The sequence below is a fragment of the Lepisosteus platostomus genome, chromosome 15 (assembly GCF_059453375.1).
Source record: "Lepisosteus platostomus isolate fLepPlt1 chromosome 15, fLepPlt1.hap1, whole genome shotgun sequence".
Taxonomy (NCBI): domain Eukaryota; kingdom Metazoa; phylum Chordata; class Actinopteri; order Semionotiformes; family Lepisosteidae; genus Lepisosteus; species Lepisosteus platostomus.
Window position 1 is genome coordinate 6,666,204 of NC_142625.1, and position 144,179 is coordinate 6,810,382.

Consider the following 144,179-nt stretch of genomic DNA (forward strand, 5'->3'; position numbering starts at 1 on the left):
AAATGTTACGAGTACATCATCTATCAACAATTACACAGGTTCTGTTTCCATATTGCGGATTTTGGTTAGGTATTATCAAATCCAGTGGCGCTGTGTTTTAGTTTACTGAGTCCCATGTCACATGGTCTGTGATTGAAACCTGTAAAACCGGTTTAATTCGTCACAGCCAGCACTCTTCAGGTGTGAGGGTCTTCTGCTCAGAATGAAACGCTAAAATGTTTGTGTATATTCTAATGGTAGTGGGGGCAGGGTGTGTGGGAACAGGTTTAGTTGAAATTGCATTGGAGATCTATGTTCTTCACACCTGAAACATTTTCTCTGAAAGCATTTTCTTCGCAGTTTAACCGATCTTGTTACAGCATGTTACAGTTTACTATTATTAACCATATTAATTTTAAGTGCTTAATGTAAAATCTTGTAAAAATATATTTTCATTGTTCAAATATACATTAAGTCTGACTATCATTTAATAAGTTAAATACAAAACTAAAGAAAAAATAGGGTTAAATATAATTCAAAATATTTTGCTAACAATGTTAACTGTTTATGAATAATAAAATGTATTAACTAAGGAGTAGGATGGCACAGTTGTTAATGTTTTTTGTTTTGTTTCTTTTTCATAAATACAACAGTAGTACCTGATGTCTCAGTGGCTTTCGAAATTAAATTATGCATGCAAACTTGTGAACTAGAAAGATAACTAAGATATCCATCCATTATATTCCATAATATCCATGAAATATATGGCGCTGAAATACAGTATGTGTGACGCATAAAAGACACCAAGGGATTGGGTGAGCTCCCATCACAAAAAAAACTGCGAACCTGCACTACAGCGACCATAGTACAGTATGGAGACCAAGGCGTTTTACGGGAAGAGACGGGGTGCTTCTGCCGCCCCAGCTTCCAAAGAGCGAAGGGTAAGCAAATACAGCAGACTTCATCTGAAATACGCGATTACAGCGCATATTACAAGGTATTATTGCCGTTTTGAATTTTAAATTCAATTATAATTATTTCTTCGTAGCCTGTTCTTCAAGAAAACACCGCACGGGCGAAACGATCTACCACCAGGACAGTAAAAAAGAAAGCGGTAAGACGGAAAAAAAGAAAAGTTTATTTTGACTTCTGTTCCGCGACTGATGAATACTACTGTGTGACTTTATTTCTTACATGAATTATGTTATTTTGCCACAGGCCGTGGGTCTCTGCTCTCGGCCACTGGCCAGGGTGCCAACCTGTAGAAGCAGCACCTGTATGGAGACATTTCGGCAGCAGCGGGAGCATTACGATGCATTACTGGGGAGGATTGGGAGGCTAGAGTTCCAGCAGTCAAACAGTTGAGCAGCTGTCTCCCGAAAAGTGCCTCTCCCCGCCGCGCAGGCTGCAATGCCTGGCAGAAGCTCTGCCCCCCGCAGAGCACACACCGCCTCAGGACACTCCATCCCGGTTCACCACCGCGCAGGAATCTGTTGATGCTGTCCCCGCCGGCTATCTCCCCCCAGGAAGCACAGCGGAATTCACAGATGCCAGTGGGACGAATAATTCTCCCAGATGTCCAACTGCTACCCATCACCCAGGAGATGGAGGGGGGGTTGTACTTGCAGTGCATCGGCATAGACGGGAAAGCAAGAGCCGACCGCTACGCCGCCCTCGTGTTTCGAAATCTTGTGACTTTTGAAATTTACTGGGGGTGGACCACGTCTGTAAATTTCGATGGGTCCAGAGGCAAAAGTGCCTTGCCTTGCAATCTCCGGGAAACCATTAGTACGATGGTGAATCGGAGATTCTCAACCCTTGCTGCGTATGACTGGAAAAGAATTCGTGATCGGATCAACGAAATGCTTCGTAGGAGGAGGCAGTCTTTTCCTCTTGTCTAACAGTCTGTCCACAAACAAAACATTCCTGTTAGACAAGAGGAATTGAAAAAAAACAATTTTGTCAATGAAAACCGGTGTGTGTGTCTCTCCCTGCTGGATGTCCCTCTCACAAACTGCTGAATGAATAAAATAATTTTATTGAAAACGAGTTTGCGATTGTCTGGTCTTTAAATTCTTGAGATACATGATTCCATATTATATTCCCTTTTAATCAAATTCTAAAAGTATGCTTGTTGACTCCGGTATCGCGTTAGTTAAAGACTTCGATGCTTAAAACGTTTAGGGAGAAATGGAATACTGGTGTGTATGTTTTCTTTAAAGTACCGAGACCAGCCATATACTGTATGTTTAAGTTCCAAAATTAATATCGTTTATGGGCTTCACATGCGTTGCAGTATGCTCAGGCACTAAGTAAAAGGAGATGCTTCGTATTGCTTGACTAATTTTAAAAACTAAGTTATAAATGCAGACGCTCCCTCGGTGCGTCGGCTCCTACACAGTGCCTGTCTGCCGTAAGCGTTACAATATACATACCCAACACTGCTTGTACCCATCTGTCATGCAAATAAAACACCTTGAATTGAATTGAGGGGAGAAGGGGGTAATACTTAAGCCAATACTGGCTCAATGGGCTTTGACGTGCTAATGCGTTGGTTTAACAGTCCGGGTGTGGCAGGCTTCCAATGTCAACTCGACTCGATTGGAAGACAATGAACGTATTTTAGCCCTAAATGAATTAATAGCAAACATGGTTTACATAAAATACATTTTTCCAAGAAAGTTTATAATAATACGATCTATAGTTGAAATCTGAGCCTACTTTAAAAATAAAGGAAAAGCATTTTCAGAGAGCAATCACGCTGTGTTTATGTAGAAAAAGCAATTAGGTTTATGAGCAATCTAATTACCTATTCGCTTAAAACGCTATATAAAATAAAGTTTATTTAGAGATGAATGATCAGTGTCGCAGTTTAAATAATGTGAGTCAGGAAACTAACACAGCGCCACCGGATTTAATAACGCAATAAAAACGCTATAAAATAATGTGACACAGTACAGCACAGTATAATAATACTGACCATGACTTTAGAAGCATAAATTACCTTACACTCAATTTAAACACAAGCTGTCTTTCTGTATGAACCTCTAAGCTGGTTCATACAGAAAATGTAGAAATGCATTAGCCTGATTATGATTAAAAAACACATAATTAAACACGCGTTTGCGATTTAAATCAGAACACGATTTAAATCAATATAAATGTTTATATTGTAACGCATACTGTCCAGCCTCCATTTCTCTATAAAAATTTACTCTGTTGCACACACACACAATAGAAGCAGGAACCGCTGTCAAAAGGGAAGATATGTTCAAAATATCGCAAATATCGATCATGTTGCGATATTTTGAAATATAAAATTCAATTGATTGTCCATAATATCGCTTACCTATTTTTTCGAAGAAATGTTTGTTAAAAGAAAAGTCCAGCACCAGCTGGATTCGATCACACAACCTGCCAGTTGGTAGTCACGCACCTAGACCAGTAGGCTACAAGACAGCTCGCATGATCAGGCAGGCGAAACAGCCCTAGACAGCCCTGTCGCAGTACACGGATATAATCATACCGTTATTAAATTCTTTAGATACGCGATTCCATATTCTAAAAGTATGCTTGTTGACTCCGGTATCACGTTAGTTAAAGACTTCGAAGCTTACAATGTTTAGGGAGAAATGGAATACCGGTGTGTATTTTTCCTTGTGATATTTTAAGCTCTAGTTGAATGATAGGTGTCACATTTTAAATCATTTTCGTAGCTAGAAATCATGAAACGCCCTGTTAAAAGCAAGGAAGTTTTTATGCCCGTTGAAGTAAAACAAAATGCCTGACAAAGTATGGCTTGGACAGATTCCAAGTGCTTGTACAAATGTGCTAAAGAAATTATACTTTGAGTATACAGCTTGTCCAAAGTCATCCATTATTAATACTGAAGAAAGATGTGAAGACGGGGGTTTGAATTTAATCTTTTCTGTAGGGGGTTTAGACTTCCAAGTCACAAGCTGGGGTTTATGGCAGGAAAGGGGGTTAACTGATAAGGATTGCAGATGCCAGCTAGGAACCCCCCTGGGTGTAATGTTAAACTGACCATTTGCCCAGAACATCGTAAACTGGCCAAATACCATGAACCCCCCTCTCTACCATCAGACCGAGTGACGTCAGAAACGGAGAAGAAAACTGTATATAACCCAAAAGTTTGTAACAGTACGGGGAACAATACTTCGGTTTTGTTGTTTCTTGCGGGAAACAAGACTTTGGCTTTATTGTTCCTTGCATGCAATAAACTCATCTGTTTTACTTCATCTCGGGATCAAGAACCTTATTTCTTCTGTTACAACAAATTTGGCGTAGTCGGCGGATGCTCCAGAAGGCGCAGAACTTCCCATCGGCAGGAGAGACGGTCAGCGCGCACATAACTAAGAGGTAAGGACTCCTCTTTTATTTAAAAGTCCCGACTCTCTCTGACCGATTGGGAAATCTCTGCTCCCTGCGAGAATCGCCCGAGATGACGGAGTAAACGTGAGTTTCTGAATTCCTCTGGCCCGGGGAAGGCACCGGTGTATGTAATGGGTTGGTTGCTGTAAGCCCAGAATTTGGTCTGGCAGGGGTTCCGCGGTATTGTGTACAGGCGTTCGAAGCTGGTGTATGCCTTAATTGCGCGTGGAGTTTTGAACGGGTTTTGGACCCTTACCGTGAAGTTCAGGACTGGTGTGGGTCTTAATTGCACCCGGAGTTCTGAAGGTCAGAACTGGTTTGGGTCTTAATTGCACCCGGAGTTCTGAGGCTCAGAATCGGTGTGGGCCTTAATTGCGCCCGGGGTTCTAGAGCAAGTGGTGCATTAAATGCACGTAGTTCAGGACTGGTGTGGGTCTTAATTGCACCCGGAGTTCTGAGGCTCAGAATCGGTGTGGGCCTTAAATGCGCCCGGGGTTCTAGAGCAAGTGGTGCATTAAATGCACGTAGTTCAGGACTGGTGTGGGTCTTAATTGCACCCAGAGTTCTGAAGGTCAGAACTGGTTTGGGTCTTAATTGCACCCGGAGTTCTGTGGCTCGGGATCGGTGTGGGCCTTAATTGCGCCCGGGGTTCTGGAGCTGAGTGGTGCATTAAATGCACGTATAATCCAGGATTGGTGTGGTCTTAATTGCACCCGGAGTTCTGAAGGTCAGAACTGGTTTGGGTCTTAATTGCACCCGGAGTTCTGTGGCTCGGGATCGGTGTGGGCCTTAATTGCGCCCGGGGTTCTGGAGCTGAGTGGTGCATTAAATGCACGTATAATCCAGGATTGGTGTGGGCTTTAATTACGCCCGGGGTCCTGAGATTAGCTACGCCTTGATCGTGCACAGATTGGAGTGGCGTGGTTTCTGGCGTGGCGTGGTTTTTTTTTTTTGTTTTAAAGGAAACAGGAGTAGAAGAGATATATGTATGTATGTTTTTGGTGTTTTCCTTGTTTGTGAAATACATATACACACGCACGACACTAACAAACACACCTCATAATAAAAGAGCAAAGCATTAAGTAGCAGGATTTAAAGGACGTTGAGACCCGAGAATCGCCCTGATTGAGCTCAGTGCGTAAGTCCACCCCGGGGCAAAAGCAGCGATGCTGGCGTTCTGGGGATGGTGAATTACTGATCAAGAAAGGGGGTTTTCGAGGTCTCGTTTCTTACCTGTGAACAGTGCGGTGTAAATCCTCTCTAAAGTCTCTGAGAGGTATTTAGATCCGGAGGTAACAGACACCCTTGGCTGAATGAGTGCAGGAATGCACAGGTTTTTCAAGTGAAAGCATCCCCCTACTGAATGAGCTGTTACCTCACACACGACAAAAGTAAATCTTAAAGAGACCGAACATGTGCGCTAACTGATGGTTTGAGAAAGTGGTGGAAGGGTCCGTTTAAATATCGGAAAAGTGTAAGTTGACGGAAAAGAAGGAGAAAAATATGGAAAAAGCTGAGTTTGTCAGAGGGAATTTGGGGCGAAGACGCCTGTAAAGAAAGCATATATGAGTATTGATTGGCAAAAGCACAAGCATGTAGCTCCCACCCTGGTGCACGGCCGGCACCAGTAGTGGCAGATACATGACGAAAAAGAAAGAAATTGGGATGTGACTTAAAAGTGTTTTTACGGGGAAAATAAAAACCCGGAAGAAAATATACTTTACTCGCTACGAAAGAGTATAGAAAAAAAGCTAGAAGAGGCAGTACAGGAGAATGAGAAACGAATTAAGAATTAACTCCTGGTCACGCTGCACTGGTTAATGTGCTGCAGCCAGCGACTAAGTTATATCCTGCTCTCCCACAGGGGAACAAACAGGCAGGAAACGAAAATAATTGGGATCAATTCCCTCAGTGGCCATATGGAGAAGGGGGGACTGATTGGGATAACACTTGGTATGAGTGTGATAAAGACGGATCAGGGTCTCCCCTGTTAGAGGGAGGGCGCCCGCAGATCTGTACTCTCACTCGAAGTCGGAAAGGACTTGATGTAGCAGGGGCTGGCGCCGTTGATGACAGTGCCACTCTAACACTTTCTCGCACCCCGTCGAGGGGGTCTGCAATCGCACCTACCTTCCCTGATTCCCCCATACGATCATATTCAAAACCGTAAGATATTGACCGGTGGGCTAAAGTACCGCACCCGAAATTAGAAATGCAGCGAACCTGGAGTGCGCTTCAGGAATTAAAAGGATTCATGTAGAAAGTAAAACAAGAATACAGCACATTGTATTACGAAGAGAAAAATATATTCTCGATGTGTATGTGTGTTTTTTGAATTTGTGTGCCGGCATGTATGTGTGTAACTGTGAGTTTTGGTCTACTAAATGACGGTGTGAGTGTGTTTAGCCAGCGGGACTGGCTAGAGACGTAACTAAAGAGACTTGACGAAAATCAACTTAAGGAGATTGGAAAATATAAGAGCGTCTGAAACGTATAAGTACAGTACAGGTGGACGTAAAAGTAGTTAAACAGTTTTTGTATTTTTTATACAATTAGTTGCAATAATGGAAACAATTTGGTTTTATTCGAATGTCTCGAAACCAGACATGCTGAAACGCTGTAGGTTTAGAATCGAGACTGGGGAGAATAACGTCTTGTGAGAAAATCTGTTTACCTAACGATTAGATCCTGTAAATCCCTTGTAGCCTCCCTAAGTCTGTCCCAGTCCAGTGGATAAAAATGTACTGTTAATGGAGTGTTGGTTCTCTGTTAGGGGATACTGGAGCACTACTGTCCTGCTTGTTTCACTCCTCTGTTCAACAGTGTACTATAGAGCAATGTATAGGGGAAGATGGCAGGAGGCCACAGGAGTATTGGGACAGCAAGTTTTACTTGCCGAGTACCAGATTTTAATGGGTGGTTTTATTCCAGATCTATTGGGTTGGAATATTATGCATTACAAAGAATGACTATCCAGAACAGGGTATCACGTGGCTTCAACTGGCTGTGATCACTCAGTATGTTGATGGTATTCTGAGTGCTTCCCCTGACGAGGAAACCCTTAGTCTGAGTTGCTTCAGCTTTAGAATGTCTAATAGAAGCAGTTATGATAAGGCCCTTTTGTGTCTAGCATTGTGAAATTTTAACAGGGCCTGGGTGCAATGTTTTTTACAGGGTGAGCACAACTCTTAACAGATCTCCTTAAGGGGGGAGTGCAGTACAAGGACAAGATTGCCTTGGTTCCCGCAGCAAAAGCCGCCTTTAATAATTTGAAACAAGTTCTCTTACAGGTGCTGAGACTGGGGTTTCCTCAGATGGATCAACCATTCCTTTGTATTATTGCAAGTTGCTGACAGAGGCCACCCAAGGAGCCCGCGAGCAGGTCCTGGAGGCGTGGGGACCACCACCTGAAGGAGGGCACAACCTCATCCCAGGAGAGTGGGTGTGGATCAGGAAATTTCCTTCACAGGTTCTCCAGCCCAGGTGGGACGGACCCTACCAGATCCTGTTGACAACCGAGTCTGCGGTTCGAGTGGAAGGAAAAGATCGCTGGATCCACGCGCCACACTGCCGACGAGCCTCATCCCCATTTACAGACTCAGAATGAAATCATTTCTGTTTATAACAATAATTGTTGCTGTAGGACTATGTTCCGCAAGAATTAATGATCATCTCTCCCACAAAGGAGAACATGGAATTAATTCCTTTTTAGGCCTCTCCTATCTGACAGCTAAGAAAACCAACCAAAGTGCCTGCTGGGTGTGTGCCGCATTACCCAAATATGTACAGGGAGGACTTCCTATGGGGGCCATTCCTTGGCGTCTCGAGGAAGTCATAGGCATGATCATTTGGAGGGATAATTTAGGAGATTTTAATATGACAAACTATGGGGGTTGCCATAACACGACTTTAACCTGCACAACATTACAATATCTACAGGAGCGAGGCTTAGAGCCCACGAGTTTCACAGGCTCTTACGCTCCTAAATATAACAGAAGCCATACACCACCATACCTGACTCTCAATAAGGAACGTGAGGGAAACATATGTTTTCAGCACACTAATTGGTCTGCACTTGGTTGGATGGAGTCGTTGCAACCTTACCATCGCTGCAAATATATCCACCTCTACCTTCCAAATTCCAGGATGGGATCGGCACACCCCACAATTCGGTATAAGTTTCTTATTTTCAGAGGCATGGGGAGCGCCAAACGGAACATATTTCATTTGTGGAAAACGAGCCTACCCATGGTTGCCAGCCCAGTGGTCTAGCTCATGTTATTTAGGATATGTGGTTCCTCATATCCGTGTTCAAATCCACAGCCCCTTCGGACCTAACCACAGACCACAAAGAAAATTGGCTGATTGGGAATATTATTTAGGTATAATATTTCCACAAGCCGGCATGAACTTTCTGAGTCGAGAGTTAATTCAAATGGCCTCGACTTTAGAAGAATTAGCAAATTCTACCTCATCTAGTCTGAAGGCTGTTAATGATGAGATGGTAGCCCTCAGAACAGTGGCCATGCAGAACCGACTAGCTTTAGATTATGTACTGGCGGCCCAAGGAGGAACTTGTGCAGTAATTGGCACTGAATGCTGCACATATATCCCTGATAATTCTGAGCACATCTCAGATCTGGCCCAACACATTTACAATGAGGGACAGAAATATCAGGACTATTATACTGAAAATTGGGGAATTGGATCTTGGGTAAAGTCTGTGTTTGGGGCCTGGGGCGGAACTTTTTTTTACAGTGTTTATTCGTAGGAATAGTATTGTTTATATGTATAATTGTAATCATCACGTGCACAAAAACATGTATCACATCTTGCCATAACCGTGGAACGTACAATGTCATGGCAATACATACCTGTTCGCCAAGAAAGGAAAGATCTGCCCTGACATTGTATGTATAAAAATAGGCTACACTGACGTATGCCATATTTTATAAGGGGGGAATGAAGAAAGATGTGAAGACGGGGGTTTGAATTTAATCTTTTCTGTAGGGGGTTTAGACTTCCAAGTCACAAGCTGGGGTTTATGGCAGGAAAGGGGGTTAACTGATAAGGATTGCAGATGCCAGCTAGGAACCCCCCTGGGTGTAATGTTAAACTGACCATTTGCCCAGAACATCGTAAACTGGCCAAATACCATGAACCCCCCTCTCTACCATCAGACCGAGTGACGCCAGAAACGGAGAAGAAACTGTATATAACCCAAAAGTTTGTAACAGTACGGGGAACAATACTTCGGTTTTGTTGTTTCTTGCGGGAAACAAGACTTCGGCTTTATTGTTCCTTGCATGCAATAAACTCATCTGTTTTACTTCATCTCGGGATCAAGAACCTTATTTCTTCTGTTACAATACTATTAGTAATATCTTCAGTAAAGGCTTTGATGCATACATATTTCTGATAAAGGTAGGTTGTGTACTTTTGTCCAACTGAGCAATCTTGCTTTCATAAAATATACCAACATTTTAATGACTGATGATTAACATGCTGTAATACACAGTTCAAAATTAAAGGCTCAAATGCTGTACATGAGAGGTTAAGCTCCCCCTGGCGGTTTTACAAGGCGACGCCGGATAGTTAGTCACGTGACACACGTGAACTGCGTGTACCGCGTGATACCGCGACACGCCCACCGGGGTATGCCGCGAAATACCTCACCCATTTTGAATGGCTGCATCTGTATCCTTAGCAACAGTGCCACTGCTCTGCCAAAGACACTTTCAATTTTCGCATCCATGTTAATGTACTGGTGGAATAGTTCTGTGCTCTTCAAAATGTGTTTGGAACCATTTGATCTCACCATAATCTGGTAAGCATAGTAATCACTTGCAACTACTGTCTTTCCTGATGAGAGCGACAGAATGTTGATGAAGTAGCCATTTTGTCCTTTCCAAAATATTGTTGGGTACTGGAGCACATCATAAAGACGACATTTCCAAAATTCTCTGTAGGGAATCATCACTCAGATGAAGGATAATGTCACATTTTTTGGATTTGAAGGTGGGCATAAATCCTGGCTCATTTACTTCTTTTAAAGGATTTGGAAACATGAATTGTACTTTCTGATGTTTGAAAAGAAGCTCCTGGACTTTTCTGTGTCACATTCCATCAAGGAGAGAAGAGGTTCTGGTGGTTGTTCTATTGGCAAAAGGTTTACATTTCCATTATTGCAGCAAAGACCTGGTGGTTCATCTTTCCACTTTTTTGCACACCACACTCATAGCTCCAATTTCAACATCTTTGTGTTGGGAGATGTCCACAAGGTTAATGTAATCAAAAGCTGCATTGCAAAGCTCAAACCCTCTTTCTCTTTGAGCTGCTTTTCATGTTTGGTTTAACTGTTGCGTTGCTTCTCTTTGCTCATCTGTTTCAGCTTGGTGAGCTGCAGCTGTTCAACTGTGCAACTTTTGAAGTGACTTGGGTCTTTTGGACTTTTGAAGTGACTACCCAATGATCCAGACCTCTTCTTGGGTGGCATGTTTCGATCCATTTTTAATTAAATGATTTATTAGAAGATTTAAATCTCAGGGGTTTTATAGTCAATATCTCTCTATAATCACAACGTCACAATTATTTGCAAATTTGTGCAGAGCGCCACCGCCTGACAGTCAAAAAACGAATATTGTGAATTAAACAAATTTACCCTCGGCATGTTTGGAACATCTGCACCTGCAGTAATATGATGGGGGACAGAACTCCCATCAATTTGATACAACAATGCCAAGTTTTAAATTAAATGGTCAGCCTTGAAATGAGACCACAATTAGAAGCCATAAGAAGATTAGGGACTTTAACCGGGACAGTTTCTGTGTGCAGTTGGCAGAAACCAGATCGAATAACTTTGAAGAGGATAGCGCACTGTAGGGTAGCAGAAGGTTCCGATGTGCACAACACCCTTAAGTTAATACATTAATATCAATTTCATTAAAGTAGAAGTAGTTACTCATGAGCACCTGACTGTTGGTTATGATAATTAAAGTGATTTAGAAGTTACAAAAACCAACAATTTACTAAATATACTGTCTTTTCTTTTCTCTTCTGTACATTTGCTATAAGCTTGATAAAATTAAATTAAGTCAGCCTTGAATGTGAAAGGTTTTAGGTTAAAAACCCAACGCAAGATGTACTTGTGGGCAAAATAAGATCTTATGTAAAGAACTGACAAAACACTGCAATTTACAGATAGAAATGTTACCATCTTCCAAATATTGACAATTTGGAAAGCTTCAATAATACCAGCCAGCTTCCTTAGTTTTTATTTCTTCCCATATTTAATTTCACTTAGCCATAAATGTACTCATTATAGACATTCTTTTCTGCATTCACTTTAAAAACACTTGTAACAGAATAGAACAGCTTGATAAACCCTACTTTTTTTAAGCAATCTAACCAAAACCTTCTATACACCACAATTAAAAATAAAACCTATTCCCTTAATCTTATAGTCTTGGAAAAACTCTGCTTTGTACTTCTAAGCTTTACCCTTTTTGAACTATACACACCAAGAGAACATTCATTTCAGGATCCTACTCCTAGCTACACTCTTTAGTCAGTCTTATATAGCTCAGGTTCTGAGCTCCAGGTGTTAATTAATTGATCACCTGTCCAATGGAAACAGAGCATTTGCCTGCATTCTCATGCCCAAACCTAATAATGTTTACAACCCAATATCTACAGTTTTATACTCCTAACAACATTTTAAAGAAACTGATATTTGTTTAGAAAAACTTTACTATTGTAAAAAAACAAAGTGAAGAATGACTTCAAAATACTGAAATGTGTAAATCTGGTATTTTAAAAAAAACAAAAAATACAAAAAGCAATGAAAACAAACAAAAATAAAGTGGTTGGCAACATGAATGGCAATTTATGTAAATTTTAAAAATAATAAAATACAATATGATTGAAACAAGTGTGTTATGCATTACATGATTTTATGATTACATAAATAGATAAGATGGAAAGTAGTATTTCAAAATTGTTATGTTTTAGAATATTTGGTAAGAGAAAACTACATTCTTACTTCCTTAAAGCTCAAAATAACACTTTGCAGATGAGGCCCAATTTAAAAAAAAAAGAAAAAATGTTTTTTAAATGTAGTTAATGGAGAAAGGGTACTTTCCAAAAGTAGTTTAACACAAGTTTAAAAAAATAGCATTTTGCAAACAACTTTTAAATCTCTGGATAGAAATTGTGAATGTTAAATTGTAAAGCACAACTGCTTTGCACATTTAAATATTAAGTGTTTGGTAAAAAAAAAGACCTGAAACATTGTTAAACAATGTGGGGAAAAAAATATTCTCAGCTTCATGTTTACTTTATTATGCAGTTGACAACAATTTGGTAGTATATCTTCAATTCCAGGATATTTTTTTTATTCTGAATTTATTTTAATAATGTGTAACACAATTGTGTCCTCCTTTCCCTTTCAAATGTTTCAACATTTGACCTTCTTTACATAATTTTCCTTTATTCTTAACAGTTTTATGGCTGTTATAGTATTGAATTAGCATTTTAACATTGTTATTTGTACTGTATGTCATTTTTAATGTCATTAAGACAGTTTAGTTGAGAAGAGATTTTGAACACACAACATAACAACATTACCAGTTGAGTTCTAAGGACAATGATCACAGAACTTGTATAAAATGATCGTATCAGTTTGCTATTTATCTATTCTGTGGCACACATAATTGTATTCCTACTAAAAACCTGATTTGGGAGATGGGACTACAACTTTAAAACTAAATAATTTCTTGAATTGGATGTGATATTTTAATATTTTAATTGATTTTAAATTGATTTTAATTAGATTAAATGTTAAATTTCTTGTAATAATTTGAATTCATTTGATTTGCCGAAATGCTGCATAGCGATTCCCACTATGTTAGTGTTTTAAAAAAGGGCATGACACGTTCTTGTGATTTCTGTTCAGAAAACATTCTTGTCACAATATTTGAAGAGAGGTGGTGTCAGTGTCGCAGGCCTTCAGTGTTCTTGGTTTCTTTCCAGACACATTTTTAACAGTCTAATAATTCATGTACGTGTGATTATGTCACAGATTGTAAAGCCTAATGCAGGAAGTCCATCAGCTTTGTAAATGACTATGCCACCTACTAATGATAAAGGGTGCCAGGACCCTTCTCCCCTTGCCAGAGGTTCTCTTATCTCTCAGAACCACCTGCACACGAGCAACAGGCACTAAAACTGTTGAATGGCAGTGCGCACAGATGTATTGGCTAATCTGGGTCTGGTAAAAACGGTGCTAAATGTTGTTCCTGTGTTAAATTTTGTCTCTAGTCCTTATTTCCCAAGAATCTAACTTAACTTACTGTGAGGATCAGGTCCCACACCTGTTGAGCAAGAGAGCTGGAATGAATCCATGCCAGGCTAAAAGCCAATCCTCAAACCGCCTCTCAATTTGTCTTTCCAACGCTTGTTCTCCGGAGAACAAACTGGACTATTTAAGATTACAGCTGGAGACCCAGTGTGAGATGAGAGAGTGCTATGCCCTTATTTTTACGGAGACATGGCTAAAGGACTATCTTATACACGTGGCCATTCAGCTAGACAGATTGACCTCCTTCCAAGCGGACAGAATAGCCACAGCGACTGGTAGGTCTCGTGGAGGCGGTCTGAGTGTTTATATAAACAGAAATGGTGCACTAGTGCTGCAGTAGTTTCCAGTCCCTGTTAATCGCTAGTAGAATTTATGATGGTGAAGTGTCGGTCCTTTTATTTACCAAGTGAGTTTACTACTGTTATGATTGTAGCTGTGTACATCCCACCCAGTGCCATCTCAAAAGAGGCAGCGTGTGTCATTTACAGCGATTTACAAACTGCTCACCCTGGCAGCTGTGTTATTGTTGCCGGTGACTTCAACCTAATGGATCTTAAGACAGTCTTCCCTAAATTTTACAAATATGTTTACTTTGAAACCAGAGGGGTGAACATACTGGACTTTGCTTATACAAATATTCTTGATGCATACAAAGCTGCCCCCCACCCCTACCTGGGCTACTCTGACCACATTTTGTGATGCTTATTCCAGCATATAGACCACTGCTCTTACCTGGCAAACCGGGTTTGAAACATACCCTGGTATGGCCAGAGGGAGCCAATTCAACATTACAGGAAGGCTTTGAGCACAGACTGGAATATGTTCAGGGAGGCCTCTATCTATGAAAACCATATCTGTGCCTTGCTACATCACCAAGTGCATAAATGAGGTCACTGTCTCTAAATCTATTTTCACACAGGCAAACCAGAAGCCAAGGCTGATTGCAGAGGTCCGCGCACTGCTAAGAACTCACAATGCAGCATTTAGATCAGGTGACAAGGAAGCCCTTCGGACTGCGAGGGCCAACTCACCTCGTGCCACCAGGGAGGCAAAGCGCAACTACGCACAGAAGATTCACAGTCACTTCTTGGATACCAGAGACACGCACCACATGTATCCAGCCCATTACTGACTACAGGAGTACTCCAAGTGGCAGTAACGGAGATGCCTCTTTTCCAGATGCGCTGTATGACTTTTATGCGGGATTTGAAGCACTCAATACAGTTCCTGTGAGAAAGACCGTACCTTCTCCCGTTGCTCAGGTGCTTTGCCTGTCCGCAGCTGATGTGAGGAAGACACTAGCATAAGTTAATCCACGTAAGGCTGCTGGACCTGACAATATACCTGGTCGCGTGCTCAAGGAATGTGGAGCAGTTAGCGGGTGTTTCTAGAGATATTTTTAATATCTCCCTGTGCCAGGCTGTCATCCCTGTATGTTTCAAGACCACCATGATTATACCAGTGCCAAGGAAATCTACTGTGTCCTGTCTCAATGACTATCGCCCCATTGGCACTCACACCAATTGTCATGAAGTGCTTCGAAAGGCTAGTCATGGGCCACGTTAAGTCCAGACTCCCCACCTCTCTGGACCCCCTCCAGTTTGCATATCATCACAACCGATACTCAGCTCCCTCCTGTTCACGCTGATGGCTCATGACTGCACTGCTAAGCACAGTATAAATTACATCATCAACTTTGCTGATGACATGACAGTGGTGGGCCTCATTAGTAACAACGATGAGGTACCATAAAGAGAGGAGGTGGAGCACTTAGTGGACTGGAGCTTAAACAACAATCTGTCTCTGAATATAAAAATAAATTGAATTGAATGTAGATAAGACAAAAGATGATAATTGACTTCAGGAGGGCCGGCACTGATCACTCCCCTCTGCACATTAATGGCTCCCCTGTGGAGACAGGTAGAAGTACTAAGTTTCTTGGTATGCATATCACAGATGACCTCACTTGGACCATCAACACCACCTCCCTAGATAAAAAAGCTAATAAAGCACAACAACGTCTCCACTTCCTGCAGCTATTGTTAAAGGTAAACCTCTCCCCCCTCCCATACTATCCATATTCTATAGAGGTACGATCCAGATCTTGACAAACTGTATCATGAAGAATGCTTCTTCACTTCCTACACTGGCTGTGTCCCTGACCTCTACAAACGATATATTGATGATATATTGATGACTGCGTCGGTGCCGCCACATGCTCCAACGATCAGCTTGAGTGCTTCCTGCACCATTTCACCAACTTTCACCCGTCCCTCAAATATACGGTTAACATATCTTCCACTACTCTTCCATTTCTAGACATCCACTTGTCTATCAACTACCCCCGACTGTCCACTTCAGTTTATTACAAACCCACGGATTCACACAGCAGTGCAGCAACGACATCGACTTCGAGACCCAAGCCCTCAAAATGTACTCCTTTTTCATCAACAGAGGATACCCCAGCAGTGTGATTGACAGGGCCCTTGCCCGAGCCAAAAACACTCCTCGGACCATCAACCCTATCAAGAACTCCCGCCGTAACAACCGCATTCCTTAGGTGCTTCCCAACCACCCTAACACACTTCCTATCCCCAGGACTATGTACCACAACTTTTCCATCCTACAGGATGATCCCTCCATTGGGGCCCTCTTCTCTGATCGCCCCATCATCTCATGTTGCTGACCACCTAATCTGCGTAACCTCCTTGTTCACAGCTCCCTTGACCGCCCTCAACAACCATCCACACCAGGCACTTTGCCCTGCAACAGAGCTCGCTGTATCACCTGCAAGTAGACATCCAACACCACACTCATTCAAGGCCCCTTCCGGATCACCCAGATGGCATCTTGTACCTCCAGCAACCTTATTTACTGTATCTCTTGCAGTAAATGCCCAGCCATCTACATTAGAGAAACAGGAAGGAGACTTGGAGACCGCTTCAGAGAACACGTCAGGGCTGGTTAAAGGTTAAAGATCTCTCCAAGCACATTATTTCTCATTTCACCTCTGACGGCCACGACCACTCTAATCTCTCCGTCTGTGTTCTCAAAGACGGTTTTCTGAACTCATACATCAGAAAGACCGAAACTAAAATTATTCTGCAGCTAAGATCACACCTTCCCCCTTCACCTAACGACAGACTACTCTACTTTTACATTTTCTCCATTCATTGGAAGTTTCATTTCACACCTATTCTGACTTCACACCTCTTGATTGGCCTCTCTTTCTGTCCCCTGCTCCCGCCTCTCACTCCTCCTCCCTCCCAGTCTTTATTCTCCCGCTACATTACCTTTCCCTACTGCCTTGTGTCTCTCACACCTGAAGATGGCTCCACGGCCGAAACGTTGTGTTTTCTTTCTTCTTTTCCAGCATGGAATAAACCTATTACTTGTGTAGTGTGCTCTCACGAGGCACCAGTTCTGTAGGGGTTTGGGCATTTACTGGGACAATTATTTATTGTAGCAGTAAGTCATGAAATGATTCTTTTAATGGTCTTAGAATCCAACCATGCGATATAACTCACACAACGCACACACACAGGTACTAATACACTAAAATACATTTATTAATACATAGAATGTGCATGTAAATCTAACAGATCTTATCGTGAGGGTTATCAGAATACAAAAGATATATATTCAGTCAGTTACGAAGAGTTCACAGATCAAAAGGACATACTTTTGGTATATCATTCATTTAGACCGTTTCGTAAATGAACTTGGCCACAACTTCTACACTAGATACTCAAAACAAGTACATAACTCTTAGGAATTAAATTGATATCAACTGGTTGGGATAACAATTGAATTCTCGAGCAGTAATGTAGTGAAGTTGAATACTCATCCAATCTCTGGGGATTTAGATCTGCAGGCACAAAGAAGCAGTTGCAGGCTTGTTGCTGTCCAATCCACGCTCTCTGGCTCCGTGCCAGGCTGTGCTGTGCGGCTTGCGACGGTGCACTGCTGATGCTCTTTGAAGACCGGCTAGTTAGTGTTGGCTTTAACTAGCGAAGTTTGTGCACAGGAGAAAAGATGACTGTGGGTCCCAGCAGGTCAGGAAGAAGACCGGTTCATTCCTGATGAAGTGCTAGTTCTGAATAGTGATTCAGCTGTCCACAGTTCCGACCTGTTCACGAGGCTTGCTGCTGATGCTAACCTCGGGTGGATCCTTTGGTTATTCGTGGCAACCTCCGCTCTCGACTCTTAGAACAAAGGAAAGTTCTGGCACTCGGACACACTGGCCGTTACGTGGTTGTCCGGGCTGAGCCTCAGGATGGTCAGGAGGCGCGCTGCGAGAATGTCCTGCCCCTGGGAGCCTTTCTGCTCCTGGGCCGTCCTGCCCTGGAATTGTCTCGCACCCCTGGAATTCTCCTTAGAAATTCTCCTTCGAATTCTGCTCTGTGTTGCCTGTTTTTACCTGGAGGAACTTCAGCTCGTTCATTGGCTGAAAGTTTCATGGGCATCAGAGAGCCACGTGGGTTACTCTGCCCTACCAGTTCCTGATTGGTTGATCAAGGTGAGATATGAGTCACTTACTCCTGACACTTAGGAATGCAGTCCAGATGTCCATCTGGCACTCCCTAGACAGATAGGCACCAATGGATGACCATTGATCATGATAGCCAGGCTTAGCTAAGTGCATTCCCATTTGGGAGCTGTCCCTTATCAAAAGAAACCTTAAATCAGCCTGCATGAATAGCTTCTCTGTGGCTGCACCACAGAGATGAAGAGAGAGATGGGGCCTCATTTGGGAAAGCACAGCAACACTTAATTCTGTCTTATTATCAAGCATTGCCGCTACACTTGTTCCTTTGCAGCCTACGCATGCTGACGCAGCTACCCATCTAAACTGTATCATTGTTTGGTTTGGGTAATTGTAAGGTCTCAGACTGCAAGTCCCTCCAACAAATTGTCAATACAGCAGAAAACATCATTGGAGCCTCCCTTCCGTCCATTCAGGACATCTACTACAAACACCACACACATAAAACCTCCAAAAATATGTAATATGGACAATCTCTCCCATCCCTCCTGCAACCTCTTTGCTCTCCTACCATCTGGTAAAAGGTGTCGCAGTACACGGGCCAGCTCCACCAGGCTCCGTGACAGCTTTTTTCCACAGGCTGTCAGGCTCCTCAGCAAGATCCTGGTACCTACTGCACCTACTCCAAATCTGGAAGCTCAGATCTTTTTTGCCTAATGTCAGGCATACTGTCTGATGTCTTCTTTTCACAAATCTTTGCACAATCCTGTAAAGTAAATTGCAATATGCACCCTGTACCCTTTCAGAAATGTCTATATCTACTTTGTCTATTTAGAATTGTCTTGTCTGAGCCTTGTCTGTATTTGCACCATAGACCTGGAGAATTATATCTCGCTCCTCTGTATACTTGTACAGATGCTGCCATTCAAAATGCACGGTACAAACCCGTACCGCACGCAACTACCCACAAGCCACCGCAGTCCACCGCAGTAAGTGATTGGCTGGCCAAAATGACCGACAGGGGCACTCGTGGTGCCTTGGTCGGTAGTGAAAAGATTTAATCATTTAATCTCTTTACTGTGCACGTTTTAATCTGCTTAGTATTGAATATTTATATGGAATTTTACCACTAAAGGGAAATTTTAGTAGCTGACCATAAAAAGAAAAGGAGCATAATGCATCTGAAGGTCATAAATGACATAAATGTAGGAACATAAACATATTACTGTATGTAAACTGTACTGTATATGGCTGGTCTTGGTAGTTTAAAGAAACAATACACACCAGTCTTCCATTTCTCCCTAAACAATTTTAAGCATCAAAGTTTTATGAAATTGTCCCCAAATATGCGATTGCTATATAGAATGAATTTTAATTAAAAAAAATTTAACATGAAAATTAAGCTGTTTACGTTCCTCCGCCTGAGAATATAGTCACTCGTTGCTACGCAACGCAGAAACACAGCCACAGGTAACTAGCAAAGAGAGGACATTAGCCAATATGATAAAGGAATAAATGATTTTTTAATTTCTTTTGCACATTTATTTGAACATTTCCATCGATTGTACAAGCACTTGGAAACTGTCCAATCCCTAGTTCATCTGAATTTCTTTAATGCTCTGGGCATTCTCCCGGTCTGGCGCCGGTCTGTGTCTTCTAGGATATAATGCGGGCGATTTGTGTTAAAATTGGGTTTCCAATAACGCTGCAGCAAACTCTTGTTTTTATGTCCACTATAACGGACAATCTCCCTTGCTTTTAACCGAGCGTTTCATAATTTCCTAAAATGAAAATGCGACAGAATTCTGGGGTGTCCCTATACCAGAGATTGGGTGACACCATCTGACACCCCTCTGATTGGAGAAAAAAAAACTTGCTGATCTGTTCTACATAGTAGGAAGACAACAGCATATGCTGCTTCTATTCGAAACAAGTATCTTAAAAGTTTAATTAGGAAGTAAAAACCTTACAGCGTACAAAGATTTCTAAACTGATCAGGAGGAAGAAAAATCACCCGTGTTTCACCCATAAAAAGTGGTTATTAACTATCGAAACCCGTTTTATTTATTTTATTTTTATTTACATTAAGAGTTCCCGTCACCCCCATTTCCATTTAAATCGCAAACCCATGTCCAATGAAATATTTTTATTGATTCACAATCTGGCAATGCAACGTAAATCATTATCTTTGTCTTCTGCATAATAATGTTCACCTCTCTGTCCAGCAAATTAATAATAAACTTTATTTTCGTCGTCTCCGCTTTAAAGGTACCCCTGTAATATTGTATTTCATTGCACTTTGACAGATTGTCTTTAAATTAATTGTTGTCAGAATATCCCCACCTCCAAACAACAACAAAATTGCAACAACTTTATTAACTGGCTGTTTCAGTAACTTAAAGTATATATTTAAAGTAATAATTAAACAATATATGTACATTTTTTAAGACAAGTTTATGTTGTGAATGTCTGTAGATTGTATCTAATTTTTAGTTTTTGTTTTGTTTCACGTTAATTTTATAAGGGAATCTTGATTAAAATACTTTTATTTTTTCACAATCTGGTAATGCCGGACAGAATTCACATTCGCTGCAGCCAAATGGCCTTGCAGATCAGAAAATCAAGGAACAAAACAATTATCGCACCCCAAGGGGTGTGGAACCAGGGAACTATTTACATGGAAAACGGGTGCTCTCGCCCGTTTCACTGTTACCTGGATTTCTCTTGGGGGGAATATCCTCTTGGGGGATATTCTAACAACAAGTGATTATAAGACGATCTGTCACAGTGCAATGAAATACAATATGCTGGCCAGTATGCTTCTCAAAGTGCTTTACAGGATAACAACAATAACAACAACAATTTTACAAGTCCAGGGAGGAAGAATATCATCAATATTAATAATAATAATACACTTTATTTTATATAGCGCCTTTAAAGGTGGCTTTTTCTTTTAAAAAAAACTTTTTGTTTTCATGCATTTGCATTTGCACACAGAGCAGTGTTTACTTGAACATGGAGATGCCATACTGAATAATTCCTGCACACAACCATTGCAGCAGAATGTGCATCGTTTGGTGGTGGTGGATTTGGAGACAAAATGTATTTACATTGGGTTGCTGTAAGTGGAGCACAAACAACAACAATTTAAATGTTCTGGGAGGAAAAATATGATCAATATTAATAATAATAATAATAAACGTTATTTTATATAGCGCCTTAAAAGGTGGCTTCTCAAAGCGCTTTACAGGATAACAGCTGATGAAACAACAGTGGCTGGGGTCGAAAATACCTGTGAATCCAGTTTGTTCACAAACAACGTAGACAGAGAATCAGTAGCAATAGCAATTAGCAATAGCAAAATAGCATCTCAACTAAACTGTCTTAATGACATTAAAAATGACATGCAGTACAAATAACAATGTTAAAATGCTAATTCAATACTATAACAGCCATAAAACTGTTAAGAATAAAGGAAAATTATGTAAAGAAGGTCAAATGTTGAAACATTTGAAAGGGAAAGGAGGACACAATTGTGTTACACATTATTAAAATAAATTCAGAATAAAAAAAATATCCTGGAATTGAAGATATACTACCAAATTGTTGTCAACTGCATAATAAAGTAAACATGAAGCTGAGAATATTTTTTCCCCACATTGTTTAACAATGTTTCAGGTCTTTTTTTTTACCAAACACTTAATATTTAAATGTGCAAAGCAGTTGTGCTTTACAATTTAACATTCACAATTTCTATCCAGAGATTTAAAAGTTGTTTGCAAAATGCTATTTTTTTAAACTTGTGTTAAACTACTTTTGGAAAGTACCCTTTCTCCATTAACTACATTTAAAAAACATTTTTTCTTTTTTTTTTAAATTGGGCCTCATCTGCAAAGTGTTATTTTGAGCTTTAAGGGAGTAAGAATGTAGTTTTCTCTTACCAAATATTCTAAAACATAACAATTTTGAAATACTACTTTCCATCTTATCTATTTATGTAATCATAAAATCATGTAATGCATAACACACTTGTTTCAATCATATTGTATTTTATTATTTTTAAAATTTACATAAATTGCCATTCATGTTGCCAACCACTTTATTTTTGTTTGTTTTCATTGCTTTTTGTATTTTTTGTTTTTTTTTAAATACCAGATTTACACATTTCAGTATTTTGAAGTCATTCTTCACTTTGTTTTTTTACAATAGTAAAGTTTTTCTAAACAAATATCAGTTTCTTTAAAATGTTGTTAGGAGTATAAAACTGTAGATATTGGGTTGTAAACATTATTAGGTTTGGGCATGAGAATGCAGGCAAATGCTCTGTTTCCATTGGACAGGTGATCAATTAATTAACACCTGGAGCTCAGAACCTGAGCTATATAAGACTGACTAAAGAGTGTAGCTAGGAGTAGGATCCTGAAATGAATGTTCTCTTGGTGTGTATAGTTCAAAAAAGGGTAAAGCTTAGAAGTACAAAGCAGAGTTTTTCCAAGACTATAAGATTAAGGGAATAGGTTTTATTTTTAATTGTGGTGTATAGAAGGTTTTGGTTAGATTGCTTAAAAAAAGTAGGGTTTATCAAGCTGTTCTATTCTGTTACAAGTGTTTTTAAAGTGAATGCAGAAAAGAATGTCTATAATGAGTACATTTATGGCTAAGTGAAATTAAATATGGGAAGAAATAAAAACTAAGGAAGCTGGCTGGTATTATTGAAGCTTTCCAAATTGTCAATATTTGGAAGATGGTAACATTTCTATCTGTAAATTGCAGTGTTTTGTCAGTTCTTTACATAAGATCTTATTTTGCCCACAAGTACATCTTGCGTTGGGTTTTTAACCTAAAACCTTTCACATTCAAGGCTGACTTAATTTAATTTTATCAAGCTTATAGCATATGTACAGAAGAGAAAAGAAAAGACAGTATATTTAGTAAATTGTTGGTTTTTGTAACTTCTAAATCACTTTAATTATCATAACCAACAGTCAGGTGCTCATGAGTAACTACTTCTACTTTAATGAAATTGATATTAATGTGTTAACTTAAGGGTGTTGTGCACATCGGAACCTTCTGCTACCCTACAGTGCGCTATCCTCTTCAAAGTTATTCGATCTGGTTTCTGCCAACTGCACACAGAAACTGTCCCGGTTAAAGTCCCTAATCTTCTTATGGCTTCTAATTGTGGTCTCATTTCAAGGCTGACCATTTAATTTAAAACTTGGCATTGTTGTATCAAATTGATGGGAGTTCTGTCCCCCATCATATTACTGCAGGTGCAGATGTTCCAAACATGCCGAGGGTAAATTTGTTTAATTCACAATATTCGTTTTTTGACTGTCAGGCGGTGGCGCTCTGCACAAATTTGCAAATAATTGTGACGTTGTGATTATAGAGAGATATTGACTATAAAACCCCTGAGATTTAAATCTTCTAATAAATCATTTAATTAAAAATGGATCGAAACATGCCACCCAAGAAGAGGTCTGGATCATTGGGTAGTCACTTCAAAAGTCCAAAAGACCCAAGTCACTTCAAAAGTTGCACAGTTGAACAGCTGCAGCTCACCAAGCTGAAACAGATGAGCAAAGAGAAGCAACGCAACAGTTAAACCAAACATGAAAAGCAGCTCAAAGAGAAAGAGGGTTTGAGCTTTGCAATGCAGCTTTTGATTACATTAACCTTGTGGACATCTCCCAACACAAAGATGTTGAAATTGGAGCTATGAGTGTGGTGTGCAAAAAAGTGGAAAGATGAACCACCAGGTCTTTGCTGCAATAATGGAAATGTAAACCTTTTGCCAATAGAACAACCACCAGAACCTCTTCTCTCCTTGATGGAATGTGACACAGAAAAGTCCAGGAGCTTCTTTTCAAACATCAGAAAGTACAATTCATGTTTCCAAATCCTTTAAAAGAAGTAAATGAGCCAGGATTTATGCCCACCTTCAAATCCAAAAAATGTGACATTATCCTTCATCTGAGTGATGATTCCCTACAGAGAATTTTGGAAATGTCGTCTTTATGATGTGCTCCAGTACCCAACAATATTTTGGAAAGGACAAAATGGCTACTTCATCAACATTCTGTCGCTCTCATCAGGAAAGACAGTAGTTGCAAGTGATTACTATGCTTACCAGATTATGGTGAGATCAAATGGTTCCAAACACATTTTGAAGAGCACAGAACTATTCCACCAGTACATTAACATGGATGCGAAAATTGAAAGTGTCTTTGGCAGAGCAGTGGCACTGTTGCTAAGGATACAGATGCAGCCATTCAAAATGGGTGAGGTATTTCGCGGCATACCCCGGTGGGCGTGTCGCGGTATCACGCGGTACACGCAGTTCACGTGTGTCACGTGACTAACTATCCGGCGTCGCCTTGTAAAACCGCCAGGGGGAGCTTAACCTCTCATGTACAGCATTTGAGCCTTTAATTTTGAACTGTGTATTACAGCATGTTAATCATCAGTCATTAAAATGTTGGTATATTTTATGAAAGCAAGATTGCTCAGTTGGACAAAAGTACACAACCTACCTTTATCAGAAATATGTATGCATCAAAGCCTTTACTGAAGATATTACTAATAGTATTGTAACAGAAGAAATAAGGTTCTTGATCCCGAGATGAAGTAAAACAGATGAGTTTATTGCATGCAAGGAACAATAAAGCCGAAGTCTTGTTTCCCGCAAGAAACAACAAAACCGAAGTATTGTTCCCCGTACTGTTACAAACTTTTGGGTTATATACAGTTTCTTCTCCGTTTCTGGCGTCACTCGGTCTGATGGTAGAGAGGGGGGTTCATGGTATTTGGCCAGTTTACGATGTTCTGGGCAAATGGTCAGTTTAACATTACACCCAGGGGGGTTCCTAGCTGGCATCTGCAATCCTTATCAGTTAACCCCCTTTCCTGCCATAAACCCCAGCTTGTGACTTGGAAGTCTAAACCCCCTACAGAAAAGATTAAATTCAAACCCCCGTCTTCACATCTTTCTTCATTCCCCCCTTATAAAATATGGCATACGTCAGTGTAGCCTATTTTTATACATACAATGTCAGGGCAGATCTTTCCTTTCTTGGCGAACAGGTATGTATTGCCATGACATTGTACGTTCCACGGTTATGGCAAGATGTGATACATGTTTTTGTGCACGTGATGATTACAATTATACATATAAACAATACTATTCCTACGAATAAACACTGTAAAAAAAAGTTCCGCCCCAGGCCCCAAACACAGACTTTACCCAAGATCCAATTCCCCAATTTTCAGTATAATAGTCCTGATATTTCTGTCCCTCATTGTAAATGTGTTGGGCCAGATCTGAGATGTGCTCAGAATTATCAGGGATATATGTGCAGCATTCAGTGCCAATTACTGCACAAGTTCCTCCTTGGGCCGCCAGTACATAATCTAAAGCTAGTCGGTTCTGCATGGCCACTGTTCTGAGGGCTACCATCTCATCATTAACAGCCTTCAGACTAGATGAGGTAGAATTTGTTAATTCTTCTAAAGTCGAGGCCATTTGAATTAACTCTCGACTCAGAAAGTTCATGCCGGCTTGTGGAAATATTATACCTAAATAATATTCCCAATCAGCCAATTTTCTTTGTGGTCTGTGGTTAGGTCCGAAGGGGCTGTGGATTTGAACACGGATATGAGGAACCACATATCCTAAATAACATGAGCTAGACCACTGGGCTGGCAACCATGGGTAGGCTCGTTTTCCACAAATGAAATATGTTCCGTTTGGCGCTCCCCATGCCTCTGAAAATAAGAAACTTATACCGAATTGTGGGGTGTGCCGATCCCATCCTGGAATTTGGAAGGTAGAGGTGGATATATTTGCAGCGATGGTAAGGTTGCAACGACTCCATCCAACCAAGTGCAGACCAATTAGTGTGCTGAAAACATATGTTTCCCTCACGTTCCTTATTGAGAGTCAGGTATGGTGGTGTATGGCTTCTGTTATATTTAGGAGCGTAAGAGCCTGTGAAACTCGTGGGCTCTAAGCCTCGCTCCTGTAGATATTGTAATGTTGTGCAGGTTAAAGTCGTGTTATGGCAACCCCCATAGTTTGTCATATTAAAATCTCCTAAATTATCCCTCCAAATGATCATGCCTATGACTTCCTCGAGACGCCAAGGAATGGCCCCCATAGGAAGTCCTCCCTGTACATATTTGGGTAATGCGGCACACACCCAGCAGGCACTTTGGTTGGTTTTCTTAGCTGTCAGATAGGAGAGGCCTAAAAAGGAATTAATTCCATGTTCTCCTTTGTGGGAGAGATGATCATTAATTCTTGCGGAACATAGTCCTACAGCAACAATTATTGTTATAAACAGAAATGATTTCATTCTGAGTCTGTAAATGGGGATGAGGCTCGTCGGCAGTGTGGCGCGTGGATCCAGCGATCTTTTCCTTCCACTCGAACCGCAGACTCGGTTGTCAACAGGATCTGGTAGGGTCCGTCCCACCTGGGCTGGAGAACCTGTGAAGGAAATTTCCTGATCCACACCCACTCTCCTGGGATGAGGTTGTGCCCTCCTTCAGGTGGTGGTCCCCACGCCTCCAGGACCTGCTCGCGGGCTCCTTGGGTGGCCTCTGTCAGCAACTTGCAATAATACAAAGGAATGGTTGATCCATCTGAGGAAACCCCAGTCTCAGCACCTGTAAGAGAACTTGTTTCAAATTATTAAAGGCGGCTTTTGCTGCGGGAACCAAGGCAATCTTGTCCTTGTACTGCACTCCCCCCTTAAGGAGATCTGTTAAGAGTTGTGCTCACCCTGTAAAAAACATTGCACCCAGGCCCTGTTAAAATTTCACAATGCTAGACACAAAAGGGCCTTATCATAACTGCTTCTATTAGACATTCTAAAGCTGAAGCAACTCAGACTAAGGGTTTCCTCGTCAGGGGAAGCACTCAGAATACCATCAACATACTGAGTGATCACAGCCAGTTGAAGCCACGTGATACCCTGTTCTGGATAGTCATTCTTTGTAATGCATAATATTCCAACCCAATAGATCTGGAATAAAACCACCCATTAAAATCTGGTACTCGGCAAGTAAAACTTGCTGTCCCAATACTCCTGTGGCCTCCTGCCATCTTCCCCTATACATTGCTCTATAGTACACTGTTGAACAGAGGAGTGAAACAAGCAGGACAGTAGTGCTCCAGTATCCCCTAACAGAGAACCAACACTCCATTAACAGTACATTTTTATCCACTGGACTGGGACAGACTTAGGGAGGCTACAAGGGATTTACAGGATCTAATCGTTAGGTAAACAGATTTTCTCACAAGACGTTATTCTCCCCAGTCTCGATTCTAAACCTACAGCGTTTCAGCATGTCTGGTTTCGAGACATTCGAATAAAACCAAATTGTTTCCATTATTGCAACTAATTGTATAAAAAATACAAAAACTGTTTAACTACTTTTACGTCCACCTGTACTGTACTTATACGTTTCAGACGCTCTTATATTTTCCAATCTCCTTAAGTTGATTTTCGTCAAGTCTCTTTAGTTACGTCTCTAGCCAGTCCCGCTGGCTAAACACACTCACACCGTCATTTAGTAGACCAAAACTCACAGTTACACACATACATGCCGGCACACAAATTCAAAAAACACACATACACATCGAGAATATATTTTTCTCTTCGTAATACAATGTGCTGTATTCTTGTTTTACTTTCTACATGAATCCTTTTAATTCCTGAAGCGCACTCCAGGTTCGCTGCATTTCTAATTTCGGGTGCGGTACTTTAGCCCACCGGTCAATATCTTACGGTTTTGAATATGATCGTATGGGGGAATCAGGGAAGGTAGGTGCGATTGCAAACCCCCTCGACGGGGTGCGAGAAAGTGTTAGAGTGGCACTGTCATCAACGGCGCCAGCCCCTGCTACATCAAGTCCTTTCCGACTTCGAGTGAGAGTACAGATCTGCGGGCGCCCTCCCTCTAACAGGGGAGACCCTGATCCGTCTTTATCACACTCATACCAAGTGTTATCCCAATCAGTCCCCCCTTCTCCATATGGCCACTGAGGGAATTGATCCCAATTATTTTCGTTTCCTGCCTGTTTGTTCCCCTGTGGGAGAGCAGGATATAACTTAGTCGCTGGCTGCAGCACATTAACCAGTGCAGCGTGACCAGGAGTTAATTCTTAATTCGTTTCTCATTCTCCTGTACTGCCTCTTTTAGCTTTTTTTCTATACTCTTTCGTAGCGAGTAAAGTATATTTTCTTCCGGGTTTTTATTTTCCCCGTAAAAACACTTTTAAGTCACATCCCAATTTCTTTCTTTTTCGTCATGTATCTGCCACTACTGGTGCCGGCCGTGCACCAGGGTGGGAGCTACATGCTTGTGCTTTTGCCAATCAATACTCATATATGCTTTCTTTACAGGCGTCTTCGCCCCAAATTCCCTCTGACAAACTCAGCTTTTTCCATATTTTTCTCCTTCTTTTCCGTCAACTTACACTTTTCCGATATTTAAACGGACCCTTCCACCACTTTCTCAAACCATCAGTTAGCGCACATGTTCGGTCTCTTTAAGATTTACTTTTGTCGTGTGTGAGGTAACAGCTCATTCAGTAGGGGGATGCTTTCACTTGAAAAACCTGTGCATTCCTGCACTCATTCAGCCAAGGGTGTCTGTTACCTCCGGATCTAAATACCTCTCAGAGACTTTAGAGAGGATTTACACCGCACTGTTCACAGGTAAGAAACGAGACCTCGAAAACCCCCTTTCTTGATCAGTAATTCACCATCCCCAGAACGCCAGCATCGCTGCTTTTGCCCCGGGGTGGACTTACGCACTGAGCTCAATCAGGGCGATTCTCGGGTCTCAACGTCCTTTAAATCCTGCTACTTAATGCTTTGCTCTTTTATTATGAGGTGTGTTTGTTAGTGTCGTGCGTGTGTATATGTATTTCACAAACAAGGAAAACACCAAAAACATACATACATATATCTCTTCTACTCCTGTTTCCTTTAAAACAAAAAAAAAAAACCACGCCACGCCAGAAACCACGCCACTCCAATCTGTGCACGATCAAGGCGTAGCTAATCTCAGGACCCCGGGCGTAATTAAAGCCCACACCAATCCTGGATTATACGTGCATTTAATGCACCACTCAGCTCCAGAACCCCGGGCGCAATTAAGGCCCACACCGATCCCGAGCCACAGAACTCCGGGTGCAATTAAGACCCAAACCAGTTCTGACCTTCAGAACTCCGGGTGCAATTAAGACCACACCAATCCTGGATTATACGTGCATTTAATGCACCACTCAGCTCCAGAACCCCGGGCGCAATTAAGGCCCACACCGATCCCGAGCCACAGAACTCCGGGTGCAATTAAGACCCAAACCAGTTCTGACCTTCAGAACTCTGGGTGCAATTAAGACCCACACCAGTCCTGAACTACGTGCATTTAATGCACCACTTGCTCTAGAACCCCGGGCGCATTTAAGGCCCACACCGATTCTGAGCCTCAGAACTCCGGGTGCAATTAAGACCCACACCAGTCCTGAACTACGTGCATTTAATGCACCACTTGCTCTAGAACCCCGGGCGCAATTAAGGCCCACACCGATTCTGAGCCTCAGAACTCCGGGTGCAATTAAGACCCAAACCAGTTCTGACCTTCAGAACTCCGGGTGCAATTAAGACCCACACCAGTCCTGAACTTCACGGTAAGGGTCCAAAACCCGTTCAAAACTCCACGCGCAATTAAGGCATACACCAGCTTCGAACGCCTGTACACAATACCGCGGAACCCCTGCCAGACCAAATTCTGGGCTTACAGCAACCAACCCATTACATACACCGGTGCCTTCCCCGGGCCAGAGGAATTCAGAAACTCACGTTTACTCCGTCATCTCGGGCGATTCTCGCAGGGAGCAGAGATTTCCCAATCGGTCAGAGAGAGTCGGGACTTTTAAATAAAAGAGGAGTCCTTACCTCTTAGTTATGTGCGCGCTGACCGTCTCTCCTGCCGATGGGAAGTTCTGCGCCTTCTGGAGCATCCGCCGACTACGCCAAATTTGTTGTAACAGAAGAAATAAGGTTCTTGATCCCGAGATGAAGTAAAAGAGATGAGTTTATTGCATGCAAGGAACAATAAAGCCAAAGTCTTGTTTCCCGCAAGAAACAACAAAACCGAAGTATTGTTCCCCGTACTGTTACAAACTTTTGGGTTATATACAGTTTTCTTCTCCGTTTCTGACGTCACTCGGTCTGATGGTAGAGAGGGGGGTTCATGGTATTTGGCCAGTTTACGATGTTCTGGGCAAATGGTCAGTTTAACATTACACCCAGGGGGGTTCCTAGCTGGCATCTGCAATCCTTATCAGTTAACCCCCTTTCCTGCCATAAACCCCAGCTTGTGACTTGGAAGTCTAAACCCCCTACAGAAAAGATTAAATTCAAACCCCCGTCTTCACATCTTTCTTCAGTATTAATAATGGATGACTTTGGACAAGCTGTATACTCAAAGTATAATTTCTTTAGCACATTTGTACAAGCACTTGGAATCTGTCCAAGCCATACTTTGTCAGGCATTTTGTTTTACTTCAACGGGCATAAAAACTTCCTTGCTTTTAACAGGGCGTTTCATGATTTCTAGCTACGAAAATGATTTAAAATGTGACACCTATCATTCAACTAGAGCTTAAAATATCACAAGGAAAAATACACACCGGTATTCCATTTCTCCCTAAACATTGTAAGCTTCGAAGTCTTTAACTAACGTGATACCGGAGTCAACAAGCATACTTTTAGAATATGGAATCGCGTATCTAAAGAATTTAATAACGGTATGATTATATCCGTGTACTGCGACAGGGCTGTCTAGGGCTGTTTCGCCTGCCTGATCATGCGAGCTGTCTTGTAGCCTACTGGTCTAGGTGCGTGACTACCAACTGGCAGGTTGTGTGATCGAATCCAGCTGGTGCTGGACTTTTCTTTTAACAAACATTTCTTCGAAAAAATAGGTAAGCGATATTATGGACAATCAATTGAATTTTATATTTCAAAATATCGCAACATGATCGATATTTGCGATATTTTGAACATATCTTCCCTTTTGACAGCGGTTCCTGCTTCTATTGTGTGTGTGTGTGCAACAGAGTAAATTTTTATAGAGAAATGGAGGCTGGACAGTATGCGTTACAATATAAACATTTATATTGATTTAAATCGTGTTCTGATTTAAATCGCAAACGCGTGTTTAATTATGTGTTTTTTAATCATAATCAGGCTAATGCATTTCTACATTTTCTGTATGAACCAGCTTAGAGGTTCATACAGAAAGACAGCTTGTGTTTAAATTGAGTGTAAGGTAATTTATGCTTCTAAAGTCATGGTCAGTATTATTATACTGTGCTGTACTGTGTCACATTATTTTATAGCGTTTTTATTGCGTTATTAAATCCGGTGGCGCTGTGTTAGTTTCCTGACTCACATTATTTAAACTGCGACACTGATCATTCATCTCTAAATAAACTTTATTTTATATAGCGTTTTAAGCGAATAGGTAATTAGATTGCTCATAAACCTAATTGCTTTTTCTACATAAACACAGCGTGATTGCTCTCTGAAAATGCTTTTCCTTTATTTTTAAAGTAGGCTCAGATTTCAACTATAGATCGTATTATTATAAACTTTCTTGGAAAAATGTATTTTATGTAAACCATGTTTGCTATTAATTCATTTAGGGCTAAAATACGTTCATTGTCTTCCAATCGAGTCGAGTTGACATTGGAAGCCTGCCACACCCGGACTGTTAAACCAACGCATTAGCACGTCAAAGCCCATTGAGCCAGTATTGGCTTAAGTATTACCCCATTCTCCCCTCAATTCAATTCAAGGTGTTTTATTTGCATGACAGATGGGTACAAGCAGTGTTGGGTATGTATATTGTAACGCTTACGGCAGACAGGCACTGTGTAGGAGCCGACGCACCGAGGGAGCGTCTGCATTTATAACTTAGTTTTTAAAATTAGTCAAGCAATACGAAGCATCTCCTTTTACTTAGTGCCTGAGCATACTGCAACGCATGTGAAGCCCATAAACGATATTAATTTTGGAACTTAAACATACAGTATATGGCTGGTCTCGGTACTTTAAAGAAAACATACACACCAGTATTCCATTTCTCCCTAAACGTTTTAAGCATCGAAGTCTTTAACTAACGCGATACCGGAGTCAACAAGCATACTTTTAGAATTTGATTAAAAGGGAATATAATATGGAATCATGTATCTCAAGAATTTAAAGACCAGACAATCGCAAACTCGTTTTCAATAAAATTATTTTATTCATTCAGCAGTTTGTGAGAGGGACATCCAGCAGGGAGAGACACACACACCGGTTTTCATTGACAAAATTGTTTTTTTTCAATTCCTCTTGTCTAACAGGAATGTTTTGTTTGTGGACAGACTGTTAGACAAGAGGAAAAGACTGCCTCCTCCTACGAAGCATTTCGTTGATCCGATCACGAATTCTTTTCCAGTCATACGCAGCAAGGGGTTGAGAATCTCCGATTCACCATCGTACTAATGGTTTCCCGGAGATTGCAAGGCAAGGCACTTTTGCCTCTGGACCCATCGAAATTTACAGACGTGGTCCACCCCCAGTAAATTTCAAAAGTCACAAGATTTCGAAACACGAGGGCGGCGTAGTGGTCGGCTCTTGCTTTCCCGTCTATGCCGATGCACTGCAAGTACAACCCCCCCTCCATCTCCTGGGTGATGGGTAGCAGTTGGACATCTGGGAGAATTATTCGTCCCACTGGCATCTGTGAATTCCGCTGTGCTTCCTGGGGGGAGATAGCCGGCGGGGACAGCATCAACAGATTCCTGCGCGGTGGTGAACCGGGATGGAGTGTCCTGAGGCGGTGTGTGCTCTGCGGGGGGCAGAGCTTCTGCCAGGCATTGCAGCCTGCGCGGCGGGGAGAGGCACTTTTCGGGAGACAGCTGCTCAACTGTTTGACTGCTGGAACTCTAGCCTCCCAATCCTCCCCAGTAATGCATCGTAATGCTCCCGCTGCTGCCGAAATGTCTCCATACAGGTGCTGCTTCTACAGGTTGGCACCCTGGCCAGTGGCCGAGAGCAGAGACCCACGGCCTGTGGCAAAATAACATAATTCATGTAAGAAATAAAGTCACACAGTAGTATTCATCAGTCGCGGAACAGAAGTCAAAATAAACTTTTCTTTTTTTCCGTCTTACCGCTTTCTTTTTTACTGTCCTGGTGGTAGATCGTTTCGCCCGTGCGGTGTTTTCTTGAAGAACAGGCTACGAAGAAATAATTATAATTGAATTTAAAATTCAAAACGGCAATAATACCTTGTTATATGCGCTGTAATCGCGTATTTCAGATGAAGTCTGCTGTATTTGCTTACCCTTCGCTCTTTGGAAGCTGGGGCGGCAGAAGCACCCCGTCTCTTCCCGTAAAACGCCTTGGTCTCCATACTGTACTATGGTCGCTGTAGTGCAGGTTCGCAGTTTTTTTTTTTTTTGTGATGGGAGCTCACCCAATCCCTTGGTGTCTTTTATGCGTCACACATACTGTATTTCAGCGCCATATATTTCATGGATATTATGGAATATAATGGATGGATATCTTAGTTATCTTTCTAGTTCACAAGTTTGCATGCATAATTTAATTTTGAAAGCCACTGAGACATCAGGTACTACTGTTGTATTTATGAAAAAGAAACAAAACAAAAAACATATTAACAACTGTGCCATCCTACTCCTTAGTTAATACATTTTATTATTCATAAACAGTTAACATTGTTAGCAAAATATTTTGAATTATATTTAACCCTATTTTTTCTTTAGTTTTGTATTTAACTTATTAAATGATAGTCAGACTTAATGTATATTTGAACAATGAAAATATATTTTTACAAGATTTTACATTAAGCACTTAAAATTAATATGGTTAATAATAGTAAACTGTAACATGCTGTAACAAGATCGGTTAAACTGCGAAGAAAATGCTTTCAGAGAAAATGTTTCAGGTGTGAAGAACATAGATCTCCAATGCAATTTCAACTAAACCTGTTCCTACACACCCTGCCCCCACTACCATTAGAATATACACAAACATTTTAGCGTTTCATTCTGAGCAGAAGACCCTCACACCTGAAGAGTGCTGGCTGTGACGAATTAAACCGGTTTTACAGGTTTCAATCACAGACCATGTGACATGGGACTCAGTAAACTAAAACACAGCGCCACTGGATTTGATAATACCTAACCAAAATCCGCAATATGGAAACAGAACCTGTGTAATTGTTGATAGATGATGTACTCGTAACATTTTTTCAAGACGAACTACAACATTTAAAAAATGACTTGTATGTACTTGATATGTCTAATCAATTATCGTTGTTGAGTATGGAGTGTTGAGGTATTGATTTTGTGTAATGCTTTATGTTGAAAATTGAGGTGGATTTTGTTTATGATAAACAGGATAAACTGGGATGGGAGGAAGGTTTCGTTTTGAATAAGGGGCGGGATTATGATAATTGGAGGACTTTGCGAGAGTAAAATGGTTTGATATATTTGATTTTGTATTGTGGTTGTTATCTATGTTTTTGGTTGGTATTATGTTTATATGGTTGTTTTTGTTGGTTGGTTGTTATTATGGTTATTAATAATACGATCTATAGTTGAAATCTGAGCCTAAATAAAAAGAAAAAGCAAGTGATTAGGTTTCTGAGCAATCTAATTACTTATTTGTTTAAAACGCTATATACAATAAAGTTTATTATTAATTTGCTGGACAGAGCGGTGAACATTATTATGCATAAGACAAAGATAACGATCCTGATCAGTTTAGAAATCTGTGTACGCTGTAAGGTTTTTACTTCTTAAACTTTTAAAATACACGTTTTGAATAGAAAGAAATCCTCTTCCTGGTACAGTATGTATAGCAAACCAGCACGTCTTTTTTTCTCCAATCAGAGGGGTGTCAGATGGTGTCAGCCAATCACCATTCTGCATTGGGTAGCAACGGGTGACTGTTCTCAGGCGGAAGATGTAAACAGCTTAATGTTCGTGTTAAATATTTTTTTTAATTCAATTAAACGGGCACAGTTAAGACATTAAATATACATATACATACTGTATACAGTACAGTTTGCATACGGTAATATGTTTGTTACGCGATTAAAAAATAAATAAATAAAAATGAAAAGTCCAGCACCAGCTGGATTTGAACACACAACCTGCCAGTTGGTAGTCACGCACCTAGACCAGTAGGCTAAAAGACAGCTCGCATGAACAGGCAGGCGAAACAGCCCTACACAGCCCTGTCGCAGCACACGGATGTAATCATACCGTTATTAAATTCTTGAGATACGCGATTCCATATTATGTTCCCTTAAATCAAATTCTAAAAGTATGCTTGTTGACTCCGGTATCACGTTAGTTAAAGACTTCGAAGCTTACAATGTTTAGGGAGAAATGGAATACTGGTGTGTATTTTTTTCTTTAAAGTACCGAGACCAGCTATATACTGTATGTTTACGTTCCAAAATTAATATCGTTTATGGCCTTCACACGCATTACAGTATGCTCCTATTCTTTTTATGCTCAGCTACTAAGATTTCCCTTCAGTGGTAAAATTCAATATCTACAACGGGCACAGTAAAGACGTTTACAGTAAGTCTTTCTACGACAGACCAACGGATCACGAGTGCCCCTGTCGGTCAACCAATCACGCACCGCGGTACCCCGTGTCATCTTACCTGCGGTACGTGTCTGTACCGCACACTTTGAATGGCTGCATCTGTATGTGCATATGATAAGTTTTGTTGGTTCAAATCCTACAGCTGGTTGAGGAATCCTACTCTGCTGTGTCCCTGTGCAACCCCGGCTGCTTCAGGAGTGCTGTATAAATGGCTGACCCCGCCATTTACCCCAAGCTTCTCTCTCCCTGTCTGTGTGTCTATGTATCTCCTGGAGAGCAAGCTGGGGAATGCAAAAAGACAAATTCCTAATGCAAGAAATTGTATCTTTTGTTAATTTGCCAAAATCGGGCACTATTTCAACCCGAGACATACGGGTTTCTGAGCGATCTAATCACCAGAAATGGAGACGTCAATAACATTGGCAGGGGGAAAGGGTGATATTACCTTCCACGTTCCCAGGAGGACCAAGATACATTGACGAAAAGACTCAAGATGCCATGACTTATGTTGGATAGTATGTCAGACCTGACCTATCCATTACTTTCACATGCAAACCCTACATGGCAGGAGATACAGAAACCTTTTGCCTGGCCAAAATCAATCTCCAAAGAAAGAGCAAAATTGTTGGCGATTCAAGATGCCACTTGTATACCATAAAATGGCGAAAGAGAGGTCTATCTCGCGCTCATATCTTGCTCTGGCTGTTGTAGTGAAAAAAAATATTCTTGTGCCCTGTGGTCCTTTCAATCGTAACTCATGTATGTAGGACAGAAAATGCACCAAGAAGTATCCAAGAGTTCTACAAGAAACTCAAACTGATCAGGATGGTTATCCATTGTACAAGAGAAGGAGGCCAGATGGTGGCCATGAGGCAATCATCATGATTAAAGGTCAGGAAGTATCTGTGGACAACAAGTCAGTTGTTCCCTCCAATCCACTTCTCTCAAAAACCATCAAGCAGCCCTCCTTGATGCAGAAGCCACTACCTAGTAGCTTTCTTTGATCTCTGTACTTCAAATGATTTTGCAAAGACACTGCTTTACCATGACATTCCCAAATACTTTTCTTGGTTGAGTAGATCAAGAAAATGGAAACCAAGATTACAAGGAACACCAATTGAAGGATTCCCATGAAATCAAAGCCTCTGATTTTAAGGACGATTTTAAGCTGTTCATCTCAACAATGAAGAGTACTATATATGTTTACTGCTTCACACTGTTACAGGTCAAATGTCCTGAGTGTTTCAAAAGAAGTTGAAAGACCTTGTGTTCATTTCTACAGAGAAGCCTGCAATCTCCGTGGGCTTCTAGAAGATCACAAGCACTGGGTTGAAGCTCTTACAGAGGCTACATTGACTGGTTCACCTTATAGACTTGGAGATCTCTCCTGCATAATGCTCACTGCATGTCATCTTTCCAACCCACAACCCTTATTGGAGAATCACAAGGAAGCTCTCACTGTAGACATTTTTTACCATGCAAAGCAACTGATTCAAAATGCCTTATATGATTATACTATCCTCAATGAGGCTCTAGTGAAATTTAAGACAAGGTTCTTTCATTAAGACGCAAAGAACTGAAGCAATTTGGATTGCCTCAAACAAGAACTGAAAAAGTGGCATCACTCTGGAAATGCTCAGGGAAACGTCCAATAAGAAAGAAGAGTTGAAAGTTGTAAGCAATGAAACAAAGCTCACATCAGATCAAGAAAATGTCTACAGAAAACTTCTAGATTGATCATGGTGGGTTCTTCAAGAGTTTCTGTTCAATTGATTCTTATTTTAGTCTAAACCAATCCTTGCATGTGATGCCCAAATATGTAAGGGTTTTGTGAGTTTACTGGCACAGTGTTTAGTTGTAACGGTAAATTTCATCAAGGGTTAAAGGATCCACAAGGATTCATTTCACAGAAACCATTTGATGCATAAAAGCATTCAAAATATCAAGCTTATAGCAAATGTATAGCAAAGAAGAGATGCATAAAAATAAAGACAGTATATTTAGTAAATTGTTGGTTTTTGTAACTTCTAAATCACTTTAATTATCATAATCAACAGTCAGGTGCTCATGAGTAACTACTTCTACTTTAATGAAATTGATATTAATGTGTTAACTTAAGGGTATTGTGCACATCGGAACCTTCTGCTACCCTACAGTGCACTATCCTCTTCAAAGTTATTCGATCTGGTTTCTGCCAACTGCACACAGAAACTGTCCCGGTTAAAGTCCCTAATCTTCTTATGGCTTCTAATTGTGGTCTCATTCTATCCTTATTCTTTTTGATCCCAGTGCTGGTATCATTATTTCAATGCTGACATATGTCCATACTAAACCAGACACTGAAACGGCTGTCTCTGCTCTATAATTGCATCTCACGTAAAAAAAAAAAAAAGATGTCTCAAAACATCATTTACTGAAACTGCACCAAGACAATCATGCCTCTCGGCACCTCACAGCAGCTATGTAAGGCCAATGCAGTAACCCTGTTTGTGGAGTATACTGTAGTACTTTCTACTGCAGTCAAGTCTTATTGTAATTTTTAATTTGTGCTGTCCTCTCATTGTGTTTGTTTTCAATTTTCCCACAAGGATCTTGCTACCATTGTAAAATTCTTAACAAAACTCATCACCCACTGGATTCCACCACCCCATCATCAAAGCCTCAAAAGGATTGTCCTTTTGCTCAGATTTGTTTTTATGTACCAATTCATAGAAAGTCCAGAATCGCCTCAAACCAACAAACTCCCCCATCGCACCTGTACTTCACTACGTACTGTCCCATAACACACGTTTGATTAAACTAAAAAGGAACCATAACAAAATATTTTTGTAGCAATAATTGAGTCCCATTTCCATAACCTTTCTTCTCCATCAACACAAATCCAGGTTTCAATCTAATAAACAGGCTATCATATTTGCTCCACGCTAACTGTGTTATTTTGCAATCCAGAACATGAGAGACTGTCTATTTCATTACAACCTGACCTCGGGCAAATCGGGGATCGTGTCAGTTTATGCGTATGTAATACTTCCTGCACTGGCAGTCTATCCCAAACACATAACCAATTTAAATCTTTCATACTATTGTCTCAATTTTCGGGCTGTAGTCTGTCCCATATCTCTTCCGTTACGGCTACACTTGATTGCTCCTCAGATCTCTAAATCCTTGAGTACAGGGTTGTTTGATTTATACAAAGTGTGCAGAATGAGGATGGAGACGGACCTGGACTCAAGAAGGAGTTCCAGTCCACCTCGCTTGCTTGCTTGCTTGCTGGCTGGCGGGCGGGCTACGTCTGTCTTTTCACCGCTGAGAGAAGGTAGTGCACCGTTCCTGGAGGTGCTGCAATACCGGGCCGATGTGTGGAGAGGACAGGGCAAGCTCCTGATCCAGCTCCCTGTTTCAAAAATCCATTTAATAGTGGTCCCCCGATGGGGGATGTATCAGATATTACATTACAAAGCAACATATTGTACCCCAAAAAAAAATTTACATCCACCAAATCAAAAATTTCGCAATATCTCCCCCAAAACTTGCATGCTATATGGCAATCCCAAAATACATGCTCAATGGTTTCCTCTTGCCCACAAGTGGGCGCTGGACATAAAGCAGACTTCGCAACATGGTGGCTATGCATTATAGATTTGACTGGAAGTCTGTTCCACACACAGCCAGTTAAGATCGTCCCAATGATTATCTATGCCCTTAGGCTGCACCCTCGCACAGACTTCACAGTCAATTCCGTAAACTGCAGGTCCTGAAAACTATACCACCTATAGATTCCTGAAATACAACTTTTTTATGGTCAAGAGACAGCTTTACACTCTGGGTGTGTTCTCACCCACTGTGCTGCATGCCGATAGTGCCTGGGCTGTAGTGTAGGAGAACCAAAACCTCACAAAATACTGACAATCATGTGTCACCGGAGTGGACACCGCCAAGCTAAGCTGAGATGCATAGAGACAGTCCAATTTCAATGGGATGGGAGGTACATCCCTCGCACCTTCACCTAATCTGCGATAGATGTCCAAACGCTTAATGTATTCATACCCTCCACCCCATACAAAGGAAAAAACCATCCTTACAAGTCTTGTGGCATCTTTGCAGGTAGTGGATAGACATGCCAAGTATAACAGTCGCGCTAAAATGTCTGCCTTCAAAACCAAAACTAATAAGATACCAAAACAAAAACGGGCACGACTCGTCCACCATGTCGGCTCGTAACCCATATAGCAACACATTGTACCCCAAAACAAAATTCACGTCCGCCAAATAAAAAATTTAACTATTTCCCCCAAAACAATCCCAAAATACATGCCCAATGGTTTCCTCTTGCACACAAGTGGGTGCTGGACATAAAGCAGACTTTGCAACACAGTGGCTATGCATTAAAGATTTGACTGTTCCACACACAAAGTCAGTTAAGATCACCCAATGATTGCCCTTTGGCTGCACCCACACCTAGACTTCAGAGTCAATTCCATACAGATGCAGGTCTTGAAAACTGCATCTGTATAGTCCTCAAATAAAACTTTTTACGGTCAAGAGCAATCATGTTAGCTTTACACTCTGGATGTGTTTTCACCCACTGTGCTGCGTGCTGATATTGCCACGGCCGGATGGAGTTATCCCATGACACCAAATGTCTCATATGGTAGGAAAACCAAAACCTCACAAAATACTGACAATCATGACAATAAAGCTCAACCTCTCATGTTTGAGCTGTCGCCATCAAAGTCTTTAACGAAGATATTACTGATAGTATTAATAATGAATGACCTTGGACAAGCTGTAAACTCAAAGTATTGCCCTGGTCCACATTCTTTTTTTCATTGACCATCTTTGTAAAAGTAACACCACAGCATTTCGCAATCATGCAAAGTACAGTAATTTTTGAGAATCGATTCACCATGCCTTTCACATGCTCATAAAAGAGATTGATTTAGGAACAAACATATTACCGTTTGCAAACTGTATTGTATACAGTATGTATATGTATATTAATGTCTTAACTGTGTCCGTTTAAGTATTGAATATTTATATGGAATTTTACCACTGAAGGGAAATCTTAGTACCTGAGCATAAAAAGAATAGGAGCATACTGTAACGCGTGTGAAGGCCATAAACGATATTAATTTTGGAACTTAAACATACAGTACATGGCTGGTCTCGGTACTTTAAAGAAAACATACACACCAGTATTCCATTTCTCCCTAAACATTCGAAGTCTTTAACTAACGTGATACTGGAGTCAACAAGCATACTTTTTAGAATTTGATTAAAAGGGAATATAATATGGAATCGCGTATCTAAAGAAATCAATAACGATATAATTATATTCATGTACCGCAACACAAGAATAGTACACGCTGTACATTGTCTGTTGCAACGTAAATTGCAAAAATGCACTTGGAATCTGTCCAAGCCCTACTTTGTCAGGCATTTTCTTTTACTGCAACGGACATAAAAACTCCCTTGCTTTTAACAGAGCGTTTCATAATTTCTAACTACGAAAATTATTTAAACTGCGACACTTATCATTCAACCAGAGCTCAAAATGTCACAAGGATCCTCTAGAGCACAGCAAAGACTGTATTAAAAGAATTGCGTATCTAAAGAAATTAATAAGTTATAATTATATTCGTGTACTGCGACAGGGCTGTGTAGGGCTGTTTCACCTCTGTCTTCATGTGACTCTATTCAAAAGCCATTTAGCAAAGAGAGGATGAGAAGAGTGACAAACTAGTATACTTTAGATCTTTTTTTCTGAACCAGGGAAAATCTGATCATGTTTCCCTATAACAATAATAAAAAACATTATTTTACATATCACCTTTAAAAGTGGCATCTCAAAGCAATACAATAGATGTAAACCACAGATTACAAAGTAAATACCCAGACAAACGCAAACACGTTTTTAATAAAATTTTATTAAACTTAAATTTTAACTTTTATTCATTCAGCAGAGAGAGCACGTAAAACCTGGGCGTAACAGCTGTTCCTTTTTCTGATCACTCGCTCTCTGGGTAAACGTCTCGCCTGTCCTGTTCTTTGTTTTCCTAATTTGCCGATTATGCCTTCTGCGATCCACTCCTGCCCTCACACCAAAAGAAGACTATTTTAAATTTCTTTGCGCGGTCCATTGTGCAATTAACCCTTGTATGTGCTGTCCTTAAGGTGATATCACATAAAGGTGATATGTAAATAATGTTTTTTATTATTGTTATACAGAAACATGATCTTTTTGATTGAATGATTTTTTTTATAGAAATACAAAATGAGATATAATGATGTGTTCCGGCTAAGACATTAACGAGTACAACCCCCCCTCTCTGCGGGAGTGCTGGCTGTGACGAATTAAACCGGTTTCACAGGTATTTTCAAAGTAGAAGGGGGCGAGATTTCTAGCTTAATTTTCGTGTTAAATAATTTTTTAAAGTTAAAATTCATTCTATACAGCAATCGCATATTTGGGTACCGTTTCATAAAACTTTCATGCTTAAAATGTTTAGGGAGAAATGGAAGTTGCAGTAAAAGAAAATGCCTGACAAAGTAGGGCTTGGACAGATTCCAAGTGCATTTTTGCAATTTACGTTTCATTGTCCATTGTGCTGCTGTAATACAGTTTAAAATAAGTCTAAACTGTATCAGCGTTATTTATGGGTTGCAATTTAGAAAAAGTCAAAAAACGGACTCAAAATGCAATTTAGAGCTTTCTGGCAAGAGGAGACACCCAAATTAATAATGCAACATGCCACTGTTTGTGCATGAACAAAGTTATACTGCTATTTCCTTAGATACGCGATTAAAAAAAATATTTTTTTTGAATCCCCGGCGGAACACATTCCATGAGAATCAGCGCTTTTATATATCGCCTTTAAAGGTGGCTTCTCAAAACGCTTAACAGGATAAAAACAAGAATAACAGCAACAACAACAATGTTGTATTTCATTGCACTTTGAAAACCAAGTAATAACTTAACTATATGTGCAAACGTTTTATGATATGTCGCTGTTGTGAATGTCTGTCTTATTTGTCTGTCTGTCCTGGCTCTCTCGCTCGCCCTCCCCCCTCTCTCCCTCAATTCAATTCAATTCAAGGTGCTTTATTAGCATGACAGATGGGTACAATCAGTGTTGGGTATTTACCTTTGAGATTCCACTTTTACAGGTGATATATAAAATCAAGGCTTTAACTTGCTTTCACTCCGCAAGTCTGAGTTCTCGTGTCTGTCCTATCCGAACCTGAAAGTATTACAATATGTATCTTTATAGCAGGCGGTGTACAACTTTCTAGCATAGATTACACTTTTATAAAATGTATTTAAAAAATAAAAACGATTACAATCTAATCTTTCCACGTTTGATCCCAAGAAAAATAAATCTAAACGGGGAGAAAGCTATGCTGAAAGTTTAAGATACTTAGAAGACAAAGATATCAATTTATGTTGCATTTCTCTGATTGTGAATCAAAAAACACATATTTAAACACGCGTTTACGATTTAAATCAAAACGCGATTCAGATCAACATCAACGTTTATATTGTAACGCCTAGGTGACTATTCATTGTTATTAAAATGACTTAAATTCGATCATGTTGTGCTATTTAGAAATACACATTTGTTTGGTGCGAGTGAGGTTTTATTTAATCTCTGACCAAGGGAAACGTTTCATTTTTTCAAAGAAATGTTTGTTAAAAAAAAGTCATGGTTTCAGTGGGATTCGATCACAGACCATGTGACATGGGAGTCAGGAACCTAACCCACAGTGCCACCGGCAAGGTCACATGGAGAGTGCTGAAAAAGCACTACAGAAACATTATCAACAGACAATGTACAGCGTGTACTATTCTTGTGTTGCGGTACATGAATATAATTATATCGATATTAATTTCTTTAGATACGCGATTCCATATTATATTCCCTTTTAATCAAATTCTAAAAGTATGCTTGTTGACTCCGGTATCTCGTTGGTTAAAGACTTCGATGCTTAAAATGTTTAGGGAGAAATGGAATACTGGTGTGTAAGACCAGCCATATACTGTATGTTTATGTTCCAAAATTAATATCGTTTATGGCCTTCACACACGTTACAGTATGCTCCTATTCTTTTTATGCTCAGCTACTACGATTTCCCTTCAGTGGTAAAATTCCATATAAATATTCAATACTACAATGGGCACAGTAAAGACGTTTACTGTAAATCTTACTACGACAGACCAACGGACCACGAGTGCTCCTGTCGGTCAACCAAGCACGTACCGCGGTACTGCGCGTCATCGTGCGTCACAATGCGCGACGCCGTAGCCAATTACCTCCGGTACGTGTCTGTACCGCGCACTTTGAATGGCTGCATCTGTACATCCCTGCCACCTTCATCTAATCTGCGATACATGTCCAAACGCTTAATGTATTTATATTCCTCCACCACATATGAAGAAAAAAAACATCCTTACAAAATCTTGTCGCATCCTTGCAGGTAGCGGATATACCTATGCCAAGTATAACAGTCATTGTAAAATGTCTGCCTTCAAAACCAAAACTTTGCCCAAGAAGGACAGATGTCTCGCTTTCCATAATCATAAATGTTTTTGGACCTTAGCCAGAGTTGTTGACCAATTAATTCTGGCCGGCATTCCCTCATCAAAAAGGACTCCCAAGACTTTTAAGGGACGTTTACAAACTACCAAGCCCATTATTCTCTCGTTTGGTCAGGCCAATTACCAAAATACTTAATGCAGAATTTCTCCTTGTTTAGTTTAATTATTAATAAGAATAATAATTGCTTACACTTTTCTTACAGTGTCCAGCTTACACGCTTTTCTGGACACTCCACTCAAAGAGCTTTACAGGTAATGGGGATCCCCTCCACCACCACCAATGTGCAGCATCCACCTGGATGATGCGACGGCAGCCACAGTGCGCCAGAACGCTCACCACACATCAGCGAGTTTAGATCCTGATACTCTGGAATATTGCTCTATCACTTCCAAGGCCACATAAAGACTCTGCTAATAACTAAGGACCATTGTCACGTCATCCGCATGTAGCAAAATTTTGAGCGACGGCCCATTGCTTCCAGGGAGAAAGATGCCATCAATCCTTGGATTACCCCTAATCGCATTCGCAAGTGGTTCAATAAGAACATAAGGAGTGGGAAGAGGGGAAATCCCTGTCTAACACTGGCCTCCTGAAACACTTTATCCCCAGATGGCCTTTACTCCCTGCCTTATGATAAAACAGTTGAATCAAAGAGATCGGCATTACTTAAACCGTAAATGGATATTGCCTTAAATAAAAAACAATGGTTAACCCTATCAAAAGCCTTCTCTAAATCGAGTCCGACCACCAACAAGGGCACTCGCCTATCCTCCAACCAAGCCATAATGTCCCTCAACAATTGCAAGTCTTTCATCCCAGACCTTCCAGGTATACTACACGCTTGCCCCCTTCCAATAATGTCAGTCAACACGGTCTGCAGTCTGTTGGCCAAAAGTCGGGCAAGATCTTAGAATCAGTAGTGAGCATCGTGAGAGGCCTCCAATTTGACAGGTCCGTTTTATCTCCTTTCTTATATAAGAGCATCAATACCCCTGTCCTCATGGACTCATGCACCGCTTCTCTAAACACATTCAACAAGATTGGTCCCACTAAGTTTTTTTTTTTAATTTTTATTTATCCTTAACAAAAGAACAAACATTACAATTCCAACAAGGGTACATATAACAATTCCAAACAAAAATATCGTCAGGGGTACATACTACTACATCTATTCAAGTTATGAAAAAAGATTAAACAAATTAAATAAAAATAATGTCCGCACCGCTTTCATATTTTTGCATTTCGAAATAATCTGCAAATACCCCTTTACTTCCATTTTAAAATGCTCAAATACAGGGTACCTCCCAGACCACTTCATTTTATGTATGTGATAACGTGCCAATATAATAATTAAATTCATTACAAAAGAAATGTTTATATTGTTTTCATTGGGGCTGAAACTTAACATAATATCTTTTTCTACAAAACAAATATCAATATTCGTGTCTTCTTTTATATAATTCTGCAACTTAGTCCAGAACATTTTTACCCTGGGACATAACCAAAACAAATGCTGAATAGTTTCAGGGCTATTGTCACAAAAAACACATTTGTCATCTATATTAATTTTAAATCGTTGGGTAACAAGAGTTTTAACTGGGTAAATTCGATGAATTATTTTGTATGTAACCTCCTTAATTTTATTGGTTATACACTATTTATTGGGCATCATCCAAATTTTTCTCCAATCAATGCGCTTTCCAAATGCGGAATTCCAATATATTGTAGTCGCAAGCAAATTATCATTTTTTAACGGGGATCTCAAAAATTGGTTATTACATCCACACCTCACAATATCCTTTCCTTGTAGTTTAATGTGAGCTATAAATTCTTCCAATGTTTCTAAAGGACTACTATTACAACTCCTTAAAAGAGGTAATATTTCCCCAGGCATCGTATTAATTACAGCAAAATACTGATCCAAAGTAATAGAAAAATTGTATCTATTAACAAACTCGGTGTAACTATATATTTCATCATCAGCCTTGATTAATTGTTTAATCCAAATTATATCATTCTTGACCCAGTTTTTAAAAAATAAGGTTTTATTTCTAATTTTTATATATTTGTTGTTCCAGATAGTAAATCTATGTGGGGAAAAGTTTTGTTTATACATAAGTGACCACATCAGAAGTACTTGTTTATGAAAACTGGCAAGTTTCAAGGGGATTTTTCCAATGTCAGTTACATTTTAGTAAAAACTCTAGAACCCCTACTTCTTGAAATATCATATTGGGGATTATATGTACCACATTGTCACAAAAAAACACATTTGTCATCTATATTAATTTTAAATCGTTGGGTAACAAGAGTTTTAACTGGGTAAATTCGATGGGAACACTTAATCTCTCTATCCTGTATTTGAATACCCTGAAACACATCTTTCTTTATATTAATAGCCATAACTTGTGTGACCAGCAGGAATAAGAATAGGCTTATGGGACATCCTTGTCGAATTCCCCTACCAATCCTAAATCTATGAGAAGTTCCATGAGCCAATTTAACAGAGCTGTTACCTTGATTGTACAAAGTTCTAATTACCTTTTGAAAATACTCACCAAAGCCAAAAAAATTGAGTTTCAAAAATAAAAGAATGTTCAATTGTGTCAAAAGCCTTATAAAAGTCCACAAATAGAATAAAGCTATCCTGACTAATAAGTTCACCATAGTCTACAAGGTCCAACACCAAACGAATATTATTACATATATATCTTCCTTTCATGAAACCTGATTGTGACTCATCAATAATTGAGTCAAGGCCTGTTTTCAGTCTCTCTGCAAAAATAGAAGCAAGAATCTTTCCATCATTATTAATCAAAGTGATAGGCCGCCAATTATCTATCAGCAAATGATCTTTATCTGGTTTTGGAATTATGGTTATTAAGCCCTGAGTCATCGAGGTTGGTAAAACTCCCTTTTCAATTGACTCCTTAAACACCAGAAGAAGAAGCTGTACCCAGGCTTCGATGCCTCTCACTAGGTCCTTGCCCCTCTGGTTACACTGCCGGTACAAATGCCCCGTGTTCCCACACAGGGAGCACTCCTTCACTGGGCAATCCTGTGTGGAGTGGCCCTGGCGGTGACACTTCCCACACTCTCCTACGGTGCATGTCCCCTTGCGGTGTCCAAAGCCTCGGCACTTCCGACAAAACTCCGGCTGGTTCCAGTAATAGAGGTACCCCCTACCTGATCCGATGGAGAAGGTGCCCGGGGGGTGGGTGAAGCCGTCCCGTGTCCTCTCGTCCCGCCGTAGTTCGACCTCATATCGGCGCTTCCCGGTCCAGACTGTGCGGGTATCACTGATGGTACCTGGACCCTTACGCACCTCCACGTACCAGCGTAAAAAGGTAGTCACATCTCGATCCGTCACGAACGGGTCGAACATATGGACGACCACCCACCTTCTGTTGTCACCTTGCAGGCCCCTGCACTCGTACTCACGCATTCCTCCGTTTGCCTTCATTTGTGCACATTTCCCTGCCCCCCGCCTGTGGAGTTCGGCACTCTTGAAGGTGACATCAATGAATTTCTGTGCCCGGTTCCCCTGTAGACATAAAATCTCACTTGCCTTGAATCCCAGAGCTCCAAAGAATACCTCGTCTTCGAAGGCTTCTCTTCCATGAGGCTCCGTCTCCGCCTTCCAGTGAAAGCGGACGGTCCATCGTACGCTGGGGTCCTTCCCGGCCGTCATCGCCTCCCCGGGATCCGCAGCCATGGCAAAAGGCAGCCTTTCGGCTGCCAAGCAGCCCACGCACCAAAATCCCAAGTGAAAAGCGAAGTCCAAAGGTCCAAAATCCAAGCGCATATCCAAAAGTAGTCCGGGGTCCAAAACGAAGCAATCCAATCGTGTCCTTGGTGAAAGAGTGTTGTCCTCTCGATCTCCTCCCTCCCTCTACCTCTGACCTTAGCCAAAAGGTCGAGAAGCGATGCCCCCAAAGGCATGGACCGACGCGCGGGCGTTCCGCTGGCGCACAGTGGCGCTGGCCGACTCCTCTGGAGCCCGGGACCCGCGCAGCTCCCTCAGACCAGTCACTATGGAGAACGGGTAACAAGACCCAGTTGCCCGCACTGGCTGCCCTGGTGGTAAGGACCCCTCCATGTCCTTCGGTCCTTCTTGTTCTTCCTGGCGATGTTCCAGGTCCTCCTGACTGCCTTCTCCTTCTTCTTGACTCTCCTCGCTTCCTTCTGTCGCCCCAGCTCCTGTTTTTATTTTGGGCTTCTTACCTTCAGACAAAACTTGTTCGTCATTTTCCCCTCGATGCCTTTTGGAGTTAGCCTTTTCTTTACCTGCCTCTGTGTCATCCTCCTCTCGTTCACTTCCCAGCTCTGTTTCTTGTACTGTTTCTTTAGGACTCTGGACCGGCTCCTCCGGCTGCTCTGCCGGATGAACGTCTGCTGTTCTCACCCCTCCACTGCTCTCTCGGGTCCCCAGGTCTTCCTCCACCGCCTTTACACCTTCTCCTCCAGCAGGTCAGTTCTTCCAGCGTCTCTTCCTCCTCTCCTTGGACTGTACGCGTTGCCCACTCCATTCCTCTTCCTCCTCCTCGTCCTCTGCCTCGACAGCATTCTCCAGAAGCCCTTTTTTCGCTGCAACAAAACTCAAATCTCTCCAAAGACACTGCTTATACCCGTGATCATCACCCCCACACAGAGAGCACAATTTGATACACAGTTTTTTTTCCATGTGCCCTCTTTCATGGCCTTGCAGTCCTTCTCTAGGTGCCCAATTTCGTAACAGTGGCGACAAAACGGGGGCTGATCACGGTAAAATAGGTACCCCCGGCTCGAACCCAAAGAAAACAGAGCTGGGGCTGTGAAAACCCTCCTTCGTAATTCGGGTTGGCCTTCAGAGTAACCGTATACTGCCATCTCCCGGTCCAATATCCAAACCTGCCATTAATTTTCCTTGGTTTCCCCGCAGATTCGGTGTGTACTTCTAAAAACGCCGTAACATCATCCTCCTCCACAAACGGGTCATACATATGCACAATTACTGACCTAGTGTTATCTGTAGCCAGTCCCACACACTTGAAGTCTCTCAGCCATTGCCTCTCCAACTTTTCCGCACACAACTCCGATACCTTCTTATACATTGCTTCATCCCGTAATGACATGTCAAAATAGCTTCCTGGTCGATTTCCCTGTATGCACTTAACATCATAGGTTCCTACCTGTAGGGTCTTCATCACTACCTTCTCCACGAATTCATCCCGTCCCGGCATCTCTTTCTCCAGTTTCCATTCAAAACGAATTGTCCATTTCACGCTTGGCCCATTTCCCTGCTTTTCAGCAGGGTCCATAGCCCAGGCCATCACAAAGATGACCAGGGCCAGACGCTCCTCCGCTCCTTCCTCGGCTCTCTCTCTCCACCAACAAAAAGGATCCCGGATCTCCTCCCAGCTGTCAGCACTTCAGTCCTCAAGGTAGGTTTGGCCGCTCCGCTCCGCTCCGCTCTCCAGCCGCTCCTTCGTCACCCTTCTCGCCCCCAGCCCAGTCTTCAAGCCCCGGTCAGGCGGACTGTCGGCACCTGCGGGCAGAGGCAAGGGGCAGCGCTCTCTCGGGAGGGACGGGGACACACGCACGCACGCACGCACGCACGCACACACACACACAAAAGCCACGCCTGCCTCCCTGGGAAAAGGCTGAAAAAACTAAGTTTTTTGGAGGGAAAACGCACGGGAGCCGAAAAGGGGGCCGGCCTGCTTGCCGAGAGAGTCAAAACGCGGGAAAGCGCACAGAGGGAGCACGGGAACGGAGAGGGCGAGAGAGAGACAGACACAGAGACACACAGGTGGACGAGAGACGAGACCCGAGAAGAAGGAGCTCCAGTCCACCTCGCTCGCTTGCTTGCTTGCTTGCTTGCTACGTCTGTCTTTTCACCGCTGAGAGAAGGTGGTGCACCGCTCCCAGAGGCGCTGCAATACCGGGCCGATGCGTGGAGAGGACGGAGAAAGCTCCTGATCCAGCTCCCTGTTCCAAAAATCCGTTTAATATGTGGCCCCCCGATGTGGGACGTATCAGATATTAAACTGATAAGAACAGATTTTTTTTTAATTATAAAATAGTACAAAAAACACAGTAAAAAAAAACACTACCCGCCAATGTCCTCACACCCATGTGATCGAGTCCTTCCACCTTTCCTTCGAGGCTGCGAACCCCCAACGGATGATGTCCCATCTCATCCGACGAATTACATCCGTCTTCACTTTCCTGTGGATGCCGGCGACCGACACCTCCACCCCATGCCTGATCAGCTCAGTGCATGCGTCCCACACAAAGATCTTGGTAATACTGATCAGGAGCCACAGGAGGAAGCTTGTATTCCAGTTGCAGGAACTGGGTACACCCTTCATCGCTGTGCGCAGTGACAGCGGACCATCCAGACCAACCTGTGCAAAAAGTCGTTTGCTGGAGCTCCAGACTCTCAGCGCAAACCCGCACTCCCGAAAGACATGATTCACGGTCTCTTCACCTGTGCAGCCATGTCTTGGGCACTGACTCTGTTTTGCCAGGCCATAAGCATGCATCACTGCCCTAACCGACATTCGACCCCCATACTCCAAGCCAGTTCAAATCCTTCAGCTTGTTGTCCAGGCCCTTAGGTTGGGCCTGCTGCCAGTTCTCTCTCAACACACCCGGAATCGCTGGCCGTACTGATGTCATGATGACTTTGTACATCAATCGATGGTTCAACGCAGTCGTACCTTCTTTGACCTCTGGATGTGCCCGCAGCCACCGCACTGCGTGACGGTAGTTCAGTGGGAGTCGCTCGGCCTTTGGGGTCATGTTGTTCCAGACAGTCAGGTGACGCATGCTCGCCTTGAGCCAAAGGCTCACAAATCGGCTACACAGGTGGGGCGGGCTTTTGTGCAGGATCACACACAGGCTGGCCGTGAACACACAGTCCAGTTTCACTGGGAAATCCAAGATCCCCCTGCCACCATCGTCTATGGGCCTGCACATATGACGTACAAAAGGGGAGAAAGCGGACAGCCTTGTCGCAAACCACACCTTACTGGGATGCTCCTTCCTACTGCGCCGTTGACACATACCCGGGATTTGGCGCCATTATATAGCGCCTTGACCCACTCGACGAAAATCTCCAGCAGGCCTTTCTTGCGCAGGAGTGCCCACAAGATCTCGTGATGGACCCGGTTGAAAGCCTTCGTCTGGTCCAAGCTCACCGGCATGAGCGGCAGGCCTCTGACCTCCACCCAAGCGATGACATCTCGGGTCAGCTGGAGGTTCCAGCTGATCTTGCGTCCTGCCACGCTGCATGTCTGGTCGGCCCGAACCATCACTGGCATTACCGTTCTCAGGCGGCCTCCCAACACCCTGGCCAAGATCTTGTAATCAGTGCACAGGAGTTGGATAGGCCGCCAATTACCCAGGTCCGCCCTGTCTCCTCCTTTGTAGAGCAAGGAGACGATGCCAGTCTGCATGCTAAACCCCAATCCGCCCTTGTCCAGGGCCTCGTTGAAAACCGGGACCAGGAAAGGCTCCAGCTGTTCCCAAAAGGTGTGGTAAAAGTCGGTCGGCAGGCCATCAGCGCCAGGGACAGTGCCCTTCTTCAGGCCGAGCATTGCGGTCTTAATTTCTGCCCCTGACACCGGCCCAACCAGTGTAGTGGGGTCCTCCACCACCTTCTCCACACCTTCCAGAAGCCTATCCCTGATGCTGGGGTCCGTCTCCTTCTCCGCAAACAGGGCTGTGTGAAACCTTGTGGCACACTCCAGCATCCCTGGTATGTCTGTGGTTACAGTCCCATCTTCCCTCCGGATGGCTTCGAAGAGCTTCCGCTCTTGTTTCTGCCGCACCGCCCCCAAAAATTGGGGCGAGCAGCGTTAGTCTCCTTCCCGCCAGACTCCCTGTAGCCTAAAAAGGAAGTCTCTGGCTCTCTGTAACCACTTGTCTCTAAGCAGGCCTCTGACTTGTGCAATTCTCTCGCCGTTGAAGGTGCCCCCCTGGTTCAGCTGCTCGTACAGTGCGTCCAGCTCTTCTTGCAGTCTGGTACACTGGCGGTCCTCCAGGCTCCGCCGGATACAACAGTACCTCCTGGTGACCGAAGCGATGGTGTCTTTGCAGGATTCCCACCAGTGTACCGCTGAACTAAAAAGTTCCTTCCTCTTCTCGAATTCCTTCAGCACTGTCACAATCTTCTCTAGGTATCTTGCCTCTTGTAGAACAATTTCCAGTAGCCAGCCCGGAAACCGGGGTCCTCAATACCGAAAGACTGAGAGCAGCTGGTGGTCCGAGAACCAGGTGGGGATCACCTGCCTGCTTAGGATTCTCCACTTCGCAGTAGAAAGGAAATAATCCAGGCGTCTGAAAATCCCCCTTCCGTCATCCCAGGTGTGGTGTGCAGTGTTGGCAAACCCATCCCGCAGGCTGAAGTCCGCAATTAAGGACCTCAACAGGTGAACTCCCTCGCCGTGCGAATCCCCCAGGTCGATGTTGAAATCACCGCCCACGATCAGCTCTCTGTTGGTATACAGCAGGGGCTCCAAATCTCTCAAGAAGGAGCCCTGCTGACGTCTGTCTGCTTGGACATACACGCTGATGAGTCTGATCTTGCTGTTTTTCCAGGTCCCGTCCACTACCAGCAGACGTCCTGGGATCACCGAGCTGACCGTGTGGGCGGCAAACCCTGGCGAACCGCACAAGATGCCAACGCCAGAGGAGTTCACCCCTCCGACGCTCCACCAAGAAGGACCCTTCCTCCACTCCTTCGAAAAGGTCCTGATGTCGTCAAGGCCCTTTAGGTGGACTTCCTGGTCAAAACTCAAATCCAAATTCCTGCGGGACAGGTACTGAAAGACTGCCGCTCGTTTATCCCGTGCCCTCAAACCCCTCACGTTAGCGGTTGCTACCGTGAAAGTCATGGTGGTTCTGGGGGGCCATCACTCTCCATTCCCACTTCGGGGCCGGGCTCGGATGAGCTCTCCGCCCCTGTTGTACTTCCTGGACTGCTGCTGTTTGATGAGGCCAAAAACTGTTGGATTGACCAGGGGCTCGCATCCGACTCCTGCATGGGAGTGGGCGTGTCGGGCGCACCGCCAGTGTACGGGCTGTCACCTTCCAGTGCGGCCAACGGCACTGAGAAGGCAGCCCGGCCAGGTCCATCCCCTTCTCCAGGGGGAAGAGATTCCAAGACACTCTCGGGTTCCGAGTCGCTCGTATCCGACTGGTGCTCCATCCTCCATCCTCCATCCTCTCGGGTTCTGGTGTCTCTTCCTGATGATCTCCCAGCTCTTCTCCTTCAGCCGTCTTTTTCTTCTTCTCCTGTATCTTCTTCTTCGTCTTCCTATCCCGCTGCCGCTTGTGTTTCTTCATCCCCGAGGGCGCCGGGACCGTCATCCTCTCCTCCTCTATTGGTGCCATCACCACCGATGTTTCAACCGCCCTCGGGGCCTTTACCACGTCCGCCCAACTTGGTCTGCCACCTCCTGCCTCCCGTGATGTTCCCGGCTGCACGTCTGTCTCCTCCGGTCCTCCTGTCTTTCCCTGTCCGTCCTCCAGCTGTTGCCTTCCGCCTTTCCTTGCTTTCCCCCCAGAAATATCTCCCTCTTCCTTTGGGTCATCTTCCACCTGTTCTTCTCCTGCCAGAGCTGCCCCCTCGTACATGGCTCTGTTGTAGCTGGCATCTCTGCGGTAGCAACACAAAGAGAGCACTCCTTCGTCGGGCACCTCTGTGTTGGGTGCTGCCGGCTGCGACACTTCCCGCACTCCGTCGCCTGACATGCCCCTTCACGGTGCCCGTACTCCCGGCAAAATTCCGGCTGGTTCCAATAGAAAAGATACCCCCTACCTGAACCGATTGCAAAGGTGGCCGGTGGGTGGGCAAAGCCATCCTCGGACCTGGGCTCCTTTCGCAGCTCGACTTCATATCGCCGCCTCCCCGTCCATACAGTCTTCCGGTCCAGAATTGTCGAAGGCCCGCTCAACACCTCCACATACCGACGCAAAAAGGTGGTGATGTCGGCATCGGGGATGAACGGGTCGAACATATGGACTACCACCCACCGCTTGTTGTCGCCTTGCAGCCCTGTACATTCGTACTCGCCAAGCTTCCCTTCTTGTTGAGCGTGCTGTACTTTCTCCACTGTGCACCGGTGAATGCTGGCATTTTCGAAGGTGACGTCCATGAAACGCTGTACCCGGTTCCCCTGCAGACATTTGATCTCCGCCACATCAATTCCCAGATCCCGGAAAAGTGCCTCCATTTCAAAAGCATCTCTCCCGGGCATCTCCGTCTCCGCTCTCCAATAGAAGCGGATGGTCCACTTCAGGTTGGGATCCCCACCAGCCCTCCTCGCCATCCCGGGGTCCGCAGCCATCGTGGAAAGCAGCCTTTCGGCTGCCGAAGCAGCCTACTCACCCCTAGTGAAACAAAACAAACGAAAAATGCAGTCCACAATCCAAAGGCAGTCCAAATCCGGTCCGGGGTCCAAAATCCGAGAAATCCTTCCGTAATTCAAATAGGCGGTGTTCCTTGTCCCTCCTCTTTCCTCGACCTTAGGCAAAAGGCCGAGAAGTGATGCCCCCAAAGGCGCGGACCGACGCGCAGGCGTTCCGCTGGCGCACAGTGGCGCAGGCCAACTCCTCTGGAGCACCCGACCCATGCAGCTGCCGGCCTCCCTGCAGCTAGAGGCCTGCCGACCGGACTCTGCTCCCCCTCTCTCTTGCCTGCCTGCCTTCCTGCCTGCCTGCCTTCCTGACAGTCCCGGGCGGGGGCCCTGCTCTTTGATCTTCTGTCAACGGCCCGACAACGACCGCAGCCGCAGGGGGCGCCAGCCGCACAGCCTCCTTAGCTTAGGCCCCTCCCACCGGCAGCAGCTGTGCCCAACCAGCTGCAAGCGAAAGCCGATGGCCAGCACCTGCGGGCAGAGGCAAGGGGCAGCTCTCTCTCGGGAGGGAGGGACGGGGACACGGGCGCGCGCGCGCACACACACACGCTTGCCTGCCGAAAAAAAAGAAAGAAAAGGTGGATATACTAAGTTTCTTGGAGGGAAAACGCACGGGAGCCGAAAAGGGGGCCGGCCTGCTTGCCGAGAGAGTCGAGACGCGGGAAAGCGCACAGAGGGAGCACGGGAACGGAGAGGGCGAGAGAGAGACAGACACAGAGGCACACAGATGGACGAGAGACGAGACCCGAGAAGAAGGAGCTCCAGTCCACTTCGCTTGCTTGCTCGCTAGGTAGCTAGCTACGTCTATCTTTTCACCGCTGAGGCGCTGCAATACCGGGCCGATGCGTGGAGAGGACGGAGCAAGCTCCTGATCCAGCTCCCTGTTCCAAAAATCCGTTTAATATGTGGTCCCCCGATGGGGGACGTATCAGATATTAAACTGATAAGAACAGATTTTTTTGTTTTTTATTATGAAAATACAAAACAAATTCAAGTACGGGAATCAATACATGAAACACCAGAAAAAACAACCAGTGTACCTCCAAGTCAGAAAATAAAGAAATCAAACCCTTCCATTTGTCTTTTGCTGCGTGGAACTTCCATCTCAAAATGTCTCTTTTAATCCGAGCCTTTAATTCACTACAAATTCCCCAAAATATAATTCGATCTCTCTTTCTCGTATCGTCATTGATTTGGGCACATCTTGCAGACCACAACAATTGTTTAATAATGCTTATTACCAGCCATAACACCCAGTCTGCTGTTCCTTTTTGTTCTGTACCCTTCCACGCTGACATAACTTTCTCACTGGTTAATAAAAAACCTGGCTGTATACACATAAAAAATTGTTGACATTTATCCCATACGCGTTTCGCTGTTGCACATTCCCAGAACACATGTTTTATCGCTTCGGTTTCCTCACAATCTGAATATAGACAATGTTTGGTTTTAGTAAGTTTATGTCTAAACATCACCTCCCTTACCGGGAGGCGATTCCACACACACAACCAATTCAAGTCTTTGTAACTACCGTCCAGTTCTTTTGGCTGGACCCTTAGCCAATGCTCTTTCTTCTTCCCTATTAAGGCAGTACCTGGTTGCTCATTGACCAGGTTATAAAGGGCCTTTTGCTGTACACATACGGTCTCATTTTTTCCCTCTGGGTGATTTTTCAACCACTTCCCTGCATGTTTATAATACCAAGGGGTTACATCAGCTTTGGGACCTGAGTTACTTATCGGTCTTAGTCATGGCATGGTCCAACTAAACCATAACCTGACAAAATATTGACTCTTGTGCATCACGTCTGCTTTTAAAACTTTACACAAACAGGAAACAAAGATGACATCTAATTTAAAGGGGATGTTGGGTACATCCCGCTCTCCCTCCTCTATTTTCCTGTGCATGTCCACCCTTTTGGAGAGACGTCTGCGGTCCCCCTCACCCTTGACGTGGACTTCCTGTAAGAAATAAAAATCTGCCCTCAAGCCCTTCAAAAAGACTGCAACTCTTTTTCTACAATTCCTAAGTCCCCTCACGTTAATAGTACCGATGGATAGACTATCCATTAGGGCTAAGTAAATTATCTAAATCACTGTTCCCTTCTATACCTGCCAAGGGCTCTGGAGTAAAACCCCCAACGGAGCTGACTGGGCTTGTGATCATAAAGGAAGGGATTGACAATTCCCTGGAGAACGTGTCTCCATGCTTGTTTCCTCGACTATCTGGCCGGAAGATTCTTCCGACCTCTCCTCCTCGCCCTTTTCTTCAACTTCCCCCTCTCCGGGCCCCTCCTGCTTTTTACCTAACTCCTCCCCCTCTTTCTCCCCCTCTTTCTCCTTCTTCTCCTGGGTTACAGGCGGGATTTCGTGCTCTACGAAGCTCTGAAGGTATGGTCCCAGCTCAAACAACGTGGAAATCCCTTCCTTGCTTCTCTTCTCCTCATGAAAATCTAACTCGTCATTGGAGCTGTCTCTTACCCATTTTGCAACTTCCCCTGCAGATTCATAAAAGCTTGACCTTTGAGACCTTTCTTTTTTTTCCTCCTCCTAGGGTCAGTAGACTTTATGATCCCTGTCTCCACCTTACTGGGCCCAGCTATCCCCCCCACATCAACTCTTGAACCACAAACACTCTCACATTCACTCTCCTTGTCATTCAAGCCATCCTCACCTTCATCCTCCTTACTCGAGGTAACAGATTCCTCTAACCCTTTCCCCATAGTTACACTGGGTCCCTCCTCCTCATCGGAGGACAACAGAGCATTGTATCGATTTGTCTGTCTCAAAGGGTACCCTCTCCTCCCCAGACCTTTCCCTGCACCTCCCCCCCACTTTCTCCAAGACCCCACTGTCGACCACTCGCCAGGGTCGGCTCTTTCCACCTCAGTCACCCAGCTGTTCCTTTCCGGAAGTCCGGGTTCCGCCTCTGCTGGTAAAGATGTCTGTCCCTCTCCGATCGCTGTGTCTCCAGATGATCTAGCCGTCTTTCCTCCTCTCACAGGTTCTTCGGCCACCCAGGATGCCATGGGCCGCCGCCAGACGTCTGCCACACCATCACCTGTATCCTTGGCAGGTAAGTTTTTTTCTCTGACAATATCTGCAAAGCTTCTGGCTCTTTTTGCACAGTCTTTAAATACGTGCCCTGTAGCCCCGAAAAGATTACACATTAGGGCGCTATTACAATCCTTCGCTAGGTGGCCGAGCTTCCCGCACCTCCTACAGGCTACTTCCCTGCATTCGGACTGAACATGTCCATGCCCGCCACAGTTTTGGCATATTAATGGTTGACCGGGCTAATACATCTAGCCGCGGTTTGCCCCGATGGAGAAGAAGGCGGGCGGATGCCCCCCTTCTGCCCCGGGATTTGACCTCAAGAGAAATGCATACGATCTTTTCCCTGTCCAGAACCCTTCGGCGTCAATTATCTTCCTGCCTGCCCCCTGCATGTCAACAAACCGCCTCAAAAAGGTAATAATGTCCTCCTCTAGCACACGAGGGTTGTACATATGCACAGTCAGAGTGCGTAATTCTCTTGCAAACAGCGGTTCAATATGAAACTTATCAAGAGGCACCTGATCTTTTAAACTTTGAGTCTTGGCCCAAAACTTGTCAAAAAGGTTACCAGAATGCAGAGTAATATCATACGTGCCCTTCCAGTAAAAGTCCTGCAGGCATAAAACATTTTCCTTCTTGACGCCCAAGATCTTGAACAAAATGGCTTTCTCGAAGACACTCCTGACCATCCAACCTTCTCTATCTCCTTCCTCTTTCAGGACAAAACGCACCATGTCCTTCATTTGTCCCTCGCGGGACAATGAAGGTCTGGCCGCCATCCCCGACGCCATCCTACCGGTTGCTGAAGTCATCTGGGAGCCCCACCTTCACCCCCTGGGCTCAACCTAGAGCGATTTCAGTGGTGGCTCAACGGTGTTCCCCACAGATGTTCCTCCAATTGACTGGACTCCTCCTTCACCGGTAGCATCTCCTTCCCTCCAGGTTGTCTCTCTCACAGCCGTCCGCTGCTCCGTCACCGCCCTTCTCATACTCTTGACAAGACGTCAGGCTGCGGTCAAGCCACGTACCGTCAGATCTTGGCCAAAAGGCCGAGAAACGATGCCCACAAAGGCCCGGACCGACGCGCGAGCGTTCCACTGGCGCACAGTGGCGCAGGCCGACTCCTCTGGAGCCCGGGACCCGCGCAGCCTGCGGCCTCCCTGCAGCCAGAGGCCTGCCGCCAGACTCTGCTCCCCCTCTCTCTTGCCTGCCTGCCTGCCTTCCTGGCAGTCCTGGGCGGGGGCCCTGCTCTTTGGTCTTCTGTCAACGGCCCGACAACGATCGCCGCCGCAGGGGGCGCCAGCCGCCCGGCCTCCTTAGCTTAGGCCCCTCCCACCGGCAGCAGCTGTGCCCAACCAGCTGCAAGCGAAAGCCGAGCGCCAGCACCTGCGGGCAGAGGCAAGGGGCAGCTCTCTCTCAGGAGGGACGGGGACACACGCGCGCGCACGCACACGCACACACGCCTGCCTGCCGAAAAAAAAGAAAGAAAAGGTGGATAGACTTTTGGAGGGAAAACGCCCGGCTGTCGAAAGGGGCCCGCCTGCAAGGACGGGGACGGACACACACACACACACACACACACACACACACACACACACACACACACACAAGCCAAGCCTGCCTCCCTGGAAAAAGGCTGAAAAAACTAAGTTTTTTGGAGGGAAAACGCACGGGAGCCGAAAAGGGGGCCGGCCTGCTTGCTGAGAGAGTCGAGACGCAGGAAAGTGCACAGAGGGAGCATGGGAACGGAGACGGAGACGGGGAGGGGGAGAGAGAGACAGACACAGAGACACACAGATGGACGAGAGACGATACCGGAGAAGAAGGAGCTCCAGTCCACCTCGCTTGCTTGCTCGCTAGCTACGTCTGTCTTTTCATCGCTGAGAGAAGGTGGTGCACCGCTCCCGGAGGCGCTGCAATAACGGGCCGATGCGTGGAGAGAACGGAGCAAGCTCCTGATCCAGCTCCCTGTTCCAAAAATCCGTTTAATATGTGCTCCCCCGATGGGGGACGTATCAGATATTAAACTGATAAGAACAGATTTTTTTTTAATTTTATATAAAACTAATCAATAATCAGAACTCAATCACACCACACTCTCACAGCCCTACACCTAACTAAGTTCCCTAACACAAACAGATCTTTCCATCGCTCTTTCGCCGTGGCAAATCCCATCTTTTTCACACATCCCATTTCACTCTATTCCCTATATCATTCCTCACTCTCCACACCACAGTACCCACTGATCCATGCACACCATGCTTCACCAATTCATTCCTATCTTGCCACACATACACTTTTACTAAACTAATCAGCAGCCACACCAGAAACCTCTCATTCTGTTTCCTAATACCCTTCACCCCTTTTAGCACCATTGAATAATCTAACCTTTCTATCGTGAAAAATGAAGACACCCAACGTGCACACTCCCGCACCAGGTACGCCATGATGTTCCTCAGTCTCCTGCTCAAAACTCTAGCAAGGATCTTGTAATCTGTGCACGATAACTGTAGGGGTCTCCAATTATCAAAATGGGCCTTATCGTCCTTCTTCTTATAAATCAGGGTCAATATGCCCGTCTTCATTGAGGGGCTCAGCTCGCCCAGTTCTAAAATCTCCTTAAAAACCCTCAGCAAAACAGGCTAAAACCGTTTTGTTAAGTTTCCAAAAACCAGCTTTAAAGCCATTTTCTTTAACTTTGAAGGTCAGTACCAGCAACGCATGGTCCGAAAACCATGTAGGTGTTACAGTTCTATTCTGAATCTCTCAACCTTAAACCATGAAAAATGTAATCCAGACGCCTCTGCACCCTCGATTATCCCATGTGTAGTGTTTAAATCCATGAAACCCATCTTTTAATTTAAACCCCCTAGTGATTTGTAAAAGTGAACTGACCCCACCACCCTGTGCGTCCACCAAATCAATATTAAAATCGCCTCCCACTATCAAACCTCTGTTCGTATAAAGAACAGGCTCTAGATCTTTCAAAAAGTCGCTCTGCAGCCTTCTATCTGCAGGCACATACACACTCACCAGTCTCAAAGCCATGTCTCTCCATCTGCCATCCACCACCAAAAGTCTGCCAGGGACAATTATTCTGGTATCACTCACAACAAACTCAGGGGAGCCACAAAGGACACCTATCCCTGATGAATGGACCCCTCCTACACTCCACCATGATCTTCCTTTTTTCCATTCTTTCTGAAATAGGTCCACATCCCTATTCCCTGCCAAGTGTACCTCTTGGAGAAAACAGATATCTGTCTTTCTTTCAGCTATCTCAGAAAAGACAGCCAACCTCTTTTCTCTATTCTTCAGCCCACGTACATTAATGGTTGCGATGGTAAGTGTCATGGCGGGCCAACAGAGCTCTCACTGTCCATTCCATCCGACTCAGACGACGAGGGGCTGATGGACCCAAAGCCATACCCAGGACTATCAGGCGCCTCCAGCCCTTGGTAGGCGGCCCCAGCCCCGTCCTCCTGCTCCATCTCTTCTTCCAATCTTCCTGCCGTGTCTGGGCTCTCGTCTTCCCCAGGCCTGTTTAATACAGAAACCATAACATACGACTGAGATGGCCTCACCTGCTGTCCTGGTGGCAGAGAACCTTCTGTCCCCTCAAGGTCAGCTTGATCTTCCGATTCTGGCCTTGGATCTTCCGAATGGGGGATCTCGTCGGGATCGCTGCCTCCACTGTCCTCTCCTGCTGGTGCCCCTTCTTTTATTTTAGGCTTCTTACCTTCTTACCTTCCGCAATGGCAAGTTCCTCGCTTTTCACCCGCTGTCTTTTGGGGGCCCGCCGCTGATCTCTGCTCCTTTCGCTCCCTCCGCTCCAGCCACCGGAAACCGCTCCGCCACCAACTCCGGTCAAAATCCTCTCCTGACCGACGTTCTCCAATCCTCGAAAAAAAGGGGGTATAGCCGCACTCCTCTCCGCTCTCCAGCTGCTCCTCCATCGCCCTTCTCGTCCTCTGACAAAAGTCTTGCAGCTGTGGTCAGGCCACACACTGCAAGATCTTAGGCCAAAATGCCGAGAAGCGATGTCCCTAAAAGCGCAGTCCGATGCGCGGGCGTTCCGCTGACCCACAGTGGCGCAGGCTGACTCCTCTGGAGCCCAGGACCCGTGCAGCTGCCGGCCTCCCTGCAGCCAGAGGCCTGCCGCCAGACTCTGCTCCCCCTCTCTCTTGCCTGCCTGCCTGCCTTCCTGCCAGTCCCGGGTAGGGGCCCTGCTCTTTGATCTTCTGTCAACGGCCCGACAACGATCGCCGCCGCAGGGGGTGCCAGCCGCCCGGCCTCCTTAGCTTAGGCCCCTCCCACCGGCAGCAGCTGTGCCCAACCAGCTGCAAGCGAAAGCGGACCGCCAGCGCCTGTGGGCAGAGGCAAGGGGCAGCTCTCTCTCGGGAGGGACGGGGACACGTGCGCGCACGAACATATGCCTGCCTGCAGAAAAAAAAGAAAGAAAAAGGTGGATAGACTTTTGGAGGGAAAATGCCCGGCTGTCGAAATGGGCCCGCCTGCGGGGACGGGGACGGGGACGGACACACACACACACACACACGGACACACACACGGACACACACACGGACACACGGACACACACACGGACACACACACACACACACACACACACACACACACACACACAAGCCTCCCTGGAAAAAGGCTGAAAAAACTAAGTTTTTTGGAGAGAAAACGCACGGAAGCCGAAAAGGGGGCCGGCCTGCTTGCCGAGAGAGTCGAGACGCAGGAAAGTACACAGAGGGAGCATGGGAAGGTGGTGCACCGCTCCCGGAGGCACTGCAATAACGGGCCGATGCGTGGAGAGGACGGAGCAAGCTCCTGATCCAGCTCCCTGTTTCAAAAATCCATTTAATATGTGGTCCCCCGATGGGGGACGTATCAGATATTAAACTGATAAGAACAGATTTTTTTTTATTATAAATTTACAAAACACAAAACAGCAACCATCATCTGCACCAGTGTAGTATCACGTCAGCGAAAATAACCCCTTCCATCTCTCTTTAGCAGCGGCGAAACCCCACCTCAGGACGTCCCATTTAACTCTGCAGGATGTCATGTTTTACTTTATATATGACAGTAGATGGCGGTCCGCTTACTCCATGTTCCGTGAGGTCCTTGCGGGAGGCCCAGAGATGATACTTTACCAAGCTGATTAAAAACCACAACAGAAAACTCTGTCCCCATCTTCGTGGCCTTGGGATCCCACGCAGTATCACTTGGCTGGATGCAGTAAAGTCCGGTTTCACCCGGGATAAGACCCCCCCACACAAGTCCCAGACCCTCCGTGCAAAACCACAATTCCAAAACACATGTTGAATAGTTTCAACCTCGCCACATTCGGAATGAGGACATTTGTCCTGTCTTGACAAACTATGGCAGTGTAACGTGTCCCTGACTGGGAGCCTCTTCCACAAAATTAACCAGTTCAGGTCCTTAAATTTATTTTCCAACCCTACAGGTTGGTTCTGTCTCCACTCTTCCTCCGTAATACCCACTACAGCTGGTTCTTCTCTAGGTGTTGCTAGCTGATACAAAGCTTTGTGGTTTAGAGACACCAACCCTTCTTTAGCCACTGCACTGCATGCCTGTACCACCACGGCAGTTTCTCTGCTTTTGGAGTCGCGTTTGTCCAGACCACCAAGTGCTTCACTACGGGTGAAAACCACAGGTGTGCAAAATGAACGCACAAGTGGTCCGGACTCTCGTGCAAAAGCCTGCACAGCCCTGAGACGAAGAGGGAGTCCAATTTTGCGGGCAGATCAGGCACCGCCTGTCCCCCCTCTTCCACCGGCCTGTACATATCCACTCTCCGAATATATTCATAACCTCCGCCCCAAATGAAACGGAAGATTGTCCTCACTAGCTCTTTACAAAATCTAGGAGGAAGCGGAAACACCCATGCCAGATGGAGGAGCAACGGCAAGACATCAACTTTCACCACTAAAACGTTTCCTATATACGTCAAGTGTCTACTCTGCCACAATCCCAGTTTTTGTTTGACTTTTGCTATCTTAGTTTCCCAATTTATTGTGGCAGAACCACTGGACAGGAAATTGACTCCTAGAATCTTAATGGGGCCAGATTCCAAAGTGAGGCCTCCGACCACGTCCCGTCTGTCTTTCCATCTGCCAAAAAACTTGACATTGCACTTACTTTTATTTAGTAGTGCACCTGTTCCCGCCGCCATTTTGTCCACTATCCCCAGAACCTGTAGGAGACTCCTGTCCGAAGAGAGGAGCAACGTTACGTCGTCTGCGTAAGCTGTGACTTTTGCTTGCGCCCCCCCGCTACCTGGAACAACCACTCCTTCCACCGCGGGGTCGCTCCGGATCCGGTGCAGAAAGGCTCCAAGTATAGAACATATAGTAAAGGGGCAGGGGGCACCCCTGCCTCACACCACAACTCACCACAAACCCCGTCCCCAGCCTACCATTTACGCAGACCCGGGAAACGACCCCGTTATACAGGATTTTAATCCATTGAATAAAGGTCCTGCTAAGCCCTAGCCTCTTTAGGACCTCCCACAAAAAGGAGTGATGGACCCTGTCAAAAGCTTTGCTTTGATCTAAATTGACAAGCATCAACTCTAGACCCCTCTCCTCTACCCATTGAATAGTGTCCCTTACTAACTGGAGATTCCAGGCTAGTTTCCTCCCCTCAACACTACATGTCTGCTCCCTACAGACCAAGCCTGGCATCACCTTCCTCAGCCGCCTGCTCAGCACTCTGGCCAAGATCTTATATTCAGTGCAGAGCAATTGAATCTACCTCCAGTTCTCCAGGTCTTCTTTATTCCCTTTCTTATAGACCAGGGTCAGGATCCCCGTCTTCATAGTCCCGGCCAGCTCCCCTGACTCCAAGATCTCATTAAAAACTGCAAGGAGCATAGGCTGCAAGTGGACCCAGAAAACAGAGTAAAAATCAATAGGCAGACCGTCAATGCCCGGAGCCGTGCCTTTCCGTAACCCAGCCATTGCTGCTTTTAGCTCCTCACCCGACAAGGCACCATCCAGCTCATCCATATTCTCTGTCTTTCCTTCGACCCCTGACAGCAACTCGTCCCACAAAGCTGTGTCCACCGATTTTTCAGTGAACAGCTCTCTATAAAATTCTGAGGCACACATCACCATGTCAGACGGGTCAGTAATAACGGAGCCATCTTTCTGCCTTAAGCACTTAATAAGTGTCCGAGCTTGTTTGGAGCGTACCGAACCGAAGAAAAGTGCAGAGCACTTTTCATTCTTTTCCTGTAGATCACCCTTAACTCTGAAAAGGAAGTCTCTAGCCTTTGCTTGCCAGACCTCCTTCATTCTGAGTCTAAGTTCTGCAGCTTTCACAGCATCAAAGGACCTACCCCGATTGAAGGCTTCGTAGAGACTCTGCAGTTCACTTTGCAGCCGCTCCACCTCTCTCCTTTCTCGATCTTTCCTGTGACAACAATATTTTATTGACTCTTTAGACACGGCTCTTTTACAAGCCTCCCACCAACCTACTGCAGATGAAAACCTCCACCTTTTATTGAGAAAATTCTCTAATAATACCGTGATCCGACTTCTGTAGTCAGCCTCCGACAACACTTTTGTATTTAGTCTCCAGAAGCTAGATCTGGGCCCGGAGTTAACAGAGGTCATGCTGACAGACAACATCATATGGTTGGAAAACCACACCGGAATTACCTGTTCAGCCTGTGACAATCCCCTCAGGGTGGTGAAGATGTAATCCAGCCTCCTAAAGCGATCCTTGCCGTTGCTCCAGGTGTAATATTTGGAGGTTGGGCCAGAGTTGCTAAACCCGTCCTGCAACTTGAAGTGGTCCACCAATTCCCTTAGGACTCGCGCCCCTGCCCTGTTTGTGTCACTGACGTCAATATTAAAATCCCCGCCCATAAACACTACTCTGTTTGTGAAGAGTAGTGGCTCAATTTGTTTAACAAAATCTGCTTCTAGGCGTCTTTCCGCAGGCCAATACACTGCAATTAGACACACCTTTAAAAAATCCCACACCCCGTCAACCATCAACAATCGCCCCGGAACAACCAACAAAACCTCACCACACACAAAATTTGATATCCCACACAAAATCCCCACACCTGATGAGTGCACTCCCCCTATGCTCCACCAAGACTGACCTTTCCGCCATTCTTTTCTAAACTCGGAAATATCCTCCTGAGATCCTAAATGGACCTCTTGAAGGAAACAAAAGCCGAACTGGTGTCTCGCGAGGTCTTCGAAGACACCAGTCCGCTTCACGGGGCTCCTCAACCCCCGGACGTTTACCGAACAAATGACGCGGTTCATGTCGGGTCATGAGGAGTTTGAACCCTTACCTCGCCTTCCTGACTCACATCGGAGTTTTCCATCTCCCCAGATGTCAAGTCACTCTCTTCCTCCCCAGACTGCTGCAGGCTCCCCTCCCCCGAGGAAAATAACTCACTCACAGGATCCTTGGAACTTGCAGGTGAGCAGATTTAACTATCTCTGCTGTACTCCCTGGCTCTGCTTCACTTTCCTCGCTAGCAGCCGGCGGCTCACCTTGTCCTGGGGGAATGGGTTCCTCTCTGACCACCATCTCCTCCGGTCCCTCAGGAGAGACAGATGTTGCAGGTGGTTCACCACTCCCCACCTCAAGCACCCCCTCGGGGCCCCTTCCTCTGGCTGTCAACCTCCCAACTGCCTTTTTGCTTTTCCGCCCCGCCGGCCTTCCAGCACCTTCCTTTCATTCTCCTGCTAACACAAAGGGGTCATCTGTTGCAACCACCTCTTTGCTACCCTCTTCCTCCGCCCCCTCCGAATCACTGCCTAGAGTTTCTACAGGCAGCCCCTGAAAATGGTTCAAAGTGCTTAACCTAGCACGGCGAAAGGTAGGACTCTTCGACCCCCCCCTCCCTTCCTCTTTGCGGACCTGCTCAATACAGGGGACCAGCTTGGGGACTCGAGCCCCCCCCTCTGGAACCATATCGGCCCAGGACCTAGCTTCAGGTTGAGCAGTATCCGTCCCGCCCGACCCCTCTCCTTCTTGCTCTGGCTCACCCTTATCACCCTTTTTAGATGTCACCTTGGTCCCGAAAAACATTACTGGACCTTCAGATGGGCCCGGTGCGTCCCGTTTTGGGCCCTCAGAAGTGCCCTTCACAATTGCAGCAAAACTCTTCTGCTTTCTGGGGCACGAGCGGTACACATGGTCCATCGACCTGCACAGATCACAGGTCAGAATCTGTCCGCAGGCCTTGGCCTCGTGTCCCGCTGCACCGCACCTCCTGCAAACTCCCCCTGGACAGTTTGCCGCAATATGCCCAAACTGTACGCACTTTTTACAGGTCAGGGGTTGACCTGGGTAAAACAAGTAAACTCCTGTTAGGTCCAATTGAAAAGTAGGCTGGAGAGTGCAGAACGCCCTCCTCCCCCGACGGCTTCGGTCGGAGCCTAACCATATACCTCCTCCTCCCAGTCCAAACTTTCACCGAATCTATCTCCTTGCTTCCAGCACCTTGTATGTCCACAAACCTTGATAGGAACATCACCACGTCACGTTCTGGCAGCAGAGTATTAAACATGTGAGTGGTGAGGGACCGTAGCTCTCTCACAAAGAGGGGCTCTGTGAAGAAACTGTTCAGCGGGGCATAATTTTTCCCAAATTGGATCTTCTGCCACAGTCTCGCAAAGTTTGTCTGACTCCATTGTCAAGTCAAAAATTCCCTTTGCAGGAAAATCTTGTAGACTAGTAATGTCCTTTACACGGATTCCCAGGGTACGAAACAAAACATCCTTCTCAAACTTGTCTCTGTTCTTCCAACTAGCTTTGTCTTCCTCAGTCGTCGCTACAAAGCGCACTGTGTGCCGCATCTGTCCCTCATGGGACAGAGGGACGCCCAGCCGCCGAGTCACGGGTCCACTCACCCGTCGCTGCCGCCGCTGGCATCCGGAAGCCCCACTTCGCCACCTGGGCTCAACCCAGAGCGACTACCTGTGGTGGCTTAGGATCTCCGGCCTCCCTCCTCCTCCGGTGACTTGCTCCTTCTTCCGGCTGGCTCTTCTTCTCCTTCCTCGCCGTCACCGCCATCGTCGTCGTCTTCTCCGCCGTCTTCTCTTCCCCTGACTCAGTCCTCTAGCCGCGGTCAAGCCACGTACTATCAGATCTGAGCCAAAAGGTCGAGAAGCGATGCCCCTAAAGGCGCGGACCGACGCGTGTGCGTTCCGCTGGCGCACAGTGGCGCAGGCCGACTCCTCTGGAGCCCGGGACCCGCGCAGCTGCCGGCCTCCCTGCAGCCAGAGGCCTGCCGCCGGACTCTGCTCCCACTCTCTCTTGCCTTTCCTGCCTGCCTTCCTGACAGTCCCGGGCGGGGGCCCTGCTCTTTGATCTTCTGTCAACGGCCCGACAACGACCGCAGCCGCAGGGGGCGCCAGCCGCACAGCCTCCTTAGCTTAGGCCCCTCCCACCGGCAGCAGCTGTGCTCAACCAGCTGCAAGCGAAAGCCGAGCGCCAGCACCTGCGGGCAGAGGCAAGGGGCAGCTCTCTCTCGGGAGGGAGGGACGGGGACACACGCCTGCCTGCCTGCCTGCCGAAAAAAAAGAAAAAAAGGTCGATATACTAAGTTTTTTGGAGGGAAAATGCACGGGAGCCGAAAAGGGGGCCGGCCTGCTTGCTGAGAGAGTCGAGACGCAGGAAAGTGCACAGAGGGAGCACGGGAACGGAGACGGAGACGAGGAGGGGGAGAGAGAGACAGACACAGAGACACACAGATGGACGAGAGACGAGACCCAAGAAGAAGGAGCTCCAGTCCACCTCGCTTGCTTGTGTAGCGGCGAGGCTTATTAATAAGAAATAATTAAGTGTTCTGAGCCTTCCCAAATGAGGCCCCATTTCTTTGTTCATTTCTGTGGTGCAGCCACAGAGAAACTATTCATGCAGGCTGATTTAAGGTTTCCTTTGATAAGGTTTCCTAGGACAGCTCCCAAAGGGGGATGCACTTAGCTAAGCCTGGCTATCATGATCAATGGTCATCCATTGGCGCCTATCTGTCTAGGGAGTGCCAGATGGACATCTGGACTGCATTCCTAAGTGTCAGGAGTAAGTGACTCATATCTCACCTTGATCAACCAATCAGGGACTGGTAGGGCCGAGTAACCCACGTGGGACTCTGATGCCCATGGAACTTTCAGCCAATCAACGAGCTGAAGTTCCTCCAGGTAAAAACAGGCAACACAGAGAGCCTGAGAGATTCAGTAGGATTCTGGAGAGAATTCTGTGGACTTTTCTAAAGGGAATTCAAAGGAGAATTCCAGGGCAGGACGGCCCAGGAGCAGAAGGCTCCCAAGGGCAGAACATTCTCGCAGCGCGCCTCCTGACCATCCTGAGACTCAGCCCGGACAACCACGGAATGGCCAGTGTGTCCGAGTGCCAGAACTTTCCTTTGTTCTAAGAGTCTAGAGCGGAGGTTGCCAGAGAGTAACCAGAGGATCCACCCGAGGTTAGCACCAGCAGCAGGCCTCGTGAACAGGTCAGAACTGTGGACAGCTGAATCACTATTCAGAACTAGCTCTTCATCAGGAACGAACCGGTCCTCTTCCTGACCTGCTGGGACCCACAGTCATCTTTTCTCCTGTGCACAAACTGTGCTAGTTAAAGCCAACACTAACTAGCCGGTCAGTGAGCATCTGCAGCACACCGTCGCAAGCCGCACAGCACAGCCTGGCACGCAGCCAGAGAGCGCAGATTGGACAGCAACAGCCTGCAACTGTTTCTTTGTGCCCGCAGGAGATCTGAATCCCCAGAGATTGGATGAGTATTCAACTTCACTGCATTACTGCTCGGGAATTCAATTGTTATCCAAACCAGTTGATATCAATTTAATTCCTAAGAGTTACGTACTTGTTTTGAGTATCTAATGTAGAAGTTATAACCAAGTTCATTTATGAAACGGTCTAAATGAATGATATACTGAACGTATGTCCTCTTGAGATGTGTAACACTTCGTAACTGATTGGATATATATCTTTTGTATTCTGATAACCCTCTCGATAAGATCTGTTAGATTTATATGCATATTGTATGTATTAATAAATGTATCCTCGTGTATTAGTACCTGTGTGTGTGCGTTGTTTGAGTTATATCGCATGGTTGGATTCTAAAGCCATCAAAAGAATCAATTTTGTGATTTACTGCTACAATTAATAATTGTCCCAGTAAATGCCCAAACCCTACAGAACTGGTGCCTTCAGAGAGCACACTACACTTGCTAGCTACGTCTGTCTTTTCACCACTGAGAGAAGGTAGTGCACCGCTCCCGGAGGCGCTGCAATACCGGGCCGATGCGTGGAGAGGACGGAGCAAGCTCCTGATCCAGCTCCCTGTTCCAAAAATCCGTTTAATATGTGGTCCCCCGATGGGGGACGTATCAGATATTAAACTGATAAGAACAGATTTTTTTTTTAAGTTTTTATTAGAAAACGTTACAAAAAACAGTGCTTAAAAGTTTATTCTACCCACCACCTTTAACACCACGTGATCAAGTCCTTCCATCTCTCCTGTGCAGCAGCAAATCCCCATCGGAGGACGTCCCACTGGATCTTCCGTGAGACGTCCCTCTTGACTCTCCTCAGGATGGCTGGAACTGACCTCTCCACACCGTGCTTGACCAGCTCTGCCCTTGCGTCACATACGTGGAGCTTAGTCAGGCTGATCAGGAGCCATAAAAGGAAGGCTGCGTTCCATTTCCGGGAACCGGGCATGCCCTTCATCACCACGTTCAGAGACAGGAGGGACCCCACCCAGTGGGCATTGATTCGTCGAATATACGTATATTCACGGAGAAAATACGGCTAGACGTATATATACGTCGCCTCGACGTATAATCAACGTCGAATTTCAACCGTAAAATCGACGACATTAATAAACGCATATATAACGTCGAAAACACATCTAACACAGTGCCTGAGGCTTTTTACTGTATGTATTGTGTGTGCCGCAACAAGGAGTATATGGCACTCTGCACAGTGTACCAAGTAAATTATTTTCGCAGTAATTAATTTACACGTGTATAATAAATATAGTAAATATAATAAATTAATTACCGTGAAAATAATTTACTTCGTACACTGTGCAGAGTGCCGTATACTCCTAGTTGCGGCACACACGATACATGCAGTAAAAAGCCTCAGGCACTGTGTTAGATGTGATTTGAATTGCGTTTTGATTTAAATCATAAACGCGTGTTTAAATATATGTGTTTAAAGGCGATATACTGTATAAAAGCGCTGATTCTTATGGAGTGTGTTAATTTGGGTGTCTCCTCTTGCCAGAAAGCTCTAAATTGCATTTTGAGTGCGGTTTTTGACTTTTTCTAAATTGCAACCCATAAATAAAGCTGATAGAGCTTAGACTAACTGTATTCTAAACTATTAATTCATTTAGGGCTAAAATACGTTCATTGTCTTCCAATCGAGTCGAGTTGACATTGGAAGCTTGCCACTCCCGGACTGTTAAACCAACGCATTAGCATGTTAAAGTGATTCCATTGAGGAGCCCAGCTACCAGTTAACACTGTACTTCCTACTTTGAAAATACCTGTGAAACCGGTTTAATTCGTCACAGCCAGCACTCCGGCAGAGAGGGGGTTGTACTCGTAAAGTAGAAGCAGGTGAGATTTCCAGCGAAAGACACCTCCCCCCCCCCCTCAAAAACCCAGTAAGCAGTAATGCTTTATGTTGATCCCATTCTTTTCTCTTCCTGTTGTGTGAAACTCATCAGCAGGTCTTTTTTTCCCCAATCAGAGGCTCTGAAAATAGCGTACCGCACACTGCGCTCCGTCAGAGAGGGGCGCGGCACCGAGAGAGGGAGGAGGCGCGGAGCTCAGCAGTACAGAACGAACGTTCTGCTGCCTGGAGCGCTTATGGCAGCGATCGCGTCTGCATTTATAACTTAGTTTTTAAAATTAATCAAGCAATATGAAGCATCTCTTTTTACTTTTAAGTCACTTAATTATCATTAAGCACAGCTTTCTCACCACTTAGACTACTTTTTGATACCATCCTTAGTCAAACCAGAAATGTGTTGTTCTGTCTAATGACATTACAAGTGGAAAGATTACAGATTTTAATCGTCTTTCATTTTGTTACGTTATACATTTTAGAAACGTTTCATCCATACAAACACCACAAAACAATTTTCGATTGTATTTCTGAATAGTATGTTACACTTAGTTCACTGTTTTAAATACATCTAATTAAGAAAGTTAGGTGTTAGCATAAACTATTAGCAATCAATAATATTAAATTTAGCACTGTAATAAGTTGTTGCACTTTCCCCCACATCATGTAAAAATATATTTTCATTGTTCAAATATACATTAAGTCTGACTATCATATAATACGTTAAATACAAAACTAAAGAAAAAATAGGGTTAAATATAATTCAAAATATTTTGCTAACAATGTTAACTGTTTATGAATAATAAAACGTATTAACTAAGGAGTAGGATGGCACAGTTGTTAGTATGTTTTTTGTTTTGTTTCTTTTTCATAAATACAACAGTAGTACCTGATGTCTCAGTGGCTTTCAAAATTAAATTATGCATGCAAACCTGTGAACTAGAAAGATAACTAAAATATCCATCCATTTATAATGGTGGCGAAGTGGTTAGCATTGCTATCTTGCAGCACTGGGGTCCTAGGTTCAATTCCTGCCATCCTGTGTGTGTGGGGTTTACATGTTCTCTCTGGGTTACATGGTTTTTCTCCATATGTGTGATATGACTCCCTCTCGCACTCCAAAACATACTGGTAAGTTAATTGGTTTATGGGAAAACTGGCCCTGGTGTGTGTGTGTTTGTGTCTGTCTGTCCTGTGATGTACTGGTGCTATGTCCAGGGTGTATTCTGCCTTGTGTCCGTTGCTTACTGGGATAGGCTCCAAATCCTCTGTACTGGATAAAGAGATTAGAAATGGATGGAAGTAAAGGCACTGTGTGGATGGAACTAAACACAGTGTTAGAAACCCACTATGAAATGGCAGCATCTCACTGAGAATAAAATATTTTATAGTGCTGGCTTAAGGAAACAGCCTTTCCACCTCTCTTGCACATCAGTGTCCATACCTAGTTATTTAAACAAATTGCCTCTAATTATAAACATCTTAATATGCTGGCTCTGTGGATCCGCATCAGCTATGTTTGCGCATTCCTTCAATTTATGTGCATCCAACACACAGTTCAATGCCAGCAACTACACATAATCTAAAATACAATCCTTATTTCAGTATCTATGTAAACATATAGTCTGTTAACTTCATCATCTTCATCAAAAGTATGCCTAACCCCATTAGGAAGTGTTCTTGTTATCAGTGTATTCCTCAGCTTTCCCCAAATTATCTTCTTACCAACATCTCTAGTCTTTTATCCTGCAATAACTCAGCCAACACTTAAATCTCCAAAAGCTGCTTGTGTTAATTTCTTGAAATCACAAATATCATGTGTAAATACTGGCCATGTAATACTCTGCATTGTGGAATAATAGTTTATTTAAAGGGAACTAGAGAAACTAAGAACTAGAGAAATCAAGAAAGGCTTTTTTTTCTAGAATTAATAAATGCACATCCTGTTCACTGGGGAAATTAAATCCACACATATTGAGCAATCTTCAATATGTTCAGAATATGACAGCAAGAATCCTATCAGGGATGCATTACACCTGTTTTCAAGTCCTTGCACTGGTTACCTATTAGATTTCGAGTCAACTTCAAAATCCTTATCCTCATTCAGTACCTACAGTATATGGCTTATTATCTGTCTACTCCCCACCTTTGTCCGTCTGACTCTGGTCTTCTGGCTGTCCTCAAGAACATCTACATTCTGTGGGTGACAGGGTCTTCTCTAGATGCACCCCAGAGCTCTCAATTTTTATTCCCAGTGATATCAGTCACGTACCCTGAGTGCATTTAAATCTAACCTCAGAACCTTTCTTTTCAGAAGACTTAGTGTCTGTATCTGCTTCATTTTCTAATTTTGGTAGCACCTCTAACTGCTTGTCTTTCTTATATGTATTTACTTTGTAATCTGTGGTCCTTTTATCTGTTTTTACATCTACTGTATTGCTTTGAGATGCCACTTTTAAAGGTGATATATAAAATAATGTTTTTTATTATTGTTATAGGGAAACATGATCAGATTTTCCCTGGTTCAGAAAAAATTATCTAAAGTATACTAGTTTGTCACTCTTCTCATTCCCTTTGCTAAATGACTTTTCATACTAATCTGATCAGTCTAACTGCCTGTTTTCTGTGCTTTCTCTATCCTGCTAGATTTGCAATTATTCTGAAAATTTTCTTCTTGAAATAACTCATTTCTAAATACCTTTTTTCACTGTTAACATCTTGCAGCAACTCTGCAACAAAATATACACTTAGCTCAACCTGACAGTTCATCCTGCTACCAACATTAAATAAAAAAAATCTTAAGATTTCTATATTTATGTCTTTATTTAGTGGTTTCATTAGTGACAAAGGCTAAACTTTCTTGGAAAAATGTATTTTATGTGTTGCAGAAAAAACTGACTTGCTTTAACAAAATATGTTTACAAATCCTTTCACCTGCCAATCTACCTGAATGCCCAACTATCTGAGAAGCCCTCCATGAAACTATGGTTGCTATTAATTCATTTAGGGCTCACTGACAGAATTGCTGTTTTTTATGCATGATAATTTTCTGATTCCTCACTCTGTTTCATGTTTATAGATAAGACTTTATTGATCGCGAAGGGAAATTGATGTACATGTTCATGTACATGATGAACATGTTTGCATGTTCTTTTGTAACATACACCTTTTTGTGATTTTTTTGTATATCTAAGCAAGTGTTCCTGCATCCCTCTTCTGCACTATAGTCATGGCTTTTTTTCTGTTTGTTTATTTCAAAGTAACACCTGCTCCATTTCTAAAACTTTTTGCCCATGTGCATTTTTGTGCACTTTAACATCCTAAATTTTCATTTGCATTAATTTGTAGAATGAATTTGAGTTTTAGCCTTAAGTTTTCACTATCTTTTGTTTCTTGTCCTACAACTGTTATTATTGATCACCGAATTATTGTACTTGACATGACTTAATTAAGCCTTTCCTGAACGTCTATGACAGGCAGAGAGAGTGCTGTTTCTGGTGCGATCTTTTGCAGCTGACATTTCACTGTTTTAAACGAACAAGAAATTAGATTGCTCATAAATCACTTATTCCATATAAACACAGCGTAATTGCCCTCCGAAAATCTTCTTTTTCTTGTTCGTTTTAGAGACCTTGATCGAAACTGATTTTAGATGTCAGAAAGGATTTATTTTCTCTGTATTTCCTACATTGCTTTGTCGAGATTTTAACTTTATATCTAACTTTATATCTAGGCTCAGATTTCAACTATAAATCGTACAGTAATTAATAGCAGTAAATACTGATGTTTTGAACCCTCTTACCACAAAAATATATGTTTTGTAGTTGGGATTAACTTTATTTCGTACGCGTAGCTACTCCGATTCGGACACCGAACAGTTAAAGATGGTGGCAAATCAGACACCCAGAGAGGGGGGGGGCGTCTTCTCGCCTCCATAACTAAAATGCCAAATAGGAGTGGCTTAAGCGACATACACAGTCGTGTAACTGACAGTTTGAGGTAGCCTATCGTGTAAATTTCGCTTTGTTGCTGATAGGTTAAGCTTTCGAAACTCTGCCCCAAAGTCATGTGACTGATTTTTCGCCCTGTTTCGTTGGTTAAATGCAATGATCACCCTGTTCTCCTCCCCACTAACAGCTGGTGTGTGGGGAGTGTACTGGCGCAATATGCCTGCCGTCGCATCATCCAGGTGGCACTGCACACTAAATGCAATGATCACAAGCACCACCATGGTAACTGGGATGTGTAGTTTTTAATTCCGTTTGAATTATAACTGTACGTACTGTCTTCATATTTGGCCAGGGCTTTAAAGAGAAGGCGCGCCAAAAAATTTCGGTGCCGTCGTCTCCGCTTTAAAGGTACCCCCGTGCTGGAAGAATTTGACCTCAGAACGTTTGCCCAGCATAGTTATAGTGGACATAAAAACAAGAGTTCGCTGGCATTATATCCTGGAAGACACAGACCGGCGCCAGACCGGTAAATGCCTGATGAACTAGGGATTGGACAGTTTCCAAGTGCTTGTACAATCGATGGAAATGTTCAAATAAATGTGCAAAAGAAATAAACAAAATAATCATTTATTTCTTTATCATATTGGCTAGCTAATGTCCTCTCTTTGCTAGTTAGTGGCTGTGTTTCTGCGTTGGGTAGCAACGGGTCACTGTTCTCAGGCGGAAGATGTAAACAGCTTAATTTTCGTGTTAAATAATTTTTAAAAATTAAAATTCATTCTATACAGCAATCACATATTTGGGTACCGTTTCATAAAACTTTCATGCTTAAAATGTTTAGGGAGAAATGGAAGACTGGTGTGTATTTTTTCTTTAAACTATCAAGACCAGCCATACACAGTACAGTTTATGTACATACAGTAATGTTTATGTTCCTAAATTAATATTGTTTATGACCTTCAGATGCGTTATGCTCCTCTTCTTTTTATGCTCAGCTACTAAAATTTCCCTTTAGTGGTAAAATTCCATATAAATATTCAAAACTAAGTGGATTAAAATGTGCACAGTAAAGACATTAAATGATTAAATCTTTTCACTACCAACCAAGGCACCACGAGTGCCCCTGTCGGTCGTTTTGGCCAGCCAATCACTTACTGCGGTGCCCTCCGGTGCCCTGCGGGTAGGTTACTGTACCGCGGGTTTTTACTGCTCATTTTGAATGGCTGCATCTGTAGTTTGTGTTTGTCATTACTATACTGTATATTGCCATGTTACCAGAATTTGTAGCTGAAGTTTAAGACTAGTTGTGTTTTTTATGATTATTGCCCATATGTTGATTGTTGATTGATTGTATACAATGTATAATTTGAAATACATATGTTTCAGGTGTGAATGTGTATTTTCAGAATAAATTTCTAAACCTAATCATTGGCTTGGTTTACTTGTTTCTACACCTATAAAACCTATCTTTGATGTATAATAGACCTCTACCCATATACGTATAATAGACCTCTAAAGTTATCCGTATAATAGACCTCTAACCATATACGTATAATAGACCTCTAAAGTTATCCGTATAATAGACCTCTAACCATATACGTATAATAGTCCTCTAAAGTTATCCGTATAATAGACCTCTAAACTTATCCGGAACTCCAACCTATTATGTATAATAGTCCTCTAAATTTATCCGTATAATAGAACTCCAACCATTTATGTATAATGAACGTCTAAACATAGACGTATAATTGACGTATAACTTTAGACGTGTATTAGAATTTCATTCTAGACGAATTGCAGACCACATTTAGACGTCTAAGGTATCCGTTTAATAGATGTATATTATATGTCTTTTGCCCACTGGAATGGTCAGGAAGTATTTGTGGACAACAAATGGGTTGTTACCTCCAATCCAATAAGGAGCCATAGCAGAAACGCCGCATTCCATCTTCGGGAACCAGCCACACCCTTCATTACCATGTTCAGCGTCAGGAGGGACCCCAGGCCTACCTGCGCGTATAGCTGCTGACTGGCCCTCCACACCCTCTGCACGAACCCGCACTCCCAAAAGACATGGTTGACAGTTTCTTCCCCTGTGCAGCCGTGCCTCGCGTACTGGCTCTGTTTTGACAGTCCGTGCGAGTACATGACTGCCCTGACCGCCATTCCACCCCACACGCCGAGCCAGTTCAGGTCCTTTAGTCTGTTATCCAGGCCCTTTGGTTGGGCCTGCTGCCAGATGTCACTGGACACACCCAGGAGCGCTGGCCTGTCCGTTGCCATGATTGTCTGGTACATCAGTCTATGGCTCAGCGCTATTTCTCTGTCCCGTACCTCTGGGTGCGTCTGCAGCCACTGCACTGCGTGGCGGTAGTGCAGTGGGAGCCGCTCGGTCTTCGGGGTCGCGTTTGTCCAGACGGGCAGGTGTCTCATACTCGCAGCCAGCCAGAGGCTCACGAACCGGCCGCACAGGTGGGGCGGGTTACCGTGCAGGATGACGCACAGGTTGGCGATGAAAATACAGTCCAGCTTCACTGGGAAGTCCGGGATCCCTCTGCCTCCTTCCTCGATGGGTCTGCACATATCCGTCCGACGGATGCGCTCGTATGTGTGGCCCCATACGAAGGCGAAGATTGTTCTGACCAGCTCTCTTCTCTTTCTCACAGGTAGGGGGTACACTACCGCCAGATGGAGCAGCAAGGGCAGGATTTCCACCTTCAGCACCAGCGCCTTCCCTATCCATATCAGGGATCGTTGCTGCCAAACGCCCAGCTTCTGCTTGATCTTCTGGAATCTGGCCTCCCAGTTCAGTCCTGAGGGGTCCGAGGTGTGAAACAGGACCCCCAGGATTTTCACCGGGTCCGTTGTCTCCTTCAATCCCCCAACGATCTCCGGTGCATACGGCCAGGTTCCAAACAGCTTCACCAGGCTCTTGGCGCAGTTCAGTTGGGCGTCTTTGCCTCTGGAGTAGGCCTCCACGATGTCCGACACCCTCCCCAGGCTTCTGTCAGAGCTTAGGAACAGTGTCACGTCGTCCGCGTAGGCCGCGATTTTAGCTTCCTGCCCACCTCCACCTGGCACTTTGATTCCCGTCACTCCAGGGTCCTTCCGTAGCTGATCCAGCAGTAGCTCGAGGAAGATGACGTACAGCAGGGGCGAGAGTGGACAGCCCTGTCGCACACCACACCTTACCGGAATCCTCCTCCCTACTGCTCCGTTGACGCTTATCTGGGACGTGGCGCCGTTGTATAGTGCTTCAATCCACCTGACAAAGTCGTCAGGCAGACCTTTCTTCCTCAGGAGTGCCCACAGGATCCCGTGATGGACCCGGTCAAACGCCTTCACTTGGTCCAGGCTCACCAGCATGAGCGGCAGGCCTCTGTCCTCCACCCAGGCGATGGTGTCTCGGATCAGCTGCAGGGTCCAGCTGATCTTCCGGCTTGCCACGCCACATGTCTGGTCTGCTCCGACCAGCGCCGGCATCACCGTTCTCAGGCGGCCGCCCAGCACCCTGGCCAAGATCTTATAGTCGGTGCACAGGAGCTGGATCGGCCTCCAGTTTCCCAGGTCCGCCTTGTCTCCTCCCTTGTAGATCAGAGACACGACGCCGGTCTTCATAGAGAGGCCCAGCTCATTGCTGTCCAGGGCCTCATTGAAGACCTGCACCAGAAAAGGCTCCAGTTGGTCCCAGAAGGTACGGTAGAATTCTGCTGGTAGGCCGTCGACACCGGGGACGGTGCCCTTCTTCAAACCGAGCATTGCTGTTTTTATTTCCGCTATTGTCCCAGACCCAACCAGCATGGCGGGGTCGTCCACCGCCTTCTCCACACCCTCCAGGAGCCTCTCCTTGATGCTGGCGTCGATCTCCTTCTCCTGAAACAAGGCTGTGTAGAACCCTGTGGCACACTCCAGCATCCCGGGTAAGTCCGTGGCTGCAGTCCCATCTTCGCGCCGTATGCTTTCGAAGCAGCTGCGCTCCTGCTGCCTTCTCACGGCGCTGAAGAATTGGGGTGAGCACTGTTCTTCTCCCTCCTTCCAAACTCCCCGCAGCCTGAAAAGGAAGTTATTTGCTCTCTGCAGCCACTTGTCCCTAAGCAGGCTCCTGACGTTGGCAATCTTCTCGCCGTTGAAGGCGCCCCCCTGGTTCAGCTGCTCATACAGTGCTTCTAGCTCTTCTTGGAGCTGGGCGCACTGGCGTTCCTCCAGACTCCGCTGGATCCAGCAGTATCGCCTGGTGACCGTTGCGAGAGTCTGTTTCCATGATTCCCACCAGTGCACCACGGAGCTAAAAAGCCCCCTTCTCTTCTCGAGATCTTTCAGCACTGACGCGATCTTCCTTCGGTATCTCGCCTCCTGTAGAACTTGTTTGTTCAGCTTCCAGTATCCAGCCTGGAAGCACGGGTCCTCAACACCGAAGGTGACCGACAGCAGCCGATGGTCCAAGAACCAGGTGGGGGTCACTTGCCTGCTTAGCGTTGTCCACTTCACAGTAGAGAGGATGTAGTCGAGGCGTCGAAAGCTCCCTCTTCCGTTGTCCCAGGTGTGGTGTGCAACGTTCTGGAACCCGTCTCGAAGGCCGAAATCCGCAATCAAGGACCTCAACAGATGAACTCCCTGGCCGTGCGGGTCTCCCAGGTCGATGTTGAAGTCGCCGCCTGCAATCAGCTCTCTGTTGGTGTACAGCACGGGCTCCAGGTCTTTCAAAAAGGAGACCTGCTGCCTTCTGTCTGCTGGGGCGTACACGTTGACTAACCTTATCTTCACTCCCCTCCTGGTTCCGTCCACCACCAGCAGACGTCCGGGAATCACTGAGCTGACTGTCTGGGCGGCGAACCCTGGCAAGCCGCACAGGATGCCCACACCAGAGGAGTTCACCCCTCCGACGCTCTACCACGAGGGACCCCTCCTCCACTCCCTCCGAAGGGTCCTCACGTCGTCGAGGTCCTTGAGGTGGACTTCTTGTAGGAAGATCAAGTCCAATTATCTTCGAGACAGGTAAGAAAAAACCGCCAATCTTTTTTCCTGCTTCCTCAGACCCCTTATGTTAGCTGTTGCTACTGTGAGGGTCATGGTGGGTCTTGAGGGAGGCCGTCACTCTCCATTCCTTCCGATCGGCTGGAATCGGGTGAGCTCGCCGTCCCTGCTGTACTCACCGAGCTTTCGTCCTCGGTGTCCATGTACTGGATCATGGGGCTGTCCTGGGGCGGGTGTTTCCGGCAGGCAGGCGACTAGGGGGCTGCAGTCTTCTGTCGTGTTGGGCGCCACTAAGTAGACGCGCCCTATTACTGTTCCTGACCCCTGCCCTGGGGGGAGAGAGTCCGAGGTGCTTCCGGCCTCTGAGTCGCTCAAGGCCAACAAGCAACCCTCCTCCTCTTCCATCCCCTCAGAGTCCGCGAGGTCCCCCGGATCTTCCTCCTGGCCTTCCTCCTCAGCCGTCCTCCTTTTTTTCTCCTGCGTCTCCTGCTGACGCTTTTCTCCCCGCTGTCTCTTTGTTCTCCTCTTCTTCCCTGCGCTCTGCAAGGTTACCACCCCCTCCTCCTCTGCTGGTGCTGGTGCTGCAGTTCTTCCCCCGCCCTTCTGGGGGCGCCATTTTCTTACCACCTCCGCCCAGGTTCCGGTCTCTCCGTCTGCTCCCCGTGATGTTCCCGGCTGCTCACCGTCTGCTCCCCACGATGTTCCCGGCTGCTCGCCGTCCTCTTCTACCTGGCATTCCTCCTTCTCCTGTTCCCATTCCTGTTGTTTTCCCCCCTTCTTCTCCCCCTTACCGGAGGGTCTGCTACCCGTCGGCCGGCCTTCCCCCTCGCTGTTCTCATCTGCCTGCCTGATCCACTCCTTGACCACCTTGTCCATGTCCGTGCCCCTCTTCTTACACTGCCGGTATAAGTGCCCCATTTCCCCGCACAGGGAGCACTCCTTTACCGGACAGTCCTGTGTATAGCGGCCCTGTCGGTGGCACTTCCCACACTTTTCCGCGTTGCACGCCCCTTCTCGGTGCCCGAAGGCCCGGCACTTCCTGCAGAATTCTGGCTGGTCCAAGTAGAACAGATACCCCCTACCTGTCCCTATTGAGAAGGTCGCTGGTGGGTGGGTGAACCCGTCCGTTGTCCTGTCGTCCTCACCTCCACGTATCTGCGCAGGAAGGTTGTCACATCGGCATCTGAAATGAACGGGTCAAACGTGTGTAGAACCACCCACCTCTTGCTGTCACCCTGTAATCTGCCACATTCATACTCCCCCATTCCGCTGGCCTCAATGATTTTTGGCACTTCTCCGCCGTTTTCTTGTGGATCTCAGCGCTCATGAACGTGCTGTCGATAAACTTCTGTGCCCGGTTCCCTTGCACGCATTTGATCTCCGTCACCTTCAGCCCCAGAGCTCCAAACAAAACATCATCCTCAAATTCTTCTCTTCCAGGTGGCCCGTCTCCGCTTTCCAGTGGAAGCGGATGGTCCACTTGATGCTGGGGTCCTTTCCAGCCCTCCTCGCCTCCCCAGGCTCCGCCGCCATGGTTGAAGCAGCCTTTCAGCTGCAAAACAGCCCACGCGCAAAGCCTGGTGAAAAAGAAACAAAGGTGCCGAAATCCAAAAGCCAAGAAACGTTGTCCAAAAAGTTCAAAGTTCCAAAAGCAGTCCAAAGCCGTGTCCTCGTAGAGTTGTCCTCTTGTTCCTCTCTCCCTCGACCTCTGACTTTAGCCAAAAGGCCGAGAAGCGATGCCCCTAAAGGCGCGGACCAACGCGCAGGCGTTCCGCTGGCGCACAGTGGCGCAGGCCGACTCCTCTGGAGCCCGGGACCCGCGCAGCTGCCGGCCTCCCTGCAGCCAGAGGCCTGCCACCGGACTCTGCTCCCCCTCTCTCTTGCCTGCCTGCCTGCCTTCCTGCGGGGGCCCTGCTCTTTGATCTTCTGTCAACGGCCCAACAACGACCGCCACCGTGGGGGGCGCCAGCCGCCCGGCCTCCTTAGCTTAGGCCCCTCCCACCGGCAGCAGCTGTGCCCAACCAGCTGCAAGCGAAAGCGGGCAGAGGCAAGGGGCAGCGCTCTCTCTCTCGGAAGGGACGGGGACACGTGCTCGCACGCACACACGCCTGCCTGCCAAAAAAAAAGAAAGAAAAGGTGGATAGACTCAGTTTTTTGGAGGGAAAATGCCCGGCTGTCGAAACGGGCCCGCCTGCAAGGACGGGAACGGACACACACACACAAGCCACGCCTGCCTCCTTGGAAAAGGCTGACACAGAGACACACAGATGGACGAGAGACGAGAGACGAGACCCGAGAAGAAGGAGCTCCAGTCCACCTCCCTTGCTTGCTCGCTAGCTAGCTACGTCTGTCTTTTCACTGCTGAGAGAAGTTGGTGCACCGCTCCCGGAGGCGCTGCAATACCGGGCCGATGCGTGGAGAGGACGGAGCAAGCTCCTGATCCAGCTCCCTGTTCCAAAAATCCGTTTAATATGTGGTCCCCCGATGGGGGACGTATCAGATATTAAACTGATAAGAACAGATTTTTTTTTTAAACAAAAATACAAAAAGAACAAAAATCAATAACCCCAAACAGAACCAAACAACAACGTTATCCCAAAAATCACACTACCACCAAAAAACAATATGCCACGGAACAACACAATTTCCCTAACCCCGCCCCTTATTCAAATCAAATCCTCCCTTCCCAAATTATTCCCATTTCAACAAAGAATACAAACCACCCATAACACCAAAATATCCCATCAACACATTTTAGACAATAATACACCACCACTAAGTTAATCCACCACCTCAGGGTCCTCCATACAGCAAAAACAATCTCCTCCATCTCTCTTTGGCCGCCGCAAAACCCCACCGCAAAACGTCCCTTTTAATTCTCCCATACACATCTGCTCTAATTCTCCCTACCACCATCCTACTTGTAACTTGCACATTGTGCTTGACTAAGTCATCCCTTGACGCCCAGATATGAAACTTAATAATGCTTAGCGTAACCCAGAGCAAAAAATTGATACTCCATTTCTTGACACGAGGCATTCCCCTCATAATCAGAGCAAAAGTTAAAACAAAGTCCTTTGACACCAAAAAACACAAAGGGGCACATTGGCTCCACACTTCACCCGCAAACCTACAGTCCCACAAAGCGTGCTTTATGGACTCAACTTCCTTGCACGTCAACCTGGGACACAAGGGCTGTCTCGACAGTCCGTGCTTACACATGGTTTCACGGACTGCCATCCTGCCCCACACTCCCAACCAATTCAGGTCTTTATGACGGTTGTCCAAACCACTTGGCTGAATCCTCCTCCATACCTCTGTAGTCACCCCCAGCACAGCCTGACTCTCCTCTTTCCTTATCATTCTGTACATCGGTCTATGGTCCAGAATTACCTGCCCCTCTCTAACCTCAGGGTGCTTTTTAATCCATTCAATAGCGTGCTTGTAATGCCACGGGAGTTTTTCAGCCTTTGGGGTAGTGTTTGACCAAAGTACCAAGTGTCTTACATTTTGAGACAACCACAGTAAGACAAGAAAACTGCACGGATGGGACACTGAAGCATGCAGTAGGAAACACAATCTAGAAATGAAAAGACAATCCAACTTCAAGGGGATATCTGGGACCTCCCTGCCTCCCTCTTCCACTGCTCTGTACATATCAATTCTCCGTATATATTCATACTTTCCACTCCAGATAAAACTGAAAACTGCTCTCACGACCTTTCTCCGATAGCGCCCAGGTAGAGGAAACACTTCCGCTAAATAAAGCAAAAGCGGCAGGATGTCTACCTTTAGCACTAGAACCTTCCCTACCAAGGACAAAGGTCTCTGTCGCCAAAGGCCCAGCCTTTGATACATTATCCACGGACGTGCTTCCCAATTGATATTGGCCGAACCAGATGCCTGAAATAGAATTCCCAATACTTTCACAGGCCCATCTGCTACCGGAATCCCACCAACTGCATCTTTCCTATCTTTCCATGTTCCAAAATATTTGATTGTACATTTATTCACATTAAAAAAGGCCCCAGTCCCAGCCGTAAAATCCTGAATAATTTCTAAAATTCTATACAAACTAAAATCCAAACTTAAAAACAAGGAAACGTCGTCCGCATAAGCGGCTACTTTGACTCTTAACCCGCCACTCCCTGGAATGAGGATGCCCTCCACCAAACCATCACAGCGTATTTTCTTCAACAGGGGCTCAAGATATAAAACATACAACAGGGGAGACAAGGGACATCCCTGTCGCACTCCACGCTGGACAGTAAAACCTCCCCCTAAAAAACCATTCACACACACTGGATTCAGCATCCTTGTAAAGAGCCCGTAGCCACCCAACAAAAATTTCGCTACATCCTAAGCGCCTCAAGGCCTCCCAAAGGAAGCCATGGTGGACCCTATCAAATGCTTTATTTTGATCCAAGTTAACCATCATGAGGGGAAGACCTCTATCCTCTACCCACTCTACTTTGTCTCGAATCAATTGCAAAGTCCAACTAGCTCTATGACCCTCCACCCCACATGTTTGATCTATGCCCACCATGGTTCCCATCACCTGCCTTAAACGGTGACCCAGTAATCTAGCGAGAATCTTATAATCGCTACATAAGAGCTGAATGGGTCTCCAATTATCTAAAACACTTTTATCACCCTTCTTATGTATCAACATAATAATACCCCTCCTCATAGTCGACCCCAGGCACTTGCCGGCGAGGATTTCCTTAAAAACTTCCATCAAAAGAGGCTCCAATTGATCCCAAAATACACTATAAAATTCTATCGGAAGACCATCCACCCCTGGGACACTACCTGTTCTCAAACCTAACATTGCCTCCCTCAATTCAACGGAAGACAGACTCTGGTCTAATTCAGAGGCATCAAACGGACAGTCAATACCATCCAGTAAACTGTCCCACACTTCCCGTCTAACTGTTTCCTCCGAGAATAAGTCCTTATAATAATTTGTGGCGCATGTCACCATCTCTTCCATGTCATCCGTGATTCTTCCATCAGCCATCTTGAGCTCCTTTAAGAGGGTCCTCTCCTGGCTGGCTCTCACAGTACCGAAAAACTGCGCAGAGCATTGTTCATCCTTCTCCAAGACCACACCTTTTATTCTAAAAAGGAAGTCTTTGGCCTTCTTCATCCAGGCCTCTTTGAGTGTGGACTTTAGCTTGGAAGCCTTATCTTCCTGAAAAATACCAGTGAGATTAAAATCCGTATACATATCCTCAAGTTCTTTTTGCAAAGCCGCAAGCACTTTCTTCTCCTCGTACCTTCTTTTTCTGCAATACGTAATAGTGAGACACGCGACCTCCCTCTTACATGCCTCCCACCATTCAGTTTTCGACGTAAAGTCAGAAATCTTGTTCTTAAAGCTATCAATAAAATCTGAAATTAAAACGCGGTAACTTGCCTCTTCTAAAACTGACACATTCATTCTCCAACAATTCACACCAAAACGCGGGCATACAGACTCAAAAGAAACCATCAAAACCATGTGATCCGAAAACCAATTAGGTATCACATGCAACCTCTGAATTTTACAACTCCAAGAAGTAAAAACATAATCCAACCGGCGCCTATGGCCTCTACTGTTTTCCCATGTAAACTGTTTAGCCCCGTTTAAATTCTTTAAAACAATCCTTTAAGTTAAAAAGTTGAATTTATTCTCTCAACCTATGTGCACTCCCACCTTGCGTGTCTGAGATATCTATATTAAAATCTCCCCCTAAAAAAATCTCCCTTTTTGTATATAACCAGGGCTCTAGATCTTTCAAAAAGGAGGGCTGCAAAGCTCTCTCAGCTGGGGCATACACCCCAACCACCCGCACCCTAACCTTCCCCCAAGACCCATCCACCACCAAAAGGTGCCTGGGCACTACAGAGGTCACCTCCGTGGCTTGAAAGCCTAGATCCCCACATAAAATACCCAAGCCAGAGGAGTGCACCCCTCCCACACTCCACCAAGAGGGACCTTTCTTCCACTCACTAGAGAATTTACCAATATCAACAGGGCCCTCCAAATGTACCTCCTGAAGAAAACAGAGACTAGGGTTTAAGTCTGCAAGATAGGAGAACACTGCTCGCCTCTTCACATCATTCCTCAGTCCTTGAACATTACATGAACAAATCTTATTGATATCCATGAATGCAGTTATGAGGAATCGAGACCAGACAACAAAAAGCTATACCCCTCCCCCATCCCATCCGCGTTTGGCGGCGTCAAACACGAGGGGGTCAGGGGGAAACCCAGACCTGGAGAAAACCCTTCCTCCGCTCCGGAAACACCACTAAGTAGCAACGTCCCATCCACCTCAGAACCGCTAATACCACCCGCTTCCCCCTGATTCTCCTCTTGGGGTGGCCCCTTCCCTTGGCTTCCCGCGGACGGGTCCGGTGGTTTTCTTTCTTCTTGTTCTGGGTCGATTTCTATTCCCACCTCTTTATCCACCACCTTTTCCCTAACCTCAACATCACTCCACCCGACTCCTCCTCTGAATCATACTCTTCCTCCTCCATATCAGACTCTTCAGAAACTAAAGCAGACACTGGGGTCTCACCCTCCTCCGATGAAGAACCTGCTTCCTTAGGCCTTTTTTCCTCCTTCCTCAGCCCGTCATCTTCACGAGCATCCCTCGCCCTTTTCTTGTACTTCTTCCCTTTCCCAACAATTTGCCATGCCGGCGACGAAACAGCCTCTCCTTTTGTTACTTACTCCGATCCTAGAGCAGCCAAACCCACTTCAAAAAGCTTGTTATGTGCAGATCTCCTTCTTTCCTTTAAAACCCGCTGCTCCGGTGCCTCTGCATACCCGGATGTGCCTTCCCCTGGGTCCTGTGCAGCTGGTACGCCACCCGATGAGCATCTTCCTCTGTTCTTCTCTCCTGTCCCTCAACAGCAGAAGGCGCATGATCTTCAGTCCTAGAAACCCTACTGGACACCACAGAGGCAAAACTAGACGCTCTTCTAGGACATGTTTTATACAAATGGTCTTGTTCCCCGCACAAGTTGCAGCTTAGGGGGCTACTACATCTTGCTGCCACATGCCCAATCTTCCCACACCGTCGACATACCTCGTTTGTGCAATCCATCGCAATATGTCCATCCCGCCCACATTTGCGACACGTACAATGCGGCTGACCCGGGTAAAGCAAATAACCTTTGTTCGGTTCGATATGAAAATTAGCTGGGGGACGCAAAACTCCTCCTTCTGCAATATCGCACGCATGGAAGCTGGCCATAAATCTCCATTTCCCAGTCCAATAATGTTCCTCATCCCAAATTTTCCGACCTCCACCCTGTCCATAAATCTTCGCAAAAAAGTTACAATTTCTGCTTCAGGCAAATGAGGATTAAACATATGTACCATCACTGGCTTCAATTCTCGGGCACACAAGGGCTCCACCCAAAACTTATTCAGTGGCTCATACTCCTTCAAAAGCTGTATCTTGTTCCAAACCCTAATACATTCCTGTTCCGTCATTACTGTAAGATTGTAAATACATTTTGCCTGGAATTGCCAAGACACCCCTATGCTCAATTCCAAGAACCTTGCAAACAATTTCCTTCTCAAATTTTCCCCTCACCATCCATTCCGCACGTTCCTCCTTATTTTTTAACACGAAGCGCACCGAGTCCTTAAGTTGCCCCTCATGGGACGTCTGGCGCTCGGCCGCCAATGCCGAAGGCAGCTCACCCTTCCACGACGTCATCTTTGGAGCCCCACCTTCACCCCCTGGCCTCAACCCAGGGCGATTCCAGTGGTGGCTCTGGTCTTCAGCCCGCTTCCGCTCCCTCTGCTGTCCTGACGTCTCTTCCGCAGGTAGTGCCTCCTCCGATGACTCCAAACTCTTCTCCAGCAGTCCTCCGATTCTCCTCCCACTCTCTTCAGGTCCCCTCAGCAAAGATTACAGGCCGCGGTCAAACCAGTAAATCTTGGCCAAAAGGCCGAGAAGCGATGCCCCCAAAGGCGCGGACTGACGCGCAGGCATTCCGCTGGCGCACAGTGGCGCAGCCTGACTCCTCTGGAGCCCGGGACCCGCGCAGCTGCCGGCCTCCCTGCAGCCAGAGGCCTGCCGCCGGACTCTGCTCCCCCTCTCTCTTGCCTGCCTGCCTGCCTTCCTGCCAGTTCGGGGCGGGGGCCCTGCTCTTTGATCTTCTGTCAACGGCCCGACAACGACCGCAGCCACAGGGGGCGCCAGCTGCCCAGCCTCCTTAGCTTAGGCCCCTCCCACCGGCAGCAGCTGTGCCCAACCAGCTGCAAGCGAAAGCCGAGTGCCAGCACCTGCGGGCAGAGGCAAGTGGCAGCTCTCTCTCGGGAGGGAGGGACAGGGACACGCGCGCGCACGCACTCACGCCTGCCTGCCGAAAAAAAAGAAAAGAAAGAAAAGCTGGATAGACTCAGTTTTTTGGAGGGAAAACGCCCAGCTGTCGAAAGGGCTCGCCTGCAAGGACTGGGACACACACACACACACACACACACACACACACACACACACACACACACACGCCACGCCTGCCTCCCTGGAAAAAGGCTGAAAAAGTTTTTTGGAGGGAAAACGCACGGGAGCCGAAAAGGGGGCCGGTCTGCTTGCCGAGTCGAGACGCAGGAAAGTGCACAGAGGGAGCACGGGAACGGAGATGGAGACGGGGATGGGGAGGGGAGAGAGAGACAGACACAGAGACACACAGATGGACGAGAGATGAGACCCGAGAAGAAGAAGCTCCAGTCCACCTCGCTTGCTTGCTCGCTCACTAGCTAGCTACGTCTGTCTTTTCACCGCTGAGAGAAGGTGGTGCACCGCTCCCGGAGGCGCTGCAACACCGGGCCGATGCGTGGAGAGGATGGAGCAAGCTCCTGATCCAGCTCCCTGTTCCAAAAATCTGTTTAATATGTGGTCCCCCGATGGGGGACTTATCAGATATTAAGTTGATAAGAACAGATTTTTTTAGATTTTTTAGATTTTTTATTCTCAAAAAACATATTTACATACTATGTACAAAAAGCTGACATCCAATGAAATCAACACAAACAATACCATCACTCAATTCAAAATACAGCAATTCAAATTAGGACATATAATGAACAAATAAACCTTTCCACCGTTCTTTAGCTGCGTGGTAACCCCTGTTCTGCACATCCAAGACTACCTCACACTTAATTCGATACAACAACCTATTGTACAGACCAACAACGTTTACATGCAAACGGTTTTTAACCAAGCCATTTCGTGCCTTCCATAATTCCATTTTGACAAGACTTATCAAGACCCACAACACCAAAGTTATCTCCTTTGGGTACAGTCCCTTTTTCAGTCCATACAATATGACATTCAATGTAATTACAAAATGTGGTACCACCATCCCCAACACAGAATCACACATTCCCCACAGCTGTTTCGCGAAACCACATTCCCAAAAAACATGATTGATAGTCTCTAGCCTATTACACTGCGCTCGCGGACATTCCTTTTGCAATGTCAGCTTGTCTGTACAAAACATCTCGCACAGGAAGTCTCTGCCAAGCAATAAACCAGTTAAGATCCATCGAATCATGTTGCAGTCCTCTGGGGTGGATCCGTCTCCATGTGTCGTTTGTCACTCCTCCAACCAGCCATGATGTCCTCGTAGAGTGCCCTGTGATTAGACAGCACCCCACCCTCTACATCCTTGGCATGCCTCTGCATCCAGGTCACCGCATGCCGGTAATGCCAGGGCAGATCCTCCCCATGAGGGGCCTTATTGTCCCATGTAAACACTCCCCGCAGTTTCCCGGCCACCCAAAACCACACAAAATAATGGGCCAGATGTACAATTGGCACTTTAGAGGCAGCACATACAGATTTCACAAACATACAATTAAGTTTCATGGGCAAATGTGGCACCCCCCGACCCCCCTTCTCTATTGGCCTATACATGTCAGCTCTTGCAATATACTCATACTTCTTCCCCCATATAAACCAAAAGATCTCCCGTGTTAGATACCTATTCAGCCTAAGGGGCATAGGGTAAACAGCCGCCAAACAGCTCAACATGGACAGAACCTCTATTTTTACAATGAGCACCTTACCAATATGAGTGAGGCCCTTATTCTTCCACAAGCTAAGGCAAGTTCTCGCTTTCTCCAGCTTAGCTAGCCAGTTGAAACTGGCAGCCTCCTCTTCCTTAAAGGAGATCCCGAGTATCTTCATGGGATCCCTGCAAACCTGCAACCCGCACACCTTGTCCTGCTGGTCTCTCCACCTTCCAAAGAATTTAATCATACTTTTCTCCTTATTTAATTTAGCCCTGGATGCTTTTGTAAAAACCTCAAGATGTTCCAGTGCCCCCTGCAGGTCAGCATCCGAATTCATAAACAAAGTAAGATCATCGGCATACAAGGCTATCTTAGCCCGCTTCCCTCCACTTCCCGGTTCCATACACACCAAACGAGCGTACGCCTCAATATGTATAACAAATAACAACGGCGAGAGAGGGCATCCTTGCCTCACCCCCATCTCCTGCCTTACAGTACCTCCTACATGGCCATTTATCAGGATTCTACTCCCCACTGCTTTGTATAGGGTCTGAATCCAACCCACAAACTGCGGCCCAAACCCCATTCGCTCCATTACTCTCCACAAAAACCCATGGGAGACTCTATCAAAGGCTTTCTCAAGATCTAAATTAACTAACATAAAAGGTAGGTCTCTTTGCCCTGTCCATGCTATGATATCCCTTATTAGCTGTAACGTCCAACTAATTTTACGTCCTTGGACCCCACAAGTTTGTTCCACCCCAATCACTGAGGGCAACACTCGTTTTAACCTATTTACAATAACTTTAACAAAAATCTTATAATCCGTACACAAAAGTGTTAGAGGTCTCCAGTTACGTAAATCACTAGCCCTCCCTTTCTTATAAAGTATTATTAAAATCCCCGTCTGCATAGTAGCCCCCAAACAGCCCTTTTTAAAAACCTCCTTCAATAATAAAAGCAACAAATCTTTCAAAACCTTCCAAAACGTAAGATAAAACTCTGCCGGCAAACCATCTATCCCAGGCACTTTACCCTTTTTCAGAACCTCTGTCAATTCCCTCAAAGTAAAAGGGCCCTCTATATCTGCCCTATCTTGCTCCGTGAGCATTGATGTCACAGCCCCCAAAACCCTTTCGACAGCATCCTCTTCTATCTCTCTTGTAGAAAAAAGGTCTTGATAAAATTCTGATGCTGCCTTTAACATCCCCTCCTTGTCAGTTACTACTTGCCCCCCCCCCCGAGTCTCTAGCCCCTCCACCACCCGTCTGCTCTGTCTCTTCCTTATCTGGCTGAACTGAAATGTAGAACATGTTTCGGAAAACTGCAACTTCTCTATGTACAATTTAAAAAGGTAATGACGAGCCTTTCTCTCATGATACCTTCTAAGTCTGTCTTTTTGCTCATTGATCTCTGCCAGATCAACCGGCAGCCCATCATTACAGTTCACGTACAGTCTATTTAATCCCTCCTGTAAAATCCTTCCCTCTTTCTGCTCCTTTCGCTGCCAATCTCTACAATACTTTCTGGTTTCTTCTTGGATCCACCTCTTAACAAGATCCCACCATTTCAAGATGGGAGTCTGCTCCCGCCTAGCATTAATCCAGGACAACAGCTTCTGTCTCATAAAATCCTTATAGGCAGCCTCATTCAAAATTTCTGTGTTAAGGCGCCATACACCCTTCCCAAAATCAGATCTCCCACCTGTCACTACAACCTCCAACACATCGTGGTCAGAGTGCCAGAAAGGTGTCATCAGCACTCTCTCAATCCCCAAATCCCTGGAGGTGAAAATATAATCCAATCTTTTAGACGCCCCTTTTACATTCCGCCACGTAGGACCTGCTTTCCCCACTTTAGCTTTCAACGCACTATCAACCAAACCATACTGCACGAGCAGGCTGCGGACATTTTTGACATCTGGGCTGTCTTTCTCCTGAAAATCAATGTTAAAGTCCCCCCCCATTATAATCTTTTTATTCGTCAAACAAAAGGGTGCAAAATTAACATAAAAAGTACGACGTTGAGAAGCCACCGCCGGAGCATACACACATATGAACCTATAACTACACTCACTCACTGTCACATCCACACACAGCAGTCTGCCCGGCACCCCAACCTCACCCTGTCCCACCACAAGGTAATGGCACCCAAAAAGGATCCCGACCCCAGAAGAATGCAACCCTCCCACACTCCACCTTGACGATCCCCTATCCCACTCCTTTGAAAAGTCCACTACATCCCTCTCATTCTTCAAATGGACCTCCTGCAAAAAACACACAGTAAAATCCAAAGATTTTAAATAACCAAAAACCGCCGCTCTCTTAACTGGGCTCCTCAAACCTTTCACATTTATAGTGAGTATTTTCAACATAAGGACTTTGAAAATGAAACCTTCGAAAAAACCTGTCCCTTTACCCTGTGCCTTAATGAAACTGAGAAGCTTACATACACTTGCCTCACAGTCTGTTCATCCCTTCCACAAACAAAAAACCCAAACACAGTCCAAAAATAAAAATCGTGGAAAAGGCACACAAAGAAAAAAGCCCCCTGGGACAGGAAAACAGCACCCCTTCCCACCCACTCTCCCAAAACCCCCACAAAAGAAAGGAAAAATGCCATGATCACAAGTGAAACTTAAAGCTTTTCATCCCATTTGCTCAAAACGTCCATCGCTGCAATGTAAGCATCCCGGACTTTAACTTCTTGAGGCCCACTCACTAACAATTTCGTAATCCTCCTCGCATTCCCTTCATGTTCAAAACTCTTAGTACACACGGGAACACTCTTAGTATATTTTTCAACCCCCCTGCCCAACTTGGTAACCGCACATTACCATTTACCCACTCACACCTCCTTAAGAAGCCAGGCGAGGCCTCCAACTCCTTCATAAACTTTCCATCCTTCTTAAATACTCCCTCAGCAAACGCTGCTTTCGCCTTCCCCGCGTTTCCTCTCCACTGCCGCTCGATGTCAGAAAAAAGGCACTTCTTGGACCCAATTTCTGTGTGAGTTTTCCCATAGACTTGGAAACGTTTCACTTCAGAGCCTGCAGTCACACACTTGTACTGAATGCCTTTCCGGTGGATCTCCTGATCTGCAAACCCAGCAGGCCATTGAATTTTCTGCTCCTTTCATCCCACTTACAGAGCTCAACGAAATCCCTGGGGAGCTCAGAGTCAAGCCAAAGACCCTCCTCTCTCCCCTTCTTCAGCTCTACCAGAGCCCCCACACCTTTGGTGGGTACTGGGATACTTTCACTCTCTGTGCTCTGTTTCTGGGATACAAAAGGCCCCGGAGGACCCCACACAGCCAGCTCCTCTCCTCTGACCTCGCCCTCCTCTTCACCGCCAGAGGACGTGAACTCCACATCCAAGGCCTCAGAGACAGGCACTTCAACCAGAGGCGGGTCTTCTAAACCCCTGTCTGCCTTTTTTACTTTCACAGGCTCTTGCTCCGGTGCCTTCCGCTTCATGGTCCTCTTTGAAGTGGACGGACCTTCAAAGGCCGCCTGCCCCATCTCCGCCATCGCCGCTTTCAAAAAGCCCAGTCCCGGCGTCTCTGAGCTCTCCAAAAGCTCATCACTCTCCATCTGATAGACGTCCTCCACCGCAATTTGCATATGCAAAGGTGGCCCCGCCCCTTCGCCTGCAACTCCCTGCACATCCCCTTCATGCGGTTCCCAGGCCTTCCCCTTCTCCTTGCCTTCCGCAAAAGGGGTTGTGCTCTGCGCTTTCTCTTGAAAACCGTCTTTCGCAGACTTTTCTCCTTTTCCAGCCTTTTCTTCCGCTGGTCTTTCACAAACAGCAATGCTTCTACTGCCAGAAGCCTCAGATGCGTCCATTAGCCTCTGCTCGTTACGAGCTGCACCTGGCCAGGCCTCTCCTGATCCACGCACCACTTCTGAAAAACTTCTCTTTCTCAAAGGGCAGTCCCTGAAAACATGCCCCTCACCTCCACACAAGTTATCATTCATTTCTTCAGTACATTCCGATGTAAAATGTCCCACTCCTTCGCACCTTCTGCAAACGCGCTCTCTACAGTCCACCACATTATGGCCTTCTTTCCTACACCGCCTGCACACAAAAGGCTGTCCGTAGTAATACAAGTAGCCTCGGTTAGTCCCAATTTCAAAAGTAGCAGGTGGGTGCAATAGGCCATCAGGGGCTGAACCGTTGGCCCGAAAGCGCACTTTAAAGCGTCTCTTTCCAGTCCAGAAACCCTTTTTATCTAGAACCTTCACCCCTATGCCCTGAATGTCTACAAAACGTTTCAAAAAGCAAACAATGTCCTCCTCAGGCACATAAGGGTTGAACATCGCCACCGTCAGAGTCTTTAGCTCTCTAGCAAAAAGGGGTTCTACATAATAGTCCACAAAAGGCTTTTCCTCCTTTTTACGATTAACAATGTCCCAAACACCTCGCACTAGGCCCTCTGAAACAAATTTCGAGCAGGCCCCGAAAAACTTTCGATCCCTCTTCCTCCCCTCTCTGGCCAAGAAACAAGCTGCGGTCAGGCCACACACTTGATCTTAGCTAAAAGGCAGAGAAGCGATGCCCACAAAGGCGTGGACCGACACGCGGGCGTTCCGCTGGCGCACAGTGGCGCAGGCCGACTCCTCTGGAGCCCGGGACCCGCGCAGCTGCCGGCCTCCCTGCAGCCAGAGGCCTGCCGCCGGACTCTGCTCCCCCTCTCTCTTGCCTGCCTGCCTGCCTTCCTGCCAGGCGGGGGCCCTGCTCTTTGATCTTCTGTCAACGGACTGACAATGACCGCAGCCGCAGGGGGCGCCAGCCGCCCGGCCTCCTTAGCTTAGGCCCCTCCCACCGGCAGCAGCTGTGCCCAACCAGCTGCAAGTGAAAGCCGAGCGCCAGCACCTGCGGGCAGAGGCAAGGGGCAGCTCTCTCTCGGGAGGGAGGGACGGGGACACGCACGCGCGCACACACGCCTGCCTGCCGAAAAAAAAGAAAGAAAAAGGTGGATAGACTTTTGGAGGGAAAACGCCCGGCTGTCGAAAGGGCCCGCCTGCAAGGACGGGGACGGACACACACACACACACACACACACACACACACACACACACACAAGCCACGCCTGCCTCCCTGGAAAAAGGCTGAAAAAACTACGTTTTTTGGAGGGAAAACGCACGGGAGCCGAAAAGGGGGCCGGCCTGCTTGCCGAGAGAGTCGAGACACAGGAAAGTGCACAGAGGGAGCACGGGAACGGAGACGGGGAGGGGGAGAGCGAGACACAGAGACACACAGATGGACGAGAGACAAGACCTGAGAAGAAGGAGCTCCAGTCCACCTCGCTTGCTTGCTCGCTAGCTACGTCTGTCTTTTCACCGCTGAGAGAAGGTGGTGCACCGTTCCCGGAGGCGCTGCAATACCGGGCCGATGCGTGGAGAGGACGGAGCAAGCTCCTGATCCAGCTCCCTGTTCCAAAAATCCGTTTAATATGTGGTCCCCCGATGGGGGACGTATCAGATATTAAACTGATAAGAACAGATTTTTTTTGTGTTTTTTTACAAAGTACAAAATAAACAAGTTATCACAAATCATCACAAATCATCACAAAACAGCACAAAACCAAAACATTGAAAACCAACCCTTCTTCATTCTAAATCCAAAAGAGTCTTCCACCGCTCTTTAGCCGCATGGAAACCCCATCTCCTATAATCATGTCTCTGCAGTTGACTTAATTCATGCCTAACCCGCCCATTTATCCCCTGAACACCCACCAACCCCGTATTTTACCAAATGGTTTCTACAGTCCCATAAAACCATTTTAATCAAACACACCAGTAACCACAACAAAAAATTTGTTCTCTCATCACCCTTAACCGATCGCCATCCCCATACAACCATGTGCTCAGTCAGTGTAAAATTCGACCACAAACCCGTGAAAAAGGCTCGATACTTAACCCAGACAGCCTGCGCAACCCCACATCCCCAAAACACATGAGCAATAGATTCTATCTTGGAGCATCCAGCTCTTGGACACTCCGGAGACCTCGTCAGTCTGTGATGACACATAACCTCCCGCACAGAAAGCCTCTTCCACCCACACAACCAATTGATGTCCTTCATCCTGTTGGGAAGGCCCTTGTGGTGAAGGAATCTCCAACATTGTTCTGGTACAGTAATCCCCGGGTACTCCTTTCGCATGCACACCTCTCTCGCTCTCTCGTATAAAACCCGATGCCGCATACACTCCACATCCACCTTGGCCCCAGAATACTTTTTCAGCCAAGTAGCTGCCTGTTTGTAAAACCATGGTTGCTGTTCTGCCTTGGGAATGCAGAATGGGAATGGGAATGCTTGGGAATAGATTCTAATAAAGGTGCACATTTATTCCACACTTGCAGGGCAAAAACACAAAACCAAAAGACATGCTCAATTGTCTCTAGAGACCGGCAGTCTGCTCGCGGACATTCAGTTTGTCTAGATAGTTATGCCTGTCCAATACATCTCGCACAGGAAGTCTCTTCCAAACCAGCTGCCAGTTCAGATCCATCATGTCCGGCCGCAAACCTTTGGGTTGAACCCTCCTCCAGGTCTCGGCATCCATGTTCCCAACAATTCTGTCCTCTCCTTGTCCCATTATAGCTCTGTACAGTGCCCTGTGATTTCTCAGGGTCATCACATCCTCTGCCACCCGATGTTTCCGGACCCAGGACACCGCATGCTGTGGTGTCTCCGGGGGATAGTTTATGTAAACGAAGGTAGTACTTACACCACACTTTACTGTCCTCAGATCCGTGGCGTTTCTTCCAATAACTGTCTTCCTAATACAGTCCGTAATCCGTTCCCTTAGTCCTGATCCGTTCTGAGTTCCAAAAGTTCGTAATAAAGCCAATCCGCGATGTATCCTAAACCAGTGTCCGTAATCCAAAATCATAAACCTTTCTCCTTGCAGTAGTTCGTTGTTCCTTAGCCCGATCCTTACCATGCACCTCTTTTCCTCCAAAACGCATTCACCTTACCGGCTTCCGCCCTGTTCACTGCCTCCGGGGCACTTATATTCCGGTTCCTGATGCGTCTCAGCTGTGTCTCATTGTTTCTTAAGGTAGACCCTTTCCATCTACTGGTCAGCTGATTCTTTTTGTCCGCCATCTTGCTAAGGTCAATCTCTAGCATTTTCAGTGTTTCGTTTCGGAAATACCTGTTAGAGATGACCCTTCCCCGTGTCCTCTTACAATGCCTATAATGCCACGGTAAGTCCTCCCCGTGTGGGACGTCGTTCCTCCAACAGGTGAGATGCCGCAAGCGGTTGGCAAGCCAAAACTTTACAAAAAACTGATAACTATGCAATACTGATTGGCTCAAAGCAACACATAATCCCGACACATATATACAATTTAACTTAATTGGAATATTTGGTACTCCTCTACCTCCCATTTCAATCGACCGGTACATATCCCGGCGCTTAATATACTCATATCTTCTGTTCCAAAGAAAACCAAAAGTTTCTCTAGTAAGATACCTATTATATCTCGCAGGTATCGGATATATATTCACCAGGTAAATCAAGGCTGGTAGAATGTCAGTCTTTAAAACCATTACTTTTTCTACAAAAGTTAAACGTTTATCACCCCATCTTAACAATCGCACCCTTATTGCCTCCAAAGCCTGAAGCCAATTATAGTGCACCGTTCCCTGATTTTGGAATGAAATACCCAAAATCTTTAAAGGGCCTCTTCAAAAATCCAGGCCATGTATGCCCTCCTCTCTGTCTCTCCATAACCCAAAAAACTTAATTTTACTTTTACTTCTATTTTATCTGGCCCCTGATACTCTAGCAAAGTCTTAGAAGATGGCCAAGGACCTTTGCAAGCTGTGATCGGCGGTCAGCACCAAGGTAACGTCATCTGCATACAAAGTCATCTTAACTTGCTCTCCGCCACTCCCAGGCAACAATAATCCATCTATGCCTGGGTCTCCGTTTACCATCCTTGCAAATGGTTCCATATAAAGGACAAACAACAAAGGGGACAGTGGGCAACCTTGTCTCACACCAGAATGCTGTTTCACCAGTTTGCCGACAAAACCATTAACCACCTGTAGCGGCAATGCTTGTTAATAAGACAGAATTAAGTGTTGCTGTGCTTTCCCAAATGAGGCCTCATCTCTCTGTTCATCTCTGTGGTGCAGCCACAGAGAAACTATTCAAGCAGGCTGATTTAAAGATGTTTTCTTTTGATAAGGGACAGCTCCCAAAGGGGGATGCACTTAGCTAAGCCTGGCTATCATGATCAATGGTCATCTATTGGCGCCTATCTGTCTAGGGAGTGCCAGATGGACATCTGGACTGCATTCCTAAGTGTCAGGAGTAAGTGACTCATATCTCACCTTGATCAACCAATCAGGGACTGGTAGGGCCGAGTAACCCACGTGGGACTCTGATGCCCATGGAACTTTCAGCCAATCAACGAGCTGAAGTTCCTCTAGGTAAAAACAGGCAACACAGAGAGCCTGGGAGACTTTTTCTGACAATTCTAAAGGGAATTCAAAGGAGAATTCCAGGGCAGGACGGCCCAGGAGCAGAAGGCTCCCAAGGGCAGGACGTTCTTGCAACGCGCCTCCTGACCATCCTGAGACTCAGCCCGGACAACCACGGAACGGCCAGTGTGTCCGAGTGCCAGAACTTTCCTTTGTTCTAAGAGTCTAGAGCGGAGGTTGCCAGAGAGTAACTAGAGGATCCACCCGAGGTTAGCACCAGCAGCAAGCCTTGTGAACAGGTCGGAACTGTGGACAGCTGAATCAGTATTCAGAACAAGCGCCTCATCAGGAACAAACCGGTCTTCCTGACCTGCTGGGACCCACAGTCATCTTTTCTCCTGTGCACAAACTATGCTAGTTAAAGCCAACACTAACTAGCTGGTCAGTGAGCATCAGCAGCGCACCGTCTCAAGCCACACATCACAGCCTGGCACCAAGCCAGAGACCGCGGATTGGACAGCAACAGCCTGAAACTGTTTCTTTGTGCCCACAGGAGATCTGAATCCCCAGAGATTGGATGAGTATTCAACTTCAATGCATTACAGCTTGAGAATTCAATTGTTATCCCTACCAGTTGATATCAATTTAATTCCTAAGAGTTATGTACTTGTTTTGAGTATCTAATGTAGAAGTTATAACCAAGTTCATTTACGAAACGGTCTAAATGAATGATATACTGAACGTATGTCCTCTTGATATATGTAACTCTTTGTAACTAACTGAATATATACCTTTTGTATTTTGATAACCCTCTCGATAAGATCTGTTAGATTTATATGCATATTCTATGTATTAATAAATATATCCCCGTTTATTAGTACCTATATGTGTGCGTTGTTTGAGTTATATCGCATGGTTGGATTCTAAAGCCATCAGAAGAATCAATTTTGTGATTTACTGCTACAATTAATAATTGTCCCAGTAAATGCCCCAAAAAAACAGATTCACAACTGAACGCTGTGTCACTGTGTAAAAAGAAAACGTTTTGAACACCCTATTTTGTAATGAGCTGCTGAGCTAAGAACAGGAGTTCCTGCTGTCAGAGGGGGTGGAAAGTGAAGATATGGACATAAGAATATTTGTGCGTGATCAAAAAATGGCATTAAGCACTTAAAATTAATATGGTTAATAATAGTAAACTGTAACATGCTGTAACAAGATTGGCTAAACTGGGAAGCCTGTTCCCAAACACCCTGCCCCCACTGCCATTTATGGCCTTCACACGCGTTATGCTCCTATTCTTTTTATGCTCAGCTACTAAGATTTCCCTTCAGTGGTAAAATTCCATATAAATATTCAATACTAAAACGGACACAGTAAAAACATTTAAATCTTTCTACGACCGACCAACCGCGAGTGCCCATGTCGGTCAACCAAGCACATACCGCGGTATTGCGCGAGGGTGTAGCCAATTACACGTGGTACGTGTCTGTGCCGCGCACTTTGAATGGCTGCATCTGTATGTACAGTACACAGCGGTACCGCAGGTTTAACTGAAGGGTGCAAATCCACCTGAGCCCAAAAGCCCAACATATTAATGTGTATTCGCCTGGCGCTAAGCGGTTTTCATCCCTCTCTGTGGGAGTGCTGGCTGTGACTAATTAAACCGGTTTCACAGGTATTTTCAAAGTAGAAGGGGGCGAGTCTTAAAGCGAAAGTCACCTCCCCCCTTCCAAAACCCCTTACAATTTAGCACTGTAATAAATTCTATTCTACTCTGAGAATATAGGGGGGAGGAAGAATGCCCGTGGTCTTTTCACCGATAAACTTGTGTCAAGCTGTCGACAAAAAACAGCTGTCAAAAACGTTTTTTTTTAAAAAGTCAATTTTGTGTCCATAATATTGCTATTTTGATATTGCTAATTGCTACTGCTACTGAGTCTCTGTGTCTACAGTACATTGTTCGTGAACAAACCGGTTCACAGGTATTTTCAAACCCCAGCCGCTGTTGTTTCATTGGTTGTTATCCTGTAAAGCGTTTTGAGGAGCCACCTTTTAGGCCCTACATAAAATAAAGTTTATTATTATTAATATTGATCATATTTTTCCTCCCAGAACTTGTAAATTGTTGTTGTTATCCTGTAAAGCGCTTTGAGAAGCATATTGTCCAGCTTGTCAGGTGCATTCTCTTATGAAATAATAAGTAGAGCTTTTATGATAAAGGTAGGTTGTGTACTTTTGCCCAACTGAGCAATCTTGCTTTCATAAAATATACCAACTTTTTAAAGACTGATGATTAACATGCTGTAATACACAGTTTAAATTTAAAAGCTCAAATGCTGTACATGAGAGGTTAAGCTTTATTGGCTCCTCCAGTCGGTTTTACAAAGTGATTCCGGAAACTTTCTGGTATGACGTCAAATGCTTTATACTGCATGATACTGCCGTGGTACACTGCGTTGTACCGTGAAGTACCACCAGCATTTTGAATGGCTGCATCTGTATGTATTGTGCTACAATTATATTTTTTAACAAGTATTCTGTCATTAGAAATTGCGTGTAGAATTATATTCTCGATAAGCATTGTTTTAGGGTTAAATAGGTTAAGAGTCAGGAATAGCCAATACATTTTACCTGTAACTGTTAAAATGCCAGTGCATTAAATGTGAAATGCAACGGTTTGAAAAGCTGAAGCCCTTTCTTTCAAACTTTTGCTTTTAGGGTAATTAAGTCATCATTCCCCTTTACGGCAATGCATTGCATAGAGCCATATAGGAAAGGCAAAAAATTTGAAGATAACATTGAAATATCACACAACCATGCCATCTAACATCCTCTATGTTTTCTAATAATCCTAACCCTAAACCTGGCTAAGGGTTTGGGTGGTTAGGGTTAGGTGTTCAGATTGTCTCCGAAGAATTAATGCAACCTTCCACTAATTTGAATGGAAAATATAACCCAGGGCATCAATATGTAAGCTTTAAAACACTCAACCATCTTGACAAACCAAAGAAAATATACAGATGCAGCCATTCAAAATGCACGGTACAAACCCGTACCGGACGCAAACACCCACAAGCCACCGCAGTGTACCGCAGTATGTGATTGGCTGGCCAAAATGACCGACAGGGGACACTGGTTGGTAGTGAAAAGATTTAATCATTTAATCTCTTTACTGTGCACATTTAATCCACTAAGTATTGAATATTTATATGAAATGTTACCACTTAAGGGAAATTTTAGTAGTTGAGCATAAAAAGAAGAGGAGCATAACGCATCTGAAGGTCATAAATGATATTAATTTAGGAACATAAACATATTACTGTATGTAAACTGTACTGTATATGGCTGGTCTTGATAGTTTAAAGAAAAAAATACACACCAGTTTTCCATTTCTCCCTAAACATTTTAAGCATCAAAGTTTTATAAAACGGTCCCCAAATATGCGACTGCTGTATAGAATGAATTTTAATGTAAAAAAAATATATTTAACTATATTTAATTAAGCTGTTTACGTTCCTCCACCTGAGAATATAGTCACTTGTTGCTACGCAACGCAGAAACACAGCCACTTACCAGCAAAGAGAGGACATTAGCTAGCCAATATGATAAAGAAATAAATTATTTTTTTGTTTATTTCTTTTGCACATTTATTTGAACATTTCCATCGACTGTACAAGCACTTGGGAACTGTCCAATCCCTAGTTCATCTGCATTTTCTTTTATGCTCCGGGTATGCTCCCAGTCTGGCGCCGGTCTGTGTCTTCTAGGATATAATGCCGGAGATTTTTTGTTAAATTTGGGTTTCCAATAACGCCGCAGCAAACTCTTGTTTTTATGTCCACTATAACGGACAATCTCCCTTGCTTTTAACTGAGCATTTCATAATTTCCTAAAATTAAAATGATTTAAACTATGCAACAGAATTCTGGGGTCTCCCTATACCAAAGACTACGGTACGGCTTCAGAATGGTGATTGGCTGACACCATCTGACACCCTCTGACTGGGAAAAAAAGACCTGCTGATCTATTCTACATACCTGGAAGACAACAGCATACAGTATGTTGTTTCTATTCGAAACGTGTATTTTAAAAGTTTAATTAAGAAGTAAAAACCTTACAGCGTACACGGATTTCTAAGCTGATCAGGAAGAAGAAAGAACACCCGTGTTTCGCACATAAAAAGTGGTTATGAACTAGCGAAACCTGTTTTATTTATTTTATTTTTATTTAGATTAAGAGTTCCCGTCACCCCCATTTCCGTTTAAATTTAAACAATAACAACAATACTGTTAAGCTGGGCAAACGATATTTATTTATTTTTTAAAAGAAATAAAAAATTAGATATAATGATGTGTTCTGGCTTAGACATTGCACAACATTAAAACCTATAAAAACAGATTTCAAGAGTTGATGACCACTTTTTATGAGCGAAAAATGGGTGATCTTTTGCTGCTGACATTTCACGTTTTAAACTGAAGTAAGAGACAAGATGTAAAAAGGGTTAATAACTTAAGTCAGTTCTGCCTGAAAATTAGACTTCTAAGCAACAGGGGTTTATGGCAGGAAAGGGGGTTAACTGATAAGGATTCCAGATGTGAGCTAGGAACCCCCTGGGGGCATAATCTTAAACTGACCATTTGGCCAGGGTCTTTTAACTGGCCAAATACCATGACCCCTCCCCTTACCATAACACCGAATGACATCTGAAGCAGCAAGCAAGGACTATATAACCTAAAAGTTTGTACCGGCACATCGAACAATACTTCGGTTTTGTTGTTTCTTGTGGGAAACAACACTTTGGCTTTATTGTTCCTTGCATGCAATAAACTCATCTGTTTTACTTCATCTCGGGATCCAGAACCTTATTCTTTCTGTTACAACAAATTGAATAAGAAATAAGATTGCTCATAAATCTAATCACTTATTCTACATAAACACAGTGTAATTGCTCTCTGAAAATCCTCTTTTTCTTGTTCTTTTTCTTGATCGAAACTGATTTGAGATGTCAGTACAGATTTATTTTCTGTGTGTGCATTTCCTAAATTTGCTTTGTCGAGATTTTAACTTTGTATTTAGGCTCAAATTTCAACTATAAATCATACACTAATTACTAGAAGTAAATACTGATGTTTAACGTGTCATTACCTACTGCGACTCGGACATGGAACGGCTAAAGATGGCGACACGTCAGGCACCCAGAAAGGGGGGCATCTTTCCACCTCCATAACTAAAATGCCAAATAGGAGTGGCTTAAGCGACATACACAGTCGTGTAACTGACAGTTTGAGGTAGCCTATCGTGTTCATTTCGCTTTGTTGCTGATAGGTTAAGCTTTCCAAACTCAGCCCCGAAGTCATGTGAATGATTTTTCGCCCTGTTTCACAGGTTAAACGCAATGATCACAAGCACCACCATGGTAGGATGTGGGATGTGTAGTTTATAATTCAGTTTGAATTATAACTGTACGTACTGTCTTCGTATTTGGCCACGGCTTTAAAGAGAGGGCGCGCCAAAATTTTTCAGTGCCCTCGTCTGCGCTTTAAAGGTACCCCTGTCGTGGAAGAATTTGACCTCGGAACATTTACCCAGCGTAATTATTGTATTTCATTGCACTTTGACAGATTGTCTTTAAATCAATCGTTGTCAGAATATCCCCACCTCCAAACAAGAACAAAATCGCAATGATTTTATTACGTGGCTGTTTCAGTAACTTAAAGTATATATTCAAAGTAATAATTTAACAATATAAGTACAGATGCAGCCATTCAAAGTGCACGGTACAGACACATACCGGAGGTAATTGGCTACGGTGTTGCGCATTGTGACGCACGATGGCACGCGGTACCGCGGTACGTGATTGGTTGACCAACAGCGGCACTCGTGGTCCGTTGGTCTGTCGTAGAAAGATTTACGGTAAACGTTTTTACTGTGCCCATTGTAGTATTGAATATTTATATGGAATTTTACCACTGAAGGGAAATCTTAGTAGCTGAGCATAAAAAGAATAGGAGCATACTGTAACGCGTGTGAAGGCCATAAACTATATTAATTTTGGAACTTAAACATACAGTATATGGCTGGTCTCGGTACTTTAAAGAAAAAATACACACCAGTATTCCATTTCTCCCCAAACATTTTAAGCATCGAAGTCTTTAACTAAAGAGATACCGGAGTCAACAAGCATACTTTTAGAATTTGATTAAAAGGGAATATAATATGGAATCGCGTATCTAAAGAAATTAATAACGATATAATTATATTCATGTACCGCAACACAAGAATAGTACACGCTGAACATTGTCTGTTGATAATGTTTCTGTAGTGCTTTTTCAGCACTCTGCATGTGACCTTGCCGGTGGCACTGTGGGTTAGGTTCCTGACTCCCATTTCACTTGATCTGTGATCGAATCCCACTGTGGAACCATGACTTTTTTTTTTAACAAACATTTCTTTGAAAAAATGAAACGTTTCCCTTGGTCAGAGATTAAATAAAACCTCACTTGCACCAAACAAATTTATATTTCTAAATATCACAACATGATCGAATTTAAGTCATTTTAATAACAATGAATAGTCACCTAGGCATTACAATATAAATATATGTGTTTTTTGATTCACAATCAGACAAATGCAACATAAATTGATATCTTTGTCTTCTAAGTATCTTAAAAAACTTTCAGCATAGCTTTCTCCCCGTTTAGATTTATTTTTCTTGGGATCTTGGGATCAAACGTGGAAAGATTAGATTGTAATCGTTTTAATTTTTTAAATACATTGCAGAGTTAAAGCAAGTTAAAGCCTTGATTTTATATATCACCTTTAAAAGTTGAATCTCAAAGCAAAGTAAATACCCAACACCGATTGTTCCCATCTGTCATGCTAATAAAGCATCTTGAATTGAATTGAATTGAATTGAATTGAATTGAATTGGGGGGGGAGGGCGAGCGAGAGAGCCAGGACAGACAGACAAATAAGATACACTCCACAGACCTTCACAACAGCGACATACCATGAAACGTTTGCACATATAGTTAAGTTATTACTTGGTTTTCAAAGTGCAATGAAATACAATATTGTTGTTGTTGCAGTTATTGTTGTTTTTATCCTGTAAAGCGTTTTGAGAAGCCACCTTTAAAGGCGATATATAAAAGCGCTGAATCTTATGGAATGTGTTCCGCCGGGGATTCAAAAAATTCATTTTTTTTTAACGTGTATCTAAGGAAATAGCAGTATAACCTTGTTCATGCACAAACAGTGGCATGTTACATTATTAATTTGGGTGTCTCCTCTTGCAAGAAAGCTCTAAATTGCATTTTGAGTGCGGTTTTTGACTTTTTCTAAATTGCAACCCATAAATAAAGCTGATACAGTTTAGACTTATTTTAAACTATTCAAAACGTATATTTTAAAAGTTTAAGAAGTAAAAACCTTACAGCGTACACAGATTTCTAAACTGATCAGGATCGTTATCTTTGTCTTATCCATAATAATGTTCACCGCTCTGTCCAGCAAATTAATAATAAACTTTATTTTATATAGCGTTTTAAACGAATAAGTAATTAGATTGCTCATAAACCTAATCGCTTTTTCCACATAAACACAGCGTGATTGCTCTCTGAAAATGCTTTTTCTTTTTTTTTAGGCTCAGATTTCAACTATAGATCGTATTATTATAAACTTTCTTGGAAAAATGTCTTTTATGTAAACCATGTTTGCTATTAATTCATTTAGGGCTAGAATATGTTCATTGTCTTCCAATCGAGTCGAGTTGACATTAGAAGCTTGCCACACCCGGACTGTTACACCAACGCATTAGCATGTTAAAGCGATTTCATTGAGGAGCCTAGCTTCCTTAACTAGTAAGTACTGAACTTCCTTGGTTTTGGAGGGGGGGGGGTGTCTTTCGCTGGAAATCTCGCCCCCTTCTACTTTGAAAATACCTGTGAAACTGGTTTAATTCGTCACAGCCAGCACTCCCGCAGAGAGGAGGGTTGTACTCGTTAATATCTTAGCCAGAACACATCATTATATCTCATTTTGTATTTCTATAAAAAATTTGTTTTGCCAGCTTAACACTATTGTTGTTGTTTTTATCCTGTAAAGCACTTTGAGGAGAACGGCTTTCTCACCACTTAGATTACTTTTTGATACCATCCTTACACAAAGCAGAAACTTCTTGTATTTTCCGATGACATACAAGTGGAAGGATGACAGATTTTAATCGTCTTTTTTCTGAACCAGGGAAAATCTAATCGTGTTTCTCTATAACAATAATAAAAAACTTTATTTTAAATATCACCTTTAAAAGTGGCATCTCAAAGCAATACAGTAGATGTAAACCACAGATTACAAAGTAAATACCCAGACAAATGCAAACGCGTTTTTAATAAAATGCTTTTATTCATTCAGCAGAGAGAGAGTGTAAAACCTGGGCGTAACAGCTGTTCCTTTTTCTGATCACTCGCTCTCTGGATAAACGTCTCACCTGTCCTGTTCTTTGTTTTCCTAATTTGCTGATTATGCCTTCTGCGATCCACTCCTGCCCTCACACCTAAAGAAGACTATTTTAAATTTCTTTGCACGGTCCATTGTGCAATTAACCCTTGTATGTGCTGTCCTTAAGGTGATATCACATAAAGGTGATATGTAAAATAATGTTTTTATTATTGTTATAGAGAAACATGATCAGATTTTCCCCGGTTCAGAAAAAAATATCTAAAGTATACTAGTTTGTCACTAGTATACTTTTAATACAGTCTTTGCTGTGCTCTAGAGGATCCTTGTGATATTTCGAGCTCTGGTTAAATGATAAGTGTCGCAGTTTAAATAAATTTCGTAGTTGGAAATTATGGAATGCTCTGTTAAAAGCAAGGGAGTTTTTATGTCTGTTGAAGTTTTTTTGCAACATGAATATAATTATATCGTTATTAATTTCTTTAGATACGCGATTCCATATTATATTCCCTTTTAATCAAATTCTAAAAGTATGCTTGTTGACTCCGGTATCACGTTAGTTAAAGACTTCGATGCTTAAATTGTTTAGGGAGAAATGGAATACTGGTGTGTATGTTTTCTTTAAAGTACCGAGACCAGCCATATACTGTATGTTTAAGTTCCAAAATTAATATAGTTTATGGCCTTAACACGCGTTACAGTATGCTCCTATTCTTTTTATGCTCAGGTACTAAGATTTCCCTTCAGTGGTAAAATTCCATATAAATATTCAATGCTTAAATGGACACAGTTAAGACATTAAATATACATATACATACTGTATACAGTACAGTTTGCATACGGTAATATGATTATGTTCCTAAATCAATCTCTTTTATGAGCATGTGAAAGGCATGGTGAATCGATTCTCAAAAATTACTGTACTTTGCATGATTGGAAACAAATGCGTGATTGCGAAATGCTGTGGTGTTACTTTTACAAAGACGGTCAATGAAAAAAAGAATGTGGATTCATTATTAATACTATTAGTAATATCTTCGTTAAAGACTTTGATTGCGACAGCTCAGACATGAGAGGTGGAGCTTTATTAGCTCCACCTTGCGGAAATTCCAGATACTATTATTTTGCTTGTGGTATTATAGGAGAATTTACAGTAACTAGCGGTATTTACCGGTAACTCGCGGTAGACTGTGTAATGCGCACCGGAAAATAATGCAGTATCGCCCGCGCATTTTGAATGGCTGCATCTGTTTTTGATTTTGTTTTTTCAATTGATTCTTATTTTAGTTTAAACCAATCCTCACACGGGATGCCCAAATATGTAAGGGTTTTGTGAGTTTACTGGCAGTGTTTAGTTGTAACAGTAAATTGATTCAAGGATCCACAAGGAATCATTACACAGAAAACATTTGATGCATAAAAGCATTCAAAATATCAAGCTTATAGCAAGTGCACAGAAGAGATGCATAAAAATAAAGACAATATATTGAGGAAACTGTTGGTTTTTCTAACTTGATCACTTTCATTATCATAATCAAGTCAGGTGCTCATGAGTAACTACTTCTACTTTGAAGAAATTGATATTAACGTCTCCATAGTTAATCAAAAGTGCATTCATGTTGATCATTTTAATTAGATTAATTAGGAGATTAATGTAACCAATGGTGTACTAACATAATATCTCTATTTTTATGTATCGCTTCTGTATCAATTTGATATTTTTAACATCTTATGTACACTTCTTCTATTGATTTTGATGTGACGTAAATACTTGTGAAGACTCCATGTTGCTCCAACGATTGATTCCTAATAGCCAAGGTAAACACGCAATTTACTATAACAGATACCTGTAAATACTGTGTCAGTAAGCTGACAAAACCCCTACAAGAGCTTGATAGGGATAGTGTAAAGGCTTGATCTTGATAAGAATTTAATGTCACTTTATGCCTTTTGCCTCAAATTAGAACTTGAAATTACTAATTGTACAATACAGTACTTCTAATTTGCTATTTTCCAACCATTCCCTGAACTATTTATACAAGCCTTTTGTTTGTATTAGTTTTATTCTTGATAAACTCATATATTTGAATAAAACTCAAGTCCTAATCTGAATTTACACATATCAACCTCACCGCACTCTTGAATTTGGGCTGTTAATAATCGTTTTATCACATTAACCCGATTTTGTTTTCAGAAATCAGTCATTTAGAGCAGTCAGTGATTTTGAGCAAGTGTCTCTATTTTACGTCCCGAGAACAGAGAACAGCGCTACCACTGCATGCAAACGCGTAAGTGTGACGTCAAGTAACCTTGACCTCAGGTTCACATGCTTGTTCTCGAGTTTTCTTGCATTTTTTAATTTATTTTACATCGAAATGTCAGGACAAACGTTGACGAATAGTGCCGTGTTTTTAATGAAAAGTGGAGTAAAAAAATATTTCGTATTTGAAAGCAACAACAAAGCGTTGTGCTTAATATGCAGAGAAACTGTAGCTGTGGTCAGAGTTTAATATCCGAAGCCATTCCGATACGAAGCACAGAAGTACTAAGACTTGATGCAAAATACGTTAAGATAAAGTAGAAACCCCGAAGAAAAATTGTTTATCAGCGTGAAATATTCACAAAGCGATCATAACAATCAGAATCCTTTGTAAGAGTGAATTGCAACATAGCCCATGTCATAGCTAAGGTGCCAAATATTTTTTTTAATTACGCTTAGAAATCGTTATTTTCATGACTCGATGTGAAAGTTCAGTGCGAAAATTATCACTTCAGATTTGTTTTCGTGTAAAATCCTTAGTACAAAAATTAATTCGTTTTGAAAAAAAGGTGGAATGTGGAAAAAAATAATAGGTTCTCAAGTTCGTTTACTGTATTATGCAGTTGACTACATTTTAGTAGGATATCTTCAATCCCATGAGTTTTTTAATCTGAATATTTCTGCTATTTGTGTTTTAATAAAATATAAAGAATTTTGTTCTCCTTTCTCTTTCATTGTGTAAACGTATAACCTTCTTATCCTACATCATTTTGCTTTATTCTTAACAGTTCTAGTATTGAAATACAATTTTAACATCGTTATTTGTGTCATTTTTAACATCATTAGACAGTTGAGGTGTGACTTTGAACACATACAATAAAAAATAGTTATCGGTTGAGTTCTTAACAGTGAAATGATCACAGAAATGTTATAAAACGATCACATTACTTTGCTATGTACCTATTCTGTGGCACATATAATTGTATTTCTCCTAAAAACCTGATTTGGGAGATGGGACTAATTTTTTACATTTTTCCCTTTAATTCAATTAAGACAGTTTTGAAATAAATCATTTCTTAACTTGGATGTAATATTTAAATCTATTTAAAGTGATGTGAATTGCATATTTTTTAGGTCTTCACATTTTGTAATATCTATTTATAGTAATTTAAAATATCCCCTTTTCTACCAAACACTTGATATTTAAATGTTCACAGCAGTTCTGCTTTACAATGTAACATTCATAATTTTTATCCAGACTTCTAAATGGTTGTTTGCAGAATGATATTTTTAAAATTTGTGATTAACTAGGTTTGGAAAGTACACTTTCTCCTTTAACTATCTGCATTTAAAAAAACATAGCTTTTTTTAGTCTTTTTTTAATTGGGTCTTATCTGTTAAGTTTTATTTTGAGCTTTAAGGAAGTAAGAAGGCATTTGTAGTTTTCCTTTACAAAATATTCTAAAACATTAGTTTTACAATTTCGAAATACTACTTTCCATCTCATCTATTCATATAATTATAAAACCATGTAATGTATAACACTTGTTTGAATTATATTGCTTTTTAAAAATGTATATAAATTGGCATTAATGTTGCCAAACACATACTTTTTTCTTTGACTTGCTTTTTATTTTTAGGTTTTTTAATACTAGTTTAATTTCTGTACTTTTAGTCTGTCTTCACTTTTTTACATCAGTTTTTTTCTAAACACATGACTGTTTTTTATTATAAACACATGACAACATTTTATTAGAAGTATAAAACTGAAGATATTGGTTTTCAACATAATTAGTTTTGTGCATGAGAATGCAGAAAAATGCTCTGTTTCCATTGGGCAGGTGAACAATTAACACCTGGAACACAGAACCTGAGCTGTGTAAGACTGACCAGCTGTATAAGATTGATTAGAGGAGTTTAGCTTTGGTGGGAGTAGGTTCACAAAGTTGTTGTGGCTTTAGAGCAGATGGTTTATAAAAGTGCTCTGTTTTTGGTAAATTACATTTGCTTTTAGCATTTTTAAAGAGGACAGTATTTTGGGGGAAAAAGTGTTTATGGTGATTACTTTTATTTAGTAAAACTAAATATGGACAAGCTATGAAGACAAATGAAAGTTAAATAAAAGATTACCAATATTACTACTTAAAGCTTTGAGGGTTGTCAATATTTGGAAGATGTATTTTGTTTATAATCCAGCAATGTATAAGGGGTGAAACTGCAAAAAAAATGAAAGCTGTGTATTAACAAAATAATCATTCTTAGTTAATATGTAGATTCTTTCTACACTAGTATGGATGGTAAAGGCCAGTTCCCTTTCCAGCTTGGTTCTGAAATTAGTTCTCAGCTCTGTAGTGGGGAAAATATACCAGCTTTCCATTGTAATTAACCAGAAGAAATAGCTTCTGCTTTCCTGATGATACTAAAATGCAAGACTAGGGTATTACACTTCTTGATGTAGACTAAGAAACTATCCCATAATGCACAGAATATTGTGTAGGGGTTATGTGAATTCACAGGCACAGTGATTAGATCTGAGGAAAGACTGTTCTGACTAATTATAAATGAGTTCCTGGCAGCCACTGATATTAATCAGGTAACATTATTTTTTTTCGAATATTGGACACTTTGCTGCATTTCTTATACAGATGCAGCCATTCAAAGTAAGCGGTACAGACACGTACCGCAGGTAAGATGACACGCGATACCGCGGTGCGTGATTGGTTGACCGACAGGGGCACTCGTGGTCCGTTGGTCTGTCGTAGAAAGACTTACTGTAAACGTCTTTACTGTGCCCGTTGTAGATATTGAATTTTACCACTGAAGGGAAATCTTAGTAGCTGAGCATAAAAAGAATAGGAGCATACTGTAACGCGTGTGAAGGCCATAAACGATATTAATTTTGGAACGTAAACATACAGTATATAGCTGGTCTTGGTACTTTAAAGAAAAAAATACACACCAGTATTCCATTTCTCCCTAAACATTGTAAGCTTCGAAGTCTTTAACTAACGTGATACCGGAGTCAACAAGCATACTTTTAGAATTTGATTAAAAGGGAATATAATATGGAATCGCGTATCTAAAGAATTTAATAACGGTATGATTATATCCGTGTACTGCGGCAGAGCTATGTAGGGCTGTTTCGCCTGCCTGATCATGCGAGCTGTCTTGTAGCCTACTGGTCTACTCCTGGTCTACTCCTGGTTACTCTCTGGCAACCTCCGCTCTAGACTCTTAGAACAAAGGAAAGTTCTGGCACTCGGACACACTGGCCGTTCCGTGGTTGTCCGGGCTGAGTCTCAGGATGGTCAGGAGGCGCTCTGCGAGAATGTCCTGCCCTTGGGAGCCTTCTGCTCCTGGGCCATCCTGCCCTGGAATTCTCCTTTGAATTCCCTTTAGAAAAGTCCACAGAATTCTCTCCAGAATCCTACTGAATCTCTCAGGCTCTCTGTGTTGCCTGTTTTTACCTGGAGGAACTTCAGCTCGTTGATTGGCTGAAAGTTCCATGGGCATCAGAGTCCCACGTGGGTTACTCGGCCCTACCAGTCCCTGATTGGTTGATCAAGGTGAGATATGAGTCACTTACTCCTGACACTTAGGAATGCAGTCCAGATGTCCATCTGGCACTCCCTAGACAGATAGGCGCCAATGGATGACCATTGATCATGATAGCCAGGCTTAGCTAAGTGCATCCCCCTTTGGGAGCTGTCCTTATCAAAGGAACGTTAAATCAGCCTGCATGAATAGTTTCTCTGTGGCTACACCACAGAGATGAACAGAGAGATGGGGCCTAATTTGGAAAAGCTCAGAAACACTTAATTCTGCCCTATTAATAAGCCTCGCCGCTATATATCCCCCCTTTTTGAAGGTCACGAGGTTCTGAGGCGTTGTTGCCTTCAAAACAAAACGGAGTTAAGTGATGTCCCTTGTCATTAGAACATTAATCTTAAATGTCCACATTACTCCTCGAGAATTCATACGGAACCAGCATTGGATACAAACAGGATGAATAACATCTGGAGTATGTATAAACACGGTAGGAGACATTATCTCAGTCTAGGAATTACACATCAGGAAGTTCACTGTCAATATCTGATACCTCTGTAGTAGATATTTGGGGAAGAAGTAACTTCCTTTCTTTTGACATGCTACCTTTAACTCATTCATGCTACCCGGAGTACATCTTGATGTGAGAGTACAGCATTCAGAGTACACTGTCAGTCAGGATCCAGCTACCCGGCAGCAGTGTTACAATAACACCAGTTCCTGTTCCCAGCCCCCCGATAAACCACAACACCTGTGTTGGGTATCTGCTAGGGTGGTTTGGAGGTTTGTTCCATTAAAGCAAACTAACTACCTGTACCTCTTCAGAGCTTACTGTTTCTTGGATTTCTATCCAATTCAATAGTGTGGCACCTGAAGGCATCCACGACCTCAAGTTTGGTCTTATATTGTCTGGTTCTAGACAGTACAGTGTTAAGTTACCGTGCTGTACTATGGCCTCCTCGGGAACTTGCAGGAAACTGTTGGTTAGGTAGCTGCATTGTGGTAGCTGTATCATGCCTGTCACAAGTCATGGTGACAGTTAAATGTGGTGTGCTGACCAGCCATTTACTTCCCACCTGCTCTTCATGGGGTTCATTAACCTCCCTCTGCTCGTTAGTAGCTTTACACCCTTCATTGGTGAATCGTTAAGACACAGCCAATGGATAGCTTTGGTAGCCATACCCATCTCAAGTTTTGTCACCGAATTCTGGGTGAGCTATGAGTGATGGGGTTAATGTCACATACTGCTCTACTGAGAAGAGTGGAATCAAGTGGGTTGGGAATTGTGCCATGGCTAGACTGGCTACAGTGGCACTAAACTCCCTTAACAGGTCTTGTGTCAACATTCTGGCCTGTTGCACACAAGCATAGACCCACTGTATAACACCAACAATCATGTCCACTGGTTGGGGAATAAGGTTTAACCCTGTTGCATAGGAGGTTGCCTGTAGGGTTTTCCCTAAGCTTTCCAACTTTTGCTGCTGTTGATACAGTCTGTCACTACCCTCTGGCATTTCTGACACCTGCCTTCTTGGGGCAGTCAGGGGGAGAGTGCCAGTAGCACACAAACCTACCAGAAAAAGCAAACGTGCAACAGTGGCGGCAGCAATCAGTCCTCCCAAAAGTCTTTTCGGGTGGCTGATCCCAGTCATCTCCTTCTGAGTGACTGTTGCCTTTCTAAGCTGGCGCAGCATGTACATGGTGTCTTTCTCAGTATGCCCTGTGGCATCTTGGGCACCACCATCCTGGAAATCTGGGGAGATCTGACGCAGCTGCTGATGCTGCTCCTCCTTTTCCAGGGCATTTGCTTTTTCGATTTGTTCATGCCTGTGCTCTAGGAACCCTGCAGGGGGTGGTGCAGCGGTGGAGCATGCCTGACCCTCGGCTGAGAGGTCATCTAGAGCACCTGAGTGATCTGGGATTGTTATCCCATTCTCACTGTTCAGGTCCACCCTGCACACTTCCTGATTGAGGAATCCCTCTATCGGCATGTTTACAATCGTTCGCTGGGGGTAGGTGTAGGACACCTGCTCGCTCCCCCCTTCCCTCGCTAGGGGTTCAGGGAGCTGCCCCAGCACTGGGATAGCTAGTTCATTGTCTTTGAACTTACTATCACCCACCAGGCCCATGTCAGTGCAGGTGGGGATTCTGACACCCCTCTTTGCGATATCTTGCTCTGGCAGGCGGGTGACCAGCTCCAGTCTGGCTGAACCACTGTTGGTCAGACTCAGACTGACAAACTGAGCTAGTGGCTGTAAAAAAACCGGCTCGGCTTTCATTCCCTGTCCCTTCTGGGGACTGGGTGTGTTGGAAACCCTGCCGTTGAGGCAGGAACAATCAGGTCAGTCTCACTCACTACCTGGTAGTTGTGAGAAATAATGTTACCTGACTGCAGGTTCCCTGGGTCACAGCAGAGGGAATCGGCATCTGGGATCAGGTGTGTCCACAGCGCAGTAGTCTCAGCGTCCAGCTGGACCTCCTGTTTAACCTGTGAATGTTGCACCAGGGGCACCTGGCGGTGGTCCCGTGACAGCTGCTCAAGCAGATCCTCACTAATAGAGGACCTCTCAGGGCTAAGGGTGAGGGCTACATCACCAACCTGCTCTCCTGCCATCTGGATCCCTTCCACCACTGCGGGGTGGTGGTCCTGACCCCTCTTGGGCGCCAGGGTGCACAGGGAAAGCTCCTTTTCATCGCCAGGTGGATAAACCCTTGAAATGTGTGTTCTCTTCGCAACCCTCATCATTTCGCCCTGCAAAATAAGTTCGTCTAAGTCTCTCGTAATATTCGCGAGGGGACTCTGCTCTCTCGTGCTTAATGTTAAGAGCGGCGGCTATCGCGACAATCGGGTCAATAAACGCACTGTATTCGTCGATAAGTGCTTGACACAGCTCCTCAAAATCATTACAGACTTTTTTTTATCTGCCTAGCCATCCACTCATGTACAGCTCTGCTGGTAGTTTTCCTGACCAGAAACACTTTCTCCTGTTCTGTGGCATTTGGCAGGTACTGCAGGGTATACCTGAGGTCTTGAATATAACTCTCGATATTATTCTCTGACACTGCAGGATCAAATCTCTCTATGTCCTTCGCTAGCTCCCTCAGAGAATGGAGATTTATTCTAGCTTCTCCGCTGACGGAGATATGGAAGAGATCGTGGTCAGACCTGTCGCTGCTAGAGAGAGTGCTTAATAGCGACTTGAATTCAGACCTTTTAGCAACCATCGTTAAACTTAAAGAGTATTACTTTTAAGTACGAAATCACAGTTTTACCACAGAAAACCACAAGATCAAGTATGCAATCAACCCGGTAGATTGCAAAAGATCACAAAACAATCAAGCACTGCTTAAAGAGCAAGGGGAACTTTTTTCCTTTCGGCTTTCAGCACACTGTATTGTCGTGTATGAAACCCGCGGCATTTTATATGAATTATTCTGCTTGGTTGACTCATTTCAGTCTTGCCACGCCCACCCAGGGACGCCAAATATGTAATGTTGCCATAGCAAAATTAAATGTAGTGCACTCTGTGAAGGCACCAGTTCTGTAGGGTTTGGGCATTTACTGGGACAATTATTAATTGTAGCAGTAAATCACAAAATTGATTCTTTTGATGGCTTTAGAATCCAACCATGCGACATAACTCAAACAACGCACACACACAGGTACTAATACACGAGGATACATTTATTAATACATAGAATATGCATGTAAACCTAACAGATCTTATCGAGAGGGTTATCAGAATACAAAAGATATATATTCAATTAGTTACGAAGTGTTACATATATCAAGAGGACATACGTTCAGTATATCATTCATTAAGACCGTTTCATAAATGAACTTGGTTATAACTTCTACATAAGATACTCAAAACAAGTACATAACTCTTAGGAATTAAATTGATATCAACTGGTTGGGATAGCAATTGAATTCTCGAGCTGTAATGCATTGAAGTTGAATACTCATCCAATCTCTGGGGATTCAGATCTCCTGCGGGCACAAAGAAACAGTTGCAGGCTGTTGCTGTCCAATCCGCGCTCTCTGGCTCGGTGCCAGGCTGTGCTGTGCGGCTTGCGACGGTGCGCTGCAGATGCTCACTGACCGGCTAGTTAGTGTTGGCTTTAACTAGCAAAGTTTGTGCACAGGAGAAAAGATGACTGTGGGTCCCAGCAAGTCAGGAAGAGGACCGGTTCGTTCCTGATGAAGAGCTAGTTCTGAATAGTGATTCAGCTGTCCACAGTTCTGACCTGTTCACGAGGCCTGCTGCTGGTGCTAACCTCGGGTGGATCCTCTGGTTACTCTCTGGCAACCACCGCTCTAGACTCTTAGAACAAAGGAAAGTTCTGGCACTGGGACACACTGGCCGTTCCGTGGTTGTCCGGGCTGAGTCTCAGGATGGTCAGGAGGCGCGCTGCGAGAATGTCCTGCCCTTGGGAGCCTTCTGCTCCTGGGCCGTCCTGCCCTGGAATTCTCCTTTGAATTCCCTTTAGAAAAGTCCACAGAATTCTCTCCAGAATCCTATTGAATCTCTCAGGCTCTCTGTGTTGCCTGTTTTTACCTGGAGGAACTTCAGCTCATTGATTGGCTGAAAGTTCCATGGGCATCAGAGTCCCACTTGGGTTACTCGGCCCTACCAGTCCCTGATTGGTTGATCAAGGTGAGATATGAGTCACTTACTCCTGACACTTAGGAATGCAGTCCAGATGTCCATCTGGCACTCCCTAGACAGATAGGCGCCAATGGATGCAGTAAAAAGTGTCTGTCAAAGTGCAAAAGTATGCTTCTTTTTATGCTCAGGTACTAAGATTTCCCTTCAGTGGTAAAATTCCATATAAATATTCAATACTTAAACGGGCACAGTAAAGACATTAAATATACAGATACGTACTGCATACAGTACAGTTTGCATACGGTAATATGTTTATGTTCCTAAATCAATCTCTTTTATGAGCATGTGAAAGGCACGGTGAATCGATTCTCAAAAATTACTGTACTTTGCATGATTGGAAACAAATGCGTGATTGCGAAATGCTGTGGTGTTACTTTTACAAAGACGGTCAATGAAAAAAAGAATGTGGACCAGGGCAATACTTTGAGTTTACAGCTTGTCCAAGGTCATTCATTATTAATACTATTAGTAATATCTTCGTTAAAGACTTTGATGGCGACAGCTCAAACATGAGAGGTTGAGCTTTATTAGCTCCACCTTGCGGAAATTCCAGATACTATTATTTTGCTTACGGTATTATAGGAGAATTTACAGTAACTAGCGGTATTTACCGGTAACTCACGGTAGACTGTGTAAAGCGCACCTGAAAATAATGCGGTATCGCCCGCACATTTTGAATGGCTGCATCTGTAGTTCTCAAGATTTTGTTTTTTCAATTGATTCTTATTTTAGTTTAAACCAATCCTCACACGGGATGCCCAAATATGTAAGGGTTTTGTGAGTTTACTGGCAGTGTTTAGTTGTAACAGTAAATTGATTCAAGGATCCACAAGGAATCATTACACAGAAAACATTTGATGCATAAAAGCATTCAAAATATCAAGCTTATAGCAAGTGCACAGAAGAGATGCATAAAATTAAAGACAATGTATTGAGTAAACTGTTGGTTTTTCTAACTTGATCACTTTCATTATCATAATCAAGTCAGGTGCTCATGAGTAACTACTTCTACTTTGAAGAAATTGATATTAACGTCTCCATAGTTAATCAAAAGTGCATTAATGTTGATCATTTTAATTAGATTAATGAGGAGATTAATGTAACCAATGGTGTACTAACATAATATCTCTATTTTTATGTATCGCTTCTGTATCAATTTGATATTTTTAACATCTTATGTACACTTCTTCTATTGATTTTGATGTGACGTAAATACTTGTGAAGACTCCATGTTGCTCAAACGATTGATTCCTAATAGCCAAGGTAAACACCTAATTTACTATAACAGATACCTGTAAATACTGTGCCAGTAAGCTGACAAAACCCCTACAAGAGCTTGATAGGGATAGTGTAAAGGCTTGATCTTGATAAGAATTTAATGTCACTTTATGCCTTTTGCCTCAAATTAGAACTTGAAATTACTAATTGTACAATACAGTACTTCTAATTTGCTATTTTCCAACCATTCCCTGAACTATTTATACAAGCCTTTTGTTTGTATTAGTTTTATTCTTGATAAACTCATATATTTGAATAAAACTCAAGTCCTAATCTGAATTTACACATATCAACCTCACCGCACTCTTGAATTTGGGCTGTTAATAATCGTTTTATCACATTAACCCGATTTTGTTTTCAGAAATCAGTCATTTAGAGCAGTCAGTGATTTTGAGCAAGTGTCTCTATTTTACGTCCCGAGAACAGAGAACAGCGCTACCACTGCATGCAAACGCGTAAGTGTGACGTCAAGTAACCTTGACCTCAGGTTCACATGCTTGTTCTCGAGTTTTCTTGCATTTTTTAATTTATTTTACATCGAAATGTCAGGACAAACGTTGACGAATAGTGCCGTGTTTTTAATGAAAAGTGGAGTAAAAAAATATTTCGTATTTGAAAGCAACAACAAAGCGTTGTGCTTAATATGCAGAGAAACTGTAGCTGTGGTCAGAGTTTAATATCCGAAGCCATTCCGATACGAAGCACAGAAGTACTCAGACTTGATGCAAAATACGTTAAGATAAAGTAGAAACCCCGAAGAAAAATTGTTTATCAGCGTGAAATATTCACAAAGCGATCATAACAATCAGAATCCTTTGTAAGAGTGAATTGCAACATAGCCCATGTCATAGCTAAGGTGCCAAATATTTTTTTTAATTACGCTTAGAAATCGTTATTTTCATGACTCGATGTGAAAGTTCAGTGCGAAAATTATCACTTCAGATTTGTTTTCGTGTAAAATCCTTAGTACAAAAATTAATTCGTTTTGAAAAAAAGGTGGAATGTGGAAAAAAATAATAGGTTCTCAAGTTCGTTTACTGTATTATGCAGTTGACTACATTTTAGTAGGATATCTTCAATCCCATGAGTTTTTTAATCTGAATATTTCTGCTATTTGTGTTTTAATAAAATATAAAGAATTTTGTTCTCCTTTCTCTTTCATTGTGTAAACGTATAACCTTCTTATCCTACATCATTTTGCTTTATTCTTAACAGTTCTAGTATTGAAATACAATTTTAACATCGTTATTTGTGTCATTTTTAACATCATTAGACAGTTGAGGTGTGACTTTGAACACATACAATAAAAAATAGTTATCGGTTGAGTTCTTAACAGTGAAATGATCACAGAAATGTTATAAAACGATCACATTACTTTGCTATGTACCTATTCTGTGGCACATATAATTGTATTTCTCCTAAAAACCTGATTTGGGAGATGGGACTAATTTTTTACATTTTTCCCTTTAATTCAATTAAGACAGTTTTGAAATAAATCATTTCTTAACTTGGATGTAATATTTAAATCTATTTAAAGTGATGTGAATTGCATATTTTTTAGGTCTTCACATTTTGTAATATCTATTTATAGTAATTTAAAATATCCCCTTTTCTACCAAACACTTGATATTTAAATGTTCACAGCAGTTCTGCTTTACAATGTAACATTCATAATTTTTATCCAGACTTCTAAATGGTTGTTTGCAGAATGATATTTTTAAAATTTGTGATTAACTAGGTTTGGAAAGTACACTTTCTCCTTTAACTATCTGCATTTAAAAAAACATAGCTTTTTTTAGTCTTTTTTTAATTGGGTCTTATCTGTTAAGTTTTATTTTGAGCTTTAAGGAAGTAAGAAGGCATTTGTAGTTTTCCTTTACAAAATATTCTAAAACATTAGTTTTACAATTTCGAAATACTACTTTCCATCTCATCTATTCATATAATTATAAAACCATGTAATGTATAACACTTGTTTGAATTATATTGCTTTTTAAAAATGTATATAAATTGGCATTAATGTTGCCAAACACATACTTTTTTCTTTGACTTGCTTTTTATTTTTAGGTTTTTTAATACTAGTTTAATTTCTGTACTTTTAGTCTGTCTTCACTTTTTTACATCAGTTTTTTTCTAAACACATGACTGTTTTTTATTATAAACACATGACAACATTTTATTAGAAGTATAAAACTGAAGATATTGGTTTTCAACATAATTAGTTTTGTGCATGAGAATGCAGAAAAATGCTCTGTTTCCATTGGGCAGGTGAACAATTAACACCTGGAACACAGAACCTGAGCTGTGTAAGACTGACCAGCTGTATAAGATTGATTAGAGGAGTTTAGCTTTGGTGGGAGTAGGTTCACAAAGTTGTTGTGGCTTTAGAGCAGATGGTTTATAAAAGTGCTCTGTTTTTGGTAAATTACATTTGCTTTTAGCATTTTTAAAGAGGACAGTATTTTGGGGGAAAAAGTGTTTATGGTGATTACTTTTATTTAGTAAAACTAAATATGGACAAGCTATGAAGACAAATGAAAGTTAAATAAAAGATTACCAATATTACTACTTAAAGCTTTGAGGGTTGTCAATATTTGGAAGATGTATTTTGTTTATAATCCAGCAATGTATAAGGGGTGAAACTGCAAAAAAAATGAAAGCTGTGTATTAACAAAATAATCATTCTTAGTTAATATGTAGATTCTTTCTACACTAGTATGGATGGTAAAGGCCAGTTCCCTTTCCAGCTTGGTTCTGAAATTAGTTCTCAGCTCTGTAGTGGGGAAAATATACCAGCTTTCCATTGTAATTAACCAGAAGAAATAGCTTCTGCTTTCCTGATGATACTAAAATGCAAGACTAGGGTATTACACTTCTTGATGTAGACTAAGAAACTATCCCATAATGCACAGAATATTGTGTAGGGGTTATGTGAATTCACAGGCACAGTGATTAGATCTGAGGAAAGACTGTTCTGACTAATTATAAATGAGTTCCTGGCAGCCACTGATATTAATCAGGTAACATTATTTTTTTTCGAATATTGGACACTTTGCTGCATTTCTTATACAGATGCAGCCATTCAAAGTAAGCGGTACAGACACGTACCGCAGGTAAGATGACACGCGATACCGCGGTGCGTGATTGGTTGACCGACAGGGGCACTCGTGGTCCGTTGGTCTGTCGTAGAAAGACTTACTGTAAACGTCTTTACTGTGCCCGTTGTAGATATTGAATTTTACCACTGAAGGGAAATCTTAGTAGCTGAGCATAAAAAGAATAGGAGCATACTGTAACGCGTGTGAAGGCCATAAACGATATTAATTTTGGAACGTAAACATACAGTATATAGCTGGTCTTGGTACTTTAAAGAAAAAAATACACACCAGTATTCCATTTCTCCCTAAACATTGTAAGCTTCGAAGTCTTTAACTAACGTGATACCGGAGTCAACAAGCATACTTTTAGAATTTGATTAAAAGGGAATATAATATGGAATCGCGTATCTAAAGAATTTAATAACGGTATGATTATATCCGTGTACTGCGGCAGAGCTATGTAGGGCTGTTTCGCCTGCCTGATCATGCGAGCTGTCTTGTAGCCTACTGGTCTACTCCTGGTCTACTCCTGGTTACTCTCTGGCAACCTCCGCTCTAGACTCTTAGAACAAAGGAAAGTTCTGGCACTCGGACACACTGGCCGTTCCGTGGTTGTCCGGGCTGAGTCTCAGGATGGTCAGGAGGCGCTCTGCGAGAATGTCCTGCCCTTGGGAGCCTTCTGCTCCTGGGCCATCCTGCCCTGGAATTCTCCTTTGAATTCCCTTTAGAAAAGTCCACAGAATTCTCTCCAGAATCCTACTGAATCTCTCAGGCTCTCTGTGTTGCCTGTTTTTACCTGGAGGAACTTCAGCTCGTTGATTGGCTGAAAGTTCCATGGGCATCAGAGTCCCACGTGGGTTACTCGGCCCTACCAGTCCCTGATTGGTTGATCAAGGTGAGATATGAGTCACTTACTCCTGACACTTAGGAATGCAGTCCAGATGTCCATCTGGCACTCCCTAGACAGATAGGCGCCAATGGATGACCATTGATCATGATAGCCAGGCTTAGCTAAGTGCATCCCCCTTTGGGAGCTGTCCTTATCAAAGGAACGTTAAATCAGCCTGCATGAATAGTTTCTCTGTGGCTACACCACAGAGATGAACAGAGAGATGGGGCCTAATTTGGAAAAGCTCAGAAACACTTAATTCTGCCCTATTAATAAGCCTCGCCGCTATATATCCCCCCTTTTTGAAGGTCACGAGGTTCTGAGGCGTTGTTGCCTTCAAAACAAAACGGAGTTAAGTGATGTCCCTTGTCATTAGAACATTAATCTTAAATGTCCACATTACTCCTCGAGAATTCATACGGAACCAGCATTGGATACAAACAGGATGAATAACATCTGGAGTATGTATAAACACGGTAGGAGACATTATCTCAGTCTAGGAATTACACATCAGGAAGTTCACTGTCAATATCTGATACCTCTGTAGTAGATATTTGGGGAAGAAGTAACTTCCTTTCTTTTGACATGCTACCTTTAACTCATTCATGCTACCCGGAGTACATCTTGATGTGAGAGTACAGCATTCAGAGTACACTGTCAGTCAGGATCCAGCTACCCGGCAGCAGTGTTACAATAACACCAGTTCCTGTTCCCAGCCCCCCGATAAACCACAACACCTGTGTTGGGTATCTGCTAGGGTGGTTTGGAGGTTTGTTCCATTAAAGCAAACTAACTACCTGTACCTCTTCAGAGCTTACTGTTTCTTGGATTTCTATCCAATTCAATAGTGTGGCACCTGAAGGCATCCACGACCTCAAGTTTGGTCTTATATTGTCTGGTTCTAGACAGTACAGTGTTAAGTTACCGTGCTGTACTATGGCCTCCTCGGGAACTTGCAGGAAACTGTTGGTTAGGTAGCTGCATTGTGGTAGCTGTATCATGCCTGTCACAAGTCATGGTGACAGTTAAATGTGGTGTGCTGACCAGCCATTTACTTCCCACCTGCTCTTCATGGGGTTCATTAACCTCCCTCTGCTCGTTAGTAGCTTTACACCCTTCATTGGTGAATCGTTAAGACACAGCCAATGGATAGCTTTGGTAGCCATACCCATCTCAAGTTTTGTCACCGAATTCTGGGTGAGCTATGAGTGATGGGGTTAATGTCACATACTGCTCTACTGAGAAGAGTGGAATCAAGTGGGTTGGGAATTGTGCCATGGCTAGACTGGCTACAGTGGCACTAAACTCCCTTAACAGGTCTTGTGTCAACATTCTGGCCTGTTGCACACAAGCATAGACCCACTGTATAACACCAACAATCATGTCCACTGGTTGGGGAATAAGGTTTAACCCTGTTGCATAGGAGGTTGCCTGTAGGGTTTTCCCTAAGCTTTCCAACTTTTGCTGCTGTTGATACAGTCTGTCACTACCCTCTGGCATTTCTGACACCTGCCTTCTTGGGGCAGTCAGGGGGAGAGTGCCAGTAGCACACAAACCTACCAGAAAAAGCAAACGTGCAACAGTGGCGGCAGCAATCAGTCCTCCCAAAAGTCTTTTCGGGTGGCTGATCCCAGTCATCTCCTTCTGAGTGACTGTTGCCTTTCTAAGCTGGCGCAGCATGTACATGGTGTCTTTCTCAGTATGCCCTGTGGCATCTTGGGCACCACCATCCTGGAAATCTGGGGAGATCTGACGCAGCTGCTGATGCTGCTCCTCCTTTTCCAGGGCATTTGCTTTTTCGATTTGTTCATGCCTGTGCTCTAGGAACCCTGCAGGGGGTGGTGCAGCGGTGGAGCATGCCTGACCCTCGGCTGAGAGGTCATCTAGAGCACCTGAGTGATCTGGGATTGTTATCCCATTCTCACTGTTCAGGTCCACCCTGCACACTTCCTGATTGAGGAATCCCTCTATCGGCATGTTTACAATCGTTCGCTGGGGGTAGGTGTAGGACACCTGCTCGCTCCCCCCTTCCCTCGCTAGGGGTTCAGGGAGCTGCCCCAGCACTGGGATAGCTAGTTCATTGTCTTTGAACTTACTATCACCCACCAGGCCCATGTCAGTGCAGGTGGGGATTCTGACACCCCTCTTTGCGATATCTTGCTCTGGCAGGCGGGTGACCAGCTCCAGTCTGGCTGAACCACTGTTGGTCAGACTCAGACTGACAAACTGAGCTAGTGGCTGTAAAAAAACCGGCTCGGCTTTCATTCCCTGTCCCTTCTGGGGACTGGGTGTGTTGGAAACCCTGCCGTTGAGGCAGGAACAATCAGGTCAGTCTCACTCACTACCTGGTAGTTGTGAGAAATAATGTTACCTGACTGCAGGTTCCCTGGGTCACAGCAGAGGGAATCGGCATCTGGGATCAGGTGTGTCCACAGCGCAGTAGTCTCAGCGTCCAGCTGGACCTCCTGTTTAACCTGTGAATGTTGCACCAGGGGCACCTGGCGGTGGTCCCGTGACAGCTGCTCAAGCAGATCCTCACTAATAGAGGACCTCTCAGGGCTAAGGGTGAGGGCTACATCACCAACCTGCTCTCCTGCCATCTGGATCCCTTCCACCACTGCGGGGTGGTGGTCCTGACCCCTCTTGGGCGCCAGGGTGCACAGGGAAAGCTCCTTTTCATCGCCAGGTGGATAAACCCTTGAAATGTGTGTTCTCTTCGCAACCCTCATCATTTCGCCCTGCAAAATAAGTTCGTCTAAGTCTCTCGTAATATTCGCGAGGGGACTCTGCTCTCTCGTGCTTAATGTTAAGAGCGGCGGCTATCGCGACAATCGGGTCAATAAACGCACTGTATTCGTCGATAAGTGCTTGACACAGCTCCTCAAAATCATTACAGACTTTTTTTTATCTGCCTAGCCATCCACTCATGTACAGCTCTGCTGGTAGTTTTCCTGACCAGAAACACTTTCTCCTGTTCTGTGGCATTTGGCAGGTACTGCAGGGTATACCTGAGGTCTTGAATATAACTCTCGATATTATTCTCTGACACTGCAGGATCAAATCTCTCTATGTCCTTCGCTAGCTCCCTCAGAGAATGGAGATTTATTCTAGCTTCTCCGCTGACGGAGATATGGAAGAGATCGTGGTCAGACCTGTCGCTGCTAGAGAGAGTGCTTAATAGCGACTTGAATTCAGACCTTTTAGCAACCATCGTTAAACTTAAAGAGTATTACTTTTAAGTACGAAATCACAGTTTTACCACAGAAAACCACAAGATCAAGTATGCAATCAACCCGGTAGATTGCAAAAGATCACAAAACAATCAAGCACTGCTTAAAGAGCAAGGGGAACTTTTTTCCTTTCGGCTTTCAGCACACTGTATTGTCGTGTATGAAACCCGCGGCATTTTATATGAATTATTCTGCTTGGTTGACTCATTTCAGTCTTGCCACGCCCACCCAGGGACGCCAAATATGTAATGTTGCCATAGCAAAATTAAATGTAGTGCACTCTGTGAAGGCACCAGTTCTGTAGGGTTTGGGCATTTACTGGGACAATTATTAATTGTAGCAGTAAATCACAAAATTGATTCTTTTGATGGCTTTAGAATCCAACCATGCGACATAACTCAAACAACGCACACACACAGGTACTAATACACGAGGATACATTTATTAATACATAGAATATGCATGTAAACCTAACAGATCTTATCGAGAGGGTTATCAGAATACAAAAGATATATATTCAATTAGTTACGAAGTGTTACATATATCAAGAGGACATACGTTCAGTATATCATTCATTAAGACCGTTTCATAAATGAACTTGGTTATAACTTCTACATAAGATACTCAAAACAAGTACATAACTCTTAGGAATTAAATTGATATCAACTGGTTGGGATAGCAATTGAATTCTCGAGCTGTAATGCATTGAAGTTGAATACTCATCCAATCTCTGGGGATTCAGATCTCCTGCGGGCACAAAGAAACAGTTGCAGGCTGTTGCTGTCCAATCCGCGCTCTCTGGCTCGGTGCCAGGCTGTGCTGTGCGGCTTGCGACGGTGCGCTGCAGATGCTCACTGACCGGCTAGTTAGTGTTGGCTTTAACTAGCAAAGTTTGTGCACAGGAGAAAAGATGACTGTGGGTCCCAGCAAGTCAGGAAGAGGACCGGTTCGTTCCTGATGAAGAGCTAGTTCTGAATAGTGATTCAGCTGTCCACAGTTCTGACCTGTTCACGAGGCCTGCTGCTGGTGCTAACCTCGGGTGGATCCTCTGGTTACTCTCTGGCAACCACCGCTCTAGACTCTTAGAACAAAGGAAAGTTCTGGCACTGGGACACACTGGCCGTTCCGTGGTTGTCCGGGCTGAGTCTCAGGATGGTCAGGAGGCGCGCTGCGAGAATGTCCTGCCCTTGGGAGCCTTCTGCTCCTGGGCCGTCCTGCCCTGGAATTCTCCTTTGAATTCCCTTTAGAAAAGTCCACAGAATTCTCTCCAGAATCCTATTGAATCTCTCAGGCTCTCTGTGTTGCCTGTTTTTACCTGGAGGAACTTCAGCTCATTGATTGGCTGAAAGTTCCATGGGCATCAGAGTCCCACTTGGGTTACTCGGCCCTACCAGTCCCTGATTGGTTGATCAAGGTGAGATATGAGTCACTTACTCCTGACACTTAGGAATGCAGTCCAGATGTCCATCTGGCACTCCCTAGACAGATAGGCGCCAATGGATGCAGTAAAAAGTGTCTGTCAAAGTGCAAAAGTATGCTTCTTTTTATGCTCAGGTACTAAGATTTCCCTTCAGTGGTAAAATTCCATATAAATATTCAATACTTAAACGGGCACAGTAAAGACATTAAATATACAGATACGTACTGCATACAGTACAGTTTGCATACGGTAATATGTTTATGTTCCTAAATCAATCTCTTTTATGAGCATGTGAAAGGCACGGTGAATCGATTCTCAAAAATTACTGTACTTTGCATGATTGGAAACAAATGCGTGATTGCGAAATGCTGTGGTGTTACTTTTACAAAGACGGTCAATGAAAAAAAGAATGTGGACCAGGGCAATACTTTGAGTTTACAGCTTGTCCAAGGTCATTCATTATTAATACTATTAGTAATATCTTCGTTAAAGACTTTGATGGCGACAGCTCAAACATGAGAGGTTGAGCTTTATTAGCTCCACCTTGCGGAAATTCCAGATACTATTATTTTGCTTACGGTATTATAGGAGAATTTACAGTAACTAGCGGTATTTACCGGTAACTCACGGTAGACTGTGTAAAGCGCACCTGAAAATAATGCGGTATCGCCCGCGCATTTTGAATGGCTGCATCTGTAGTTCTCAAGATTTTGTTTTTTCAATTGATTCTTATTTTAGTTTAAACCAATCCTCACACGGGATGCCCAAATATGTAAGGGTTTTGTGAGTTTACTGGCAGTGTTTAGTTGTAACAGTAAATTGATTCAAGGATCCACAAGGAATCATTACACAGAAAACATTTGATGCATAAAAGCATTCAAAATATCAAGCTTATAGCAAGTGCACAGAAGAGATGCATAAAATTAAAGACAATGTATTGAGTAAACTGTTGGTTTTTCTAACTTGATCACTTTCATTATCATAATCAAGTCAGGTGCTCATGAGTAACTACTTCTACTTTGAAGAAATTGATATTAACGTCTCCATAGTTAATCAAAAGTGCATTAATGTTGATCATTTTAATTAGATTAATGAGGAGATTAATGTAACCAATGGTGTACTAACATAATATCTCTATTTTTATGTATCGCTTCTGTATCAATTTGATATTTTTAACATCTTATGTACACTTCTTCTATTGATTTTGATGTGACGTAAATACTTGTGAAGACTCCATGTTGCTCAAACGATTGATTCCTAATAGCCAAGGTAAACACCTAATTTACTATAACAGATACCTGTAAATACTGTGCCAGTAAGCTGACAAAACCCCTACAAGAGCTTGATAGGGATAGTGTAAAGGCTTGATCTTGATAAGAATTTAATGTCACTTTATGCCTTTTGCCTCAAATTAGAACTTGAAATTACTAATTGTACAATACAGTACTTCTAATTTGCTATTTTCCAACCATTCCCTGAACTATTTATACAAGCCTTTTGTTTGTATTAGTTTTATTCTTGATAAACTCATATATTTGAATAAAACTCAAGTCCTAATCTGAATTTACACATATCAACCTCACCGCACTCTTGAATTTGGGCTGTTAATAATCGTTTTATCACATTAACCCGATTTTGTTTTCAGAAATCAGTCATTTAGAGCAGTCAGTGATTTTGAGCAAGTGTCTCTATTTTACGTCCCGAGAACAGAGAACAGCGCTACCACTGCATGCAAACGCGTAAGTGTGACGTCAAGTAACCTTGACCTCAGGTTCACATGCTTGTTCTCGAGTTTTCTTGCATTTTTTAATTTATTTTACATCGAAATGTCAGGACAAACGTTGACGAATAGTGCCGTGTTTTTAATGAAAAGTGGAGTAAAAAAATATTTCGTATTTGAAAGCAACAACAAAGCGTTGTGCTTAATATGCAGAGAAACTGTAGCTGTGGTCAGAGTTTAATATCCGAAGCCATTCCGATACGAAGCACAGAAGTACTCAGACTTGATGCAAAATACGTTAAGATAAAGTAGAAACCCCGAAGAAAAATTGTTTATCAGCGTGAAATATTCACAAAGCGATCATAACAATCAGAATCCTTTGTAAGAGTGAATTGCAACATAGCCCATGTCATAGCTAAGGTGCCAAATATTTTTTTTAATTACGCTTAGAAATCGTTATTTTCATGACTCGATGTGAAAGTTCAGTGCGAAAATTATCACTTCAGATTTGTTTTCGTGTAAAATCCTTAGTACAAAAATTAATTCGTTTTGAAAAAAAGGTGGAATGTGGAAAAAAATAATAGGTTCTCAAGTTCGTTTACTGTATTATGCAGTTGACTACATTTTAGTAGGATATCTTCAATCCCATGAGTTTTTTAATCTGAATATTTCTGCTATTTGTGTTTTAATAAAATATAAAGAATTTTGTTCTCCTTTCTCTTTCATTGTGTAAACGTATAACCTTCTTATCCTACATCATTTTGCTTTATTCTTAACAGTTCTAGTATTGAAATACAATTTTAACATCGTTATTTGTGTCATTTTTAACATCATTAGACAGTTGAGGTGTGACTTTGAACACATACAATAAAAAATAGTTATCGGTTGAGTTCTTAACAGTGAAATGATCACAGAAATGTTATAAAACGATCACATTACTTTGCTATGTACCTATTCTGTGGCACATATAATTGTATTTCTCCTAAAAACCTGATTTGGGAGATGGGACTAATTTTTTACATTTTTCCCTTTAATTCAATTAAGACAGTTTTGAAATAAATCATTTCTTAACTTGGATGTAATATTTAAATCTATTTAAAGTGATGTGAATTGCATATTTTTTAGGTCTTCACATTTTGTAATATCTATTTATAGTAATTTAAAATATCCCCTTTTCTACCAAACACTTGATATTTAAATGTTCAGAGCAGTTCTGCTTTACAATGTAACATTCATAATTTTTATCCAGACTTCTAAATGGTTGTTTGCAGAATGAGATTTTTTAAATTTGTGATTAACTAGGTTTGGAAAGTACCCTTTCTCCTTTAACTATCTGCATTTAAAAAACATAGCTTTTTTTAGTATTTTTTTAATTGGGTCTTATCTGTAAAGTCTTATTTTGAGCTTTAAGGAAGTAAGAAGGCATTTGTAGTTTTCCTTTACAAAATATTCTAAAACATTAGTTTTACAATTTCGAAATACTACTTTCCATCTCATCTATTTATATAATTATAAAACCATGTAATGTATAACACTTGTTTGAATTATATTGCTTTTTAAAAATGTATATAAATTGCCATTAATGTTGCCAAACACTTACTTTTTTCTTTGACTTGCTTTTTATTTTTAGGTTTTTTTAAATACCAGTTTAATTTCTGTACTTTTAGTCTGTCTTCACTTTTTTATATCAGTTTTTTTCTAAACACATGACTGTTTTTTATTATAAACACATGACAACATTTTATTAGAAGTATAAAACTGTAGATATTGGTTTTCAACATTATTAGTTTTGTGCATGAGAATGCAGAAAAATGCTCTGTTTCCATTGGGCAGGCGAACAATTAACACCTGGAACACAGAACCTGAGCTGTGTAAGACTGACCAGCTGTATAAGATTGATTAGAGGAGTTTGTCTTTGGTGGGAGTAGGTTCACAAAGTTGCTGTGGCCTTAGAGCAGATGGTTTATAAAAGTGCTCTGTTTTGGTAAATTACATTTGCTTTTAGCATTTTTAAAGTGAAGAGTATTTTGGGGGAAAAAAGTGTTTATGGTGATTACTTTTATTTAGTAAAACTAAATATGGACCAGCTATGAAGACAAATGAAAGTTAAATAAAAGATTACCGATATTACTACTTAAAGCTTTAAGGGTTGTCAATATTTGGAAGATGTATTTTGTTTATAATCCAGCAATGTATAAGGGGTGAAACTGCAAAAAAAATGAAAGCTGTGTATTAACAAAAGAATCATTCTTAGTTAATATGTAGATTCTTTCTACACTAGTACGGATGGTAAAGGCCAGTTCTCTTTCCAGCTTGGTTCTGAAATTAGTTCTCAGCTCTGTAGTGGGGAAAATATACCAGCTTTCCATTGTAGCTAACCAGAAGAAATAGCTTCTGCTTTCCTGATGATACTAAAGTGCAAGACTAGGGTATTACACTTCTTGATGTAGACTAAGAAACTATCCCATAATGCACATAATATTGTGTAGGGGTTATGTGAATTCACAGGCACAGTGATTAGATCTGAGGAAAGACTGTTCTGACTAATTATAAATGAGTTCCTGGCAGCCACTGATATTAATCAGTTAACATGATTTTTTTTCGAATATTGGATACTTTGCTGCATTTATGATAGTTCTACAATTCTATGGTATTGTTTATATGACTTAAAAAGAGGAGCACACTGAAGTGTGTATTTAAAGAGCAGGGGGCAGCTGTTGTTGCCTTGCATAAGCAGAACTGTACTCTGCAGAATCCGGTAAAACCTTGTTTTTTGTCAAACCAGTTTTATTGTTCATTTAATTGATTTTAGTCTAAACCAGTTTTCGCATGTGATGCCAAAATATATAAGGGTTTTGTGAATTTACTGGCACAGTGTTTAGTTGTAACTGTTGTAACATTGTGTCAGTTTACTTTGGCTATTAGGAATCGATCTGTAGAACAACAAAAGAACAAGGAGTCTTCACAAGGTTTCACCACACAATATATTTATTCATGCATACAACTATATAAAAGCTTACAAAATATCAAGCTCACAGCAAGTGTACAGAAGAGATGCATAAAAACAAGGAGAATGGTTTAGTATACCATTGGTTTCTCTTACTTCCTCTTCACTCTTTAACAATCAGCATTCAGGTGCTCATGAGTAACTGTCTAATTTATTTAAACTGATATTAACATGTTAATTAAAACCTCTTAGCCATTGGCTCTACAGGGTTAATTTTGCCCTGGAAGCAGGTAACCCTATATATTTTGCATTTTATTGGAAAACATGTACAGAGCAGGCCTTGTTCAAGGTAACCCATTGGGTATCAAGTCTGAACCATTAAAACCTTTTTATCTCTGACCCAGTACACACCCTAGAGTTGTAAATGCAGAAAAAAAACAATAAAACACTTTTGTTTTTTCTATTTCCCATAGTCAAAATTTGTAGCATTGGTAGATAGCTATATGTTTATTCAGGCCTTCTCCAATATGTCTACAACTTTGCATAAAAATCTGGGACTTTTGAAACACAGCCCAAAATTTCTGAATGGGTTTTTAGACAACCAGGTCCATGGGTCCCCAAAACCTCTCCAAACTGAATTTGTGCCATTATTGGTGGCCAACCATACTTGGGTTTTATGAGCAAAATTTAGTAGGGATGTCATTTTCTGTTGTTTTAGATATTGTACTTTGCATAAACATTACAATTCTCAATCCCCTTATTTCCCTTTACAATCCAATATTCTATCCAAAAGGTGGCCTTTTTGGAGAGGTTTGGGTATCCCAAGGGTTTCCATAATGCGTATGCATGAACAATACTCTAATTTTTAATTTCTAATGCCACACCTGTCAAGACTCTTACTTCCACTCAATTCTGTAAACTAGCAGACATTTTATTTAATTATTAGTACAAGTTCTGATGTACCTGACCTGACCAAGTTTTTTTTTGTTTAACCCTTTCAAATATTTTCTCAGTCTTTCAAAGTAAGCCGTTTTTCCCTGTGAAGGTAAATTCTATTGATCGTTTGAAGTTGAGCTGGCTACCATATTCTCTCTCCACAGCCATTCACACTTCTTTTGTTCACAAGAGATAAAGGAGGTTGACAAAAAAGGCCTCACCCTTTTGCTCACTGCATTGAAAACACCAGGCAAACAGCCCACTAATTAGATTATTCAAATCCACAAGTAGCCAACAGCAAATTGATTCTCATTTGCTTGAAAGTGAAAACATCAAAAAGAAAGACATGGAGACTTTTTTATATATGGTTTTTACTAGGTTTTCAAAACAAAAAGTGTAAAAATACAAGAGATGTAAAAAGTGTAAAAAAAACAGTTATATACAAATACAGCAAGGAAATACAGATGCAGCCATTCAAAACGAGCGGGTGATACCACATTATTTGCGCTTTACGCAGTCTACCGCGAGTTACCGTAAATTCTCCTATAATACCGCAAGTAAAATAATAGTATCCGGAATTTCCGCAAGGTGGAGCTAATAAAGCTCAACCTCTCATGTTTGAGCTGTCGCCATCAAAGTCTTTAACGAAGATATTACTGATAGTATTAATAATGAACGACCTTGGACAAGCTGTAAACTCAAAGTATTGCCCTGGTCCACATTCTTTTTTTCATTGACCGTCTTTGTAAAAGTAACACCACAGCATTTTGCAATCATGCAAAGTACAGTAATTTTTGAGAATCGATTCACCATGCCTTTCACATGCTCATAAAAGAGATTGATTTAGGAACATAAACATATTACTGTATGCAAACTGTACTGTATACAGTATGTATATGTATATTTAATGTCTTTACTGTGCCCGTTTAAGTATTGAATATTTATATGGAATTTTACCACTGAAGGGAAATCTTAGTACCTGAGCATAAAAAGAATAGGAGCATACTGTAATGCGTGTTAAGGCCATAAACTATATTAATTTTGGAATTTAAACATACAGTATATGGCTGGTCTCGGTACTTTAAAGAAAACATACACACCAGTATTCCATTTCTTTTTAGATTTATTTTTCTTGGGATCTTGGGATCAAACGTGGAAAGATTCGATTGTAATCGTTTTAATTTTTTAAATACATTTTAGAAAAGTGTTATCTATACTTAAGAATTATCACCTCTTTTTACAATTTAGAACAAATGAGAACATTCCACTCAGTGGTCGGTGCATTGTTATCTCAATCACCTGATAATTCGTTTTACACCACTGGACGACAGGAGAATGTGACTGTACTGTATCTGTACAGAATGTGTGTTTCAATCAATACAGTAATTGATTAATACATCTACTGTATTACGGATGCACTGCAAGTACAACCCCCCTCTCTGCGGGAGTGCTGGCTGTGACGAATTTAACCGGTTTCACAGGTATTTTCAAAGTAGAAGGGGGCGAGATTTCCAGCGAAAGACACCTCCCCCCTTCAAAAACCCAGTAAGTACAGTACTTACTAGTTAAGAAAGCTAGGCTCCTCAATGAAATCGCTTTAACATGCTAATGCGTTGGTGCAACAGTCCGGGCGTGGCAAGCTTCTAATGTCAACTCGACTACGGCGAAAGGAACCCTTCTTTCATTGGAAGACAATGAACATATTCTAGCCCTAAATGAATTAATAGCAAACATGGTTTACATAAAAGACATTTTTCCAGGAAAGTTTATAATACTACGATCTATAGTTGAAATCTGAGCTTAAATAAAAAGAAAAAGCATTTTCAGAGAGCAATCATGCTGTGTTTATGTAGAAAAGGCGATTAGGTTTATGAGCAATCTAATTACTTATTCGTTTAAAACGCTATATAAAATAAAGTTTATTATTAATTTGCTGGACAGAGTGGTGAACATTATTATGCATGAGACAAAGATAACGATCCTGATCAGTTTTGAAATCTGTGTACGCTGTAAGGTTTTTACTTCTTAAACTTTTAAAATACACATTTCGAATAGAAAGTAATCCTCTTTCTGGTACAGTATGTATAGCAAACCAGCACATCTTTTTTCTCCAATCAGAAGGGTGTCAGATGGTGTCAGCCAATCACCATTCTGAAGCCCTACCATAATCTCTGGTATGGGGAGACCCCAGAATTCTTTCCCATAGTTTAGATAGATGATAGATACTTTTATTGATCCCGTGAGGGAAATAAAGTAAATCATTTTCATTTTAAGAAATTATTAAAAGCTCTGTTAAAAGCAAAAGAGATTGTCTGTTATAGTGGACATAAAAACAAGAGTTCGCTGGCATTATATCCTAGAAGACACAGACCGGCGCCAGACCGGGAGAATGCCCGCAGCGTAAAAGAAAATGCCTGATGAACTAGGGATTGGACAGTTTCCAAGTGCTTGTACAATCGATGGAAATGTTCAAATAAATGTACAAAAGAAATAAACAAAATAATCATTTATTTCTTTATCATATTGGCTAGCTAATGTCCTCTCTTTGCTGTTAGTGGCTGTGTTTCTGCATTGGGTAGCAACGGGTGACTGTTCTCAGGTGGAAGATGTAAACAGCTTAATTTTCGTGTTAAATAATTTTTAAAATTTAAATTCATTCTATACAGCAATTGCATATTTGGGTACCGTTTCATAAAACTTTCATGCTTAAAATGTTTAGGGAGAAATGGAAGACTGGTGTGTATTTTTTCTTTAAAATACCAAGACCAGCCATACCCAGTACAGTTTACGTACATACAGTAATGTTTATGTTCCTAAATTAATATCATTTATGACCTTCAGATGCGTTATGCTCCTCTTCTTTTTATGCTCAGCTACTAAAATTTCCCTTTAGTGGTAAAATTCCATATAAATATTCAAAACTAAGCGGATTAAAATGTGCACAGTAAAGACATTAAATTATTAAATCTTTTCACTACCAACCAATGCACCACGAGTGCCCCTGTCGGTCATTTTGGCCAGCCAATCACTTACCGCGGTGCCCTGCGGTGGCTTGTGGGTAGTTTACCGTACCGCGGGTTTGTACCGTGCATTTTGAATGGCTGCATCTGTACAAAAGGTGTCCTATCTACTTTTTCTGGTGCCACTCCCCAAAGCAATTCCTGTCAACTATCAGCCACATCACATCTTTCACATTTCCATGGGGTTTTGATCTTGTTGCCTTGTTTGAAGAGTCTGTAGTGGCCAGGCTTATTAGTAAGAAAGAATTAAGTGTTTCTGAGCTTTCCCAAATGAGGCCCCATATCTCTGTTCATCTCTGTGGTGCAGCCACAGAGAAACTATTCATGCAGGCTGATTTAAGGTTCCTTTGATAAGGACAGCTCCCAAAGGGGGATGCATTTAGCTAAGCCTGGCTATCATGATCAATGGTCATCCATTGGCGCCTATCTGTCTAGGGAGTGCCAGATGGACATCTGGACTGCATTCCTAAGTGTCAGGAGTAAGTGACTCATATCTCACCTTGATCAACCAATCAGGGACTGGTAGGGCCGAGTAACCCACGTGAGACTCTGATGCCCATGGAACTTTCAGCCAATCAACGAGCTGAAGTTCCTCCAGGTAAAAACAAGCAACACAGAGAGCCTGGGAGATTCAGTAATATTCAGAAGGGATTCAGGAGAATTCTGTGGACTTTTCTAAAGGGAATTCAAAGGAGAATTCCAGGGCAGGACGGCCCAGGAGCAGAAGGCTCCCAAGGGCAGGACATTCTCGCAGCGCACCTCCTGACCATCCTGAGACTCAGCCTGGACAACCATGGAACGGCCAGTGTGTCTGAGTGCCAGAACTTTCCTTTGTTCTAAGAGTCTAGAGCGGAAGTTGCCAGACAGTAACCAGAGGATCCACCTGAGGTTAGCACCAGCAGCAGGCCTCGTGAACAGGTCGGAACGGTGGAAAGCTGAATCACTATTCAGAACTAGACTCCATCAGGAAGGAACCGGTCCTCTTCCTGACTTGCTGGGATCCACAGTCATCTTTTCTCCTGTGCGCAAACTGTGCTAGTTAAAGCCAACACTAACTAGCCAGCCAGTGAGCATCTGCAGCGCACCGTCGCAAGCCGCACAGCACAGACTGGCACCGAGCCAGAGAGCGCGGATTGGACAGCAACAGCCTGCAACTGTTTCTTTGTGCCCGCAGGAGATCTGAATCCCCAGAGATTGGATGAGTATTCAACTTCAATGCATTACAGCTCGAGAATTCAATTGTTATCCCAACCAGTTGATATCAATTTAATTCCTAAGAGTTATGTACTTGTTTTGAGTATCTAATGTAGAATTTATAACAAAGTTCACTTACGAAACGGTCTAAATGAATGATATACTGAACGTATGTCCTCTTGATGTGTAACTCTTTGTAACTGACTGAATATATACCTTTTGTATTCTGATAACCCTCTCGATAAGATCTGTTAGGTTTACATGCATATTCTATGTATTAATAAATGTATCCTCGTGTTTGTGCGTTGTTTGAGTTATGTCGCATGGTTGGACTCTAAAGCCATCAAAAGAATCAACTTTGTGATTTACTGCTACAATTAATAATTGTCTCAGTAAATGCCCAAACCCTACAGAACTGGTGCCTTCAGAGAGCCACTACATTTACATTTTGGCTATGATTCAATATTTGGCGTCCCTGGGTGGGCGTGGCAAGACTGAAATGAGTCAACCAAGCGGAATAATTCATATAAAACGCAGAGGGTTTCATACACGACAATACAGTGTGCTGAAAGCCGAAAGGAAAAAAGTTCCCCTTGCTCTTTAAGCAGTGCTTGATTGTTTTGTGATCTTTTGCAATCTACCGGGTTGATTGCATACTTGATCTTGTGGTTTTCTGTGGTAAAACTGTGATTTCGTACTTAAAAGTAATACTTTTTAAGTTTAACGATGGTTGCTAAAAGGTCTGAATTCGAGTCGCTATTAAGAACTCCCTCTAGCAGCGACAGGTCTGACCACGATCTCTTCCATATCTCCGTCAGCTGAGAAGCTAGAATAAATCTCCATTCTCTGAGAGAGCTAGCGAAGGACATAGAGAGATTTGACCCCGCAGTGTCAGAGAATAATATCGAGAGTTATATTCAAGACCTCAGGTATACCCTGCAGTACCTGCCAAACGCCACAGAACAGGAGAAAGTGTTTCTGGTTAGAAAAACTACCAGCAGAGCTGTACATGAGTGGATGGCTAGGCAGATGAAAGAAGTCTGTAATGATTTTGAGCAGCTGTGTCAAGCACTTATCGAAGAATACAGTGCGTTTATTGACCCGACTGCTGCGATAGCCGCCGCCCTTAACATTAAGCACGAGAGAGCAGAGTCCCCTCGCGAATATTATGAGAGACTTAGACGAACTTATTTTGCAGGGCGAAATGATGAGGGTTGCGAAGAGAACACACATTTCAAGGGTTTATTCAATGTGAATCTCCACCCGTCAGTCAGAAAGATGATCTTAATGCATACAGATGCACAGACCATGAAAATGACTGATATTAAGAGATTCGTGCAGAAAACCTGGGAGTATGATATCCAAAGTCGCTCTGAGAAAAAAGCTGTTAAAGCGACTGTGTTCGCCGTCAGAGCCAGCAGGGTTAACTCCCTCCTGCTCGAAGGAGCACAGGCTCCTGAGCTGGCTAAGCCCCGTTCCAAAGCAGGCACACAGGACCGCACCCAGCGTGCTAAGTGCCATGAGAACACCGGGGGAGGGAAAGGGCTAGATAAAGCTGAACAAAAGGATTCAGTAGCCGCCCGCCTGGCCAGGCTTGAACAAGCTTTATTAGGACAGGGACAACCGCTCCCCAAGGCTGCCGGAAGCGTGAATGAGCTGATACTCTCCACTGGAGGAGGCGGAGACCCGCCCCCTCTCCCTCCCTCAGTCTATCTGATTGAGCGGAAGGGTTCCTGCCTGGATGAATTCAGCCACTCCAAAGTGAGTGCTGACTCCACCCCTGAAGTCACAGAGCAGGCAGTAAAACACAGAGGAAAAGCAAGAAGCTTTTACCTCAAGGCTGCCATGGGAGATGTCTTACACAGTGAGACACTGATTGACACTGAGGTTGAAAGGTGTTTGATGTCACACGGCAAGCTCAAACGGGTAGAAAAAGAAAAGGGCATGCGACTCAGAGAGGAACCTTTGGTGGATCACCAGAAAGGCAAAGTGTGGAAACAGGTCAAGGCTCCTAAGCCTTCTGTACAGAAGGAAAGGGGGGCCAAGAGGCAGACTGTGCTCACACAGTGCCCACCGAACACAGAAGCCCATGCGGAGATTCCTTCCGTTCCCTCTGGACAAGAAATAAAAATATTTTCTTGTTCCCCAGATACAGTGCCTTGCGAAAGTATTCGGCCCCCTTGAACTTTTCAACCTTTTGCCACATTTCAGGCTTCAAACATAAAGATATAAATTTTTTATTTTATGTGAAGAATCACCAACAAGTGGGACACAATTGTGAAGTGGAACGAAATCTATTGGATTTTTGAAACTTTTTTAACTAATAAAAAAATGAAAAGTGGGGCGTGCAAAATTATTCGGCCCCTTTACTTTCAGTGCAGCAAACTCACTCCAGAAGTTCAGCGAGGATCTCTGAATGATCCAATGTTGTCCTAAATGACTGATGGTGATAAATAGAATCCACCTGTGTGTAATCAAGTCTCTGTATAAATGCACCTGCTCTGTGATAGTCTCAAGGTTCTGTTGAAAGCGCAGAGAGCATCATGAAGACCAAGGAACATACCAGGCAGGTCCGTAATACTGTTGTGGAGAAGTTTAAAGCCGGATTTGGATACAAAAAGATTTCCCAAGCTTCAAACATCCCAAGGAGCACTGTGCAAGCGATCATCTTGAAATGGAAGGAGTATCAGACCACTGCAAATCTACCAAGACCTGGCCGTCCCTCTAAACTTTCAGCTCAGACAAGGAGAAGACTGATCAGAGATGCAGCCAAGAGGCCCATGATCACTCTGGATGAACTGCAGAGAACTACAGCTGAGGTGGGAGAGTCTGTCCATAGGACAACAATCAGTCTTACACTGCACAAATCTGGCCTTTATGGAAGAGTGGCAAGAAGAAAGCCATTTCTCAAAGATATCCATAAAAAGTCTCGTCTAAAGTTTGCCACAAGCCACCTGGGAGACACCCCAAACATGTGGAAGAAGGTGCTCTGGTCAGATGAAACCAAAATCAAACTTTTTGCCCACAATGCAAAACGATATGTTTGGCGTAAAAGCAACACAGCTCATCACCCTCAACACACCATCCCCACTGTCAAACATGGTGGTGGCAGCATCATGGTTTGGGCCTGCTTTTCTTCAGCAGGGACAGGGAAGATGGTTAAAATTGAGGGGAAGATGGATGCAGCCAAATACAGGACCATTCTGGATGAAAACCTGTTGGAGTCTGCAAAAGACCTGAAACTGGGACGGAGATTTATCTTCCAACAAGACAATGATCCCAAACATACAGCAAAATCTACAAAGGAATGGTTCACAAATAAACGTATCCAGGTGTTTGAATGGCCAAGTCAAAGTCCAGACCTGAATCCAATCGAGAATCTGTGGAAAGAGCTGAAAACTGCTGTTCACAAACGCTCTCCATCCAACCTCACTGAGCTCGAGCTGTTTTGCAAGGAAGAATGGGCAAGAATTTCAGTCTCTCGATGTGCAAAACTGATAGAGACATACCCCAAGCGACTTGCAGCTGTAATCGCAGCAAAAGGTGGCTCTACAAAGTATTAACGAAAGAGGGCCGAATAATTTTGCACGCCCCACTTTTCATTTTTTTATTAGTTAAAAAAGTTTCAAAAATCCAATAGATTTCGTTCCACTTCACAATTGTGTCCCACTTGTTGGTGATTCTTCACATAAAATAAAAAAATTATATCTTTATGTTTGAAGCCTGAAATGTGGCAAAAGGTTGAAAAGTTCAAGGGGGCCGAATACTTTCGCAAGGCACTGTATACAGGGAAGTCATCTCCCGGCTGAGTTCACAACAGCCTCCATGCCACAGGAGCGGTGCTCCAAGCAGCCGCCTGATCCACCAGGTAAAGCACACACCTTTTACATCCCTAAAGAGGAGCAGATCTCCCCACCTGGCGTTAAAAAGGAGCTTTCCCTGTGCACCCTGGCACCCAAGAGGGGTCAGGACCACCACCCCGCAGTGGTGGAAGGGATCCTGATGGCAGGAGAGCAGGTTGGTGATTTAGCCCTAACCCTTAGCCCTAAGAGGTCCTCTATTAGTAAGGATCTGCTTGAGCAGCTGTCACAGGGCCACCGCCAGGTGCCTCTGGTGCAACATTCACAGGTTAGACAGGAGGTCCAGCTGAGACTACTGCGCTGTGGACACACCTGATCCCAGATGCCGATTCCCTCTGCTGTGACCCAGGGAACCTGCAGTCAGGTAACGTTATTTCTCACAACTACCAGGTAGTGAGTGAGACTGACCTGATTGTTCCTGCCTCAACGGCAGGGTTTCCAACACACCCAGTCCCCAGGAAGGGACAGGGAATGAAAGCCGAGCCGGTTTTCTTACAGCCACCAGCTCAGTCTGTCAGTCTGAGTCTGGCCAACAGTGGTTCAGCCAGACTGGAGCTGGATGGTCAAGTCACCCGCCTGCCAGTGCAGGACATCGCAAAGAGGGGTGTCAGAATCCCCGCCTGCACTGACATGGGTCTGGTGAGTGATAGTAAGTTCAAAGACAGTGAACTAGCTATCCCAGTGCTGGGGCAGCTCCCTGAACCCCTAGCAAGGGAAGGGGGGAGCGAGCAGGTGTCCTACACCTACCCCCAGCGAACGATTGTAAACATGCCGATAGAGGGATTCCTCAATCAGGAAGTGTGCAGGGTGGACCTGAACAGTGAGAATGGGATAACAATCCCAGATCACTCAGGTGCTCCAGATGACCACTCAGCCGAGGGTCAGGCATGCTCCACCGCTGCACCGCCCCCTGCAGGGTTCCTAGAGCACAGGCATGAACAAATCGAAAAAGGAGATGCCCTGGAAAAGGAGGAACAGCATCAGCAGCTGTGTCAGATCTCCCCAGATTTCCAGGATGGTGGGGCCCAAGATGCCACAGGGCATACTGAGAAAGACACCATGTCCATGCTGCGCCAGCTTAGAAAGGCAACAGTCACTCAGAAGGAGATGACTGGGATCAGCCACCCGAAAAGACTTTTGGGAGGACTGATTGCTGCCGCCACTGTTGTACGTTTGCTTTCTCTGGTAGGTTTGTGTGCTACTGGCACTCTCCCCCTGACTGCCCCAAGAAGGCAGGTGTCAGAGATGCCAGAGGATAGTGACAGACTGTATCAACAGCAGCAAAAGTTGGAAAGCTTAGGGAAAACCCTACAGGCAACTTCCTATGCAACAGGGTTAAACCTTATTCCCCAAACAGTGGACATGATTGTTGGTGTTATACAATGGGTTTATGCTTGTGTGCAACAGGCCAGAATGTTGACACAAGACCTGTTAAGGGAGTTTAGTGCCACTGTAGCCAGTCTAACCAAGGCACAAATCCCAACCCACTTGATTCCACTCTTCTCAGTAGAGGAGTATGTGACATTAACCCCATCGCTCATAGCTCACCCAGAAGGCAAACCAAGATTGAATTCGGTTCCAAATCTTGAGATGGGTATGGCTACCAAAGCTATCCATTGGCTGTGTCTAAACGATTCACCAATGAAGGGTGTAAAGCTACTAACGAGCAGAGGGAGGTTAATGGACCCCATGAAGAGCAGGTGGGAAGTAAATGGCTGGTCAGCACACCACATTTAACTGTCACCATGACTTGTGACAGGCATGATACAGCTACCACAATGCAGCTACCTAACCAAATAGTTTTCCTGTAAGTTCCTGAGGAGGCCACAGTGCTCTTGAACTTAACACTGTACTGTCTAGAACCAGACAACATAAGACCAAACTTGAGGTCGTGGATGCCTTCAGGTGCCACACTATTGAATTGGATAGAAAGCCAAGAAACAGTATGCCCTGAAGAGGTACAGGTAGTTAGTTTGCTTTAATGGAACAAACCTCCAAACCACCCTAGCAGATACCCAACACAGGTGTTGTGGTTCATCAGGGGGGCTGGGAACAGGAACTGTTGTTATTGTAACACTACTGCCGGGTAGCTGGATCATGACTGACAGTGTACTCTGAATGCTGTACTCTCGCATCAAGATGTACTCCGGGTAGCACGAATGAGTCAAAGGTAGCATGTCAAAAGAAAGGAAGTGACTTCTCCCCAAATATCTACTACAGAGGTATCAGATATTGACAGTGAACTTCCTGATGTGTAATTCCTAGACTGAGATAATGTCTCCTACCGTGTTTATACATACTCCAGATGTTATTCATCCTGTTTGTTCCCAATGCTGGTTCCGTTATGAATTCTTGAGGAGTAATGTAGACATTTAAGATTAATGTTCTAATGGCAAGGGACATCACTTAACTCTGTTTTGTTTTGAAGGCAACAACGCCTCAGGACCTCGTGACCTTCAAAAAGGGGGGATATGTAGCGGCGAGGCTTTTTAATAAGAAAGAATTAAGTGTTTCTGAGCTTTCCCAAATTAGGCCTCATTTCTCTGTTCATCTCTGTGGTGCAGCCACAGAGAAACTATTCATGCAGGCTGATTTAAGGTTCCTTTGATAAGGACA

General features: G+C 43.6%; 7 non-coding genes and 2 pseudogenes across 7 annotated transcripts; all 9 read right to left on the reverse strand.

Moving 5' to 3' along the window:
• Window positions 1-39,243: 39,243 nt before the first annotated feature.
• LOC148647792 (U2 spliceosomal RNA) lies at window positions 39,244-39,415 on the reverse strand (annotated as a pseudogene).
• Window positions 39,416-50,416: 11,001 nt separating this feature from the next.
• Window positions 50,417-50,603, reverse strand: LOC148647793 (U2 spliceosomal RNA). The gene has a single exon (XR_015927161.1). It is a non-coding gene; the product is annotated as a U2 spliceosomal RNA (small nuclear RNA).
• Window positions 50,604-55,737: 5,134 nt separating this feature from the next.
• Window positions 55,738-55,922, reverse strand: LOC148647794 (U2 spliceosomal RNA). Its single transcript, XR_015927165.1, has one exon. It is a non-coding gene; the product is annotated as a U2 spliceosomal RNA (small nuclear RNA).
• A 3,954-nt stretch (window positions 55,923-59,876) lies between these two features.
• On the reverse strand, window positions 59,877-60,057 carry LOC148647795 (U2 spliceosomal RNA; annotated as a pseudogene).
• Window positions 60,058-62,760: 2,703 nt separating this feature from the next.
• LOC148647796 (U2 spliceosomal RNA) lies at window positions 62,761-62,945 on the reverse strand. The gene has a single exon (XR_015927090.1). It is a non-coding gene; the product is annotated as a U2 spliceosomal RNA (small nuclear RNA).
• A 7,331-nt stretch (window positions 62,946-70,276) lies between these two features.
• Window positions 70,277-70,472, reverse strand: LOC148647797 (U2 spliceosomal RNA). Its single transcript, XR_015927028.1, has one exon. It is a non-coding gene; the product is annotated as a U2 spliceosomal RNA (small nuclear RNA).
• A 12,476-nt stretch (window positions 70,473-82,948) lies between these two features.
• LOC148647798 (U2 spliceosomal RNA) lies at window positions 82,949-83,135 on the reverse strand. Its single transcript, XR_015927509.1, has one exon. It is a non-coding gene; the product is annotated as a U2 spliceosomal RNA (small nuclear RNA).
• A 6,240-nt stretch (window positions 83,136-89,375) lies between these two features.
• On the reverse strand, window positions 89,376-89,570 carry LOC148647799 (U2 spliceosomal RNA). The gene has a single exon (XR_015927140.1). It is a non-coding gene; the product is annotated as a U2 spliceosomal RNA (small nuclear RNA).
• A 6,382-nt stretch (window positions 89,571-95,952) lies between these two features.
• LOC148647800 (U2 spliceosomal RNA) lies at window positions 95,953-96,143 on the reverse strand. The gene has a single exon (XR_015926888.1). It is a non-coding gene; the product is annotated as a U2 spliceosomal RNA (small nuclear RNA).
• Window positions 96,144-144,179: the final 48,036 nt, after the last annotated feature.